Source organism: Plasmodium coatneyi, chromosome 5 (assembly GCF_001680005.1).
Source record: "Plasmodium coatneyi strain Hackeri chromosome 5, complete sequence".
Lineage (NCBI taxonomy): Eukaryota > Apicomplexa > Aconoidasida > Haemosporida > Plasmodiidae > Plasmodium > Plasmodium coatneyi.
Window position 1 is genome coordinate 730668 of NC_033560.1, and position 142776 is coordinate 873443.

The 142776-nt window shown below is 39.0% G+C and overlaps 23 protein-coding genes across 23 annotated transcripts; 14 read left to right on the forward strand and 9 right to left on the reverse strand.

The window, feature by feature from the left end:
* Window positions 1-375: 375 nt before the first annotated feature.
* On the forward strand, window positions 376-822 carry PCOAH_00011340 (SICA antigen; the record flags this gene model as incomplete). Its single annotated transcript, XM_020057943.1, has 1 exon — window positions 376-822. One exon carries the CDS (start codon window positions 376-378, stop codon window positions 820-822), a length of 447 nt encoding a protein of 148 aa, XP_019913623.1.
* Window positions 823-15754: 14932 nt separating this feature from the next.
* On the forward strand, window positions 15755-19316 carry PCOAH_00011350 (SICA antigen; the record flags this gene model as incomplete). Its single annotated transcript, XM_020057944.1, has 5 exons — window positions 15755-15799; window positions 16094-16898; window positions 17013-18149; window positions 18231-18634; window positions 18855-19316. 5 exons carry the CDS (start codon window positions 15755-15757, stop codon window positions 19314-19316), a joined length of 2853 nt encoding a protein of 950 aa, XP_019913587.1.
* Window positions 19317-19931: 615 nt separating this feature from the next.
* PCOAH_00011360 (KIR protein) lies at window positions 19932-21440 on the reverse strand (the record flags this gene model as incomplete). The annotated part of the gene is made up of 3 exons (XM_020057945.1): window positions 19932-20228; window positions 20406-21188; window positions 21426-21440. The coding sequence occupies 3 exons, from the start codon at window positions 21438-21440 to the stop codon at window positions 19932-19934; spliced, it is 1095 nt and encodes a 364-aa protein (XP_019913557.1).
* A 4724-nt stretch (window positions 21441-26164) lies between these two features.
* PCOAH_00011370 (Uncharacterized protein) lies at window positions 26165-28114 on the forward strand (the record flags this gene model as incomplete). Its single annotated transcript, XM_020057946.1, has 1 exon — window positions 26165-28114. The coding sequence occupies one exon, from the start codon at window positions 26165-26167 to the stop codon at window positions 28112-28114; it is 1950 nt and encodes a 649-aa protein (XP_019913521.1).
* A 94-nt stretch (window positions 28115-28208) lies between these two features.
* On the reverse strand, window positions 28209-30380 carry PCOAH_00011380 (GTPase; the record flags this gene model as incomplete). Its single annotated transcript, XM_020057947.1, has 1 exon — window positions 28209-30380. One exon carries the CDS (start codon window positions 30378-30380, stop codon window positions 28209-28211), a length of 2172 nt encoding a protein of 723 aa, XP_019913473.1.
* Window positions 30381-30877: 497 nt separating this feature from the next.
* PCOAH_00011390 (Ubiquitin-activating enzyme) lies at window positions 30878-32095 on the reverse strand (the record flags this gene model as incomplete). The annotated part of the gene is made up of 1 exon (XM_020057948.1): window positions 30878-32095. The coding sequence occupies one exon, from the start codon at window positions 32093-32095 to the stop codon at window positions 30878-30880; it is 1218 nt and encodes a 405-aa protein (XP_019913433.1).
* Window positions 32096-32992: 897 nt separating this feature from the next.
* PCOAH_00011400 (Uncharacterized protein) lies at window positions 32993-33808 on the reverse strand (the record flags this gene model as incomplete). The annotated part of the gene is made up of 1 exon (XM_020057949.1): window positions 32993-33808. The coding sequence occupies one exon, from the start codon at window positions 33806-33808 to the stop codon at window positions 32993-32995; it is 816 nt and encodes a 271-aa protein (XP_019913369.1).
* A 1745-nt stretch (window positions 33809-35553) lies between these two features.
* Window positions 35554-37430, forward strand: PCOAH_00011410 (Meiotic recombination protein DMC1-like protein; the record flags this gene model as incomplete). The annotated part of the gene is made up of 7 exons (XM_020057950.1): window positions 35554-35649; window positions 35743-36138; window positions 36244-36405; window positions 36605-36680; window positions 36789-36941; window positions 37080-37206; window positions 37397-37430. The coding sequence occupies 7 exons, from the start codon at window positions 35554-35556 to the stop codon at window positions 37428-37430; spliced, it is 1044 nt and encodes a 347-aa protein (XP_019913406.1).
* Window positions 37431-37615: 185 nt separating this feature from the next.
* Window positions 37616-38416, reverse strand: PCOAH_00011420 (Uncharacterized protein; the record flags this gene model as incomplete). The annotated part of the gene is made up of 4 exons (XM_020057951.1): window positions 37616-37638; window positions 37783-37876; window positions 37982-38151; window positions 38267-38416. 4 exons carry the CDS (start codon window positions 38394-38396, stop codon window positions 37616-37618), a joined length of 417 nt encoding a protein of 138 aa, XP_019913589.1.
* An 870-nt stretch (window positions 38417-39286) lies between these two features.
* Window positions 39287-42442, forward strand: PCOAH_00011430 (ATP-dependent Clp protease subunit; the record flags this gene model as incomplete). Its single annotated transcript, XM_020057952.1, has 1 exon — window positions 39287-42442. The coding sequence occupies one exon, from the start codon at window positions 39287-39289 to the stop codon at window positions 42440-42442; it is 3156 nt and encodes a 1051-aa protein (XP_019913625.1).
* Window positions 42443-43143: 701 nt separating this feature from the next.
* Window positions 43144-43885, reverse strand: PCOAH_00011440 (Uncharacterized protein; the record flags this gene model as incomplete). Its single annotated transcript, XM_020057953.1, has 3 exons — window positions 43144-43214; window positions 43321-43693; window positions 43814-43885. 3 exons carry the CDS (start codon window positions 43883-43885, stop codon window positions 43144-43146), a joined length of 516 nt encoding a protein of 171 aa, XP_019913507.1.
* A 1833-nt stretch (window positions 43886-45718) lies between these two features.
* PCOAH_00011450 (Uncharacterized protein) lies at window positions 45719-46689 on the reverse strand (the record flags this gene model as incomplete). The annotated part of the gene is made up of 3 exons (XM_020057954.1): window positions 45719-45736; window positions 45878-46041; window positions 46146-46689. 3 exons carry the CDS (start codon window positions 46687-46689, stop codon window positions 45719-45721), a joined length of 726 nt encoding a protein of 241 aa, XP_019913544.1.
* A 1628-nt stretch (window positions 46690-48317) lies between these two features.
* PCOAH_00011460 (Uncharacterized protein) lies at window positions 48318-52056 on the forward strand (the record flags this gene model as incomplete). Its single annotated transcript, XM_020057955.1, is given in 10 exon segments — window positions 48318-48440; window positions 48641-48751; window positions 48767-49082; window positions 49172-49300; window positions 49399-49430; window positions 49505-49568; window positions 49684-49730; window positions 49831-49887; window positions 50006-50030; window positions 50174-52056. The coding sequence occupies 10 exon segments, from the start codon at window positions 48318-48320 to the stop codon at window positions 52054-52056; spliced, it is 2787 nt and encodes a 928-aa protein (XP_019913435.1).
* A 924-nt stretch (window positions 52057-52980) lies between these two features.
* PCOAH_00011470 (SNF7 family protein) lies at window positions 52981-53628 on the forward strand (the record flags this gene model as incomplete). Its single annotated transcript, XM_020057956.1, has 1 exon — window positions 52981-53628. One exon carries the CDS (start codon window positions 52981-52983, stop codon window positions 53626-53628), a length of 648 nt encoding a protein of 215 aa, XP_019913475.1.
* Window positions 53629-53823: 195 nt separating this feature from the next.
* PCOAH_00011480 (Phosphopantothenoylcysteine decarboxylase) lies at window positions 53824-54670 on the reverse strand (the record flags this gene model as incomplete). Its single annotated transcript, XM_020057957.1, has 3 exons — window positions 53824-53927; window positions 54036-54204; window positions 54347-54670. The coding sequence occupies 3 exons, from the start codon at window positions 54668-54670 to the stop codon at window positions 53824-53826; spliced, it is 597 nt and encodes a 198-aa protein (XP_019913352.1).
* Window positions 54671-55508: 838 nt separating this feature from the next.
* On the forward strand, window positions 55509-56951 carry PCOAH_00011490 (Uncharacterized protein; the record flags this gene model as incomplete). The annotated part of the gene is made up of 1 exon (XM_020057958.1): window positions 55509-56951. The coding sequence occupies one exon, from the start codon at window positions 55509-55511 to the stop codon at window positions 56949-56951; it is 1443 nt and encodes a 480-aa protein (XP_019913463.1).
* A 370-nt stretch (window positions 56952-57321) lies between these two features.
* Window positions 57322-59109, reverse strand: PCOAH_00011500 (Dihydrolipoamide dehydrogenase; the record flags this gene model as incomplete). The annotated part of the gene is made up of 1 exon (XM_020057959.1): window positions 57322-59109. The coding sequence occupies one exon, from the start codon at window positions 59107-59109 to the stop codon at window positions 57322-57324; it is 1788 nt and encodes a 595-aa protein (XP_019913581.1).
* Window positions 59110-61043: 1934 nt separating this feature from the next.
* Window positions 61044-64889, forward strand: PCOAH_00011510 (Uncharacterized protein; the record flags this gene model as incomplete). The annotated part of the gene is made up of 1 exon (XM_020057960.1): window positions 61044-64889. One exon carries the CDS (start codon window positions 61044-61046, stop codon window positions 64887-64889), a length of 3846 nt encoding a protein of 1281 aa, XP_019913548.1.
* Window positions 64890-71014: 6125 nt separating this feature from the next.
* PCOAH_00011520 (hypothetical protein) lies at window positions 71015-71422 on the forward strand (the record flags this gene model as incomplete). Its single annotated transcript, XM_020057961.1, has 1 exon — window positions 71015-71422. One exon carries the CDS (start codon window positions 71015-71017, stop codon window positions 71420-71422), a length of 408 nt encoding a protein of 135 aa, XP_019913360.1.
* A 20042-nt stretch (window positions 71423-91464) lies between these two features.
* Window positions 91465-96683, forward strand: PCOAH_00011530 (SICA antigen; the record flags this gene model as incomplete). The annotated part of the gene is made up of 7 exons (XM_020057962.1): window positions 91465-92165; window positions 92352-92428; window positions 92456-92547; window positions 92685-93311; window positions 93559-94324; window positions 94476-95695; window positions 96249-96683. 7 exons carry the CDS (start codon window positions 91465-91467, stop codon window positions 96681-96683), a joined length of 3918 nt encoding a protein of 1305 aa, XP_019913613.1.
* Window positions 96684-118026: 21343 nt separating this feature from the next.
* Window positions 118027-122628, forward strand: PCOAH_00011540 (SICA antigen; the record flags this gene model as incomplete). The annotated part of the gene is made up of 9 exons (XM_020057963.1): window positions 118027-118040; window positions 118072-118112; window positions 118167-118261; window positions 118415-119044; window positions 119503-120256; window positions 120411-121207; window positions 121349-122102; window positions 122187-122477; window positions 122513-122628. 9 exons carry the CDS (start codon window positions 118027-118029, stop codon window positions 122626-122628), a joined length of 3492 nt encoding a protein of 1163 aa, XP_019913444.1.
* Window positions 122629-123029: 401 nt separating this feature from the next.
* PCOAH_00011550 (SICA antigen) lies at window positions 123030-123757 on the forward strand (the record flags this gene model as incomplete). Its single annotated transcript, XM_020057964.1, has 2 exons — window positions 123030-123050; window positions 123278-123757. 2 exons carry the CDS (start codon window positions 123030-123032, stop codon window positions 123755-123757), a joined length of 501 nt encoding a protein of 166 aa, XP_019913410.1.
* Window positions 123758-140778: 17021 nt separating this feature from the next.
* PCOAH_00011560 (SICA antigen) lies at window positions 140779-141341 on the forward strand (the record flags this gene model as incomplete). The annotated part of the gene is made up of 2 exons (XM_020057965.1): window positions 140779-140790; window positions 140871-141341. 2 exons carry the CDS (start codon window positions 140779-140781, stop codon window positions 141339-141341), a joined length of 483 nt encoding a protein of 160 aa, XP_019913515.1.
* Between the last annotated feature and the right edge of the window lie 1435 nt (window positions 141342-142776).

The following is a 142776-nucleotide window of genomic DNA, read 5'->3' on the forward strand; positions in this document are numbered from 1 at the left end:
GCATTTTAGGGTGTATGTAGGATTTCGCATTTTAGAGTGTGGGTTTGTAGGATTTCGCATTTTAGAGTGTGGGTTTGTAGGATTTCGCATTTAGGGATGTGTGTGTAGGATTTCGCATTTTAGGGTGTGTGTGTGTAGGATTTCGCATTTTAGGGTGTGTGTGTGTAGGATTTCGCATTTTAGGGTGTGTGTGTAGGATTTCGCATTTTGGGTGTGTGTGTGTGTAGGATTTCGTATTTTAGGGTTGTGTATGTAGGATTTCGCACTTCGGTTAAAAGTAGCAATTATGGTTCAAAAAAAATATATTCACCCCCTATAAATCACTTTTTCCTTTTTTTTTTTTGTTTTGTTTAGTATTTTGGAATGCTTCGTAAAATGAGAAAACGTTACAGAAGAGATCATCAAGTACGTGGTCTACCATCCCTAGAAGAACTCCTTGTTCATGTGGACGACCAGGGAGATGGTCCACATGAATATGCGTTAGTAAAAGAAAGCAGACAACCAGGATCTGCTCCAGAAAAAACAAAGAGGTCAAGAAAACAGGGCGTTGGTCGCCGTGTTGGTCAACGTATCATTATTGATATCCATTTAGAAGTCTTAGATGAATGTCAAAAGGGCAATCTGCATTCGACGAAGGAAGACTTTTTTGAAATTTTGGTTCACGAATTTATGGGATGCCAATTTACGAAAGAAGACTTTGTTCCTATGGAACATGTTCGAAGTTCAGATTCCGGGTTTAGGGAGGACGACTCTGTTCCTAAGGAATGTATTCCTAATGGAAATGTACGTATGGAGGGTGTTCCTGAGGAAGGATGTTCCTAAGGAACATGTTCCAAGTTCATATTCCGAGTTTAGGGCAGAAGACTTTGTTCCTAAGGAAGACGTTCCTAGGGAAAGTGTTCCTACGGAAGATGCTCCTAAGGAAAGTGTTCCTAATGAACAGGTCCTTATGGAACAGGTTCTATGTTCAGATTCCGGGTTTTAGGGTGTACTAAATATTTTTTCTTTTTTTTTTTTTTTTTGTGTATTGCATGAATGTGTGTACGTTCATGTGTAATTAATATAAGTTCGGAAGGAAAAAAAAAAATTTTCTTCCCCACTTTATTCTGACTTGTTTGGTGAAATTTTTTTTTTTTGCAGATTAAAAAAAATGCCTATTCATTCTGTTATAAAATTTTTTAACTTAATAATTTTTTTTTCGTTTTTTTGTAATACAAGAATATTTCTTCAAGAATGTCAGGCCTTTTTCCGCATCCCCGTTAGGAGTACGTTTTTTCCTTAGGTGCTTATTCAAACAAACACATGGAAGGAAGGAAAAAAGGGAAAGTAATATGAAGAAGAGGAATAAAAAAAAAAAAAAAAAAGGAAAGAAAGAAAAGGAATGTAGGAAAAAAGAAGGAATGAGGGAAAGGAAGGAAGAATTGTCATTTTTGCTTCTTACATTGTATGCATTCTGTGTGCGGTGTTATTTATGCTCCTTTGAAGGCAAAAATTCCTTTACAGGTCCTACATGTTCTGGTAACCAATATTTTGGCGACCTACATTGCGATGACTATTTGTACTATTATTCGTTCTTGTTCCTGTTCTTCCCCTTCGAGACTGTACACCGTATACTGTTGATTCGTCCTCTGCAGTTGGACCTATAGTAGAAGTTTCTGTTAAGTCGTCAATATCACGCCCAGCTGATCTTCTCTTTCTTTTTCCACTTGAGTGGTTACCAAACCAATAAGACCATGGTTTATACTAAAGGGAGGGAAGGTGGTGTTAGGGTTGGAAAGAAGGAAGTCTGTTAGGTGTTTGGTGGGTTGTTAGGGGTGGTAGATGGAAGGTTGTTAGGGTGGTGGAAGGAATGTTGTTAGTGGCGGTTGGTGGAAGAAAGGCTATTAGGTGGGCTGTTAGGGTGATGGTAGGTGGGTTGTTAGGTGGTTGGTGATAGGTGGAAGAAAAGGTTGTGTTAGGTGGTAGGTGGGTTGTTAGGGTGGTTGGTGGGTTGTTAGGGTGGTTGGTGGGTTGTTAGGTGGTAGGTGGTGGAAGGAAAATTGTTAGAGTGGTAGGTGGAAGGGAAGGTTGTTAGGGGTGTTAGAATGAAAGGTTGTTAGGTGGTTTGTTAGGGGGTTGTTAGGGTGGTATGTGGGTTGTTAGGGTGGTTGGTGGGTTGTTAGGGGTTATGTGCAAATAAATTATGTAGTTTATTCTACATATTTGTCTGTTCATATAGCATTGATGTGTCTATTGGTTATATTTTTAACATTCATATGTTATAACTGTAATTATAACTGTAATTATAACTGTAATTATAATTACATAGTTATATTTGTGATTGTACCTTATATAATAAGAAAGGAGCGACTGTGAATGCTAGTATGCCGAATATGGAGGAAAGGGCCGTGGTGGTGGTGGCTTGACGAATAGCTTCGTTTGCTGTAGAAGATAATTGATCCGCTTCAGCCGTTGCAGTTGCCCGTTCAGATTCTAATTTAGATTGTGCATCACAGTACAAGGTAAAGAATTTCGACGCATCACAATATGCTCCGTACTCTGACTTGAACTTTGTACAATATGGTTCCCTTTTCCTGTTAGCATCTGTTTCGCAATCTGTGCTCACAGCTTTACATGCTAAGGAAACTTTGTTTAGGTAACTCAACCACTGTGCGTCACAATGGGGCCCACCATTTTGTAAATTATCCCTTATCCTACAGTAGTCGTAGGAATAATCGAATATTGTTTTCCTATGTTGGAAAGTTGTTTCGTCAGGATTATCACGGGGAATTTCACATAGCCCTGTCCCAGAGGGACTATTTATAGAGTCGCAAAGAAGACCTATGTGAAGTTGGAAATTCTTACTTTTCCATGCACCTTTAGATAATTTATCTCCTAGCCAATAATAAAAGAAATGGCGTGCTGTACATTCTAGTGATTTCTTGTGTTCATTTCTGTAATTTTTGTATATATAGTCCAGTGCTATCTTAGTTCGATGAAGATGCATCGTAAGCTCCCTATTTTCCAATTGATAACTCTTTACTTCTCTGCCGCAATCACTTTCATCTGAACAGTCTACATTGCTCCCTTTTCCTTTTTCGAATTTATCATAGTACTCCTTCCATGAAGGGAAACTTTCCGGATCGGTCGGCTGCAAATATATTGTTCGGTAGAAAAGTGGAATATGCAAATGTAAGTGTAAGTGTGTAAGTGAACATTTTTCTATATATACGTTTCTCTTTTTTTTTTTATTATATTATATATGGGGAATATTATATGAATAATATGAAGTTATTCATTCTTGAATAGAAGAAGTAACATTCACCGCTATTGCCATGGTTAGTGTACGTTTCTATACACTGTGAAATTATTCTGGAAGTTGTTAATACATTCAAAAAGGAGGGGGAAATACAAAGGCTGTACTTGTTCAACAGTGGTTATTGATGAATATATGTCAAATTTTTGCACTTTTTTCACTTTTTGCACCTTTTATTATGTATGTGAAAAATCATACGTACACATATTACACTTCTACTTTCTTCGAATAGTAGTAGTGATAGGACATTACACATACATATGTGTACGTATGTACGTCAAATCATTACATATATAGGTATATATTAATTATATATATATATGCATAATGCACATAAATATAAACAAATATATATGTTGGAATGACAAAGAAAAAGAAGTCAAAAAAAGGGAGGATACACTTTTTACACACGTTCATTATTTATTCATTTTACTTTGTGTTGTTGTACATAATTCTTCTAAGAAAATTGTGCCATTATCATTATTTAGGCATGCACTTCTCACCAGTTATTAACTATATAAGAAAGTAATTCTCTCTTTTTAAATGAACATTTTAAGCATGTGATATATTGTAAGTTCATGTTTCCCTCTATTATTGAGAAAAATCATTAAAAATTGTTAATAAATATATTGTATACAGTTCATGTGTATGGAGCAGAGAAAGTACATTATACACCTCTTCCACTTCTGGAATAGGTGCACATTGCACATTATTCGACTCTTCTTCCCTTGTACTCATCCTCCCCCCTTTTATTTCTTCATTATATTTTTGCATATATATAAGAATGTTCACCCTCCTTTTTTTTTTTTTTTTTTTCTTTTTTTAATTTCCCTTTTATTCTTTTCGATAAGTATACTGCAAATAGGTCATTTATATGAATGTGCGACACATTACACATCTGATTTATCTGTTTCCCTCCTCTTTTAAAAAATATGTGCACACTATATATTGCATATATTAATGTATCCCCCTTTTTTATTTTTTTTTGCTTTGTTTAAGTTAAAGAAGTTTGAAAAGGATTGAAAAGGAGGTTGTTAGAATGTTGGGGGAGTTTGGAAGAGTTCAAGGAGGGTTAAAGTGGTTTGAAGTGGTTTGCAAATAGATTAAAATTGGGAGTAAGGGAAAGGGGAAGTGGAGGAAAGGAAAGTCAAAAGTGTTTCACTTTCTTCGATCTATTTCATTGTGCGACTACTTTTGGGCTTAATTCTTTATATATTTTTGCCTTAAATTATATATATGTGCACATATTATGAAAAGATTTTGGATACATATGGGTGTATTATGTTGTCGTTGTTTAAATAATTAATGTATATTATTCGAAAAAAAAAAAAAAGATAAAACACCTACCATATTTCTCTTTATACTTATGATTGAACAAGCAAAATATACCTGCACACACATGAACACATTCTGTATGAAAATATATATAAGGAAGCAACAGCACACAACACACAACTTCCAATAATAAGTTTATTATGCATATGTACATAGAAGAGAATATACACCTGTGTGAACAATGTCAGGAGTAAGGAGAAGAATTTTAAGCTCCTCTCACTTACTTTCGCCTGTTTATCATGTTTCATGTATACATATATGTAATGTACGCCAAAATTCCATAGGTAGCGCATAATGTAATGAAAATCATAGCGAAAGTAAAATGGAAGTACACATGTACACACTTACACATATATTCCACTTCTTTACGGACAATATATTTACAGACACCACCTTCACAACTGTTAAATTCATATGGGCTATGCTATAAGAACTTCAATGATGGTAACACGGAGAGCTGTGATAACACTAATAACAGTGCTCAGCAGTTAATGAGTAAATTACAGAGTGACTTCAGTGGGTATACGGAAATTGTGAAGGACGCTAAGAAAATCACGAATGCTTACTGTCTCGCATGTACATTGTATCAACAGGCACAATATGGAGATGCACCTTGTCATTTATTTTACTATTGGTTGGGGGATAAATATCGGCAACATTTAGGTGATAAAAATTTGTCAGATCTCTTGAAAGTAATTAATGGAGCGCTAAAGAGATCTACTCATATGAAGGAATGTAAAATTGAATACACTAATATTAACAAAAACCTCCTCTCCTATATGAAAAAAATATACGACTATTACTATGAGCATGATACCATAAACGGGAGGTTACTGAAGAATTGGCCCAACTGCGAGACACAGTGGTTGAGTTACCTAAATGAAATTTCCTCAGCATGTAAGGCTGTGGAACCACGTTGCACAGCAGAGGAGAGTCTCAATACTGGGTCATATTGTTATGTCTTTTATAACAAGTACAAGGCACATTGCAATACCGCGAAAGCGCTAGAATTTTACTGCACAGAAAAATCTAAATTGGAAAAGCTGGAAGCAGACAAAAAGCAGGCAGAAAAAGAAAAACAATCCATATCCAACCAATTAAACGAAGCATTGAGTAAAGCGAGTGATGCTTCTTCTCTTTGTTCTGCTTTTGGTACCTTAGCACTAATAGAATTACCAGCGACCCTATTCCTTCTATATAAGGTAAGAACTAAAACAATAGTTGTGAAATATAAATAATAGTAGACCTTTTCTTCCTTTCCTCCTTAGAATCCTCCTTCCCTTCCTTCCTTAGATACCCTTCCTTTCCTTCCTCCTTAGACCCTCTTATCCCCTCCTTCATCCTCCTTAGACCCCTTCCTTCTCTTCCTCCTTAGACCCCTTCCTTTTTTTCCTTAGACATTTCTTCCTTCCTGCCTAGACCCTTCCTTTCTTCCCTCCTTAAACCACCTCCTTTCTTCCTTCCTTAGAAAACCTCCTTCTTTCCTCCTTAGACATTCCTTTCCTTCCTTCCCTCTTAAACCTTCCTTTTTCCTTCCCTCTTAAACCTTCTTTCCTTCCTCCCATCCCCTAACAATCCACCTTCTATCCACCTACCACCCCTAACAACCCTTCCTTCCACCTACCACCTAACAATCCACATACCCCCCCCTAACACAACCTTCCTTCCATCTACCACCTAACAATCTTCCCTTCCACCATACAACCCCTAAACAACCCACCTACCACCCTAACAGCCCGCCTATCACCGTTGCACGTAACAACCATCCTTCCACCAACCACCCCTAACAACTTTCCTACCACCTAACAACCTTCCTTCAACCAACCACCCCTATCAACATACCTTCCACTCTTCCATCAGTATAAACCATGGTCTTCTTGGTTTGGTAACCACAATTCTGGAAATGGAGGAAGAAGAAGAAGCACAAGGAAGAAAAGATCAACTGAACAGAACTTTGATGTTTCTGCAGAAGATACTTTCGCCCAATATTCCACAGATAATTCAACAATAGGTGACTCCACAACAGAAAATTCCACCACACTAGGTTCTCCTACAGCGTACATAAGACGGTCTACCAGGAATGGAAGAGCAAGAGCAGGAACAAATAATAGTACACCAAGTGATCAGCGAAGAAAAAATATAGGTTATGGTTTCATGTAACACTGAAGAAGTGCCCTTCGGAAAAAACAATAAATGACCGCACTCAGTTCATACAGTGTAGGAACAGAAGAACTTCCCTTTCTTTCTTCTTTTAACATAATTTTTTTCTTATTTTTACTTTTTTCTTTCATTGTACGAAAGTGCTCATGCTTATGTGTAATCAACATAAGCCTAAGAAATTCTTCCAATTTATTGTGATTTGTCGGTAAATTCTTTTATTAAGGATGCAAAATGTTCATGAAATTCTTCGCACAAATTCTTATCTTTGTATTTTTTTTAATCCTAATAATTTTTTTTTTCATTCTCCTTTTTAAGTTCTAATTATGGACATATTTGAAAAGGTGCTCCTCCCAAATTGTGCGCGGGTCCGCGAAAGGTTCCCGGGGAGGATGTCCTCCCCCCTTTTTGCCTATTCTATGCCCTTTAATTTTACCTCCTTTGCTTTTATTATTTTTTTCCCTTTTCTTTTTTTTTTTTTTTTTTATTTCCCCTGTCGCAACACAGCGCGCGCTTCTTTAAAAAAAAAAAAAAAAAAAAAAGTCCATCTCATATGCTTTGGAATACGCACTCGTAAAATTTGTCCTTACCTCCCTCCTTCCCGCGGGGTCATATGTGCGCGCCCCTTGAGGAAATTGAGGATGCGTGAGAAAAATTGACAAAAGGTGGAAAAAAAAAAAAAGAAAAAATTAATATAAGAAAAGAAAAGAAAAAATTATTTTTAGGAAAAATAAAAAGAGAAAAAGAAAAAGAAAAGAGAAGAAAAAAGGAGAAAAAAAGGGCAGTCGGAAAAATGAAAGAAATGTCATTTTGTTTCTTACACACTGTATAAACTGCATGAATTGCACAGTCATTTATGTACCTTAAAAGGGGGACAATGTATATTTTTTATAATTAATAAAAGAGACACGTTCCTTCCCCCTTCCAGATGTTACGTACGCTGATACCCAATATTCTGACGACCTCGCATATTGCTTGTTCTTGTTCCTCCTCTTCTGGTAGACGGCCCTGTAGACAGCCTTGTAGGTTGTCTTATGTGTGCAGCAGAATGTACTGTAGAGTGTTCTGCTGTTGAATCACCTATTATTGATTCAGTTACTGAATCATATGTTGAGCTGCTTTCTGTGAGTGTATCAAAGGTGCCCTCAGTGAACCTTCTCTTTCTTGTGTTTTTTCTGCCTCCTCCAGAAGAGTGGTTACCAAACCAGGAGGTTAGGGGGGAATACTGAAGGAAGGAAGGTGGTGTTAGGGTGGTGGTAGGTGGGTTGTTAGGGGTGGTTGGTGGAAGGGAAGGTTGTTAGGTGGGTGGTTGGTGGAAGGAATGATTGTTAGGGGTGGTAGTTCGAAGGGAAGATGGTTATAGGTGGTTGTTGGAAGGAAGGTTGTTAGTGGTATTAGGTGGAAGGTACAGTCTAAGGAGGAAGGAAGTTTCTAAGGGAGGAAAGGAAAGGAAGGGGTCTGAGGGAGGAAAGGTTTAAGGAAGGAAGGGGTCTAAGGAGGAAGGAAGGACCGGAGGGTCTAACGAAGGAAAGGTTGTTAGGTGGAAGGAAGGTTGTTACGTGGTTGGTGGATAGATGGGTTGTTAGGGGTGTTTGGTGGAAGGAAGGTGGTATTAAATTCTTGGGATGGTAGGATGGAAGGAAGGTTGTTAGGGTGGTAGTTGGTGGAACGGAAGGTTATTATATTAATATGTTAAATATTTCAATTTTTTTTATTTTTAAAATTTTTGGATTTTTAAAATTTTGGATGCTTACTTTGTATAATAAGAATGGGGCACCTATTGTTGCTAAGGTGCCGAGGACAGAAGAGATGGAAGAGGTGGTGGTGGATTGGCGAACGGCTTCGTTTTTTTGAAGGGACGCTAATTTTTCTTCAGACTCTATTCTTTCTTGTGCAGTTGTTAATGCATCTTCCAATTCTGATAGTTCCTTTTGAAGATCTTCCTTATGTGAACCCCAAAATTTGGTACAGTACTCATCCGAACTTTTTGCGGCATCAACCTTACAGCGTGTTTCAATTTTATCCTTTGCTGATTCGATATTCTCTATGTAACTCTTACATATCTCAACACCCTGGGACTCACTATATTTTAAGAGAGTTTGTATGACACCATAGTCATACAGGAAATCAAATAATGTTTTCATTTGATCGAAGTCCTTTTTTTCAATATTAGTGTATAGGTTCGTGCAGTGGCTGGTAACCGTTAACTTTTTCAATTCATCGTAAATATCCCTCATATCATTCTTAAATCCACTGTCTTGCTGTAAATTCTTAGACAATATATCCCCTAACCAATAATAAAACCAATAACACCATTCATGATCAGGATTAGTGACATTCTTTTCCTCATGCATATGACACCACGCACCCATAATATTCTCCTTATATGACTCAATGCCAACGTACCTACTTATTCCTTGTGCACTTCCTCCATTTCTGGTCAATTTAGTACAACCCTTAGTATCATTCCACTTGCTGAATTTCCTGTAGAAAATTACATTTGAGTATAAACTTTCCAATTTGTCCTTCTATAAATATATAATGAACGAAGGAAAATATATATACATATCGATATATATAACATATATATACATATATATTCATATATATACACATATGTTGACATATATATATATATGTATATATATGTGTGTACATAGAGTACTAAGTGTGCATTATGTACTTCTGTTCGTATTGCAATAAAAAAAAAAGAAGGAAGAGGAACAGACCTTCAATATTGTTCTTAAATATTCGTTCTTACCGCTCCTGCTGACATTCTTTATATATACTTCTTTATGTTATGAATTTATGTTAGAAGGTGTGGTGTATATTTCTATATATAATTAAAAGTGTTCACAGGTTGTTTGTACTTTCTTAAGGGGAATGTGTGTATGCATTTCATACATTACAAAATAATGAACATTAAGGAATAGCCTTTCACTTGCTGCTTTTTTTAATAATACACATATTCCTCATTTTTTAATGAATAATACCTTATTATACATACATATGTATGTATGTCGAATTATTTCTCTCTTTTTCTCTCTCCCCTTATTATTAAAGTACAAAAGGGAAGAACACAAAAAAAAAAAAAAAAATATATATTTATGAACAATATATATATAAGAGCAAAATATATATATAAGAAGCAGAACTAAATGAAAAGAAGGGTTCTAAGGAGGACAGAGAGAAAGGAATGTCTAAGGAGGAGTGTAAGGAATACTAACTTTTTCCATATGTCCCTTCATTCATTTATTTTATATTATTGTAGTGTAGGTGATTGCTAATAACATTCCACTGTTATTTATACACTTTTCAGCTCCCATATATATATATGTAATAATAATAATGTGATTCCTTTCCTGATAAGAAATTCTGCTCGTACTATTAATTTATGTTTTGTTCCTTCTGAAGAGGGGATCTTAAAGTATTGTTCACTCGTGCATAATACAGTTCATATATAGAGAATTTTATTCCTTCCCCAATACACACATTTAGTCATATTTCATAATGTGCGCATATTTATGAAATGAATAGAAGAAAGGGAATCTAATACAAAGAGAACTGTGTTTATTATATGTAAGGGAAAAAAAAGGAAATGTGCATACCCTTTATAATTACATTTTCTGCAATACACTCTTATCTCTTTCATAATTGTTCAGTAGAAGTATATATTTTGACTCCTTCATTTCCTTTTCCCTTCTTCCTATTTCTAATTTAAATTTCAGGAACTTTCGAAAAATAATATATGTTACCATGTACTATGCACAAATTGTGTACAGAAGGGGGTTCAAAGAATTTGGGAGGGTTTAAAAGGTTTGAAAAGGTTCAAAGGCGTTCAGAGGAGGTTGTTAGAATGGTTTAGAAGTGTTTTATGGGGTGTTAAAATGTTATTAGGGAGGGTTAAAAGGTTTTAGAAGATTCAGGGTAAGAAGGATCAGAAAATTTTCCCTGAATAGAAGTTCATCATTCTAAAAAGGGCGCGGGTGGGCACAAGGGAACTTTGATTAAAAGTCAACACAGTTGAGACAAATAATGGGACGAATAGTGGGACGAATTATAGTTACTATGAGTTACCAGGAAGTAATAGAATGTAGAACAAAAATATATAGGGGGCCAGGGAAGAAAAGGGGGAGTATGCTGATATTGGTGTTGCTATATATATTAAGGAGAAACTAACTCCTGCAATATTAGATGAACATTTGGAAGGGGGGACTGTCACACAAACACTATTGCATGATGATGCGTTCGCATATTCGTAGCAACAGATTACAAAAGGCTACTATAGGTAGGGTTCCTGTGCTTCTTCTAAAATTTATACATAGGGAAGAAATTCTTCCGTACATTGAATACTGCACAAATTACTGCGCAGTATGAGTGTAATATGGAATAGACATAAATTGGGGGACGCTGGGAAGAACTAACATGCATGACTTATCCAGAAAGGTAAGGAAAGTGCGCGTATTTCCGCCATTTCTTTCAAACTAAAAGGAATATAGCAGAAGAGAGTGGACCATTCTAATAAAGAAATAATATACCTAGTAGAAGGAAGCTGATATAATATCATAAACTCATTATCGGAAGTGTGGTATTACAATGTGAAAATGTTCATAACACTAGAAACCACATATATGTGGGAACTGACAAACTCCTCTTTTGGCTGGAAAGGTATGTGTATGTTTAGCACGCAGACATACACAATTTGTTACTCTATACTGTGGAAACAACATTTTATTTGGCTCCTTAGGAAGGAATAAAAATGATTGAAGGAAAAAGGGGGAAGGAATGGGGGAGAGTATTACTAATGTTAAAATTGTGGGAGGCATCTATGGCGTTACATTAAGGGCATATATCTGCAAGAACCACATACATAGAGAATCCGAAGGGACAGAGGAAAAAGTACAAATTTGGCTGTGGACATACTATCAGTGAGTAGAGGGTAGGTTATACAGCGGAGTATATAGGACTGTGTAATAATTTATAAACAGAGGAGTACATAAATGTGCGGGGAAAATGAAACATATGGTGCACTTTCCCTAAGAGTTCTAATAAATATTAAAGGACAGTACATACAAAATGACTGGTAGCATATATCAAAGAAGTAGTAGGAACATGAGAGTGGTTGTATGAGTTTTCGCACGTTACAAATGTTCCTACTACATGTGCTACCTCACTTCAAAATGTGCATAAATAATGTGAAGCATGTTCATATTAATATTCAGCCGGAAGGCCAGTATAGAGTATTTTATGATGTTCCTAATGATGGTTGCTCATATCTTTGAGAAGTGAGCGGAAGAATTTAAGGGATGTTCAGTTTTATGATTCTAGCTCTAAGTCCGGAAGGAATGATACACGTCCAGGTTGCATGGAATTTCCCCAATATTGAATTATACGCTAAGGGCAGTTCCACTTAGCAGTCTACCTCTTATCAATTCCTCCTTCGAATAAATTCCTATGGGATAATTCCTACAGAGAACAGTTTCTTATCGTAAAAAAAGGGCTTAAATTCCCCTAAGGACGAACATAATATATGAGAAAAGTCCGCTATATGGGAGGTATGTGCTTTATAAAAGGTATGTGTGTGATCTATAATGTGCACATACACTTATGCGCAAATATGGGATGATGAAGGTGGCGATGGCACATCTACAAATTTGGTACACTTCCTTCTCCATTTGGATGTGGAGAACAAAATGTGGAACACTCCGATTGGTATTCCAGTTATGCGCGTAATTACTGGTGATAACTTTCATTTAGCAACTGCTCCTTAAGCAGAATTTCATTGTTAGCGTATTCCATTGGCCCCTATTTTTTTTTAAGTATTTCTTGTAGAAATAATTTTTCCTTAGTTTTTTTTCTTTGGAAGTGTTTATATGTGGCAATTAATTTATTCTAACAGTTTTTCTTAATTATGCAAAAAGGGAAAAAGGTTGCATAGGAGGAAAAGGAAAAAAGAGGAGGAGATTCATCCTTTTAGGGGAATAACTTATACCGAACAAAATAAGGTATATGCAACATATGTGAATAAACAATGAAAGAAAAACAAGAGGGGAACATTCTACTGTTTTCCCTCTTATTCTAATATTTCACATTTGTTCGAAAAGGAAAAAAAAAAAAAAGAATGCAAATTTTGGGAGGTATACGGGAGAGTATTTCTAACGGTACGTTAATTTAGTTGAGCAAAAAAAAAAAATTGTTCCCATATTGCAGGTGGAATTCTACTATAGCAAGTGCGTTTCAACAGTTCCTTATGCACCCTTTGTTTTTTCATCGCAATTTATTTATTCGGACTGTGTTGATAAGAACTTTCTTTTCCTTAGAAAAACTGCATAGTTAATAAATTCCATGGTGAGTGAAATATTTTTTTTTCCCTGACAATAATGCGATCTAAGTTTTTTTTTTTCTTTTTCTTTAGGTAATTCTTTCGGTTAATTTTTTTGGTGCCAAATTGTTTGTAACATTAATTTGGAGGGAATTTATGCGGAGAATAACTTCTCACGGGGAAAAAAGCATTGTGTTAAGCGCCTAAGTGTAAAAGTTGTATAATAAAACAGAATAAAAAAAAAGAACAAATAATATGACAAAGGAATAATGTGCTGTATAACGACGAATGAAATAATGTGCTTCATGACGATCAAAGTAATGCATATATAACACATGCACAATAATGTTGCTTTGTAAAGGATGAATAAAACAGAAAAAAAAAGAAGGAAAAAAAAGAAATAAGTTAGAGAAGAAAGGAAAAAAGGAACGAAAGAGCGAAAGAAGAGTGAAAAAAAAATGAATGGAAAAAGAAAATTCCGCACATACTACTTCTGGAAGGAATCAATCATAGGGAGTTTTGATATGGATGAAGGAAGTACGTTATGTGTAATATTTGATAGAACATTATTCCTATATGATAAGTAGATAAATTATTGAATAATGTGGTAAAAAAAAATGGATTCGCAGAATAAGTTTGAGGCGTTGGTGAAGGAGTGGTACACTTCAAATGGGAAGAGTAAGGAGAACGGTGCGGTATGTATGGACATCGGAAATTTACTTAGCTTTGTATTAAAATTGTTACCTGTACATTTAAGCTCCAATAAATATAGTATATGAAAATATAAGGGACGAATGATATGTGCATGTATAATTTTTCTATTTGCAGCCTGAATTATTAAATAAACTCAAGGGATATGTTGACGAATTCATGAATACCATGAAGAATGATGATGAAGATAGTAGGTTAGTTGGGGAAGAAGGGTGCAAAGATGTTAAAATAGGTGAAAGGGGAATGACAAAAGAAGAGCGAGAATGGTGCATTTTCCTATTACAGAATTTATGGAAAATAAGAATGTTAGAAATGGTGGATACGGACCAGAGTGTGTGGAATAAAAAAATAAGATCTTACACACGCTGTGCTGTAATGAAAGTATGGTTTTATATGTATAGAGATATGTATTGTGAAGCTGACGATATTATGACACATGCCTTTGATAAAATGAGGGAGTTATGCACAAAGATGGGCACAGTGGGAGGGTGTAATGAATGTAAGTATGAAAGGTTTGAGTCCATGCACGTGGATGGTGTAAGTGTTCTAGGGTACATTTTCAACCAAATACCAAGAAATCTAATAAGTGTAACGAAGAAAAATAAATTGTCGTGGGGAAGAAAATGTAATAGGACAGCCAAAGATAGAAAGGAGGAGGAGCGGTCCGATGGAAGGGGACGTGCAGGAGGCGAAGCAACAGATGCAGGGAGAATGCAGGACGTATTGAATCAAGTAAAGCAAGAAATAAGTGTGAAGATTGGAGTCCCAATAGACGTCCAGGAACAACACAAGGCAACTCAGAAAGCGGCAAGCAACGCGGCAGGAAGGTATTTCCTTGAATTGTTGGGTGGATGGATAAGACGTAAAGAAACCGCTGGAAAAGATGTAAGTACAATATTTCATATATAATGCATAATATTTTGCATAGTGCAATGTATGTGTGCACAATGTGTATGTGTATACAATGTAATAGTGTACACACAATGTATATGTATAAAAAATTTGTATGTGTCTAATGCCTGTTCTGCATACATCAGTATGGCAGTACATGAGAGGTTTAAGCGGTCTAAGGAGGGGAAGGAAAGGAGGGTCTAAAGAAGGAGGAAGGAAAGCAGTGCATAAGGAGGAACGAGGGTGAAGGAAAGAGGAACTAAAAGATGCAAGGAAAGGTTGTTAGGTGTGGTTGGTGGAAGGAAGGGAATGGTTTAAGGAAGAGGAAGGAAAGGGACGTCTAAAGAGGAATGAAGGGTCTAAGGAAGGAAGGGAGGAGGGGATGAAGGAAAGAAGAAGGGGGAGAAGGAAAGAAGAAGGGGGTGAAGGAAAGAAGAAGGGAATGAAGGAATGAAAGGAAAGAAGTAATAAAGGAATAAGGAAGAAAGGAATAAGGAAAGAAAGGAAAGGAAGGATGGGTCTAAGGAGGGTAGGACGGGGAGGGAAGGGGAAAGAACATTTTAGGGGGGGGTTCCAGTTTTAGGGTTAGGGTTCAGGGTAAGGTGGGTTCCTGGTTTAGGTTAACGTGGGTTCCGGGTTAAGGGAAGGTGGGAAATGGGTGTTGTTTGTGGAGAATAAGTGGAAAATTGATGAATAAGACTTCGGGTTTAGGGTTTAGGGTTTAGGATTTAGGGTTCAATGTTTAGGATTTAGGGTTAAGGTTTTAGGATTTAGGGTTAGGGGTTTAGGACTTAGGGTTCAGAGTTTAGTGTTTAGGTTTCAGTGTTTAGGGATGAGGGTTGCCTATTTAGGGTTTAGGTTGAGGTTTTAGGATTCAGAGTTTAGGGTTCAGGGTTTAGGGTTCAGTATTGTGTGTTTAGCCTTCAGTTTTTTGGGTTTGGAGTTTAGTGTTCATGTTTAGGGTTTAGGGTATGGGAATTGTGGTGCAACATGTGTAAGAAGTGAGGTGTATAATTGGAGAATTAGATGTGGTTGTGGAGAATATGGTGTGTTCTATGGAGAATAAGGTGTGTGGTATGGTGAATGAGGTGTGTAGTATGGGGAGGGATGTGTCTCAGTAGAATGTGCGTGGGTTTGTAGAATGTGTGTACTTTTGTAGAATGTGTGTCGGTTTGTAGGATTCGTGTGTGTTTGTGCAGAATGTATTGTATGCAGAGTGTGTTTGTAGAAAGTATATGTGTAATGGATTTTTATGTCTGTACAATGTGTGGATAGATGCATCTATATAAATTTGAGAAATAATATGAATGATGTAGGGAAGGGGTGAGGGAACAATACTATGCACATATATATTAATGCATTATTTGAATTTATTTCTATAGGTTAAAATATGGAAAGACATTGAAGATGTGCTTAAAGACATGCTTAAGAATGTTCAGAAAGATGCCCCAGAAATAAACTCACTGTGTGGTGATTATAAAGAGGACAGCGGAGGCATAGTGGCTAGGAACAGAGGAAAGGACTTGTGTAAAATGTTAATAAAAATAATATATTGGATTGATGGACTGATAGAGAAAGAGGAGAAGATAGGGCATAAGAAGTGGAACTGGAAGTGGGAAAGAAGGAAAGACATCAAAGAAGAAGATTGGGAACTCCAAGCCTATCTTAGATGTATATTAGGAAAAATAACTATGACAAAAATGTTAGCGACTCACTGTGATATGGACAGGGTTACTCCAATTGTGACGGGAGCCATAGAAGGAACTTTGTTACAGAAAGGTGTCCAGGCGGAACATGAAAAATGCGATGAAATCGATTTCAGGAGTTTAAATATTGGGAAAAAATTTTTTTGGGAGGAAATAGATAAATGGATAAAGCAAGAAACAAGAGAAGGAGGAGGAATAAGAAAAATAAAGAGTGATGGGGAAAAATGTGTAGGAACTGCACCAACTAAAAAAACGAGTGCAGACGCAGTAGTGAAGAAAAAGAATGTTGTTAAGTTATTAGGATCTGGGGATCCGAATGAATTGCAGGAATTAATAGAGAAGGACACTAAATTACCGAAGGAGGTATTGAATAAAGTGGTAGAAAAAATACAAAAGAAGTTAGAAAAAAAGAAAGGAGCTCAATACAAATGTCCCAAACGTACAATCACTAAAGATGGATTTGTCGATGACGACGAAGAACGTAAGTCATCATTATACACATAATCCCTAAGGAAGGTTGTGTTAGATTGTTCACCCCCCTAACAACCTTTTCTACCCATCTAACAGCCCTAACAATCTTTCTCCCTTCTTGCAGTCACCATTGGGGAATGGTTCACGGCATTTTCCAACAATGTGTCTGAGGATGACAAAATGAATTTTGGGGAGTGGGATACACTGCGTGCCGTATGTGATGATTTGTATAGTGTTCAAAGTGATATGAGTAAGTATAACAGTTTCTGTGAAATTATGGTAAGGAATTTACTTTTAGTAACGGAAGTTGGAAATCAATATAAAAACGAAGACGGAAAAACACCATGTGAGAAGAAAGTGAAAAATATTCCTCTATGTAATCTCTTAAAAGTGTGGATGGAATATATGCGGTTTTTGTGTGCACCGGAAGAAGTCATGAAACACGTCTTCGAGGCAGTAGAACCAGTTAGGGCAATACTTCATCCAGGTGGGAACTATGCTAAGTGCGAATATGGGACGTATGCTATTAATTATAGAGGACAGACGGATATGTTAGAGAAAGTTTGGAAGCTTCTACACGACAGTGTTATTAGTGGAAGGGTAGGCATTGTTACTAAACATACATGGTGTACTGATTATAGGACAAGGAAGGATCGGATCCGTGCACCTACAGGTGATGGTCTTAGCCGTGCCGATAAGGGCGCACAGAGTCAAGGTATCAATGGTAATGCTGGTTTAAAAAACTTAGAAGAACTCTTAGAAAAAATTAGGGGGCCAATGGAGGAAGAGCGGCAAGCAGAGCTGAAGTTTCTGGAACAAACCATTCAGACAGTCATACAAGAAGAACAACAGAAACAACAACAGCAGCCTCAAGGACCACCCCCTCCTCCACCACCGCCCCCCAACCCTGGCGACCAAGGAACGGTTAGTGGAGGAGAGGAAGGGGAACGGGGGGTGTTTAAACCAAGCGAAGCACCGGCACCTGTCACTAAGAAAGAAGAACCAGGGGAACCACCTGACAAAGTTACTACGGCTCCGAAGGACTCTGTTCAGGAACAACCAGGTAAGGATACATCATCTCCTAAGCGTACTCCCAGTAAGGAAGATTGTAAGGACAACACTGTGGATGCCGGTGTAGATCCTGGTGCATGCTTCGATGATCTTGACAATGATTTGCCAATAGGACCTTCCCCCCCTGCTCCTTCCAATGAACATCATGAAGCTACTGGAGACACTGGTCCTAAAGGTGTTGCAGGCAGTAGTATGGCTGAAGTTGATTTAATTAAGGGCGAAGCACAACTTCCTTCTTCCCCTGTTATTTCTTCCACTGCCCCTGCTCCAGGTCCTGTTCCTGCCCTAGTAGTTCCTGGTCAGGATGATCTGCCCTTACCGAACCCACCCCAACGGAAATTAAACCTGAATTTTAAGGAAAAAAGCGATGAATCCTACAATGCATTTGGCGGAGGTGGCAAGGACAACAAGCAGACTGAAAATAGTGCCGGTTCTTCCTCTAGACAAGCTCCAGATGGTCCTCCAACAACAGTAACAGCAACAACAACATCATCAGCTGGAAGTATTTCAACAAATAGAACAAGTGATCCAGGGAGGGGGGGAACCGGAGGCTCCCCTCCTGCTCCAGTCCCACTTATTCAAAAGAATGACCACCCTTCCGACCTCCTTACCCCCTACCTTCCTACCATTCCTGTGTTCCTTGGTATTTCTGCAATGAGCTACTTACTTTGGAAGGTAAGAAAAGAAGAACCCCTTCTTTCTCTTCTTTCTTTCCTTCTTTTTCCTTCCTTCTTTTTTCCTTTTCTTTTCCTTCCCTTCCCTTCCCTTCCTTTCCTTGTTTTCTAACCTTAGATGTGTACGATTTCACACTTTAGGGTTTGAGGTAGTAATTACTGTTTGCGTGAACAACATTTCACACCCGAAAAAATTACTTGTTCGTTCTTTTTTTTTGCAGTATTTTTTCCTCGGTAAAAAAAGAAAACGTTACCGAAGAGCTCATCAAGTACGTGGTTCTCCAACATTGGAAGAACAACTCCTTCCTCATGTGGACGACCAGGCACATGGTCCACATGAATATACCTTAATAAAGAAAGGCAGACAACCAAGATCTGTTTCAATGGGAACGAAAAAACCAAAAAAACTTGTCGATCGCCGTGGTGTAGGTCGACGTACCATTATTGATATTCATTTAGAAGTCTTAGACGAATGTCAAAAAGGGGACACTAAACTGGTTCAGGAAGACTTTTTTGAAATTTTGGTTCAAGAATTCATGGGATGTGAATTCATAAAAGAAAAAAATGTTCCTGAGGAACAGGTTCCAAGTTCAGATTCCGGGTTTAGGGGCGAAGACTTTGTTTCTAAGGATGATGTTCCTAAGGAACAGGTTCCAAGTTCAGATTCCGTGTTTAGGGTGTAGTATAAATATTTTTCTTTTTTTTTGTATTGCATGAACGTGTTTGCACGTTCATGTGTAATTAATATAAGCCAAGAAAAAAAAAAAAATTTTATTCCCCACTTTAGTTTGATTTGTTTGGTAAAATTTTTTTTTTTATTGAAGAACTAAAAAAATGCTTATTCATTCTGTTATAAAATTTTTTGACTTTATAAATTTTTTTTTATGTTTTTTAAAATACATGAATATTTTTTCAAAAATGTCAGGACCTTTTTGCGCATCCGCGCCTCTTTTTGGAACTATTCCTTCCTCATGCAGGGTCATTATTCATACATACAAATGTAGGAGAGAAAAAAAAGGAAAGAAATATGAGGAAAAGGAATAAAAAAAAAAATAAAGAAAGAATGAAAAGAAGGAAAGAACGAAGGAAAGGAAAGAAGGGAAAAATAAAAGAAGGAAAGGGAAGGAAAGAAAAGGTCCCCCTTGCTTCTTTGCATTGTATAAAATATGCGCACTTATTTATGTGCGTCCCTTCCTTCCTCCGAAGGGAGGGGGAAAGGAAGGAAGAACATTCCCCTTTCAATCCTTTTCCCCTGTAGGTGTTACACAACAACGGTGTATTACATACGATGTGTTACATTACATGTTTTGGTAACCTATATTGTTCCGGTGACCCCGTTCATTATTTCCTCCTGCCCTTCCTTTGGCAGACGCTCCTGTGGTAGATGGTCTCGCGTGTGCAGCAGAGCTTACTGTTCCATCTATTGTTGAATAATCTGTGGAATATTCTGTTAAGGTGTCTTCTATGGACGAACCAAAGTTCCGCCCAATTGTTCTTTTTTTTCTTGTGTTTTTTCTTCCATTTCCAGAATGTTTACCAAACAAGGAAGACCATGGTTTATACTGAACGGAAGAAAGATTTATAGGGAAAGGGGTCTAAGGAGGAGGAAGGAAAGGAAGGGGCCTAAGGAAGGAGGGTCTAAGGAAAGGGGTCTAAGAAAGGAAGAAAAGAGTCTAAGGAGTAAGAAAGTTGTAAGGAAGGGTCTAAGGAGGAGGAAGGAAAGGGAAATAAGGGGTCTATGGAAGGAAATACTGTTACTTATATTATTTCACTTTTAATATTAAGTTTTGGATTCTTACTTTGTATAATAAAAAAGGGGTACCTATTGTTGCTAAAGTGCCAAAGATGGAAGTGATTGAAGAGGTGGTGGTGGCGGAACGTACAGCATCTTCTAGTTTGGATTGTGCTGTTTGTGCTTCGTGCGCTATACTGTCTTGTAATGATTTTAATTCAGATTTCAATTTTGATAGTTTCTCTTCAATGCCTGACTTATGATTATTCCAAAATTTTTTACAGTAATCATATGATCCCCCGTTCGTACAACTTACCTTTACGGCTTCATATGCTATACTTACGTCCTGCAGGTAACTTTGACATTTCGTAATACCCTTAGGCCCACTATGCTCTAACAGTGTTAGTACAGTAGGATGGTCGTACCAGAAATCGAATAGGATTTTTCTATTTTTGAAAGTGACTTCGTCAATATTAGCGCATATATCTTTACATTCTGGGTTCCCATATATATCTTTTATTAATGAACAGATAGTAAATAGGATACCCTTGAAATTGGCTTCCGCAGGGAGCTCAGATAATTTGTTTCCTATCCAGAAATATAGGAAATAGCAAGGGGCAGTAGTCTTCGCATTGTCCCTGTCTTTATACATGTAGTTAACATAGTACCATGCATTCTTAATTTTATCCCTGCGACCTTCATTAGTAATTGAATTTAGAGTCCCGCTTACATTATCTGTGCAACCATCTCCACATTTTTTTATGCCCACATCGAATTTATCATAGAAGCCTGTTTTTGAAGGTAAAATATCCCGAAATAGTTCCTGCAAATATATAATTGATAAAGACGGAAGAGTGGAATATATATACATATATATGTACGTGTGTATATATATATGTAAGTGCACATATATCTGTGATCACCTATATATATATGTATGCACCCCTTATATTCATTATATTATGTACAGGGAAGTTTGGCGTGTACACATGAAGTGTATTATGTGTGCATAGCTACTTTTACATAGGTAGGATATATAATTTAAAATTCTTCTCCTTACTGTTTCTGATGACATGGTTTCATATATATGTGCTTCTATATGTGTATATATATATAATTTTATATTAAACTCCTCTATATATTAAAAAAAGAAGAGAGTATAAGGAATTGTGCCCCGTTCGATAGTGATTATGCTTATGAATATGATTATGATTATTGATGAGTATGTGTCAAATTCTTGCACTCTTCCCTGATTGTTACACATTCGTTAATTTTTGAATAGTGATAATACACACATGCGTCCGATCAGCATATGTATATAATGCAGTCAGTAGTATGAACAAAATTTAATGGAATAACAGAACTAAAAAAGGAATAGAAGGAGGGGAAAAAATTAGGTTACTGATGTATTCCCTGCCCATGTACTACATTGCTCAACTATATGTGGTTACTATAATGTTATATTATTACTTAAACATGCTTCCCCTTGTATCCACATGTTTATAGAGGAGTGCAACTTCCATGTTAGCGTAATTTTCAACATGTATTATGAATTTTTCCTTTAGTATTATCTAAGAAGGGGAGTTAGTTAAAAATTGTTCATATGTGCCATATTGTGCAATTCACATATGTAGATCATTGTGCTTCCCTCCATACATGTGTACATGTGTTATAAATATTAACTGGAGTAGCTCATCTAATGGAGCGAATGAGTTAATGAAGCATATATACGAATGGGAAGGATATATATTGCACAATGTTCATATACGAAAATGTGCATATGGATGGAAGGATAGGGAACAGAATGTGCTCTCTATGCACATATATGAACTGTACTACATATATATGTGTTAACAACATTTAACAACCACTCCTCCTTTAATATTAACAATTAAAAGCATCAAATTCATAATGTACATACTAAAAGTTCCTATTAAAAAAAAGAAGAAAGAAGAATTTACACTCCCCTATATATATACGTAATAGCTACATCAGGTAAATAATAGACTAACATATTATAAACATTAACCTACGGATCTGTAGTACGGAGCATGGATGGAAGATGCATAAAGTATATGATTCTTATGTTTTTTCCTTTCTGCTCCTCCTTCTTCCTTCCTTCTGCTCCTGTTCTATTGTGCGACTTCCCCTTTGGGGGCTTCGCTCATTCGTACCCCCGTTCTTACCTGTTCTTACCTTAAATTATATATGTGCACATATGTAATGATTTGGATGCATATGCACATGTATGTGTTACCGTTGCTTGAAAATGTTAAACAACATATATATATTCTTAAGAAAATAACAATTCCATATTCATGTTCATAATCATATTCATATTCATTCATTCCATATTCATAATCATAATCGTACACACAACAACAGAAGAGAAATAATCATTCATCGTACACAGCAGAAGAAAAAAAAGCACTCAATAAATTCGATACTGTGCTATTACATATATGTGAACAGCACAACTTCCTAAAGTGCAGTATATACGAAGAACGTGCATACATAAAAAAGAATGGCTGAGGTAATACCACTTTATTCCTTCCTTATTCTAAAGGGGGGGAAGGAAGCGTGGGACATTTGAATAATATGTGTCCACATATAAAGGAGAACATATAATATGTGCACATATATATAATACCTTCTTATATATATACATGTTTGATGTAATAAAATTAGTAAAAAAAAGAATAAATGAATAGGGACACACATATATATATTCCACACTCTTCATCTTTGCCAATTACATATTTACAGGAGCAGCATTTAAAGGAATTACCCTCAAATGCAAATTTCTATGGTAAAATCGAAAGTAATGGAACGACCTGTACAAATGAAAAGAAGGGAACTATAAAGGCATATCTAAGTTCACTTAACAGAGGAAGGGATCCTGTTGAAAATATTGAAGGAGCAATATGCTATATAGCTGGAATGAAAGAGGGCCAGCATTCATTCTATAATGAGTATTGCGACTTTTTATATTTCTGGATAGGGCATAAACTATCCAGCATTCCTGCATACAGCACATCGTGGAGATCACAGAACTTTCTTCGTAAGTCAATAGAAGAAATAGATGAAAAACGAAATTGTAAAATTAGTTGTGGGGATATAAACTGGGACCTCTTCAATGAGAGGAAACGGGTGTTCGATTATTATTACGATTATAGTACTGTAAGACAGAAGATAATGGGGGATAAGAAAAACTGTGAGGGAAACTGGTTCGGCTATCTAACTAAAGTTTCCTTAGCATGTAGGACTGTGGAACAAAATTGTGCTGTGAAGGAACATAGTACGGATGATCAATATTGTTCCGACTATAATAGCAAGTACTACGTATTTTGTGATGCGCTGAAACACCTAATACAAGAATGTAAACCACAACCTACAGAAGAGGAGGAGATGACATGTTCCCATATAGAAGGACCATTACAGACAGAAATCGCGCAAAAATCAAAATTGCTGCGTGAAGCGGACGAAGCTGTTCGTTCCGCCACCACCACGGCAAGCCTTTCTTCTATATTTGGCACACTCGGACTAACAGCATTTCCATTATTATTATATAAAGTAAGTAGACAGTTATAATCGAAATATAGACAATATAACGAATAGACACTATTTCTATATAAAGGGACAAATGCAAAATAGAATAAACTACATTGCATTATATGCCTTATATACATACATATATATATGTAATACACACTTCCACCCCCTTACTTTCCCCTCCCCAACCTCTTCCTTTGCTTCCTTCTTTTTTTTTTTTTCTTAGTACACTCCACTAACCTCCTGGTTTGGTAACCACACTTCTGGAAATGGAGGAGCAAGGAGCAACAGAAGAAACAGAAGATCAACTGGACACCACAACTTCGATGCGTCCACAGAGAGTGGCTCAACATATGATTCAGCAATTGAATCAACAATAGGTGATTCAGTAGCAGAAAGTGCAACAGTACAATCTGCTGCATATACAAGACAGCCTAACAGGGGGGAAAGAGGAGCAAATAATACTGCAGGTCACAGGAACAATATAGGTTACGGTCGAATATAACGTAACATCTTATGTGGAACACCTGGATGGGGGAGGGCAATGTTCCTTCCTGCACCCCTTCGGAGGAAGCATAAAGGACCCTAAGGCTTGTACAGTGTGTGTATGGGAAAGAAACAAAATGACCTTTCCTCTTTACTTTTTTAATATTTTTCCCCTCTCTTTTTCTTCATTTTTTGTTATTTCTTTTCTTCCTTTTTTCTTTTTCTTTTATTTCTTTCTTCTTTTTTTTTTTTTATTTTTCCATTATGTTTTGTGTTTTATTTTTCACCAACTTGTGATGGTATTTAACGAATTGGAAAAATTATCCCCACGGGGGATCAAGTTAGTGATGGAGTTCAGGTGGGTGATCGACGAACGTACGAGGAGCAACAAACTGTATGTGGTCGCAGCTGGGGAATAAATTTATCAATAAGAATAAAAAAAACGGGGAGGTTCACAGAAGGAAGCCTTGGTGGAGGACCTGTGTGCACAGATTAGTGGTTGCTTTAGCAGGCTTTTTTTTCACTTCTCTTTTCACAACGGAGTGTCCCATTTATGAGGCATGTAAGAAACAGGCTGGGCAACAATTCTTTGCAGTTTCCGTCGCGTTTCATCTGCGTGAATGCGCATTTAAAGGGACACATATGGCAAAGGCATAGTCACTTACATACACGTGTACACAAATGCTGTTGTATGATATTATGTTCGCCGTGCAGCTTAAAGCGCGTCCCCCAAGTTGCGAGAGCAGCCACGTCAGTTAGGCCTTTATTTTTAAGTCCCGCGGGTTGGGATTAAAAAAAATGAAAAAAATTCGAGAAGAAAACGGAAAGAAATTTAAGCCAAAGCGAAAGAAAAAAACAATTTTACCATGTTGTCATTTTATTATTTTTTTCCTTCTCATTTTCTTATATACATTTTTTTTTTTTTTTTTTTTTTTTGCTGCATGCAGGGGGAGGGGCTGCTCCGCGCATTATATTTTTTAATGTGCATTTTGGCTACATCCTCTTTTTGCCGCATTAGTCCCTTCTTCATTTCACTGCGTAAGGTTTGCTCACTTTTATGCTCATTTTGGCACTTTAATTTACTTCGTGCTGCTTCTTAATTTTTTAATTTGCGCTTCCCTTCGGATTTAACCTTTTGTAGGATTTTTTGTTTTTTTAATGTTTGTGTTTTTGCCATCCGAACGTGCGACTTCACCAAGTGACGTGAGGTGAGGTCGTGTTGCCTTCTGCCTCATTTGTGGCGCTTTCCCCTTTTGTGGGAGCCTCAAGTGAGGCAAAAGGGAACACGCATTTCACGCTCCACGTACCTTCAGAGGTGCGTGATAATGCCAATGTGATGAATCTGAAAAAAAGGAGGCTTAAAATTTTCGCTTTTTTTTTTTTTTTTTTTTTTGTAAAAGGCTACACAGGGAGGAGTGTAGCAGAACGAGTGAGAGGACGTTACACCTGGAGGAGATACCCCCGGACCTTCCCTTCACGTTGCACCTAAGCAAAGGTGGTTCCCAGCACGTCTCACCCTGAGAGGAGGACCAACGGAGGAATGAGTCCAAATTGAGTGGAAGCCCGTCATGGGGTGCAAGGGTGTATGGGGGAGAGGAGAAGTTTCCTTAATGCGTAATTGGTTTCTCCACGTAGCTAGGCAGCGCAACGCCACAGCCGATTTCACGTGTGCAGGTTAGAGGAAACCCGTTCCGTCACACGCACACACAGTTATCTGACCGAAGTGAGGAAGAAAATAAGGCCCACCCCTGACGTGACCCTATGAGTATAATGAAGAGGAACATTTTTCGGGTGAGGTGTGCGGCAAGGATGTACGCTTGCCCCCGTGGGGGAGAGGCGAATGGAAGTAAGGCGGGTGAAGGTGCCTCTCCCGTGGGAGGCACTGCTAGTCATGGGCTTGCCCGACCCCCTAGTGAAACCAACTCGTGCAGTGCCCCCCCGATGTTGGGGAGAAGGATAATGTTCCCCTCCATGGAGAGCGCGATCAAAAGTTCAATTTTGGCACCGCACATGAGGAAATACAGAAGCGCGAAGATGAAGCGCAATGAACTTCCTTCCCTAAGTGGAATGACACAAAAAGGAAAGGGAGTTCACAGGAGAAGGTCCGTTCTGTACCACCCCATTGGACGTCACCCATATCAGATGAGTCAAGTGTTAATTCTACTGAACAAATACCAAAGAGATATGGCCTTTATAAAATATATTTTCCTAGCCAACTGTGTAATTCTGGTAAGTCTCATTTTTGCATCTGTGCATCTATTTTGGGGCGATTCTATGAATAGATACGTTGTGTCCAAAATAGAGAAGCTACTTACAGAGGTGAAGAACTCTTCCAACACGCAGACAATTCTAAAAGGAATGGTGGACGATCTGTTGTATAGTGTAGTAAATGACGAGAAGAACAAAAGTGCCACCACGAAATTCTTCTTGGATATTCTGCAAAACTCAAAAACTGAAGTGGGAAATGTATTCACAGATGTACTACAAACAGAGCATGTCAGGAATAACCTTAGAAGTGTCTTCCTTGACGTATCAAGCTACCTGTGCAATAATGAACAAGTCCAAACGAAAGTATACCACCTACTGGCGGAGGCCATACACCTACCCATCGCAATCGATACGTCAAAAAAATGGCTGAACGATCTGTTCAAGTCGGAAAGTGTAACAAGTAATGTTAGAAAAGTCATACGGGATGAAATTTTCAACAACGAACAAGTGGTTAACAACTCTGTTCTGTTCGTTCAGAATGCTCTCCTGAACGCCATGCAGGATAAGAAAACAAAGGAGGTGAGTAAGTTGTTCTTTGCTTCTATCCTTTCGAACCCCGAATTTCAGCAACAGATTTCTGGAAGTCTTTGGAAGATTGTTAAGCTAGCTTTGTCCCCTAAGTGGATGACTTACGAGGGGGACCACTTGGACTTCAAGGTGAGCAGCCAATTACAGACCAAACGGGAGGAAGTTCACATGCAAAGTGCCCTCCTAGACGCAGGGAATAACCACTTGGGGACGATCAGCTGCGATGTTCATAAGGTTAATGACGATGTCGTGCAGGCCCCCACGCAAGAGGCTGTGCCGAATAAGGAGGAGTTGCTTCCCCTCGGGAAGAACATGGGAAATGCGCTCACTGGAGAACCCCCCTTAGAGGGGAACCAAATGGAAGAAGCCGCACCAGAAACGAAGCAAGTCATGAGCGAAATGAGAAATGTGATTAACCTTTTTGAGAATACACACATGTGTGACGGCCATGCAGACGTAACCGAGTGTGAACAACCGTTCCAAGTTGATATGGCAGTGAGCTTAAGAAGTGTAGACATGGAACACCTGGATGGTCTACGAAGCTTTCTCTTTCCGCCCCACACAAGTGAGAATAACTCCACCCCCCTAAGTGCCATTCCGATCTGTAATGTTAAAAGCGTGAAGGAAGAAGCAGGTCATTTGGGTAGTTTGAAAAAAGTTCATGAATTGAGTGGTTTTCATTTCGCTGACAGGGTAGATCGAAGTGCTGCTGACGGGTGTGGGGAGACCCCCCCTGGCACGACGTCACCGAGTAGTAACCATGATGTGACCCCCACACGCGGAATCGCAGTGAGAGTCAAATTCTTCCTGATCGACGCGTACAGGTTCTACGCGCAAAAGTATTACTTCTACTACTATTACGTGGAGCGGGTCAAGGCGGTCCTGCAGAAGGCGTTGGGGGTGAAGTTCTTCTAATCGTCTTCGGTGAAGCTGCATCTTTGCGCCATTGCCCCATGTGCCGTTCTTTTTTTTCTGTATAAATATGCCATGTTTGCACATTGGTGAGAACTTACTTCCCCACGCAGAAGGAGTCTAGAATTTCGTTTAGTATTTTGGTTTGGCTGAACCCACCAATGATTCCATTGAGGGCTTTAACAGCTAGCTTTATTTCTTCCGCGATTATGTCAAAAGTTAGGAGGTGTCTGTGCCGCTTTATAAAGAGGAGGTGCTTCAGTGCCCTCCGCAGGTGGGTCTTGTGCCTCTCGAAGGGGAGGAACGTGGGGGAGCTTAAGTCAACTCCTGCATTTTTTCCTTCCTTTTTTCTGTCATGCCCACTTCTACACCGTGCCTGCATCACCTCGTTGAGGCCCCCCAACAGCGCGTCCACGTTGTGCCCCTCCTTGGACGAAACGAAAAAAATGGTCTGCCAAATATTTTGGTAAATTCTTCTCAGGTGGGGATTCTCTAAGTCCCTCTTTAGGATTTCCCATATGTTCCTCCTCACCTGATCGTGCGTTTCATCAATGGATAAGTCACACTTGTTTACACAGATGATGAAATGCGGCAGGGGGGTTGTTGCCTCCTCCGTGGTGGATTTCCTCTTTTTAAATTTGCTGCCCAAAATGGAAAGGGCAAATTTCAACTCCTCTTCGTATTTCCTCACGTTCAGAATGATTAAGACGCAGGCACTTTTACGCAGATACTTGAGTGTCTTCTTTACGCCCATGCGTTCAAGTGCCCTATGTGGGGTGTCCACACGGGGGTGGCCACTACGTAGGAATTCCTCCCTTAGGACATGCTCGCTAACTCCCGCAGAGTCACAAAAGTTGTAAGACCTCCCCCCAACGGTTATCCCCTTCTGTACCACGTCAATGGTGCTCCCCTTAATCCTCGTAACGATGGAAACATCACTACGGCAAATGCGATTCATCAGAGTACTCTTTCCAGAATTGACCTGCCCGAAGAGGAGTACATCCAGGGGGTTACTTAGGTCTTCCACATTTGGCTTAATCAGAATATCCCTAATGTTTCCAATTGCGTTGTTCAGATGGAGCTTCACAAATTCGTTCAGATAGCTTCTCTCCTCGTTGGAGGATAAGTGTTCGTCCTCCAGGTCGATCTTAACCTGTGTGTACAGCAGAAGCTTTTTCATGTTATTCCGCAGCGTCAAGTAGACGTTCCTTGCATGTCCTTTTAAATAATTCAACGCAATTTTTTTTTGTTCCTTCTTCTTGCACCAAAGTAACTCCTTCAATCCCTCCACTTGGAGTAAATTCATTTTTCCATTTAGGAAAGATCTTCTGGTGAATTCGCCCTTCATACTTAACCTTATTTTGTTAAAAGAAGCATCATTTCTTGGGGTTAATAATTTGTTCCAAATTTCTTCTGAATATGTGCAGGTGAAATTTTCCTTCTTACCATTTTGGCTATAATACTTTTCCTTCTCATATTTCAATAGGTTGCTAAAAAGGGCATTTAATTTTTCGATCTCGTCCATAAGTTCGTTCACAATTAGGGGAGATCCATGACAGTAGATCTCAACCACATCTTCTCCTGTATACGACTTTGGACTCTTAAAAAAGGTATACATTATCTGGTCGATCGGTTCGTGGCAATTGCTGTATATTTCCCCGTTGTACATTTTTCTTTCTTCGAGGTGCTTCCTTAGCTTTATTACTTCGTCGAGGTTGTACTCTGTTTTTTTCCTCCTGGAGGGACTGTCTATGGGGGGTTCACCATTTGCTTCACCACACCCCTCACTGTTCCCCTGACCGAGTATTTGATTGCTTTCCCCCCCCTGCAACAGCACCTCCAGCACGATCCTGCTCAGGGGGCCCGACATACGCACCACCGCTATGGCGCTCACGTCCCTGCCCGAGCTCAGCGCGTATATCGTGTCCCCCTCGCTCAGCATCCTCTCAAGGTACTCCTCCCGCAGGGCGGCACTGCAGGTATTACCACTATTCGTGGTATTCATGACAGACGTGGCAACCGTGTCATTAGTGTCACCCCCCCTGGAGTCATTCATAGTGAGGCTTCCTCCATTCCTGATCCCACAACTCCTCCTCCACCTCGCTTTCCTCCCCCCATGGAAGCCATTCCTTCGGTAAAAGAAATCACTCCGGGGGATGAAGCAAACGAGAGCTTCACCTCTGCGGTTACTTCTCTTCACACTGTTACAGGGGCTAACAAGGTGAGTCACAAAAATGAACCCTACCAGTTTGGACAAAGTTACATGCATGGGGATTGGGCACCCACATATAGACTGTATGAGTGGGTCATTCGAATTCTGCGTGGCGATGTCGACATGGGATGTGCCACTCCTCTGGCAGGAAGATGAACTGACCCAACGAGCATACCTTCTCACGTGTGTAAGTCACTCATGCGCTGCTTCGTTAGAAGGATCAAACTCCCTTTTACCTGCGAAGAGGTGGTTAAAAAATGCGCCTTCCCCCATCAAAAAAAAAAAAAAAAAAAAAAAATATGAACAAAAATATAGCTAGCTGCCTGAACCGTTCAGGTGAAAAGCTATTACAAATGGCGCACAAAAAAAAAAATAAAATAAAATAAATAATATGAACAAAAAAAAAAAAAAAAAAAAAAGGCCCATGGTATTGCCACACGCAGAGGCTGCTCCCGGACGGCGAAATTTTGAACGCGCAGTTTTGGCGAACTTGCTGAACGACTTGACTACCCTACCAAATTAGCTACGTTGTGGAGTGCAGTTGTGCTAACTGCTCACTCCAAGTCGAGGAGGAAAACGAAGCTGGTGTCGCCCTCCGTTTGGACGTTGAGGTAGTCGCGCTCCTTCAGCTCGCCCCTGTCCACGAGTTGTGCGAAAGTGGCGTTGAGTCTCTCTTCGTAGTCCTTCCCCACAAACCACTTGGACGCCATGAACAGAATGGTGGATTGGGTAGAAATGCTCATCCGTTCGAGTTCGTACTCCCTCCTAATGTATTCAACAAACTGGCTGAATTTGTCGCTCCGCTTAAAAACAACATGAATCCGTTTTCTGCTGCATATGATGCAGTGTCGGTTCCTATATATCTTGTAATGGAGCAGGTAGAACCCGTTTTCGCCAACATAGAGGATGTCGCTGTAGTCGTGTGTCCGACTCGACACCACGTGTAGATTTCCTCTACACATATCCGAAGCAATGCTGTGCATCTGACATACCATTAGTGAAGAAATCACCATGAGTGTGCTGATGGTTGTTGGGATTGTGTTCTGGACGATCTGTCTGGTTACGTGGTAGTCCTCGTGGTCGACGTCAAATTGGGTAGCTCTCCTTTTGGCTTCTTCGTGAATCCACAGTAGGTGGGTTTTATCCTTCACGTTGGGCTTTTCTTTCCTGATTTGTTCAAATGCTACGTGCATGGCGTGCAGGACACAGTGGGTGAAGTTCGTTGGCCTTCCCGCAATGGAGCACACGGGCACGGTTTCCCCTTCGGCTAGATCGTCGTCCCAACGGTTGTTTAGCTGGTCTCCCCCCGTGGCGTAATTCCCCACGGTGCACTGCACGCAAGCGAAGTGCCTCCCCCGGTCGACAATCTTAACACTTCCTCGAAGACCCTCCACTCCCCCATCGATGTAAATGACGTCCTTCCGCAAAGTAAAGACTACATTATTCAGGTACATCCTACTGCTTATATTATCCAGGCAACCCATTACAAAGTCGAATTTCTCGAAGAATTCTGTGTCGAAAGATTCTACGTTTTGCACAAAGGAAGTGATATGGATGTAGGGGTACCTTTCCTTTACCTTCTCTTCAATCACAACTGCTTTGCTTCTTCCAATGTCATCACATGTGAAAAAGAATTGTCTGCTCAAATTGCTCACTTCAACTGTGTCATGATCCACGATGGTTATGTGTTTTACATTCAGATGTATCAGATTCTTCACGACTTCATTTCCCAGTCCTCCGCAGCCGACCACTAGCACTTTGGCTAAGTCCATATGGGGGTGTGTTACCTGTTCGTCTCGGTTGATTAAACCGCCTTTTTTTTTTGTAGGGGGAACTATCTGGACTCCACACAGTACTGTGGAGGAGCGCTTCTCCTTTGATTCCCCCTTCTTGGGGCGAATAAAAAGGTGTGCATCTTACCCCCCTCGCGTATTCTTCCTGTTGTAACGTTTTAGGCACTTTGGAATGGCAGTGCGGCGTGGCAATTGGTGTGGATAGCCGTGTGCACCTCTATATGCTTATGAACGACCCTGATGTGTGTCATACCTAAGGTGGGCAGGTAATCGAGGGGATGCGAAGCGGGAAATTCTTTCTGTTGACTTTCCTACGACGGGGCGACTTACACCTTATCCACCGCTGAGATGCGCCCCACATTCCTCACTCCAATTATTGCAGCGTGTACGATTCTAAACAAAATGAAGGAAGCTCGGGGATGGGATTTTCCTTCCACCGGAGTGGTTAGCAAAAGGTGTTCCCCGATGGGGAGTTAAACATGCGTCAATCATAGGGAGGCAATTTTTTTTTTTTTTTTTTTTGCATTTATATTTATGTGTTTACCCCATGTGTAGGTTGAACGAGAACGTGCTTCAAGGTGTAGGTCGTTGTCACTTCCCCTTTCTTTTTTTTGCTTTCCCGCGTGCACAAACGCATAGGACACAAAATTTCACCCCTGCAGTGGGTGCCTCATGGGATTGCTTTGTCCATCGGTTTGAGTTGCTACAGGTGTCGAATTGGGGTAAACCCCCCGAATGGAAAAAAAAAAAATAATAAACGGGTCATTCCACGTGACCATGCAGGCGGTTACTCAAACATCCGCAATGCCCACGTCGACTACGTAGAATGGGCCCACTGTGAAGGCTTCCTCCACGAAGGAGACCCTAGTCCACTGTTCAGGTGAGCCGTGTGTATTTGTGCCCCCCGTCTAAAATGGCGCATATCTGCACGAAGGTCTCTTCGATGGAGCCATTCCCGTCTACACTCCGATAGACTGTTGGGAAGAGGGAAATTATTTTCTCCTCATTCTGTTCATACAAATGAAACCTCTTTAAAAAGGTAGCCTCGTTGTCATCTGCTCTTTTGGTTATCCTAGTAATGACTTCATCACTTATATTTTTAAATGCATCCCCCTGAGAGGATAATACCAGTTCCTCTTCTGGAGTTAAGTGTGTCCCTTGCTTTTTTTTTAACATAACTTCCACCCCCTTGGCGTTATAATTTATGTTGGTAACTGGGTCGACCATTCTGTTACTTATTCGGCTAAGTAACTTGTCCTTCTTCACCTGTATGTTGATAAAGCTTGTAACTTCGATGCCATTTTTTGCAAACAGCAGTGCCTGTTCGTATGTCCTTGGGAAACCATTAAGTACGATGCCTGCACATGGTTCCTCTCCATTTATGTATTTTTCTAAACGGTGCACAAATACTTTTATGACAGTGTCGTCCGGCACTAATGACCCATCCTTCATGCATTTTTTTATTCTCTCTATGTCTTCGTTTTTTTTTTCCACTCCTTCGGTGCATTCATCTTCTTGACTTGGACTTGTGCCCCCTCCTGTCTCTTCATTCTCCGAAACATACTCCTTTAGCAACTCGCTGATTGTTATTATTGCAAAGTTGTACTTCTGTGCGATGAGCCTGCATTGGGTATCTTTGCCCGACCCCGCCGCGCCGTTCAGGATGAACACTTTCGGTCCCTTCTGCTCCATTTGGAGGTAACTGAACTCCGAGGGGGTGAACCACGACAAGGTGAGTGTGTATATCAGTGTGTATGTGTATGTTTGTGTGTGCGTGCGTGTCGTCTGGGCTTCTACACTGTATTAATCCTGACGCGAGTAGCACTTCTCATTTTTATTTTACTTCCGTAGGTGTGACCCGCGTGATGGTATTCTTTACTTGGGGTTATCTTTTTTTTTTTTTTTTCCTTTTTTTTTACCACTCTTTTGCCGCGCGGTGCATGTATATAACGGAGTGATCATCATCCATTTCTCCTTCTTTTACGGTTCACTATTCCCCTTTGTAATGTGCATTTGTCGGAATGTATCGACCGGCCATTCCCTCCACGGAAGACCAAAAAGGAGAGTGTAACTTGGGGGAACCATAAGACGCGCATGCGGAAGGCAAGGAGTGATGCACACGACTACACTTGTGTTTGTAGATCCAACATCGTTTGAAGTGACCCCTTCGGATAATTGCATCTCATCGCATCGCAGGAGGTACAACCGCTTTATGATTACTTTTTTTTTATATAATTGGTTATTCTCCTGTTTGGAGATTTTTTGCCGATTTAGCTAGCCATTTTTTTTTTTTTTTTTTTCCGCTTTATTTGCCTCTGTTAGGAAACTTTTTACCTGACCAGGCAAGGTCAATTTTGACGTCTTTTTTTTTCTAGTAAAATATGTGACATTTACACAAAAGGTGGTCTTATGGTGTGTCGAAAAGGAACAGACCATAGAAGGGGTGTCATCATTTGGCAAGGATTTCCATCGTTGCATACTCGTTTTGACAAATGTGTCACCGAGTGCTGTTTCCCTTTTACGACAGCTTACGCTGTTTAAGTCTACTCGTGAGGTGTCTGCAAAAGAAAAAAATGGCTCAACCTGTCATCTCCCCCTTGAAGTGCTAAGCGTGTGTTAAAAAAAAGAATGAAAAAACAGATCAAACCATTTAGGGAAGATCCCCCCACGTACGTATCCCTCACCAGCGGGCGCAAAACGGCTTATCTACACATTGTGAGGTCGCAGAAAAGATGAAAAAAAAAATAAAAATGTACAATTCTACACCTTTCGTTATTTGCCTGTTTTTTTTTTTTTTTTTTTTTTTTTTTGTGGCGAGGGATCAGTGAACGTACACCACTACTCCTCGAGGGAAAGAAGATCAAGCAAACAAAACAAAGCAGACATAAATTGCGCAAATTACCAAAACTGTAAAGAGCGCGACGAGGCAAAGGGTTTGTAAATATAATTGTCTTTTCCTTCTAAACAACGGGCATGCATTTTTTGTTGTTGCGTCTTAGTAGTACATGGACGTATCCCCCACAGGAGCGAAACATTAAAGCATCTCAGCGGCGATTGACTCGCAGAATTTTTTGCAAAGTAGACGAAACGGTGATTAACGCCTTAGCTTGTTTTTACTTCCTGTCTAACTCTGCGGTATTGTTTTGTCTTGTGTGTGGGAGGGCCTATGTGTTTGTATTCCCAATCGGGTTTGTCTTCCACTAGACCGATTTGTGTTCCCCTTCACCTGTTGATATAGATGTATTTCCCCTCTCGGCTATCCGCCTACACTTAGCCGACGGAGAGTGATTCCATTTCTGTTCTTTCAAAAGAAAAAACAGCACCTCTCCCAAAGATTCCTTTTCAAGAAGTGTCCCCACATAAGCGTATTTTTCACCTTGCCTGTTCATAACTTTTTCCCATTTTGGCTGTTTTTTTTTTTTTTTCTTTGTTAAAAAATGGCTACCTTACCGTCGAGCAAGTCAACCAGCAAGGTTGCCGCGACGATCGCAGTGGAAGAGGAAGTCACAAAAGGCCATAATTTTCAGGAAATCGTAAGGAGGAAAATGTGGCTTATGTGCTGTACCAACGTGGTGTTAAGCATTTTTTCCAGCTTCGTTTTCCCCATTTTACTTCCCCTTTCGTAGGAAAAGCTGCAAGACCTGGGCATAAACGCGGCAGACATAAACAAATTGAAAGGCAGCGGCTACTGCACGATACTTTCCCTGATCCAGGCAACGAAAAAAGAGCTGTGCAATGTCAAGGGGCTTTCGGAAGCAAAGGTGGAGAAAATTTTGGAGGTGGCATCCAAGATAGAGAACTGTTCCAGTTTCATAACAGCTCATCAGTTGGTCCATAAAAGAAGTAAAGTTTTGAAAATTACAACGGGGAGTTCCAACCTGGACAAAACTTTGGGAGGAGGAATAGAAAGCATGGCTATCACAGAACTGTTTGGAGAAAACCGCTGTGGGAAAACGCAGATATGTCACACGCTGGCGGTCTCGGCTCAGTTGCCCAGGAGCGCTGGTGGCGGCAACGGCAAGGTAGGCCAATGGGCGCACGCTAATCCTGCGTTTGTACTATCATCCTCCTGTTGTACGTTCACCCTCCCGTTGCATGTTCGTCTTGCCTTTGCTCCATCTCCACAGGTATGCTACATCGACACCGAAGGTACCTTCAGGCCAGAAAAAATATGCAAAATAGCCGAACGGTATGGAATTGATGGAGAAGACGTTCTGGACAACATTTTATATGCAAGGGCATTTACACACGAGCACTTGTATCAGCTGCTCGCGGTGTCAGCGGCAAAGGTAATGTCTCATGAATGGTTGATCACTGAAGGGGGGAGAACAAATAGGGAAGCGCAACTCTGGGAGAGGTTCATTTGGGGCAACTTTGGTGGATGTCCCCATTGCAATGGTGTACTCTGACTAGCTTTTTTGTTTTATATTTTTTTTTTTTTTTTTTTTTTTTTTTTTGCATCCTCCTACTGGCGCGCTAACACTGAAGATGTGTGAAGAGCCCTTCGCACTACTCGTGGTGGACTCCATCATTTCCCTCTTCCGAGTGGACTTCAGTGGAAGAGGTAACTTCGCTGGGGAGCAGAGCTGGGCAGCTGGATAGTACGCATTTGATTATCCCCCTCACACGATCATCTGCACGATGTATCCCCCTCCTACCCACCCACCCCCAGGTGAACTCTCCGAACGACAACAGAAGCTGAACAAAACCCTCTCCGTACTGAGCAAACTGGGAGAGCAATTTAACATTGCCGTTTTAATAACGAATCAAGTGATGTCCGACCCAGGGGCTACCATGACTTTCGTGGCCAACCCGATGAAACCAGGTTTGCACGACGGACTACGCCAGGACGGCGGACCCCGCTATGGTCGCTCATCTTGCTGCATGCATATCATGGCAGCTCTCATATCCTTCCCCTTTTATTGTCCCTTTCGCTTCACCACTTCTTCCCCCCCTGGGCCAGTCGGTGGGCACGTCATCGGCCACGCGTCCACAACCAGGCTGTCGCTCAGAAAGGGCAAAGGAGATCAGCGCGTGTGCAAAGTTTACGACGCCCCCAACCTTCCCGAAGTGGACTGCATCTTCCAGCTGTAAGGGGGAAACCAAACGGAAAAAAAAAAAAAAAAAAAAAAAAAAAAAAAGCAGCGAAGTAAAACCCGCGCGCGACTAGTGAGCATCTGCTTGTCTACCTCCTTCCGTGGAGTACTTAGATGAGCACTTTCTTACCCCCCCTATCTGCTTTATTTTATTGCTTCTTTTTTTTTTTTTTGCGATTTTCAGGTCGGAAGGCGGCGTGATTGACGCAACTGACTGAGCGAAGTGTGTGCTCTCGGGCGGTTGGAAAAAAAATGGAAAAAAAAAACACCACGAATTTAAAAAAAAAGGCTTCGCACAGCAGAGCAAATCGGTGAAACGCTACACGAAGGCAGCAAGACATATAGACGACGCAGGCTGAGATCTACCCGCCCGACAAGTGAGCCTCCATCAAAGGGTCCCAACTTAGGACGTCTCTATCAATTTCTCTGGAAAAAAAAAAAAAAAAAAAAAAAAAATGCAATGTGTATACCACGTGGGGAAAGGCCCCTCGTACCATCGTCGCAGGGTGAACTATCCACAAATGGGGACTTCACTTTTTTCTTTTTTTTTGTTTAAAACGAATGAATTACTAATTTTTTTTTCAAAGGAGTTGCTCTCCAAGAGGTCTGTGTAGAAAGGGTTGCAAACTGCGTCCACGTAGATTCTGTGTAGCTTTATAAAAATCTGCGAAGGGGTGTGTGTGTGCATCGCATGTGTATGTGGCTGCAGGTGTGTGTGCGTCACATGTGTACGATGGAAGCACACGTGAATGTCCGTGGTGGCACTCACCGACTTCAGAATATCATCTGTGTATTTATTTTTTCCGTCGTCTATGGTGAGGATTATTTTCAGGTTAATTGCCTTAACGACATACGCGTAGTTTTTGTATGCGCTGAAGAGGGAGAGGTTGACTCCTATGTATCCGACGTAGGGGTCGGTCTTCTTTTCGCTCGACTCGGCTGCGTAGGGGGTGGGAAGGAAAAAGGGTGCACGTGGTTTGAGTAGAGTACACACACCTATTCACTCGAGCAGAAGTAGCTCCACTTGGACGGGCTGCAACTTATTTCGTCCTACTGAGTTTCTTTAAATTATCCAAGGCAGCAAAAACGGAGAAACGAGAACTCAGCTCGTCGCTCTTCTCCGTTGAGTGGAAAAATAAAATCTCGTCTTCCTCCCCCAGGTAGCAAATACTCTTTATTGCCATTTTGTCTCTTCCCTGGGGCTGAAAGGAAAGAAAAAAGGGGGGGACATCAGACGGGGGTGGAATGACGTGCCGTTGTAGAGTTGGCACAGAGGTATGGCGGCCAGCTTACTTTTTCTTTATGCATGCTCTCGGGTTGGCACTGCAGGTGAAACAAACATGTGAATTTGCACGCATATGAGAGGAAGCATCCGCTAGGGGCGAAAGCAGATAAGCTCCTACTCTGCGTAGGAGAACCTGGGGAAGTTCCACACTATAGCAACGAGGAATACACACGGGAAAAAAAAAAAAAAATGTTGCTACGGAGTGGATGAATTTGTTTAGCTGCTCTCCTTCTGGCTTGTAACTCTGCACGAGTTGCCAAATTGCCTTTTTTTTTTTTTTTTTTTTTTTTTTTTTTTTTTCTCGCGGCGCGCTTCTGCCTTTTTCCCCCACGGTCGCCTCCACATGTTGGGCACCCGTCGACTGTACATCGAACGAGGAGAAAAAAAAAAAAAGGAGCATCCCATTCTTTTCTTTTCAAAAAGGAGGAAGTTGACTTTTTCTGTAGCAGCGCATCTTTCCTTCTCACCACTTACGTGCCATATAGGAAAAAAAGAAAAAAAAAAAGGCAGTTTGGGAAGAACCCTAATAGAGGTCCCTGCGTGTGTTGTGATGAACTGTAAAGGAGAGCAAAATCGACTCAGCGATAGCAAGTAGAACGGAAGGTCGTTTATCGCTGTGTCACATGCGGAGAAAACAAAAAAAAACGTGACTGAAGAGGTGGCCATTGTTGCTCCTTTCACTGTGTAGAATGCAACCCGCGTGTGCCAAAAAGAACAGGTCGCTAGTGGGGCCACATACGCATGTAGGTCCGTTTTCCTAAGCGAAGTAGAAAAAGCGACAGGATAAAAATGTACCGAACGGGGAGAAGGGCCACCTACCTGCTCTTTTTCCTCATTAGCAGCCTTTTCATTTGGGAGGAACAGAATAGCAAACGGGTGAGTTCATTTTCGGGGGGGTTGTCCCCCTTGGGGGTGAGGCGCACCTTCTTCATCGGTGGGCCCCTGCAGAGGGAGGACCGGACATGGGGAAGTGGCTCCCAACGGACCAGACAACCGCTTGACGGGGTGCAGAAAAAGCACCTCCAGGTGGACAGGGCGGTAGGCACTTCCAAGCGGGGTGCAGCGAATGGCAGGCTGTTCTACAGTTTGGGGAGGCACCCCGTGGAACAAAGGTCCGAAAATGGGGAAACATATGAACGGTTATCTGATCGATCAGGTGTAAATGTATATTGGCGCACATCTACGCGGAACCCCCCCCTCCGCATGAGCGATGAAGAATACACGATAAATTCGGACGACTACACGGAGAAGGCCTGGGAAGCCATAACCACATTGAACAAAATAGGAGAGAAGTATGAGTCAGCTTATGTAGAAGCGGAGATGCTTCTCCTGGCGTTGCTGAATGACGGACCAGAAGGTCTAGCACAGAGAATCCTAAAGGAGAGTGGTATCGACACAGAGCTACTCATCCAAGAAATAGACGAATACTTAAAGAAGCAGCCCAAAATGCCCAGCGGATTCGGAGAACAGAAAATACTAGGAAGAACCTTACAAGCAGTGTTAGGAACAAGCAAAAGGTTGAAAAAGGAATTCCACGATGAGTATATATCGATAGAGCATCTCCTCCTCGGGATCATCGCAGAGGATTCCAAATTCACTCGTCCATGGTTGCTGAAATACAATGTGAATTACGAAAAAGTGAAAAAAGCAACAGAGAGAGTTCGTGGGAAGAAAAAGGTAACTTCTAAAACGCCGGAAATGACTTACCAAGCGTTGGAAAAGTACAGTCGTGATTTGACTGCTTTGGCTAGAGCAGGGAAATTAGATCCCGTTATTGGAAGAGATACAGAAATAAGGAGAGCCATTCAAATTCTTTCCAGACGGACAAAGAACAACCCCATCCTTTTAGGAGACCCAGGGGTTGGCAAAACTGCAATCGTCGAAGGGTTAGCCATAAAAATTGTTCAAGGAGATGTTCCGGATTCTTTGAAGGGGCGCAAATTAGTATCCCTAGATTTGTCTTCTCTAATCGCTGGAGCGAAGTACAGAGGTGACTTTGAAGAGAGACTGAAAGCTATATTGAAAGAAGTACAAGACGCTGAAGGACAGGTCGTTATGTTTATTGACGAAATACACACGGTCGTCGGGGCAGGGGCAGTGGCGGAAGGAGCTCTTGACGCAGGGAACATACTGAAGCCCATGCTTGCCAGAGGAGAGTTAAGATGCATTGGTGCAACGACAGTGAGTGAATACAGACAGTTTATAGAAAAGGATAAAGCTTTGGAGAGGAGGTTCCAGCAAATCTTAGTAGAACAACCGAGTGTGGATGAAGCCATTAGCATTTTAAGGGGACTAAAGGAAAGGTATGAGGTGCACCATGGGGTCCGTATTTTAGACTCAGCGCTGATCCAAGCAGCTGTTCTGTCTGATCGATATATCAGCTATAGGTTCCTTCCCGATAAGGCCATCGACCTGATCGACGAGGCGGCGTCGAATTTAAAAATCCAACTGTCCAGCAAGCCAATCCAACTGGATAACATTGAAAAGCAGCTCGTTCAGCTGGAAATGGAAAAAATTTCCATCCTGGGGGATAGCCCAAGGGGGGGCAGCACCAGCGTCAGTAGCAGTGGTAGACATGGTGGCCCCGCCCAAGGGGAAGAAGCCCCCGTTGATTATTCACAGAGCCCCAATTTTTTGAAAAAAAAAATTAACGAGAAGGAGATCAACCGACTGAAGATGATAGACCACATAATGAGTCAACTAAGGAAGGAACAGAAAAGCATCCTAGAATCATGGTCGACTGAAAAAAGTTACGTCGATAACATCCGTGCCATTAAGGAAAGAATAGACGTTGTAAAAATAGAAATAGAAAAAGCCGAGAGGTACTTTGACCTGAACAGAGCAGCTGAGTTGAGATTTGAAACGTTGCCAGATTTAGAGAAGCAGCTGAAAAAGGCAGAAGATAACTACTTAAATGACATTCCAGAAAGGAGTAGAATGTTGAAAGATGAAGTGACCAGCGAAGATATCATGCACATTATTAGCCTATCCACTGGAATACGATTGAATAAGTTGCAAAAGTCGGAAAAGGAGAAAATTCTAAACCTGGAAAATGAACTACATAAACAGATCATCGGGCAGGATGACGCCGTAAGGATTGTTTCTAAAGCGGTACAAAGGTCTAGAGTAGGGATGAATGATCCGAAAAGACCTATTGCCTCGTTGATGTTTCTTGGCCCTACCGGAGTTGGAAAGACAGAACTATCCAAGGTACTGGCAGATGTACTGTTCGACACACCAGATGCAGTGATCCACTTTGATATGTCCGAATACATGGAAAAGCACTCCATTAGTAAACTGATTGGAGCTGCGCCTGGATATGTTGGCTACGAACAAGGAGGTCTCCTAACAGACGCAGTGAGGAAGAAACCCTACTCCATTATCCTATTCGATGAAATAGAAAAGGCACACCCGGATGTATACAATTTGCTATTACGTGTGATTGAGGAAGGGAAGTTAACAGACACTAAAGGGAACCTTGCAAATTTTAGAAACACAATCATCATTTTTACGTCCAACCTAGGTAGCCAAAGCATCCTTGATCTAGCCAACGATCCAAACAAAAAGGAGAAAATAAAAGAACAGGTCATGAAATCCGTACGGGAAACTTTCCGACCTGAATTCTACAACCGTATCGATGACCACGTTATCTTCGATAGTTTGTCCAAAAAGGAACTCAAGCAAATTGCAAACATTGAAATAGAAAAAGTCGCTAATAGACTTATCGACAAAAATTTTAAAATATCCATTGATGACGCCGTTTTTTCCTACATTGTTGATAAGGCATATGACCCTGCCTTTGGCGCCAGACCGTTGAAAAGAGTGATCCAGTCGGAAATCGAGACAGAAATTGCCGTCCGAATTTTGAACGAGACCTTCGTCGAGAATGATACGATCCGCGTGTCCCTCAAGGATGGTGCGCTGCACTTTTCAAAGAGTAACTAACGGGTGAACCAAGAGGTGTCCGCATTGGTTGGACCGCTTAACCCACGTAACTGGATGCTACTTCCCACTTATTAACTGTGCGTATCTACCCGCGTCCACTTTTTTGTAACTGACACCCTGTTTACCATGTTTACCATGTTCGTACCACTAACCTTCAACCCCCCAATTGTTAGTACTTCCTCTTTTTTTTTTTCCTTTTTTAAATGCCTGTTCGAGCAAACATTGAATAATTGTCAAACAAAATTGTCAAACGGGATGAAAGGGATGTGTGTGCATATTTCCCTTCCCTTTTAGTCTATATTTACGAAAAAAAAAAAAAAAAAAAAAAAAAGTGGGGAAGATGTAGAGGCGGTCTCGGTTTGACCCCTCGTTCGTGCGTCGATGCACCAGCGCTGTTTGACCTTTTGTATAAGTCCATGCTTAAGCGGGGCGGAAAAAAAAAGCTAAGCAGAAAGGACAAATAAGGTGTGTATATGGGCATACGATGAGATAACAACCCCAACGTGTTGTGCTTACACGTTAGCAAAACCGTGGGAACTCTTCACCAGGAGAAAAAATGGTGCATGTAATGAAAAAAAAAAAAAAAGAAAAACTCGACTTTTCCATGTCTTCATCTGTGTGCTTCGTCTGGAAAGTGGTTTATGCGCTTATCCGTTTTGACGTGTTAGCCGAGTTGACTTTTTTTTTTTTTCATCTCCCTCCTAACCATCGTGTATTTCCACCTTGTGCATGTAGGAGAACTGTTTGCACTCCATTTTTATTTCCAGGATTCCTGCGGGGTTAACAAGTGGGGTTAAGTGGTACGGTTAAGAAGTAGAATATTGGGTTATGCAGTGCGAATCAGATGCTTTTTATTTGCTCAGTCCAGCTGTCCTTACCATTCTTGTAAACGGCTTGGGCCGTGTCGTCGAGGATGTTGTGCGGGAGCTTGAAAATCCTTTTGAAGTAACCCACCTCCCTCTCCTTCGCATGCAGGATCAAGTTATCTCCGTACGTTTCGAATAGCTCCGTCTGTGACCTGGGTCCAGACACAGTGAGCATCCCCTCTCCTATTTCCACGTCGATATCTTCAATTTTAAACCCTGGAATGTCCAACACCAGGATGGCTTGGCACTTCTCAGAGTCATACATGATATCCACCTTGGGTCTGAAGGTAATTTGCTTTTTTAAATTTTTGTCCGGCTCTATTTCCAGGATGGTGTTCGGGCTGACGAGCGTGTTCTTCTTCTTGGGGATCGACGGCTTCTCCTTCTGCGCGGTGTGAACGGTGTGACGTTAGCGATGTGCTAGGTGTTGGCAATGTGTGCGGTATTTGCGATGTGCACGGCGTTGGCAATGCTCGGGCGGTGCCTGCAACCAGGCAACACTTACTATATCCATTCTGTGGTCGGGGACCAACTTCACTTCTCCCTTGTCAGCACAGCCGGCACATAAGCAATTCATTGTGATGAAGTGGGCGCAAGTAAGATAGAGGAAAAAATAAAAATGAACAAACAAACAAACAAACAAATGAGCAAATACACAGCACGCAGATAGCAAAACAAGGGGGGGAAGTGTGACTACAACAGCAGGGGCGCGTCCTCCGAAGGATCCCTTTTCGTTCTTCTTCCAACAATTAACAGTTGTGAGAAGGCTACGTTCACCTGATGGAGGCACAATCAACTGGTGGAAATTAAAAATAGACAAACAGGATGGTCAGAAAAAAAATAGCGTAACAGGAAGATGTGGGTGGGTGAGGCAGGTTAACTGGTCAGCTAAATGTTTTAAAAAAAGAGCCAAAAAAGATAAAAAAGGTAAAAAAGACAAAGAAAAAAAAAAATAAAAAAAATAAAACGAAAACACAGTTGGGTAATCCGCTAAGGGAACAACTAAGTGTGCAGTTTAGCCGTTCGGGCAAAGCTGAGTGACTGTTCCCGTTTTTCCAATTCTGCGTGCCACTCAGACGGGAAGGCACTGCACAGAAATTAACAGAAGCTGCAACAGGGTGAAAGACGCAGTTAAGTGGCAACAATCGAGGGCTTAAAAAAAGACAAAAAAGCACAACAAGTGGGAACGTAAAAAAAACGCAACAAGTGGAAGAGTTAAAAAACAACAGAAAGGGGGACAGAAAAGGATAGCGAGGAAACACGTGCAGAAAACAAAGTTGCTACAGAAACAAATTTATGAAAGCGTTTTTCAGGCTTTTTCCTTTTTCCAGCTTAACAAAAAAAAAAAAAAAAAAAAAAAAATCCTGCACCAAATTGAAGCGCAAACAAGCCGCTGCAACTTTTGTAAGTGCTGTTGTTTTTTTTTTTTTTTTATGAGCTGTTCATATTTTTTTTTTCCGCCATTTGTTCATATATTTTTTTCCCATTTAGCAACATTTTAAAATTCTATAAAGTAACTAAGGGTGGCACAGCAAACGATGTGTGAGTTGCCAGACGGGAGGAAGCCTGTAGTTTCCAGATGGAAGTAATTCACGTCTGCGCAAAGTTGGGAAATGCCATGGGTGTGCATAAATGCTATGCCAGCAAGTGGAAGGGGGTGAGATACTCACGGAGCAGCCATTTTGGGGGGCACACCTGTTTAAGTTATCGAACAGTGGTGTTAAGAAGAAAAATACCTGCAGAAGGGTCAAATGGGCTTACCTGCCCGCGTGCAACCATATCAACGGATGCGGGGACATTCCTACAACTTTGTGTGCACGTAACCCTGTCAGAACGTGGAACATGCAATTTTTTTTTCCTGCACGCAATGGCTAGCAGTGCAGAACTGCCTGAACGGCAATACTTTTTTTCCAGGTAGCTATTAATTTTGATGTAGGAAAAAACGTTTTACCACCTTTTCTGGTCATAATTTTTTTTTTTTTTTTTTTTTTTTTTTTTTAAGAGGAATGCAAATCAAATAAGTTAGCTAGCAGGGCTACCTTCCTGCTGTACTTAAAAAAAAGAATGGCCCAGGGGAATTTCATGTCTACACAGTTGCAGAGGATGAACTAGCAGAAATGCGCTTAGAATTAACGCTTTCTTGAATTACGTACTTCCACTTGGGACAGAAAAAAAAGTAAAATGGTGACTTAGAGGTGCATAGGCATATGCATATGCCGAATGGGGAAATGGTCATTCTATACATGGGACACATTTGTGTAAAAAAAAAAAAATTCTTCCAATTTTACTACTTTTATGCCATTCGTACTGACTTCATTCTGTGAAAATTAGTTCCTTCACATGTGCTGGTATGAAGATAACTACACATGTGTGTGTTTATTCCTGTTTTATCTTCCCAAGTATGGAGGTACTAGTTCTTCCCGAGCCACTAAAGGGGAAGAAATAAAAAAGCATTTTCTATGGACGTGATCCAGACGGTGAAACCAAATGGTCGTTACGGATGCATGCCAACTGTTACATGGACCAGGTATGCAACATGCATTTTTTTTTTTTTTCTCTCTTTGCATACCGCTAGAAAATCTTCCAAGTCGATCGCGCCGTCTTTGTTAAAATCCATTGCTTCGAATAGCTTCTGTGAGTCCGTGTGTGTGACGCATGTGAACTCCTTGTCTTTGAGCATCTGCATGAGCTTGGTCAGGGGGATGACCTGTTTGTTCTCTTCCTTTTCGGTAACTGCGTGGAGGGGGTAAAAAAAAAACCGTGATCATTATTAGAGGTGGGTGACAGGGCAAGCAAAGATATATGGCGACGCTAGCAAAAGTGGATGTCTCCCTTACTGGCATATTTCTGGAACTCCAACTCGATGTCTATTTTGCTAAACCCCTGGAAGAAATTTTTAAAGTACTGAGTATCAATATCGATGACCGCTTGGATGAACTCCCCAAAGTCAATGAGGTTGTTCTGATCCATGTCGTAGTTTTGGAACAAATTATATTTTTCCAGACTCCAATCACTTTTTTGCAAATCCGCATGGGAGATGTAATTGTCGTTGTCTCTGTCCATTTTGTTGAAGGCTTCTCTCCAGATAGCCAAGTCCTTGTCATCGTATTCGTTTAGAATTGGGAACTGTTCTCTCCATTCATTGATCTTGGAGTCGTGTATTTTCTTCTTCGTGCTTTCTGCCCAATACCTTGTTAGGTGTTTCTTTTCCATGGGGAAGCATCCACTGGAGGGGTGAGTTATGAAGTGGGCACCCTCCTTTGCATATCCCTTCTCCCAGGAGGAGAAGTTCCCCCCTATGGAAATGTCCCCTAAAACGTTACGCCATGCTGTGTCCCTACGCGTCCGTGCACGTAGCACCTTCTGTAGACCACTCTGCATGGTCCACCGTGGGGGTTATCTCTTTCAAGGGGAGGGGGTGACCGCACAGGTAAAGGACACAGGGATGGGAGGCAGATTTCCCTTGCGTTTCAAAGCTGGAAGGACGCGTGGAAAGCAGGGTGTGCTGGGCTACTTCCAATTCTTTTTTGTGGATGCTTGCGTTTGGGGATATTCCTCCTGTTTTTTTTTCTTTTTCAGCTACGTTAACTGTTTGGTGGTTCCACTTTTCCACGCGGTGATACTAGCCGATACACTTACCAGCAGTCGATCGGTGAAAAAGTACGCTGGGAAAAAGAACGAAAAAAGGGGGGAAAGATATAACTCCGCTAGAGAAACCCATTTACATCTAGCGCGCTGCTAATCCTACAGGTTGGTCATTTTTTTTTTTTTTTTCCTTTTTTTTTTAGCTCCTGTGGGGCGTTACCGGCTTGGTGTTAACTCCGTTTCACCTTTCCATTTGCGCTGCACTGAGCTACTACCCCCGTGCATAGCTTATCAAAAAAAAAAAAAAAAAAAAAAAGGCAACCCCCAATGGCGACACTCCCTTCAACTGATTAGTACTTTCGGGAACGGAAAAAAGGAGAGATATAAACTCGAGAAGGAAGCATTACCGTGGCGCTTCTCAAATTCTTGGGTGTGTAGTCTGGTTTGCATTGCATAGCACTTGTGGCTAAGTTCATTCGTGCGTTTTGCAGCGACCATACGGCGGTACAACTGGTGAGGAGTGACCAGTCACTCCCACACACACACACCCTTCCTGTGAGTAGATACATACGTGTGTGTAGAGAAACAGAGGAGAAGTCTTACACGTAGAAGGGTGCTGCTGTTGGGGCAGACGCGGGGATGGACCCGTAACCCACCGTTCCTACCCCCTCTGCATGACTCAACGTAAAAAGGGAGCAATAACCGAAGGAGGAGAAATGACAACGTAATAAATGCAGCTATGACCCTTCCCCATTTTTCTTTTTTCCCCCCTAAACATAAATCAACTTTCTATAAACACGCAAATGCAAACGGTGGAGACTTGACCGATAAGAATACACGCATGTCTCCTCACAACGTTCCCATAATTAAACACCGCTTTGAATTCATCCTCTTCTTCCCCCACATTACCATCCTCCCAATTGGTTTAACCCACCGAACAGTCATACACATGAGTTGTGTGTCTGGGAGGACTCCTCCAGGTGCATTCACCATGAGAAGAAGATAAACTGTGCATGCAGACGGAGGGAAAATTAAACATATGTGTTAAGTTACGTGTCCTCGTTTCTAGTCATACGTCCCTATATGTACGAGGAGGGTCTTCTGTTTTATTTTCTTCCTTTTTAAAGGGATACACATTGGAAGGGAGAAAAGCAATTTACGAGACAGACGAAGCGGAAAAAAAAAAAAAAAAAAGGACCACGCGCCGTTGACAGAAGTGCCTTTTTTTCTCCCTGTCAGACATGTACACATGTATGGGTAGACATCTCCGTTGTTTTTTTTTTTTTTTTTTTGGAGAAAAGGTCTCCATCCCGTGAGGGAGAAAAATATTAAATGTTCTTCTGTGCAATTTGTCCTGTCCGCCTTTCCTCTGCCCCCTTCAACACCAACCGTAAATTACCCTCCTTCGCGGAAGACACGCTCACATGGGGAGAGCGGGCCTACGCGCTGTTGTCCTTTTCCTTCTTCTTCACCTGGGCGTGTCCCGCACGACGGACGATGGGGATCCACCGGAAAGACCGAACACCTACTCCCTCCATTTTAACAATGTCGCAAGGAAAAAAAAAAAAAAAAAAAAAAAAGGCAACAAAAATGAACAAATAAAACGAAAAAATAAAACGAAAAAATGAATAGACAAAACGCAGTGCAAAACAGATCGGTGTTGTGGAGTGTCGTATGCCTGTCCTCTGTGTTACCCTTCACCCACCACTTCACGGCACCGCTCGTTTTCCCCCCCTCCACGTCACAGAAGCAAAGATACGTAGTTCGAAGGGATGTGGGGTCTCCCTACAGAAGTTTCTTCCTTTACGTCGAGGAGGTTCACAAGACATCCGTCGTTTACCCCCTCAGATATGTTAACGTGAGTTCGCTGTAGCAATTAGGCAGAGGGGTCCACCAAAGGGATGCCACTTCCATCAACACCGTCATGCCATACGATAACCTAACTGATCGTTCTAACCACCCCCCCCTAAAGGACTTCCCCATTAAATACTTCGAGAAAATTGTTCCATACACACGGAGGGAAATAAAGGGAAAAAAATTAAAGCATTTTTGTGAAGAAAAAAAAAAGCTCTACGAAAATGTGGACAGTCGGGAGATCTGCTTCTGCTGCTACTGCAGTCCGCACCCCGTCTTCCCTCTCTACTCCCGCCTAAAGTACCAGAGGCAGAAGATCCTTTGTCGCAGGAGGGGTAGGATCGCCAACTAAGCAATGGTAACAATTAGTAGTTTCCTCTTCCTTTTCACTCACTCTCTTTCCGCTTTATTTACACCCCCTCAGTGACGGACGGGGAGGAGACAGTCATTCTAACCCTAAAATGCTTAAAAAAAAGCAAAAGAAAGTACCACGCCTTTTTCGTGCAAAGGAGCTCAAACTCCTTCATGGTTAAAGTTACCTTCCAGGAGTTCAGTAAGTAAACCAAGTGTAGCGCATGCTTGTCTGGGCAGGCAACTTACCTTTCGCTTTATTACCCCCCCATCATATGTCCTTTCTTGTTCTCTGTGCAGATCTAACCGACGAGTTTTTCCTGAGTAGAAATGTAAGTCACACTGAGGGGAGCTCCCCTAATGAGGGAGAGAGAAAAAAACTACATGTCCCCTCTTCCCTGCACAGGACAAGTCGGCACTGGAGAGAAGAACCTACCTGCTGGATCCCTCGAACAGTGAAATAGATGACGGTGCGGAGGAGGCAGGAAAAAGAGTCCACAGCGTGGTGGTAAAGTGGGACGAAGGAGGAATGTTCCCTCGTTGCGTAACCACAAAATAGAACACCAATTTCTTCCCTCCCTTTAGAGGTATTCAATGTGAGACTGAAGTTCCTCGCGGAGAGGACACACCGGGTAAGTGGTGGACCCTCAGGGGTACCAACCAAAGCAGAGGTAGACACGTGTCACACACGTTTCCCCAACCTGACGAACCAACCGAACCTCCTCACCACAGGGAGATTCCATTGAGGGGAACTACCTTTTCCTCGATTCGGACGTGTTTAAAAGAAGGGTAAAAGAAAAGAAAAACTGAAGGTGCATCCTTCACGAATGGGTGGACATGATGAATTGAGACACCACGTGGCTTTCTCTCCGACCTCTTATTCTTAACGCTATTGTATCGTTTGTAGGTAGTGTTGGATGACTCCTTCGCAGGTTTTTTTTTTTTTTTTTGTATTTGTGCCCCTTGAGCACTATCCCAGATGGGGTAGACGTGCTTGGCGGGATGACCCTGCATTCGTAATTTCATCGACACGCCGTTCACACCACTTGGTCGTTGCTTCTCCCCACCGGCGTAGATGAGGAGGTCTTGGAGAATGGCCTCATCGTGAACGCGGACCACGTAGACGAGAAGGGCACCGAATGCAAAAAAGTCACGGCCTATCCAAACGTGTGGGAAGAGAAAAAAGGTTTCTGTAAGTATGGAAGGAACCACTGCCTGAAGGGGCAGCTTGCCCAGTTTATCTACTTGGAGGGGAAGCTAGACGTGAAGAAGCGGCTGCGGCATAACTATTCGTTTTTCATGGGGAGGAAGACCCCCTTGGGGGGGCGTACTATTAACGGTTCAAGGAGCGATCATGGGGACAATCCTGCAGGTAATTCAAACCATGCAAATGATGCCAACTTCGCTACCGCCCCGCCGGACCTCGAGGAGGACTACCACATGAGCCTGCAAAAACGAGCACACAACTTTGCGGAAATAACATCACACAACGGGGAGGGTCTACAGATAACCCACGAAGAAGACGTCCTCGGAGAGTCAGTCTCCCTTGTTCACATGCTAAGCAACTGCTACGACTTTAACAACCAAGTTGATCCGTCCTGCTCGGTGTATATAAGCATATGGAATGCAGAGGAGGTAGAGAAGGAAGTGAAGGTTTCTATTACCTGTGAGAGGAGGATCATGGCTGATGAGACTACACTTAGGAGGAATGTTATATTGGCGAAAAAGGGGGAGAGCAGTGTGGTCATTAAATTTAAACCTGCCGTAGATTTGCTTGTCACCCCGTGTAGAGTGGTGGTGCAGCGTCAGAAACGCTCAGACGAACTGCAGCAGCAGCAGAAGGGGAACATCCGGGGGGAGTCTCCACCGAGCAGCACGGCAGGGGGGGACAACCATAAGGATGGAAATACAAACGGTAATACAGTTGGTAATGAAGACAGCCGAGAAGCGAACGGGCAGTACTTCACGTTTTCCGTTGGGAGCAATGGCGAAAAGGAAGAAACAGCAGAGAGGATCATTTGGGACAGCCCCCTCCAGTTTAATGACGTCCCTTGGGATATCATCCAAATGCATAAAAAAAGACTTGAACTCCTCGAAGGAGAAGACTATGGTCCACCTGGAGAAGGAGTCCTAGGAAAGTACACAGGGAAAGTAGCAAATTACTTCAGTGGTTGTCGAACAAGTGTGAAAGTTTTTTTTCTCCTCGTGTGTGTCATCCTTGTGGGTATCTTCGTCCTCCCAAGCGTGCACCCACTCAACGGGCTCCTACTTAAAAGGAAGTGGTTCTACACCTTGCGGAAGATTCGCATGCTTTTCGTTTGGGCGATACAGGACGCGTGTCTCTTTGTTCATCGGATCGTGAAACGGGCCATTAAAGGGTTCAAGTTTGTCTTAGTGAAGGTGTGCAGGGTTGTCTTCAGGAGGAGACGTAAGCGACGGAAAGAGAAGCAGCTCATAGGCGACGCCTACCTGCACAAACAGACCCGAAGGAGAAAGAAGGATGAGAAAAAAAGAAATAAAAAAATAAAAGGGGAAAAGTTGAAAAGGGAACAGGAAGAGCTGAGGAGAAGGAGGCACAAAAGGCTGATGCTTCATGAGGCGCAATGTAAGGGGGAGCTGCATCCCGAGAAGAATGAACCCAGGGAGAAACATCACAAGAAGGGGGAGCATCCAAAGAAGGACCGAATTGGGGGTGACCACCACGGGAGGACAGGTCAATCGAAGAGGGGAGATTCTTCCTCCGAATCGTCTGCATGCTCCTCCGTGTTGTCTGCCTCGTCCTCCACCACCCCCTACCGTGACAGCAGCGGCCACGCCAGTTGTCATAAGGGGAGTGCTTCACGGGGGAAGAAAAACCACAGAACGAGGCATGTAAGCAAACGGGGTGAAGGGGAAAAGACACACAGGGTAGTTGCTTCGCCCAGTAGTGAACAGAAGAACCAATCCGATAAGGTATAACATTGAGAAAACGCGGATGGTAAAGCAGTTATTATTTCCTCCCCAAAGGATGTCACAGCGTGGAACGTGGGAAATTCATGCCTATACAGGATGAGGCAGATTCTTCCTTCTTGGATTCTGCTATTGGGGAGAGAATAGCTCAACCCGCACCCCATTTATGGTTCCCTTTTTTTTTTTTTTGCACGCTCCCTGCGTTGCTTCGCCGATCTGCCATGTCTACACGGAGCGACACCCGTGTGAAGTGCCCACGTAGGAACGTTCCCCAGTGTATATGAATACGCATGTGTATGCACGCACATTTGCATACCTTTTCGTGGGAAGGATTTGCCCCTCTCCCCTTGTTGGAAAAAACGACACACAATGTAACTCCCCCAGCGACCGATCGATCGATCGACTCGCTTTATCCAACTTTGGCGTTAATGCAGTTTGATATATCCACCCTCCGTCACCCCGGCGCGACGCTCTACTGTCTGGGGGTGGAAAGAAAAATGCGGTTGTTGGAAATAACTGGTGACGCAATACACACGCAAACGGTGGGAGCTAACCAATTGTGCAAAAAAAAAAAAAAAAAAAAAAAAAAAATGTGCAACATACGTTGCTTTTTCTATGAACGTTCATGTAAAAAGGGAATAAAAATAGCTATTTTTGCTGCTAATTTGCCTGACCGTTCATAAAAAAAAAAAAAAAAAAAAAAAACATATATATATATATATATATGAGGACGATAATGGTACACGCCTCCAACGCGGAAAGGTCCCCATTTTTACTCCACGGCAAAACTGGGGCCCCCGTGCGGTTAGCGAAGTTTTGCAAATACACTTTTACCGTAACGTTGCCCCAACGCATATACACACCACCGTTTTGTTCGTCTGATCCGTTTTTCAACTGACGCACCGTCCGTACTGCCCATCGAGGGAGCAAAACATGGGCGGGTATTTCTCCAAAGACCTGGAGGAATGTCTTCGCAACGAGAAGAGGAACCTCAACAGATCCATTAGGGAGTTGGAGCGGGAGATATTTAAGCTAACGAAAGAACAAAACAGGATAGAAAAAGAGATTAAGGTAAATTCCAAAAAAAATGAAAACATCCCAATCGTTAGGACACTTGCAAGGGACTACATCAGCATTAAGAAGACGATCACAAAGTACAACAAGCTGAAGTCTCATCTGTTTTCCATGAAAATAAAGTTGCAAAGTGTGAAGTCGTCGGAGCAACTTGGAAGAAGTCTCACAGAGATAAATAGAATAGTTAAAAGAGTAAATGGATACTTAAAGTTAAGTTCCCTGAATAAGTCTATTAATGAGTACCAGAAGGAGAACAACGAGGTGTCGTTGAAAGAAGACATGCTTGACGATTTGTTCGAAACGTTCGACTATGACTCAGAGATGGTTGCCGAGGAAGATGAACTCGTTACAAAAGTTTTGGAAGGCATGGGCATCCAACTAAATGCGAAGCTGGAGGATATACCCTCCCCCGGGGAACTTCCCAAGGTACACGTCAACCAGGTGAACCACATTGACGTCTCCGACTTGGAGGCGCGACTCAATAACCTGCGCCTGGGCAAGCCATAAGGGGGGGACCAACCCCCCGCCCCGGATTAGCAATGCCGTGTAAATTATGCATGGGTGAGGAGAGGAAGTTCGTGTGTCTTTTCTTCACCTCGTTAAAGTGTGCCACGTTCTATCGTCCCTCATTCCGTGACTACATTCCCGAAACGCACATTAGATAGCTTCGTGTCCCCACTTCTGGGCGCGCATGTATCACACCTACGCAGTGTGAATTCTTTTTTTCTCCACCTCGAGGTGGTGCCTTTCTATGTACTTTATAATCTCTCCAACGACGTCCTCCACGGGGGGCAGGGCTCCTATTCCTTTGAAGGGGGAAAAGGGAACGCGTTGCAAATGAATTCGTAGCAAAGGAATGTGTAACAAAGTAATGCTTTGCAACGGAACGAACGCCGTAACGGCGGCATGCTCACCGTAGTCCCCACACGCAAGGAGCTTCTCTACGGGCTCCACGACCTGCACGCCCCAGGAGGTTATTCGCTTCAGCTGCTCCCGCGTTATGGGGTGGTCGTACATGTGCGTATTCATGCAGGGGAAGACCAGCAGGGGCTTCCTGAAGTCCCAGCACCGGCAGATGCAGGTCTGTGAGGGTGCGGGGTGATAAATAAAAAGCGTGATGTATCAAACGGTGGTAAAACAAACGGAGAAGTCAGCGGGGCGAGCGGCTACGTGGCTGACGCCGCTGCACATATCGCTACACGTTCCTCACACTGTTCACTCTCACCAGCAGATTGGGGCAGGCTCCACAAGACACAGACGCCAGTGTGTTCGCATCCATCGGGCAAATAACGAACAGGTCGGCCCATTTCCTGAGCTCCACATGCAAAATATCATCCCCCCTCTTCTCCCATGCCCACTCGTCCCTATCCAAAAGAACCTTCTCACCAAAGTCCAGCGGTTTCAAAAATTTGTCATATGCCAGATTGGTTGCCACGTATTTTATTTCCACGTGCAGGTTGCTCTCGGCGCACCTTTCCTTCAGACGTTCTTTCACTTCACCAAGTTTGATTGCGGCGATGCTGGCACTGACACCGATGAGGAGATTCATTGGGTAGCGGAGGTAGTTAAAGTTGTGTCCCGCGTCTCTCTGGCCACTCTCCTTCTTTTGTTCTGTGTACTGTTCTCTACGTGCCTTTACTGGTCGTTACGACAAAATGGTGAATCCACTTGGAGCGTTATTCTGGCAACAGGAAGGAGGAATATGGTTTGGCATCTTCCCGGTTAGGTTTACTCAACCCTCCCTGCCTATCGAAACTGTTAACCAATCTTTGTGGTGGTGGAGTTTGGTGTTCTCCTTATTTTATGTGGACTACCCCGAGATGGAAACTTGCCCGCCCCCTGTTGGTAGAAGCGCAGTTGGAGAACCCCGACTCGACAACTCAGTTGAAGGGAAAAAAAAAAAAAAAAAAAAAAAAAAAAACATGTGCCAAACAAAACGTAAGAATGGGGAGAAATTTTTTTCCTTTTTTATCGTGTATGGTATGGTTATGTCCCTATGAGCATGTTGGAGCGTCCCTTCGTGCGAGTGCGGGGGAATATCGACGTGGTGGTTCTTCGCTAATCTCCATCGGAGGAAAAAAAATTTAAGGAACAACCCTCCAAGCAACATATATATATATAGGTAAACTTTTTTTTTTTTTTTTTTTTTGTTTTTTTTTTGTTTAATTTAAAGGCCTCCCTCAGTTAACCATTTTGTGATTTTATTTTCCCGACAGGAGGTTATGAGCAGATTAAGGGGGCAACAACGAAGGAACAGCGTTTTGCTTCGCGTCTCTTCTTCGGTTAGATAAATGCAACCGGGGAGCTGACTCGCCAGGCGAAGCGGAAAACCCTTCCCCTCACTCTTGCCCCCGCATCGACCCACCTCCATAAACCGCACTGGCAAAATGGATGAAAAACTGGACGTGGATGAAGAGGCATACGACATGCTCTTCAGCCCGGTGACACCCTGGCCCTGCCTGTCCCTCGACTTCATTCTGAACAAACCTGGTGGAGGCCACCCCTCCGTAGGGGATGCTAAGAAGAAGGGGGGCTGCACCCCCGTGACGTACCCGCTGCAGATAACCTGCGTGGCGGGGAGTCAAGCTGCCAAAGGGAACCAAAATGAAATTTACCTCCTTAGGTGGGACAACCTGAACAAGCTAAACGGTGCCGCCGACGACAGCGACGAAGACAGTAGTGACGATAGTGACGACAATGACAAGGATAACCTTAGTAACGGCGTCGACGCTTCCGGTGGGGAAGTATCCAACCAGAATGGCGCCGCTGCGGGAGGCAACCTGTTGGGGGGTAATATGCAAAAAGGGAAAAAAAATCCAAACGGAGTGAACACCCCCCCTGCAGCGAGCAAGAAGGAACAGGTTGTGTGCAAAGCGATTAAACATCCATACGGAGGATTAAACAGAATAAAGACATGCAAAAAAATAAACTCTCTCATTGCAACCTGGTGTGAAGACAGTAAGGTATACATCTATGAATTATCGGAGGAGATAAAACATCTCGATGAGCGACCATACAATGAGGAGGTTGTGAAGAAACCACTGCATGTGTTTGACGGGCACACCAGTGAAGGGTTCAGTTTAGATTGGAACCCCGTCCATGCAGCCAAACTGTTAAGTGGAGATAATGAGGGAAACCTATTTCTGTGGTTGCCGGATAATAGTGAAAAATGGACGTATGAGCGGTGCAGCGTGGAGGTTGGCACTGACCAGAGCAACGAAAAAAGTGGGGGAAAGGGAAAAGGAAAAGGAAAAAAGAAACACAGCATCGAAGATATACAGTGGAGCAAAGGAGGAAACGGGTTCGGACATGTATTTGCCATGTGTTCCTCAGACAAAAGTGTAAAAATAGTAGATACACGCGACTTAAAAGGGGATCAACACAAAACGGATGGAAAGAATTCTACACACATACAAATAGCAGATGCACACACAGCAGACGTTAATGTCATATCGTGGAATGAACACGTCCCTTTTTTGCTTGCGTCAGGAGGGGATGATTCTGTTGTAAAAATATGGGACATAAGAAATGTCTCCAATTCGGTAGGTGCATTAAAGTTTCATAAGAGACCCATTTCTGCTGTTTCGTGGGATCATAGTGATACTTACGTGGTTCTGGCTGCAAGTTTGGACAACTCCATTTCCATTTGGGACCTCTCTGTGGAGACGGAGTCGTTGGAGTTTGGTCTGTCGAAGCATCCAGATCAGCTTCTCTTTGAACATCTAAACCAGAAGTTCATCACGGACGCCAAGTTCCACCCCCTCCACCCAGGGGTTGTCGTCTCTACGTCCAGTGACAATTTTAACATTTTTAAGCCATGCAATGTGTAGCCATACCGTTTGGCCTTACGTTTGAACCTACCTTTTGAACCTACATTTTGAAACAACATTTTGAAACAACATTTTGAAACAACATTTTGAAACAACATTTTGAACCTACATTTTACCTTAACGTTGAGTCTACTTTTCGACACGCCGCCAATGACAGGTTATGACCAAAGAGGGGCCTCCTCGCAGATGCTGCATGCATGTTTAGTGCCACGCCAAATGGGTTCACACGATGCACGGTCAAGTGGAGAAACACACATAGGTAGACGCCTCACCCGTTGGAAGGGTAAGCAAAAGGGTCACACGCATGAACGAGCAGCGCGTGTACAACAAGGCACCTCCTGGAGTACAGCTGATCCATCCGGTTAACGCCTCAGTGAGTGCGGACCCGTGCGATGGCCTTGAAGGCCGTGTCGAGGACCTCACTAATGGTGGGGTGTGAGTGCACCATGTGTGCCAAGTCAATCACCGACAGCTTCAGGTTCAAAGCCAACACCCCCTCGTGAATCAAAATGGAAGCGTAACTACCCACAATGAACAAGCCTAGAATTTCCTTACTATCCTTTAGGTAAATTATTTTTACCATACCATTCGTATTGTCCACACTGTTGTACTTTCCTTTGTTGTATGAGTTATTTTTCAAGTTCTCTGGAAAGCCGATATCGTTATTCTCACAGAGGACTTTAGAGTTCGCCTTGTAGAATGAGATCTCTGTGCCGACATTCTCTGGGGGGTATAACTTCTTGGCTTCCTTTTCGGACAGTCCTACAAAGGCCAATTCAGGGGTGGTGTAACACACCGAGGGGATATTCCTATAGAGGATGGGTTTACTAGCCCAGTCGGTGTGGGAACTATTCGAGTGGTCAGTCCTGTTGTGTAGTTTTTCCCCCTTGGATGTTATCCAATCGACCACCTTCAGTGCTTGGTGTGATGCCGTGTGTGCCAGCATCTGCTTTCCATTGGCATCACCTATGCAAAATATATTGTCGTACACGTCTTGGTCTTGTCTCTGTACGCGCAGATGTTCATCCACCGTTATGTATCCTCTGTTCGTCTGTATTTGCAACTGTTCGAGGCCTATGTTATTCGTGTTCGGTTTCCTCCCTGTGGCGACTAGGCAGCTGTCCACGCGCGTTTCCCTGATGTGATTGTTCATGTCACTTGGGGTAGATAACTCCGCGTCGCTTCTCTCACTGTGCCCGATGACGACTGGCTGGCCTCCCCTTCCCGCCCTCACATACTCAATGCACGTATTGAAATGCACACGCATCGGCTTGGACTTAATAAAAACGCGCTCGAAGTAGTTGGCCACGTCTGCATCGAGCAGTGGTAACAACTGAGGGGAGTAATCGAAGGAGACAACTTCTGACCCCAAAGCTGTGTAGATATCTGTGAATTCAATTCCTATTATTCCCATGCCGATAATTCCCATGTATTTCTGTAACCCTTCCAATTTCACTGCTTGATCACTAGTAAAAACAGTTTTTTCATCCACTTCGATGTTGTCTGGTATGTGTGGAGTAGACCCTGTCGCGATGATTATATTGTTTACCTGATATTCCTTTCCACTTTTCTCCCCTTTAATAATATTTTTTTCCACTATATGACCACGTTCATAAATTACCTGCACATGTTCAGAATTTTTTGAAAATTTTTTTTTTTTTAATCCGCTTTCAATTCCTCCCTTCAATTTGTCAATAACGTTCTGTGTGTACTCCTTTAACTTTCCGACGTCTATTTGAACCGTATTTGCTAGCAACTGGTTTCTTTCAACCGGATCTTCCTTCCCACTTTTGCTAAACGCATTAGTGTAAATACCATATGTATACAGCTTGGCCATATTTTTTAATTCTCTGTACTTACCCGTGGCGTATAGCAGTGACTTGCTCGGGATGCATCCAACGTTAACGCAGGTCCCTCCGATGTTGTCTTCACCTCCTGTGAAAATTATAACCTTTAATCCTCTCTCCATTGCGTTAATTGCTGCAGCGTGTCCCCCAACTCCACACCCGAGAATTCCGACGTCGTATTGTTCTGTGCACGGTCTCATCGACTGCTCTTTCTTACTTCCCTTCAGTCTGAGAGATCTGCTTTGATTGACTCCGTTCTCACGTCGACGTTGGGATGGCGAGCTGCTCATGTCGCTGCACCGGATAAACATATTACTCGTTTTTTTTCCTGGTCGCACATGGCTCCCCTTTGCGTGTAACAAATGAAGTGTGTGTCCACCCCTTGTACGTTTCGCTGTGCCATTTTGTGTGACCAGCAGGAGGAGCCAACCGATCCATATGCACGTGCCTGTGCGGGCGCCCATTTGGTGGGGGTGGCAAACAGGTGAACAGATTAAACAACGGAGAGATGGTGCAGAAGGAAGGTATGCGAAGAGAAGAAACCTTGTGGCTACCAGTCAAATGAACCAGGGGGATATAACGCAGATGCCCCACCGTGGAAAAGTGGACTCCACACACGGGGGTTCCACAGTTCAGCATGCACTTTGTGTTGCAACGGGGACATGGTCCAAAGGATAAAAAAAAAATTCCCCTATAAATTCAATGTTGGCAGAATAGCCGCACAAGAGATTTAAACTGATGGTCTCTTTAACGATATTATTGCCTAATTAGAAGTGGAAATGAAGGGAATGTCGTTTGGGGGGTGCACTCCACGATGCTTCCCGTTATGCCTTTTTTTTTTTTTTTTTTTTTTTTAAAAACCCCAAAACAGTGCATTGTAGAAGAATGCGCAGAAATAGCATGCGACTCGGCGAACAGGAGAACCATCGAACGAACAGAAACCATAGCCACTTGGTAGTGCAACCCACACTTCATCACACCAGAACAATTCCTTTTACTGCTGCCCTTATCTTTTTTTTTTTTTTTTTGGGGGTGAATTTCCCCAAGGGGATATATCCTCACACTTCCCTTACGTACCAACGTTGTACTTAACTCCAGGGAGATCCCCCCCGGAATATGGACCATTTCGAAAGGAACCACAGGCATAGGCTGCGTTGCCAAGTGTTGACATGCATCAACAAGGAGGAAAGGGGGTCCACTACCTGCTTCATTACAACATACTCACTTCCCCCTTTCCATGTAAAAAAAAAAGAAAAAATATATATATACACCCCAGGAATACATGCGCTTCTTTGACGCGGGTGCGCAACTAACCCGGAGTGGACACGGCGATGTTCGTGTGGTGGGATACACAGGGTGACATATGCCCCTTGTCTGTTTGGGTGCATGTCCAATAGAGGGTGGGATTTTGTTTTTATTTCCCGTTTTCGCTTCCGTCCTGGAAGTATTCCCCCCCAGTTCATGTCCTTCTGTGTGCGCAAAGGGGGGTGGAGCGTCTGGCAGGGAAACTTTGATAAGCACTTCGCCCCCCATAAAGTTGGTTAACGAAAAAAAAAAAAAAAAAAGAAAGAATCGAAAGAAGCGTAATTTGACATTATGCCCAACTGGATCACCATCTTTGGAATGTATTACTAGAGTTATTCCTTTTTTTTTTTTTTTTTTTCCCTTTTCAGTTTGGCCAACTGGGCAGGCGGTGCAATTCACCAAAGGCACTTCAGGGGGGGACTCGTTCCTTCCTAGTAACAGCGTTACCCTCACGTGGCACTTGGGTCAATCGTGATTTGTGTTGTCCCCAGGTGACCGTTACTACTGCGTCCCCGGGTGTGGCGCTAGTTTTTTTTTTTTTTGTTTGTTTTAGTCGCCTGATGAGCGTAAGTACGCGGTCAAACTTCTGGCCAAATACACGCGTGCCGTCTCTCCTCCCTAATTAGCGTCACTTCCGTTGGGAAGCCCATTCTTTAATAACGCTGTTTCTTCCAACTTGTGCATGTAGCATTGCTAGCTGGTCACGAGTGTGTTACTGTGCGTGTCGACCCGTTTGCTGCATGCCCACATGGCGTAGAGGCGCAGCAGAATCGTGTAGAAGGTACCACACCGAAGCGACTAAAGGGAAAAAAACTACTGTAACGTTACCAACCAGGCCAACTTCACAAACCGGAGAACCGCTGAGAGGGAGGTACCCTTGGAGGAGCGGCAGCCGGACGTACTATAAACATGCCACGCGTGAAAGAGCAAATGCTTAACCATGTACTCAAGGAACTATTTGTGCGAGGACGATGAGTGGGGGGTGGAGGAGGGCCAAGGACTACCTTCTCATATAACAGAAGGGGAAAGAAAAGGAAGTAAAGTTACACGTGAAAAGGCTGAAAAGGCTGAACTTGTTGCTGATGAAGTGAATGGGGGAGATTTTTTTTGTGACCATTTAGAAGGTACCCATGGGAAGGCGCCACAGTTGGGTAGCATTGAGTATGTATCTTCCGGAAGTGAAGCCAAATTGGTAAGAGGCAGCAGCAAGCAGAGCCTTCCACGGGGGGAAAATCACTCCTCTAGACGTCACGTTTCTGTGCGGCATGCCTCTATGCAGAGTGGTACCTCCATGAGGTGCGCTACTGAACGGAACTCCTCGGGCAGCATCCTCTGGTTCGACTCGAACGATAGTGTTCGATCCCAGGGGGGAAGAAAAATAAAAGAGAAACAGAAAGGGGAACGAATTAACCAAGCAGTCGATCACGCAACGGATGTGTTAACTAAAGACCATGGACGACTGCATCAAGTGAAAGAAAAAATGAATTCATCCTTCGACCTGTGGGAAAGTAGCAACTCTGTTGGTCACCCCGAGGGGGAGGTGCAGCAACTGGAAGAGGACCTCCTACTTAAAGGGAAGACCAACCTTTACAACTACAAGTTTAGCACGGAAGGGGAGGCTTCCAGCGAGGGTGACCAGCGTGAAAATTGGGGGGAGCTCAACCAGTGTAGCGAACTCAATTCAGGTGGAAGTCATCACCAAGGGGGGAAGCACACGAACGTGCGTATGCGTAGCCAGGACGTGTGTCACGCGGATTATGTGAATGGAAAACGCAGGGAATCGTGTGAAGAGAACAGTTCCAACTGGAGCGAACCTCCTACTGGCGCAGTCAGAACAAAGAAGGAGAATTCACACGTATTTATTAAACAGAAGCAGATGAACGAGGTTGACCCGAGTGGAAGGAGGGGCCTCTCAAGTACGCATAGAAACCAAGCAAAGAAGACTCCCTCCAGTGGAAGTCTGCATAATAGTAACATGAGCAGCCACCAAACGGACCATCCCAAAGAGGGGGAGAAAAAAATAACGCAGTCAAAAAAAGAAGGTGTAAGTGTTAAGGGTGGGAATAGATTAATGAGGTCTATTTCCACCACTTTGTCGGAACGGTCGGGCAGGCAGAACAGGCAAAGTAGCGTTATCATGAGCAGTAGCAGCAGCAGGGGCGATGATCTGGGTGGTTCGCAAAGACCTTTCCCCGGTGCGGATTCGAAGGGGGCCACAGCAAAAGTAAACACAAAAATGAAGAAAAAGAAAAACAACAATAGCAACAGCAGTAACAGAAGCAACAACAACCTCGTGTTCTTGTCGGATGATGAAGGGAGTGTTCTGGACACCACGGCGGTCAGCGAAGAGAGTAAATTTTTCCACGAGATTAAGGCGTACCTCAATTATAAGAGCAGGGTGGGAACGCTAGACGAGGAGGATGCAACTCACGAGGATGACGCGCTTCACCTGGATGACGCATCTTCGGAAGTGCCAACCCAGAGGGGAAACAATAACCCCCTCGAGTGGGACATCCAGGTGAAGCGATCCGAAAATGCGGCCAAACGGAGAAGCGCCTCTAGGAAGAAGCAGCCCGCCAGGCAGTCATTACCAGCCGAGGGGGAGACGGTATCCAAAATGGGTAGCTGTAGCAGCAGCGGTGATATAGTACCAAAGTTAAACGCGGGGGAGAGGCATACCAACCCCACCTCTCACCAACGAAGTGACGGTGGAAAGCGTATCTCCCAAAACGTGGGGGAGGAAGAAGAAGGTGGGCATGTTGCAAAACACTACAGCGAAGTGAACGCTGGAGGGGTGAATCCCCCTAAGGAACACACAAAGTTAACCCCAAGACGGGAAAAAGTCGAACGCATCGATGGGATGATTGACCTTTCGGAGGAGACGAAGAAGACGCTGCACTCAGTCGAATATTTAGAGCACATCGGAAGGGAACGAACTGGGAGTCACCTCCCCCATGGTAGGATTGAGAGCCCCCCTTTGATCGACCTTACATTGGCGGAAGAAACCAACCGAGGTGAATGCAGGGGGGTAGCTCCAAGTGCCCATGTCAGAGATGGGGACAAGCTATCCAGTGAAGAACTGGGTAAGAAGAGCAATGGTAGCCGCTATTCACCCGAAAGGAACGTAATCGGAAGGAAGGACGACAACACCCCAGACAGTTTCGACACAGAACAGGTGGAGCAACACCCTCCTCCTACCGATGGAAGCGCCAACAGTGTGGGGAACAACGCAGGGGAGGTCTCTTCTCTTCCTGGGGGGGAAAACGGACCCAGGATCAGATTCCCCTTTCCACAGCGGGGAAAAAAATTTAAGGACATTTTCATTTCGTTCATTAGGAGGGGCGATGCGGGGAGAAGCAACGAGGTGGGAACAAACCATCAGGAGGGAAGAAGCCCCGACGATGGGTCCAATGGGCAAGTGCCGCTTGAGCGCGAAATGACGAAAGAGGCAACCCAAACGGGAGAAGCGGACGAAGCCGAAGAGGGGGAAGAAAAGAACACAAAAATGGTAAAAGAGGCGGGCGATATCTCCTTCGAAGCGAACTCCCCCGGCAGAAAAAAGCCAAACACGTTGTACAACAATTTCCTGGAAAGTCTGAAGCATCCCTCTTGTAGAAATGTGATCGACAAGGTAAGGATATTCATTCAGAGGTTTCCCAAAAATGTAAGTAGAGAAGTGGCAGCCAACAAAATCCATGAGTTCATAAATGAGACGCAACCGATTCTGCTAAACTGCCACATATACAAGAGTGTGAACAAGTACCAGGCGAATGTGATAATTGAGGGGTATGAGAAGTTCCTGCTGCAGAAGTTGCACCCCTATGTGTACCGAATGGATCCTAAGGACAAGGACGAGGACGAGAAGATATACACGAAAATTAATTGCCTCCAGTGGGTAGAACTGAAGCACTTGGAAATAGCAGAAGATATTCAATTGGACCGACTAAAACAGGCACAGGCGGAACTCTTGCGCATACAAAAAATGAGGGCCCCAAACGATAAGCTTATTATGGTACTTAACTGCTGCCGTGTTGTTACGTCTGCGGTTTACGCGGCGAAGAAGAATTCTAAGCGGCGCATGCAGGGGGGGAAGCAACACGGGTTAGATAAGCAAAACGATCCAGTCGTTACGCAGGAGAACGCCGAAACGACCGTTGAAAGTGACGCACAGGATATGCAGTGTGACGGAGCTGAACTGGGCATCTCCAAAGCTGAATCGGATGTTGTGAAAGCCGAACTGGATGACGACGAGCTGCTGCCGTGCGCAGATGAAGTACTCCCCGTGCTCATCTACGTTATTATAAAAACCAACCCACCAGAACTTATTTCAAACATTGCTTACATCCAAAGCTTTAGACACCCAAATCATTTCGTGTCGGAAGAAGCCTACTCCTTCACGCAGTTCTGCAGTGGTGTAGAGTTCATTAAGGAACTTGGAAAGTCTACCTTCCTAAACATCCCAGAAGAGGAATACAAAAAAAAAGTGTCCCAGGCTGAGCAGTTTTACCTAGACGAAGTTAAAGAGAGCAACAAAAAACTGCAGGAAGCAGCGGGAAAACTCACCAGCTTCATTAAACTCTCAAATGAGAAGAAACTGTGTGTGAACGTTATTAACAAAATAGAGGATCTACAGTTGCGTTTCGAGGGGGAGGACAACTTCAACGCACTGACCGTTTCGAAATTGGCCGACATGTTCGAGGAGTACAAGATGCTCGTGCGGCTGAAGAATGAGATTTTGCGGGACATGCAGGAGCACGAGCAGGCCGTCAGCGCAGGTGACGCGTGACTACAGATGTGACGCGGGGAAATGCTCGTTGGAGAGTTATATACTCACCCAGTCGGCCACATGCACACAACTGGTCATTCCACCAATTTTGTAAATGTGATTACTTTTTACTTTTGCACCCCGTGCTGACCTTTTTTCTGTGTTTTTTTTTTTTTTTTTTCTTCTTTTCTCTTTTTTTTGTATGCAGACCTTTTATGTATAATCCTCCCTGAAACAGCTAAATAGCAGCCCACATTATTGTTCTTACACCCTGAAACACCTAAATATCAGGCCACACTATTGTTCCTAAACCCTAAAACAGCTGAATACCAGGCCATATTATGATCCTTACACCCTAAAACCTTAACGTTAAGTGTGAAATCCTACACAAACACACCCTAAAATGCGAAACCTTAACCCTAAGTGTGGAATCTTACACGCAACCTAAACCCTTAACCCTTCCTTCCTCCACGTACCACCCCTAACACCCCACCTACCACTTAACAACTTTCCTTCCACCAACATCCTTCCTTCCAACTACCACCACCCTAACAACAACCCGCCTACCACATAACAGCCTTCCTCCTTAGACCCTCCTTCCCTTCCTTCCTTCCTTAGACCTCCTTCCCTTCCTTCCTTCCTTAGACCTCCTTCCCTTCCTTCCTTCCTTAGACCTCCTTCCCTTCCTTCCTTAGACCATCCTTTTCTTCCTTTTGTACTTAGACCATCCTTCCCTTCCTTCCTCCTTAGACCGATCTTTCCTTCCCTCCATTAGACCCTTCCTTTCCTTTCCTCCTCCCTTAGACCTCCTTCCTTAGGCCTCCCTTCTTTCCTTCCCTTCTTTAGACTCCTTTCCTTCCTTAGACCACTTTTCTTCCTTCCCTTCCTATTATAATGCACACAGAGGGAGGACACAGAAATGGTGCACAGGAAGGAAGGTTGTTAGGTGGGTGGTTGGTGGTTGGTGGTTGGTGGTTGGTGGTAGGTGGTTTGTTGTTAGGGTGGTGGTAGGTGGGAAGGTCACTTTTTTAAGGAGAAAGAAGAACGGAAAAAAAATAAAAAAAGAAAAAGGAAAGGTTAAGGAAGAAGAAAAAGAAGATTTAGGTAAAAGAAAAAAGGTTTAGGTAAGAAAAAGAAGGATTAAGAAAGAAGAAGAAAAGAGGAAAGGAAGGTGTAAGGAAGGAAGGTTTAAGAGTAAAGGGAAAAAGGAAGGTTTAACGGGGAGAAAGAAGAAAGGAAGTTTTAAAGAGAAGGAAATTAAAAAAAAAAAAAGTTTAACGAAGAAAAATTTTAAGGGAAAAAGAAGTTTTAAGGGAAAAAAAAGAAAAGCGGGAATGTGAATAATTCCTTCCTTTTTTCCTTTTTTAAAGGAATGTAAAGAATGTATTTAGATAGAATGTATATGAGAAAGGGGGAAGATAGCTTCCCTCACTTCTTCTCCCTCTTCTTCTTCTTTTTTAGAGGAAGAAATACAATGCACAGGAAGGGGGGAAGGTTCCTTATTTTTTCTTGAAGGAATTAAAAAAGAGAAGAAAATAAGGAAAAAAGGTTAAAAGAAAAGAGAATGTTTAAAAGGAAAAGAAGAAGAAGTTTAAAAAAAAAAAAAAAAGCAGAAAAGAGGAAAATAAAGAAAAAAGTAATTGAAAGTAAAAAGAGGAAGGGTGAATAATTCCTTCCTTTTCTTCTTTATATAGGAGGAAAAGAATGAAAGAGGGAATTTGGGAAAAATAAGAGTAGTTATATTTTAAATATATACAGATGAGAAAATATTAGGAACGTGAGACATAAATGGAAGGAAAGATGCACAGAAGTGACAGGAAAGATATATAAAAATATTTCTGCCATGAATAATGAGAGAAGGATATTAGTAAGAGTATACGGGAATTACATATAAATAGAAAGGGATAAACTATAATAATGGAGGAATATACTGCATTCCTGCGAACTTGGCTGCGGAGGAGACATATACACGATGAAGCTGGATATGTAATTTATGTGCATTTAAAGTGTAGGAGGGAACCCCATATAAATCATGAAGGAAATTTAGTTAGAAAATCAAGCTGGAAATGTATGAGTATAGTACATATAGGAGCGTACTCTTCCTTATTATTTTCCCTTATAGGCCAGAATATGGGACGATCTGAAAGGAGAATGGAAGAAACTCATTACAATTTTGAGCAAAGATACTGATGAAAATATAAAGTTGCTGTGTACTCAAGTGGCCGATGGGGATACTGAAATTGATGCGGGAAAAAGACCACTATGTAAGGCACTAGTAAAAACATTCCTTTACATGAATGGAATGACATTAGAAGGAGTGACGGTGGAGGAATCCGACGAAGAGGCGAAAAAGGAGAATTCCTATATGAGGTGTATAGTAGGTGCAGCGAGTATAATAAATTTATACGGGGACCACTGCTATTTCCAGGAAATGAGGAAACATGCATACGGAGCAGCGGAAGGATGGAGGCAAGTAATAGGAGTCACGAACACTATAGACAAGTGCGCATGGATGGATTTTAAGAAGTTAAGAATAGGGAGCAAATTAATTGGAAGTACAGTAAAAGAATGGAATGAAGAAGACAGGAATAATGTTGCTGACAACAAGAATATAGAGAACCACAGGAACTGGTGCAGGCAGGGGAAGAAGAAAGTTTTTCCGCAGAGAAAAGGGAAAAAAGAAAAGAAAAGGGAAGATGATGCGCAGTGGTTAGAGGATGAGGATATAGGTGAAGTGAAAGCAGAAATAGAGGAGGGCGAATACCTGAAGAAGGAAGATATAGAGGATATAATAGGAAGAGTAATAAAAGGAGAATTAGGGAGAGATGAGGACATAAATAAAGCCTTAGATGAAAAAATTGAAGAAAGGAAAAGAGAGAAAGAGAAGCAGAAGCAGGGGGATGGGGCAGCAACACTGAGTAGGGCAGACAAATCTGCAAATCAACCCCAACCCCAACCCCAGGCACCAGGACCTGTAACCAACCCTAAAAGTCAAGAATCTACTATTCAAGCCAAAACAGCAACTGATCCATGCTCCCCCTCCAACCAATCACCTGAGGAAAAAGAAGCAAGTGAACAGAAAGGGGAACAATTAAGAAAAGCATGGAAAGGCCATTCTTCCCCAATAACGAATGACGGAACATTAAATCAGGTAAGGGAGAGTGTAGTAAGGAGTCTTGTGGTATTTCCTTAGAAGAAAGAAGAAAAATGAAAAGAATAAATTAAAGCAATATATATAGAGAAGTAGACAATTAGGGGAATATATATAAAGAAAAAATGAAAAGAATCAATGAAAGGAATAAATAAAGAAAGGAATAGTCCATTAAAAGCGCATATATAAAGAAATAGACAATTAGAAGGAATATATATAAAGAGAAAAGGACAAAAGGAAAGAATGAAATAAATAAAAGAGCAGTTGATGAGAAAGTATAAATAAATAAACGAAAAGGAAAATGAAGGAAAATAAAAAAATGGAGAGGGAAATAAGAAAAAAAAAGTAGCATTATCAATTAGGGGGGCACATATATATACGGAGGAAGAAAGAAATATGTGTGATGGAAGTATGTTCATATGTCTATTTCTTCCTTTACTTCTTATTTTCAGGGAAAAATGGGGGAAGAAGTAAATAGAATGTTGACGGAATTGAAGGATTTTATGAGCATGAATGAACATAAGGCGAAAATAACAACAATTTGTGGAGATATAACGCAAGCACCTGCGGGACGACATGTGACGCAGCCAAAACAAATATGCAAAACAATATTAAAAATAATATACTGGATGGAAGGCTGGGACAAAGTAGGGCATAAGTGGAAGGAAAAAGGAAAGAACAGTGGACAGGAATGGGAGTCATACTTAAAATGTATAATAGGGAATACAGTTATATTGGAAATTTTAAAAAATAAGTGCAATATGGATCAGGTTATGAACATTATCTCTGAAACTATGGGTGGAAAGGGGAAACATTTTCCGAAGAAGGGAAAAACTAAGATGGACTGTGACTGGGTTCAAGTTAAGGATATAGAAACTGCAGAACAATTATTTGGGGAAAAAACACAAAGGTGGATACAACAAGGAAAAGAGAGTAGGGGTGGTATTTATATGTTCAATATGGTAATGCAATGGATGGAGTGTAAACCAGGGGAACAGAAGGAGGAAGGAAAAAGTGAAAAAAAAGATTGTAAGAGTGAAAGAATTATAGACTTAATGCATTGGGGGAAGTCAAAGGACTTGCAAGACCTAGTCAATACGAAGCCTCCTGTCAAGCCACCTGATGGTAAGAATAATCATCAGCATGATCCTAATACTACTCTTGGACCTGATGGTCTCCCCACACTGGACAATGATATTCCCATATCTGGAAAGGGGCCTACTGCTGTTGCAGAATCCATTGAAATTAATGCATATGGTAGCGGTAAGACAGATTTATTGTCCACGGCAATAACGCCTGAAAATACTCCATCACTTCCTACAGGTACAGAAAAGGGTCCTGATCCCAGCAATCCAGGTTCCGCCGGTCCAAGCTCCACTGCTGAAGATCCCACTAAGCAAGGTTAGAGTCATAAGTGTGAAGAGCGAAAGAAAAGAAGATGGACACAATAGAAAATGTGCACCCCACCACACCTCTGCGTCTAATGACTCCTGGACTACAATGGAACTTGCACCTTACTTCATTCATTTTTCAGGTTCACCAGGTATAGCAGGTCCATCCGGTCCAGTAGGTCCAGCTGGTCCAGCTGCTCCTGTCTCAGCGGAAAAAATTCCAGCTAAAAGTTCAGAGAAAAGTGATGATGACAATCAGCAGCATGGTAGTACTAAGCAGAGTGTCGTTGTTGAACCTCAAACTAAGCAGAAACCTCTCGCTCATCCAGCTCGTGCTGGACAGGCTATAGTTGTTCAGCCTTCCACTGATGACCATGTTACATTTCCAGGAGTAGGGGTTGCCCAGGGGGGTAGCCTGGGTCCAGAAGGAAGTATTCCTGTTCATAGTCCAAGTGTATCAGGAGGTGGACCCGGTAGTCAAACTGTTCCAAAAACACCCAAGGCTGCTCAAATTAGTAACAAGATTGAGAACCTTCCTGATGTCCTTACCCCATACCTTCCTACCATTCCTGTCTTCATTGGTATTTCTGCTATGAGTTATCTCCTTTGGAGGGTAAGAAAAAAAAGGAGAAAATATATTTTCCGAAAAAAGGAAAAAAAAAAAAAAAAGGAATGAATGAGGAAATGAGTAAAGGAGTGTAGGATTTCGCATTTTAGAGGTGTGTATGTGTAGGACGATTTCGCATTTTAGGGTGTGTTTGTGTAGGATTTCACACTTAACGTTAAGGTTTTAGGGTGTAAGGACCATAATATGGCCTGGTATTCAGCTGTTTTAGGGTTTAGGAACAATAATGTGGCCTGATATTTAGGTGTTTCAGGGTGTAAGAACAACAATATGGCCTGCTATTTAGCTGTTTCAGGGAGGATTATACATATAAGGTGTGCATACAAAAAAAAGAGAAAAGAAGAAAAAAAAAAAAAAAGGGAGCACACATCTTCTAACCCTTACTCTCTTTAACCTTAAGTGTACACTTCGTACTTGTTTTATGCTGATTGTTCTGGTCTTGGGAGCAACATTTCACACCTACAAAACTAATTTTTTTTTCTTTTATTTTAGTATTTTTTCTTTCGTGGTAAAAGAAGAAAACGTCACAGAAGAGCTCATCATCTACGTGGTCCTCCAACTTTGGAAGAACAACCTCTTGATCATGTGGAACAGCAGGATGGTCCACATGAATATACCTTAGTAAAGGAGCGCACACAACCAAGATCTACTTCAACAAAAACGAAGAGGTCAAAAAAATTGGGTGTTGGTCGTCGTGGTGCTCGTCGTCCTGTTGGTCGACGTACCATTATTGATATACATTTAGAAGTCTTAGACGAATGTAAAAAAGGGGACCTCCATTCGACGAAGGAAGACTTTTTTGAAATTTTGGTTCAAGAATTTATGGGGAGTGAATTTATGAACGAAGAAAAGGTTCCTACAGAAAATGCTCCTGAGGAATGTGTTCGTAAAGAACAGGTTCATAGTTCAAATTTAGGTTTTAGTGAGGAAGACTTTGTTCTTAAGGAAGATGTTGCAAAGGAAAGTGTTATTAGGGAAGATGTTCCTAAGGAACAGGCTCCAAGTCCAGATTTCAGGATTTAGGGAGGAAGACTTTGTTCCTAAGGAAGAGGTCCAGGGTTTTGGGTTTAGGGAGAAAAATTTTGTTCCTAAGGAAGAGGTTCTAAGTTCAGATTCCGGATTTAGGGAGGAAGACTTTCTTCCCAAGGATCAGGTTCCATGTTCATGTTTAGTGTTGAAGTTTCAGGATCTGAAGGAAGATTATGTTCCTAAGGAACAGGTTCCATGTGCAGATTCTGCGTTTAGGGTTGATGTTCCTGAGGGAAGTGTTCCTAAGGAGCAGGTTCCATGTTCAGGTTTCGGGTTTAGCGAAGAAGACTTTGTTCCTATGGAAGGCTTCGTTTCTAAGGAAAATGTTCCATGTTCAGATTCCGGGTTTAGGGTGTAGTAAATACTTTTTTTTTCTTTTTTTTCGTTTTGTTTTGTGTATTAAATTGTTTACAAGTTCATGTGTAATTAATATGAGCCGCGAGAAAAAAAATTTTCCGCACTTTATTTTGACTTGTTGGGATAATTTTTGCATTGCACATGCAAAATATGTTCATTAATTTTTTTTGTTACAGATTTTTATGTTTGTAATTTTTTTTTGTTTTAATAATTTGTTTTTTCCTTTAAGTTCAAATTATGGACATTTGAAAAGTGTGTTTCAAATTGTGCGCGAGCGTTCGCGGAGGTTCGCAAAAAAAAAAATTGTCAAAGAAAAAAATTGCCCTAATATAAATTTGTCACAGAGAAAAATTTTTGCCAAAAAAAAAAAGGTTGTCCAAAAAAAAAAAATGCCCTAATATAAAATTTGTCACACAGAAAAAATTGCAAAAAAAAAAAATGTCAACAAGAAATTGTCCAAAAAAAAAAAAAAAAGAATGCCCTAATAAATTTGTTACAGAAAATTGTCAAAAAGAAAGGAGGAGCTACTTTTTTTTTCGTCTATTTGATAAAATGAATACGTGTAGCACTGCGCAAACTATGTGTTATCCCCCTTAAAATTTTATATTTGGACTTTGCAACTACAATTTCAACCATATTATGTGCGCAACTTGCGGACGATCTTATTTTTTATGGGGAACTTTTAGTAAGCGTAATTTCGTGTTAGTTGCAGTGAGTACACAAATGAGCGCACCTTCCTTGGGTGACAGGAAAAGACATCTTCCAACTGTTGCCCAGTTGCCTGGAACGCGCTCTGAACGTAACTGCTTAGCAATCTCCTTATGCACCTGAACATATGGGTGTCCACGAATTTTAGCATAACTGTTTAAGTGTAATGCGTACTATGGGTTTAACTTCGCCTTAATATGCTAAAGAAGTGGGCAAATGCGCATACAGAACTGTTTGTACAGTTTGTACCCACTCCTGTTCCTAATGTGCATCGGTGAACATAGTACCTGAGGAAGTGGAAATATGCACATAAGAACACACACATATATGCACATATATATAAACTGATATATAAATATATGTGTAGGCATACGCGTAAAAGGGGGGAGGAGAAGTACTCTGTAACCTTATATTAAATGAATATCTAAAGGGGGAAGCAGTACCTTAAAGGAAAACCTTAAAGCAGAACGTCAAACCCATTTTGTCAATTATAGTATTCATGATATATAAGGGACGAACATGCCTATTCTCCTTCATGGGTTAATATAATTTTAGGTCTGTCTTAAGATTCGTGAAAATACTTTTCCAATCCTACCTATGAAGGTGTTCTTCTGCCTTTTCTCTCAAAAAAAAAAATTGCTGCCAATTTGCATTATGATGATGATGATGGTGGTTGGAAGCCATGCCCCCCATTTTATTCTCTAACAAATAATTGAACAGGGTTATACATTTTTTAACCATTCTTCGTTATGTTGACTATTATGATATAGGAAAGAGGAAAGGAAAGGAAAGGAAAGGAAAGGAAGGGAAGGGAAGGGAAGGGAAAGGAATGGTCTATGTCTCTCCTCAAGCATTTAACTAAAAATCACAAATGTTAAGAGTAGTATGATGAAGTATATGTTTAAAAAAAAAAAAGGAAAAAGTTCTATCCTATAGCCTATCCTATAGTTGTCATCTAGTATATCCATGAGAACAAATAAATTAGGCAAATTTTAGGAGTGCACAATATATTATACATATTTTTAAGTTATGTACTTTTCAATATTGTGGTCAACATACAACCGTTGCGTTAGGGTTGCAATTATAAAGGAAGGGGTAGCGGTGCGCACAATATAAATGGAATGGGCGTGACATATATATAATTGAAAGAAGGGATGGGGATAGGGACGGTGTTGGCTCATTATTCTTGTTCTCTTGCTCATTACTTCTTTTTTTTTTTTTTTCTGTAGTGAGGAAAAAAAAAGAAGTACTAACAGCACTTTAACTTAATTTTTTAAACAACATAATATAATTCTGTTATTAAAATAAAATTTTTTCTTTTCTATTATTTTGAATTACTGTATTTTTTATATTTATTATTGTGCATTCTAGTAAGTTATAAATGAAAAAATATATGTACACTTTTACACATCACCTAAAATAAGAACAACAGCGTTGAATCACATATGTGCGCCTCCCTCCTCCATCCCCTCAAAGAAGCCACTTAATGAACATTTAGAAATAAAAAAAAAAAAGGAAAAGAAATAATCATACAACCTATTTATGCATATAGAAGGAAAATACTATCGCCCTCCCCCCCCACTTTTAAAACATTTTTTCACTCTTAAAAGAAGAAAAACAAAATGGCACCATTCCCTGCGAAGCTCCCAATATTAATACTAGTCCTATTTTATTCATGTCAATTTGCCAGCTGGGTATGACCATAATAGGAACTACTACATTGTTGCAGTTTACGCACACATTCATTATGATTAAGGAAAATATCTTTTTTCCTTTTTTTTGCTGAGGGAGGGGGAAGTACAGGCTGCATGGGGGGTTGTAAGGGGAAAGGGTTGAAGGAAGGGGGAACGTTCCTTCCTTTTTTTCCTTCCTTCCCTTTCTTCCCCCTCCTTCAACCCTTTCCCCTTACAACCCCCCATACAGCCCGTCTCCTACACCCTCCTTCCCTAATGATAACACTTATATATATGTGTGCTATGTGTAAATGGTGAATGTACCCCCCTCCTTCTTACCCTTTCCCTTACTTTTTTTTTAATGGTCATACTTATATGTTACGTACATTGTGCACATACTCCGTTTTTCCCTTTCCCTTTTTCCTTTTTTTTAGGTGAGTGCGCTAGGTAAAACAAAGAAAAGAGGAAGTAATAATAATGGTAGGGGAGCCGGTCAACATGATCACTCTTCCGATGGTAGTATGAGCACATTATTAACACGTCCAACGCACATACCTACGTCAGAGCAAGATGACTTCCTTTCTAGTGTAAGTGGGAATTCCCTTGGGGATGCCCCATTAGAGGAGGAAGAACCCGGAACCTTACAATGTAGAATTTCATCAGGAGGGGCACGATGTGTAAGGAATGGGACAAAGGATAGGGGAGCAGGGAACAAGGACAAAGCACTCCTTCAAAAATTAAAATGTTGTAGGATTAAAAATAAAGTACTCTTAGGTATTTTAGTGTCCGTATTACTCTCCTACCATTTAGTTGTGTCCATTGCTCCTGGCGCTGCCAAAAAAATAACTCAGATTTCTAGTTGGGCTCAAGCGAATGAGTTAGCATTCAACCTTATAGTTAACTTAATCGTGGGAGTCGTTTATGTGTTAGTGTTATTAATATTTTACTATTCAAAAGGTGCAAGAGAATGTATTAAGGAGGAGCTAAACTTATGGAACCCCTTCCGGAATAAACTGCAAGAACAAACATAGCACAAAATTTTCGAAGAGTAGGGAAAATGTACATTCGTCCCACTGCTATGGACAGTTCTGTTATTACACCACAATTTTAATGCATTTGTTACATGAATTCTTTCTCTTTGTGTTTATGACTTCCTATATAACTTATGAATATGGTAATGTTTGTTAAAACTATTGCATCGCATTTTTTTTTTTTTTTTTTTGTAGCAACACTTTTTTTAAATTTGTAATGACCACCACTTTTTTCGCCTTTTGATATGTGAGAATTGTCTATTGTACATATATTTCTGCCCACTTCCTCCTGCTCCTAAATTCTATTAGCCAGAGGCAGCGCATTCCGCCCCCGTCACCCCTATATATAGAAATATAACGATTATATAGGAGCTGAGCGTGGTCCTATGGAAGGTAGCGCAACCATGATCATGTGCGCAAAATTCCGTCCAGGGGGCATTTTCTCGCTGGTTGGTAGCAAAATGTGAATAAATAAAATATGCATATACCATCGGGTATGTATGGGCAAAATTTATTAGGGTAAATATATTAGGGGAAATTGGACGAATGAATAATTAGGGGCACGCACAGATTAACATAAAAAAGTGGAATAAGTTCGTTCTATGCATATGGAGGAAAATTATCCATTATCCTTAATTCTGCTTCTTCTCCCTATTAAAAACTTCTTCCATTGGGCGAATCCTCCCCAATTGAGTCCTCCCCCCAATGAACCATGCCCAATGGAAATCTCCCAGAATAGGGATCTTCACCCACTTAGACATACTTCCTTCCCTAGACCCTCCTTCCTTAGACCCTTCCTACAACTCCTAACAATTTTCCTTCCACCTACCACCACCCTAAGAACCATCCTTCCATCGCCCCCTAACAATCTTCTTTCCCCTCTTCCATTCAGATCCTTAACCTTAAAACACGAACCCTCCCCTTAACCTATGCTATTACCTTAACCCCCCCTCCTTCAACCACCTCCTTCTTTCCCACCTTAAATCCCTCCTTCCTTAAATCTTTCCTTCGATACACGCTTCCTTTCCTCCTCTTTAGACATTTTCCTTCGTCTTCCTTACATAGACCCTCATTCCTTTACTCCTTAGATCCTCCTATCCTTCCTTCGTTCCTTCATTCGTTCCTACCTACCCTTCTTCCTTCTTTCATTCTTCACTTCATTCCTTCCTCCTACTTAGACACTCCTTCCTTATATCATCCCTTCCTTTCCCTCCCTCCTTAGACCACTACCCTTCCTTTTCGCCTTAGACTTTCCTTCCTTTCCTCCTTAATTCTCCTTCCTAAAAAAGGCTCCATTCCCTCTTGTCCATCCACGTCCGTCTTACCCCTAATACCCAAAACCCTAAACCTTGAACCCTAAGAAACCTAAAGAAAACACCTTAAAATACCCTAAACCCTAAATCCTAAACTCTGAACCGAAAACCTGAAAGTTAAACCCTAAATCCTAAACCCTAAACACTAAAACCAAAACCCTGAACCCTAAAACATTAATCCCTAAAACCTAAACCCTATACCCTAAACCCTGATACCCTGAACCCTAAACCCTGAACTTTAAACCGTGAACCCTAAACCTTAAATCGTGAACCCTAAACTTTAAATCCTGAACCCCAAAACCCTAAACACTGAACCCTAAAATTTTAACCCTAAACATAGACACTGAACACTCAAACCTAAAACTTAAACCCTAAACCATAAACCGCTAACCCTGCACCCTAAATCTTAAACCCTAAATCATAAACCCTAAATACTGAAACAAAAAATCTGAAAATTAAAAAATGAAACCTAAAACCTGCACGTTAAACATAAACGCTGAACCCGCGAACCATAAACCCTGAACCCTGAAGTCCCGAACCCTATGCCCTAAATCATAACACACTAAACCTTGAACCCTAAACCCGGAACCCATCTTAGCCTGAAGCCGGAACCCATCTTACCCTTAACCCGGGATCCACCTTAACCTTAACCTAGATCCCACCTTAGCCTTAACCAGGAAGGTACCTCTAAGATGATTCTAGCACTTCTATATACTATAAATCTAATTTATTCTTCGATTGCCCTTTATTCACCGTTGTACCCAAATTAGAACAGCAAATCCTGAGTGTAAGCATATGTAAGATCAACTTTCAAATTATATGAACTATATTTATTATACCCTTAGGATGTGCGACATATTTAATGTGTGCTGAATATTCTTGCTAAATAAATTGACTAGTGTAATTAATTCTGGAATAAATAAAATGCACTAAAATTAGCTTCTTCCTTTTTTGTGTATTATTGCATTCTTGCATACATACTATTGGGTATTCTAATATTTTCTAATTTAAAATATTCGAATACACCTGTAATAGTATAGTAAGCCATATAGTTAAATGATTTAACGATCGTTCTTCACTAATTAAGAATATAATCATACAATTGATGTGTATGCAAAGCAGAAAAGGGAATACATTTTTTAGTTTGAGCTTCGAAATTTTACGAAAAAAAAAAACAAAATGAAAATATTCTTAGAATTCCTCATTTTTATTCTTGCTCCGTGTTTGCGACCATGTCTTCATTATGTACGACAATAGTTATTACACTTTAGGAGTGTTCACAAATTTGCTATGACTAATTATTATTTTTGATTAATAACTAAGGAATCTGTTATATTCTTTCCTCTCTTTTTTTTTTTAAGTTTCCTTCTAATACTTGTATATTGCACAAGTTTTGATTATACGCTTTTTTTCTTTTCACCTTCCCTTCCTCCATTTTAGGTAATTCCATTGGACATAATATACGATAATGGAACTAACCAATATGACACCTTAGGTGTTGTACGGATTAGTAGATCGTTAATGGGTGAAACTGATAAAGGAGAACAGGCACAGAATAAATTACTTGCTAGTCCTAAAGGAGGCCCCTCTGGAAATACTGCGTCGGATGGGAAGTCTGGAGCGCCAGATTCCAATGTTGAAGTGAAGGAAGCACGACATAAAAAGAAGGAGAAAGATGGGACAGTAGGAAATGAACTGAAAATATTCTTTAATGATATGAAATGTATTGTAAGGGAAAATAAGATCCTGTTATACCTCACACTGCTTTTCTCAATTCCCTATCCATTAATTCTGTTCTATACGAGTGGGATTACACTTTTAGTAGCGACGGCTTCCTCTGCAGGACCATGGTTGGCTGCTATAATGACCCTTATAGTTTCTGTATTCACAGGATTTGTTTATTTCTGCGCGTTATTGAGACTTTACTGTTCAAAAGGGAAGGAAAAAAAAAAAAAAGAAGTGACTCCATGAAAAAGTACTAAAGAGCACAGAGAACTACCAAGGAGGGGAAACCATAAATAAGGAATAACTGAGGAAAATCAGAGAAGAAGCACGGAAGAAGCAGGGAAAATAAAATAAAAAAATTATTCCCCTTGGAAATGTATATATATATTACATTATGACCCCATATATATATATTCATAGGATCGACCATTTATTTATGATGGTTCTGCCCTATAGGATAAAGGGTGTATGTATTGTATATGTGTATGTATATATTTGTGTACGTGTGTGTGTTTGTTCATTTGTTTGTTTTGTATGTTTTTATGTGTGTATGTTTTCGTACACAATGCTTGTGTATATATGGTTGTTGTTGTTTGTGTGTATGTGTTATTCCATTTTGAAGTATTATTTTAAAGTTGTACTTTTAAAGTATTATTTTAAATTACAACACTATTCATTCGCTCCCTTTGTATGTTGTCATTTGTGTATATGTTTGTGCATTTTGTATATATGTATACTCGAAACCTAAACCTTCATAATTGAGCATACACACACACATATGGAATAGTGGGGCGCGCACATCATACTAGTAGAAGGAAGGAAAGGAAGGGGTCTAAGGAAGGAAGGAAGGTCAAAGAAGGAGGATCTAAGGACGGAAGGGTCTAAGGAAGGAAGTTCTAACGAGGAGGGAAGGAAGGATGAGTCTAAGTAGGAGGTAGCAAGGGTGGACTAAGGAAGGAGGGAGGGAAAAAGGAAGAAAGGGAAGGGGAAGGACATTACATATATTACTTATAATTAAAGGAAGGTTGGCACATTACATGACATGGTAACCAACATTCCTGCGATCTGGTCTTCTATTATTATTTGTATTTGTTCTTGTTCTTTTTCTGGGTGATCGTTCATTATATATGGTAGAATGGTCTGTTTCTTCTATTGACGAGTCTGTTATTGTGGAAGGTGCTGCTGTTAAGGTGTCGTTCTCTGTTAGCATGTCGTCGTCAAAGTCACGTTTAACAAAACTTCTTTTTTCTCTTCTTCCTCTAAGTTGCTTGCGGAACAAATTAGGTAGGAAATTATACTAAAATAAAAAACGGAAAGGGTTAAATACATATATACACATATAGAAATACAATACATATGTATGTACGTATATATCTCTACATATATATGTCCATATATATATATATATATATGTGTATATATGTATGTATACATACTTTTTTTAATAGAGAAAACGAACATACAGAAAGAAGAAAAAATATATATATATAGTAATGAATATGTTATTATTATTTATATACTTTTAAGTGTGTAATGTGGTAATTACAATTGTAATTGTAATGGTTGTACTTACTTTATATAAAAAGAAAAGAGCTGCTGGTAATCCTACTGCAGCTAATGCACCACCAGACACGGCACCAGGGACGATGCTGCTAGCAGCTGCCGCAGAAGGTTCCACCTGAACTTTTGCCTCCTTTTCCATAGCAACTATACTAGGATCTAGAGTACAAGTCAACTGTGTTACTTCCTCTCCTTGGTTCTTCGTCCATTTCTGGTTAAATTCGGAACAATAATCTTGATTAGCAGTAGTAATGTTGTTCTCACTGCACTCTGCACGTACAGCCTGCCATGCTTCGGAAGTTTCTGTGAGATAGTTGTTATAATTCGTATCGCACCTTTTACTATATTGCTCTAACCTCTCTTTTATATTTTTGTAATTATAATAATATTCATATGCCAGTTTTCTTCGGTTGAACTCTTCCTTCGTAATATTCTGATATATAATTTCACAATTGTTCTTCTTTTCAACGTAACTTCCTAATTTTTCATAAATGAAGTTTATAAGATCCGGAAATGGTTCAACATTTAACCTGTTCCACAGTATATCCATTATACCATAGTACAGGAAATGACAAAGTTCACTGTTGTCCTGATCTGTTTTCCAATTTTTAGTTATATAGCACCAAGCATTCCCAATTTCCTTAACATAACTTTTAACACTTGGATATTTATTTGACACTTGCAATCCTGTATCCTCATTATCATGTGTAAAAGTATTACATTGATCTCCGTCCTTCCCGAATTTACTGTAGTACATTAGGTTCGATCGTAAACCCTTTAATTGCGGATCCTATAAATGTAGTATTGGTAAAAAAAGTGTTAAAATGTTAAAACGTGTACACACATCCTATGGTACATATAATGTACATCTGTACGTACATATATACATATGTATATGTTCATATATATATAACATATATGTATATATGTACTTATATACTTATATGTGTATATATATGTTAAAGGAGCACATCTAACCCCTAATACTCCTTCTGCCATGGTTGTTGTTGTTTATGTGTGTTAGTTCATATAATCTATTTCTTAAAGGAAGTATTTTCACAAATGGAATGTGTTCACAAAATGGAGTGTGTTGTTCATATATAAATACAGAGTATGAATGCACGTCTATATGTGACACAATTTTTTTTTGTGCTTGCTTGTTTGCTCCCTTCCTCTATGAATGTGAATACGAAACATTTTAACTACTTCTTTCCGCTTAATAAGTATATATTATTCAATCCTTTTTTTTACATAATAGTAACATATCCTATGTACACATTTTTAACAGAATCGTACCGTGCCGTATATAATTTAAAGCATAAAAAATGTAGGAAAAAAAGTGTGCTCTGTAAATAAGAAAATAAGGAAAGGAGGAATAAGAAAGAATAAGGAATAACGGAATAAGGAAAAATTAAATTATTCCCATATATATTCGTCATGAATGATATTATTTGGATTGTGTAGAGGGTATTCCTTGCAACATTATTACTGCGTGTTCACCTATGCACTCCGCATTCATAAGCTCCATCTTCCCTCTCCTGAAGGAACGGAATTTTAGCATGTATTATTCCTTTGCGTTTTATTCTTAAAGGTGAAAATTTATTACAAAAATATTTGTTAACGTGCACACATATATATTGTATACAGTTCATGTATACACAGAATACTTTCCTTCATTCAGTTGTATATATTTGCTTAATATGTAATAAATGAAGAGCATATACATATTTATAAAATTAATGATAGGAGGAAATAATATGGTGCGAGAAATTAAATTAGTTATATGGGGGAAAAAAAAGGAATATGTGCGTACCCTTTATATTAGTACTTTTTTCTGACGCACCCTTCCTTCTCCTGTTTATAATTGCTCACTAATAATAGTAATTTTTTATTCCCTCCCCTTCTTTCCAGTGTACAGATTACATTTTTTACATATATGAATGTTACCATTATTATTTTTTTTTCTCTTTTTTCCTTGAAATATAAAAACACTTTTTCAAAGGAGTTCAACACTTTCCTTTTTTTTTTCTTTTTTCGCACCCCCTTCGTTGAAAGTACTCTTCCCTTTCATGCAGAGAGTTATTCAAAAACATACACAAATGGAAGAAGGTAGTAAGAAGTAAAAAAGTAATGAAATATGAGGAAAAGCGAAAAAAGAAAAAAAAAAAAAAAAAAAAAAGGCGAAATAGTGCAAAATAGAAAAGGAAAAATATATCCTTCCATTCCCATACACACTCTATGAATTCTGTGTGAACTGTGAGGACTTTGTGTGCATGATGGTCACTTATAATTATTGTTCCCCTGGTGTAGAGCAGCACGTTCATTTAATGTGTTGTTCTATACAGTTAATGATGTGATGTTTTACATGGCATGATAACGTATGTTGTTCTTTTTTCGTTGTTGTTGTTGTGTTTGTTTTGTTTGTTGTGTTTGTTTGTTTGTTTGTTTGTTTGTTTGTTTGTTTGTTTGTTTGTTTGTTTGTTTGTTTGTTTGTTTGTTTGTTTGTTTGTTTGTTTGTTTGTTTGTTTGTTTGTTTGTTTGTTTGTTTGTTTGTTTGTTTGTTTGTTTGTTGTTGTTTTGTTGTTGTTGTTGTTGTTGTTGTTGTTGTTGTTGTTGTTGTTGTTGTTGTTGTTGTTGTTGTTGTTGTTGTTGTTGTTGTTGTTGTTGTTGTTGTTGTTGTTGTTGTTGTTGTTGTTGTTGTTGTTGTTGTTGTTGTTGTTGTTGTTGTTGTTGTTGTTGTTGTTGTTGTTATTGTTGTTGTTGTTGTTGTTGTTGTACAAGGATTGTTGTAGTAATTGTTGTTGCTGTAGAAGAATTGTTGTAGTAATTGTTGTTGTTTGTTTGTTTGTGATTGTTATTGTTTGTTTTTTGTTGTTGTGCTTGTTTTGTTTGTTTTTTATTGTTTGCCACACTTAGTGGAGGGAGTGTTTCTATCACACTTAGTGAAGGGAGTGTGCTTGTGTCACACTTAGTGTGGAGAAAGTGGAAGGGAACATATTATATACGTTGATAACTTATATTTCGTGACTGCTGTTTCCTTTGTGTACTATTATTTGTTCTTCCCGTTCTTCTGGGTGATGGTTGTGGTGACCTACCATTATATATGGTAGAATTGTCTGTTTCTGTTGTTGACAAGTCTGTTGAATAAAGTGTGGAAGAGTCGTCTTCTGTGAGTGTGTCGTCGTCAAAGTGATGACGTCCCATTGTTGTTGATCTTCTTTCCCTTCTTCTGCTGCTTCCACCGTTGTTGCCTGTTAGGGTGTTCTTTATCCAGGAGGGTAGAAGATTATACTAAAAAAGAGATGGGAGAAGGAAAGGAAAGGTGTCAGGGGAGGAAATATATAATTATGTACTTGCATATATATACCCCATATGTACATATGCATATATATATGTGAGTGTGTATAGATATATGTATGTGTATATATAAATATATATGTATATGTGCTATATACATAGTGGTAATAATTATGTAAGTACTTACTTTATATAAAGCATAACCAATAACGGGTAATCCTATTGTGGTGGCCAATGTACCCGATATGGCAGCGGCGACGGCGTTGCTTGGACAATCTGGTGTATGTTTTAAAGAACATTTTAATTGTAGTAGATCCTCATAACTGTGTGTTCCAGCTATTTTATTGAATTCTTTACACCAGCTTTTACTATTCTCTTTTTCACATACCTCATTCATATTCTTATAGGCTGCAGGAACTTCCTGCAAGTAATTGTGGTATTTATCTGTACAGCTGGGCCCGGAAGTCTGGGGATTTTCTACGCATGATTTTATAGTGGTATAATCATGATAATAATCGAATATTGGTTTCATATGGTTAAAAATGTCCAAAGGGATGTTGTCATTCTCATATAAATTCGTGCATGGGTCATTAATACTCAATTTTTTTAATTCCTTGTAAACTTTTTCCATGGCGGTAGCAAACTCTTCCGGTTTCGTGGAAGTACCAAATAGTGTATCACCAATCCAATAATAAAGGAAATTACAACGATTCTCCCTATTTGGAAAAATTTCCATACTTCCCGTCGGCGCGTAACAGAAGGCTTTTACAACTTGTTCCTCATAGCTCGGAATGCCTCCGTTCTGCTCCACTATACCCTTCAGACCAGTTTCGATGTCTTCCGGCTTCGTCCCACCTCCGCTAGCACACTGTTGTTGGGTATTTCCGAATTCACAATATATTCTCTGTGAGGGTAGTCCTTCCTTACATTGTTCCTATGAATATAATCAGGAAAAATTCGAATACACATATGTTTTTATGTGTTCGCTACTCTAAATTTTATTACATTATGTACAAAACGCTGCATACTTAATATGTAATTGTTTAAACTCCAATAAAAGAACGAACCTCCACTGTTCTTTTCTTCACCTTCAATACAGGCTTCGGTAACGGTTTTCGAGTGTACATTGAACCGTATAGTTCCTCTGGATTTTTCTTCCTATATCCCTTCTTAACTTTTTTACATTCTTCAATATTTGCCTCCCAGCTACAATAGGTATCTACAATTTCATATGCATGGACAATTTCCTCCAGGTAATCAATATACCTTTTACAACCAATCGTACTATGTTCCTCCAGTTCATCCTCTATTTCGCCAGGTTCCAAATTATAACTTCCCAATTCATTCATTTTAGCAAAGAACTCTGCACCACCATTCTCTTCTTTTATTTCACATCCATTAATACTGAACAATTCCCCCAATATTCCGGGTAACCTTTCCATAACTGTTCCAAATGTACTTTTTTCTACAATTCTTCCATATAGTATTCTTCCCATGAAGTAATATAAAAGATCACAGCGCTCATTTTCTGGGAATTTCTTGTCAAGAATGTCCGATACACAACACCAGGCACGTAAAATATCATCCAGAATATTTCCATCACTATGGTCCGGTGGTAGCACTGCTTTTACCGATACCCCCTTAGCACTTAGATCCGTACGGGTCATGTTGCAATGAAGCCCTTTTTCCGCCATGATTCTATCTGTATATTTCTGTGCGTAAAAATGAACACTATATCCCAAAATTTTTGCACTTTGTGCATGAAACTTTGTAAATATATAATTCCAATGGGGGGAAAAAAATTTTGCACATATATGTATGCGCATTCCTATTCTTCTCACTGTGGTGTAGGGTGGAATGTTATATGTACACAGTACGTATATATGTATATATAGCATATATATATGTTTGTATGCATGCTACTTGTTAATGTAGGAGTTATCTCCTTAGGGAGTGGTTTCTTCTATTATTATTACCCTTTATGCTTGCTGCATATGTAATGAAGTTCACGCATGAATTTATTATTTGTTCATACAGATTAAGCATGGCTGTATTTTGTCCCTTACATCGTTATAAACGGACAAATACAAATATCTATTCTTACAATAATATACACATTTGCCAATCTTTTAAAGTGATGACAGAAGATTGTGTTTATGTACCAGAATCATTATATGCACATATATAATTAAGGTAAAAGATAGGAGAGAACGAAACAGAAAAAATAGAGAAATAATAATAATGAAGGAAGGAGGGAGGAAGGAAGTAAACAAACTCCCTTTGTTCACTTTATATTTATGTATTATATATCTTTGTGTACGTTGTGCATTGTATATGTTCGTTTGGGAATATGATATTATTATTGTTATCATTATTTACATATTTCTTCTTTTATTATGTTCATATGAGAATAATTTCTTTACTGACAGATATTTGAGCATGCACTATTTATTTTATATTCCCCTTCCCCCCTCATATCAAAATAAAAAATTTTTTTAATCATAATAAATGTGTATATGTGTGCGTCACAAATTTTAACAAATTTAATAGTTGTTGTCCTACATGGTGGTCATATTGCCAAATGGAAAGAACGAAGATAAATATGAAATATTTTAGAGGTGCCATTTTGCTTTTTTTGCTCTTCTTTTTACTTTTTTTGTTTGCTGTTTTTTGAATGTAAAAAAAAAGGTGTTTAAAATGAAAAAATATTTTAAATGAAATATTTCCTTTTCTTTCTTTTATGTACATTAAATAGATTGTATGGATTGTGTATGATGATTATTATGTTATTATTTTATTCTTCTTTTTGTGCTGAACATAGAGAATGTGTTAAATTCAATCAATTGTGTTGTACGGATGCGCGATGTATACTGCTTTTTCATTGTTTTCATTGTAGGTGTGTGTAAATTGTAACTTTTATTTTAAGTTCAAAATTTGGAATGTACATAATAATAATACAGCTATGGATGTAATAATTTAAAGTAATTAGAAAAATAGTTCATTTTATTATTACATATTTTATACTGCTCTAAAATTTAAGTTAAAAGTGGTTAGTACTCCTAATGAACTAATACAGGTTCTTTAATTAGGTCACTACACCCTCCTCCATTTAACGGTGTAGTAGGTGCAAAATGTTCATATTTAAACATCAGAACTATGTATTTATGCTCAAAAATTTTTTTCTTGTGTTGTTGTTCCTTAGGTTTAGGGTTCAGATACAACAGTTGTGAATATAAAACTGTTAGCAAAAAAAAAAAAAAAAAAAAAAAAAAATTGGGTCAGATTTTTTGCACGTTGTTGGAATGTTGTTAGGGTGTGGAATTTCCTTTTTTCTTTTTTTCTCTTTTTTTCCTTTCCTCCTTTTCTCCTAAAGAAATACAGAGGAAGGAACTGAGGAACTTATCTATTGTATGGGATAGAATAAACTGTGGTGGAATCTGCTCCATCTATTGTTGAGCTTGCTCTTGAGCCAAATGTTGAACCTCCTATTGTAGAATCGTCCTCTAACTCATTAAATTCTCTTCTAAGGGACATCCCTCCTCTTTTGTTGCTGCTTCCTCCAAAGGAGTTACGTATGTTAGAAAATAGTGAGGTATACTAACAGTAAAGGGGGGGAGCGTGGAAATGTGTATAATATATATACATATATATACTTTATATATGTATGTATATATATATATACATATGTATATTTTTTATTCGTAGGGGGAATAATTGTTGTAATTGTTGTAATTATTTACTTTGCATAGGAAGAAAGCGACAGCTGCTGGTAATCCAATACCAATCGTGGCAATTGTGGAGGAAATGATGGCTGGAGGGGTGACACCACCACCACCCTGTTGTGGTGATGATGCAGTAATTGCTGAATGTAATGCAGCACGTTCTGAAGACAACTGTAGGAGACAACTAGTCAGGTCCGTTTCGTCGTCCCCGCTTGGTGAGAGTTCTTCTCCGAGCACAGTGCCACACTTCAAGTCTTCCGGTTTTGGAATTTTTCCCTTACCATTGCCCTGGAACTGATTCCAAAATGTGGTCCAGGAAGGATCATCTTTATTACGTTGACCACTTGCTTTTAATTGTCCATAAGCACTTATAGCTGCATTTAGGCAATTGCTATATTTCCCCGTATAAGGGGACCCCGAGGAACAGGAAGTTTTCATATCCTCCTTTATAGTTTTATAGTCATGCAGGAAATCGAATACGATTTTCCTTTGCTTGAAATCACTACACAAAACATCAGTGTGCATAGCGTTGTAACTACAATGACCGTTGGAGATGTCCAATTTATTATAGATATCCTCCATAGTTTTCTTAAAAGTAAGGGGTTTATTCAAAATATTGCATAATTTATCCCCTACGAAAAAATAAAAGAAGTCACAAATTTCCTTACATGATGACGAACTAGTTGTATCCACCTTAGTTACAATGCACCAAGCTTGTGCAATTGCTTGTGCACATGGTGCAAATCTCGTGGGATCGCTCATTCCATGTGCCAGTATATCCAATACATTGTCCTCCCAGGAGGTGATGCTCGCACATTGATGTTTGCCATTCATCCCTTCGAATGCTGCGTACACTTTTCTGGAAGGTAAATCATCCTCACTGCACACCTCCTATGAATGTAAGAAGGGGGTGGAATATATATAAATTTATGTGTATTCTTTACATTTTTTTAAATTTATTGTGTATTATGCACATAGAGAATATTACATGTGTATACATCTATATTATGTGAATAAATGAAAAGGGGGGGGGTTATTACTTTTGTCATAGTTCCGGTCATTGTTCCTATGTGGATATTGCTTCCTTGTATATATGTGGAATGTGAATTTATGTGTTAAAAATCGTCCTCCCTCTATTTATATATTTATGCAGAATGGATATGTGTACAAATTTTGCAAATTTAAGGATGGTTATAGAAGAATAAATATCGAATTTTTTACTTATTTATTTATTCCTTTCCTTTCCATTCCTTCCTCTATGTAATTGTTACATTGTTATATTATTATACTCCTCATTATTGTATTATGTACTCTATATGGGACTGTTCGTAATTGTTCAAAGTAGTACATTATTATTATTTGCTCTATGTAGTTATTATTTATGTGAAGCTGTACTTTCATTTTTCAACATGGGTTTTATCGTGTATTATTAATTTAAAGCTTTATTGTTATGTTTTAAAAGGAGTTCATTAGAATTTATTAATGTGTATAGTGTAGTCCGTATGCACAGAACATACCTTACACTCTTCCCTTCTATACATGTGTATATTTTTCTTAATATTAATTGATATAGATCAGTTTATTGGATAAATGAAGCTACACATGACACACGCGCAGAAGGAAAGGAATGGGGGAACTGTAATAAATATATAGCGGAATATGGAATATATATTTGTACACATCCTTCCCATAATAGTTATGCCTTGCAAAACGAACCCCCATTCTTTTCTCTTTATAATAATGTAACAATGATAAATTTTTATTCCTTCCCTCTCAATTTAAATAAATGTTTTGAGTTGGCTATTTATTTTTGTTAGGTTATATATATTTTTGTAGTTTTCTCCGTTATTTCCACTTCCATATATTCCTATATTCATTTTACACCTATATATGAATCCCATATTTTTCCCCGCTCTTTTTGAACATTATTTTCTTCAGGTAAAAAATGAGTACGCGCGCGTTATATATACATCATCCCAGAGGAATTTTATCCTTATTTATTATTATATGCCTACTTCCCATGGCGTTCCTAATTATTTAAGAAATATATACACCGTCGTAAGGGAGTATTTATCCACAGTCTACACGGATATGACACTAAATTCAGGAGGCACACTAAAAATAAGGCCAAGGGAGATGAATACTTCTGTCTGTTCGTGCAATTAATATACGTGTAATATGCACATTAAGATAGTAATGCGATAGTATTCTATTGGCGTTCTTTAATATAGTATATAATGTTATGGAACAAATGAAAAAGTGCAAAATATGACCATATACATGTAAGAATACTCTTTCCGCATATGCGTTCATAACTATAACATTTGATCAAATAAACTATCCTTTATATGTATATTCTTCTGCAATTTAAACAATGAGCTTACTCTGTTGGTATAATAAAGGTGTACCATAAACTATATATTTCCAGCATAACAATGTTCCTTCCCGCAAATATTCCCCCTACCACCCATAACACGCATTACCCATTCCTACTTTATTCTTTGTTAACGATACTTTACTTTTTTTTTTTTGATCTGCTATAGATAATGTGCCAGAGTATTAGAACCTGAAGTTATATTGCACTTTCCTATTACAGCATTAGCGGACGAATATTGTGCTGTTACAGTAGGCAAAGAGTTCATCATTACTATATTCTTCAGAGCAGGAATCTTGTGATTGTACGCTACGCTTATGCTGTTCCAAAGGTCACCATACTTCAAGGGGAATCCCTTTATATACATATATATATATATATAACTTAGGTGTATACACATATATATATATAACAATGGCACCACGCACACTCCATTATTAAGTGTACGTTAATAGGATTCTCCCAGTGTTTGACGTGGTTTGACGTGGTATGATGTTGTTTGATGTGGTTTGATGTTGTATGACATTGTTTGACATTGTATGACGTTGTATGACGTGGTAACATTCCCCCTCAAAATGTTCTACTTACCATTAGAAGTAACTGCCTCCCCCCCCCCCTCCAAAATGTTCCACTTACCATTAGGAAAACATACTTTTTGAGTGGGGGTAGCTATTTTTCACTGTTGGTGGTAATAATTCCTTCCCAAGGGAGGGGGAAAAAATTCCCCAAGGGACAAATATGTACTCGTTAAACAGTGGTTCTACTCCTGAGGGGACAATGTGCACCCCAAGTAGTGTGCCCCATACTCCTAAGTAACGTGCACAACCTCTGAAAAGGCATTCTACATGGCGGACACATTGCTCCCAATGCAAAGGAGAGTGTATTTATTTTTGGGGGGAGTGGGTAGGGGGTATGTGTGTGATCTGCAATGCGTACATAGACTTATGCGCAGATATGGGATGATAAAGGTGGCGATGGCGCATGTACAAATTTTGTACACTTCCTTCTTCTCCTTCCCCCTTTTCCTTCTTCCTGACATTTGGAAGTAGTACAAAACAAAATATGGAACAAAATGTGGAGCACTCCGATTGGTATGATGATGATTATGCGTGAAATTTGCTGTTCATAATTCTTCCTCTGGCAATTTTATAGTATGGGAATTTAGGTATTCACAAATATTCCTATTTAAGAATGTTTTTTTTTGCAGAAACAATGTTTTTCCCTTTTTTTAACTTTATTTGCTGACAGTTCGTATATGTTCGTGCCATAATTATTTATTTTGAGAGCATTCCTTCTTAAATTATGCATAAAGGAAGAAGTTGCATAGGAGAAAAAAGAAGGAAGGAAAAAAGGGGAATTAGTGCTAAACATAATTCAATGTCGAAGGAATAAGTTGTATACAACATATATAGGTAAACATTAGAAAAAGGTAAAAGGAAGGGTTCTATGTTTCGTTCCCTTTCTTTTTTTTGATTCGCATTATATTTCATATTCATTCGGAAAAAAAAAAAAAAATAAAATACAAATTTTAGGGTATACAGGAAGGTACATTCATTAGTATCCGAATTCACTTGAGCAAAAATTTTCATATTACGAGTGCATTTTCCTTATGGCGGATGAAATTTTCCTTATTGCAGGTGAAATTGTTCCCATATTGCAGGTGAGAATTCCATTACGGCGACACTTTTGTTCCCTCCCGGTCAGTGCGGGAGCATTTCTTTCTTTTTTGCGTAATTTATTCATTGACAATATGTTGTTAACAATTTCTAAGTGGAAATTATGTATTTGAGAATTCTACCTTGAGAAGCATTTTTTTCTTTGACAATAATTTGTTTTAAGTAAATTTTCTTCTCTTTTTGGTGAATTTTTTTTTGTGAACAATTTCTTTTTTATGGTGAACAACTTACACTAATTTTGTGAGAGCAAAATTCATATAGGAAGGGGCATCCTTCTTCCTACCAGGGAATAAGTTGTGTTAAGCTTAAGTGTAAAAGTTGTACATAAAACAGAAATAAAAAGGGAATGAAAAAAAAAATGAACGAACAATTTGCTGCATGACAACAGAAAGAAAAGCAAATAATGTGCTGCATGATGACAAAAAAGGAATAATGCGCCACGTGACGGAAGGAATACGTAAAATACGTACAATAATGTTCCTTCTAAAAAATTAATAAAGAAAAAAGCAGCGAAAGACTAAAAAAAAAAATGAATGAAAAAGTGAAAAATTCCCCACATATACTACTTCCTGGAAGGAATGAATCACTCATAGAATGGTAATAGAAGTATAAAGCGTACGTCGTACACATAATACTTGGGAAAGCACTATTCTTATTTGATAAGTAGCTCAAAGAAAATGAGTAGTGCTAAAATGAAACCGGATGAAAAGTTTAAGGAACTCAAGGAAAGATGGTTGGATGAGAAGAAGTCCCAATGGAAAAACACAGGCGCAGCGGAGGTATTGTAATATAATATTAGCTATGTGTAGAATAGGAGTATTCTCTTGCATCATATTATATTATGTTCTTCCATAATAGTAATGAATGCATTATATACAAATAATATTTATAAATGTATTGTTCTAATTTATAGACAAATCTATACAGTACAATAGTTGGTTGGATGAATGCCTTTGTTAAAGGAATGAATAATGATGGTAGTGATGGACTTGCCGGAAAACTATGCCAAACAATGAAGGAGTACAGCCAAAAGATAAATACGGAGGACGAGAAAGAAGTATGTGAGTTCATTGTGAAGAACTTGCTAAAAATAAGAGGAAGTGGGGGCAAAGAATGTGGAAAAGGAACTGCTAATGATCTAATCGAGGATTATGTGTATTGCGCAATAATGAACTTATGGTCCACCATGTACCTCCGTGAACATTGCAATAAGAAGAATGTTATACACACTATATTTGATGAAATGAAGAGTATGGGCGCAGAACTTAAGGGGCACAGTACATGTAATGTGTGCGAATATAAGGAGTTAAAGGCTATGAAAATAATGGATGGTAAGCGCGATGTGCTAACAGATATTTTTGGAGCTATAAAAGGGAACACGCCTATTATGCAATTAATAAATAAAAAACCAACACAGGAGAAAGATTGTAAGGGACAAAAGAATGATGCATCAGAATTAGTAGCAACTCTTATGAAAAATAGTGTTACAATGACAACAGGTCCATCAGCAACAACAACAAAACGGAATGACCAACAACAGTCACAACAAAGCAGTGCAGATAGTGGAACAAACAGTGCAGCTAGCAGAGGCTCTGGAAGTGGGACAGACCTTGTATATACTCTCAAAAGCAACACAATAACAGTAGAGTCTGTTCCAAGTAAAGGGTAAGGTTACGATTACTTATATATATACACCTATACATATATAAGAATATATATGTATATACATATACATATATATATGCTTTAAAAAAGTAGTGGTTGTACGGAAAAAAAAAAGCAAAAAAAAAAAAGAAAAAAAAGAAAAAAAGTACTCTGCTCAAAAAAGTATTTTCTCTTCTCTTCCTCTAGGTCAATCGGACATGGTGATGTGGTAGTTCTGACATTCAAGGGAAGAAAACCTCCTGCGGACAGTGGGATCGTATCCGGTTCATCTTCCTCCTCAGCTGTTGAAGGTAGTACTGATCCATGCAAATCCTTTAATAAAATAAAACAGAAATGGTTTAAAAACAGAGGTCGCAATGAAAAGAATGTGGCGAAGGACGTCGTAAGTGAACAATATTGTCCTCTGAAGCTCAGAACAGTCCAATGTAAAATTTGTCCTGCACTTATTAGAAGAGAAAGAATGGCCATTAATGGTATATACTAAGGGAATATACACATATATGTTCCTTCTCCTTTTAGAATGGACCGGGTGGATATTGGGATGATGTTAAAAAGAGATTGGACGAACTGTCTGGGGCTATGACCATGAACGGAAGAACTGATAGTAACCTGTGTAGTACCATGAACGGGGAAAATAAACAAGCATGTAATCTTATTCTTAGTGGATTAAAACATATATATGGAATTACAAAGGGGACTGACGGGACGCCACGAATGAAGGAGGACAACCTCATATTCCATCGAACTATGGGATGCGTCCTCCTAAACGCCTATGCAAATGAATTAATCGAGATGGCGAAACTAAACACGCCCACTTGTGATGTAAAAGGTGGTATAAAACACGCCTTCAGTAAGAGTGCAGATGTTAAGAAGGATGTATCTTCATGTAAGGATGATGATAACTGTGCTGTTTGTAACAGGGAAAGTTATGATAAATGTGTAGTGGGCGACCAGAATGTTAAGACTAAAGTGGATGAATTGCTCAAGCACAAGAAGGACGAAATACAAAAAACTCTGGATTCCATATGTCCATCACCACCTGTTCCACCCATCAACCCCAAAACCCAATTAACAAGTACGAATGATTGTAAGGATGAAACTGATTGCTTAAATAAAAAGGTCGAAAAAGTATTCCAAAACCGATGGGTAAGTAACAACAATACTTCTTTATGTTTTCCTCCTTCTAACTTCCTTCCTCCTTCATCTTCCAAGGAAATATCTTTCATGTAAAATGGAACATGCATTCCACTCCATATAAGGAGTAGTAGTGCTTGTTTGGGGTGGTAGGGTGGAAGGAAGGTTGTTAGGGTGGTTAGTGGAAGGAAGGTGGTGAATCATAAGTATATATATATGAAAATTAATATGTACACATGTACTTCCTTCTTATTTTTAGAATGCAAATAACGACCAAGTGTATGGTCTATTTCAAGAATTCAACAGGGAACTACGTGAAGACGACGAGAAAGATGGTTTCACATCTGTGTGTGATCAGATCGTAGAAAATCAGGGCGTCGACGGGAATAACTTACCCAAATGTTTTTGTAAGTTTCTTATAAGGAATTTGGTTAAAGTAACAAACAACAGGAGCACATACAACTATAAAGACAAAACGTGGAACGTGCACGACTTGAAAAATAATACACCATGTCATCTATTAAACTTATGGTTATTATTGTACGGAATGAAATATAGCCTGCAAGAAAAGGATGTTTTATATGCATTCAAAGCAATATCTAATTTAAGCGTACTAAATGTAAAGGGGCAATATGAGAATTGTGTATATACTGGAAAATTTGAAGTTCAGCAAGAGTACGGAGGTGCTACTTTAGGGGACATTTATAAATGGTTCATGAATCAGGACATTACAACCAAAATGGGGGCAATAAAGGACGAGTCTGCATGCAATAGAAGGAGCAGGTCGGATGACCAGAGTAGTGAAGATCCAAAGAAGAAAGTAGAAGAAATAAGTGCAAGTTTGAAAACCAAAGCAAAGGACGTTGCTGAAGAAATAAAGAAAGGGATTCCCATAGTTGCAGCAGTTGACAAGGAAGTAAAACCTCCTAGTCCCGGTAAGCCTCCACCCTCCACCCCATCCGTTGGATCGGGTGAATCAGGGTGCTCGGGGAAGGAGAGTATAGGATTCCAGGATGGGGAAGCAGGTAAATCACGAATTGCATATGGGTCCGTGCACATGTAAGAATAGTATGCATGCTTACAGCTGTATGTCATGGAAGTGAAGTATATTGGGTTGCGAGCACAATATAAGTGTACACGTATGTTTTCTTTTTGTATTATATAATTAATATACAGAACTTTGGAGAGAGCTGTTCACAAAGTTCAATAATGTCCCGACTGAAGAAGATATGGGGAAGGAAGAATGGGAGAAGTATGAAAGTTTAAAGAGTGTATGTGAAGTGCACGCACAAACAGAAAAGGAAATGGGAAAGGAAGAGAAGGAATTTTGCGAAGTCATAATAAAGAACCTAATGATAGTTAATAAAAACTTAAGAGAAAAGGGGAAGAATAGTAATACTATCAGGGGGAATATAAAGCCAATTGGGGAATGTGACCTTCTCCATATATGGCTCTTATACGTTGGTCGGGAATGTAGAACAATGGAAGAAGTAAAGTATGCATTTGATGCAGTGAAAGGTGTAGGAGAAAACTTCTGGAAGGACAATGTAGATACGGAGTGCACATATGGACGTATGAATAATCTTCACAGGGAGGGGGAGGACATGTTGAATAGAATTCATACATGGTTCATACGGGGTTGCGGTAACGAAACCTTGAAGCATACGCATAAAATGAATTGGTGCAGAGTGGACGAAAGGAAATATAGGACACCGGGTTTAATTCCAAAAGGGTCTAATAAAATGGATGAAAAAGATAAGGAAAAGGCGAAAGAATTTATTGAGAAGTTGGAAGAATTAAGGAAGAAGGAGGAAAATAAAATAAACGAAGTGAAAAAAATAATGCAGGAGATAGATAAAAATTTAATGAAGAAATTTGAAGAATCAAAGGCAAAGGCAGCAGGACAACTAACTCCATCCCCTCCTCCACCTCCCCCCGCACCAGCTGCTCCAGGTCCCCAGGCACCTGCTCCAAAGACTGGAACTGGCGAAGCTAGTGGTACTCCAAACCCTAGTGGTCCGGACACGCATACCCCACCCACCTCCACTTCCCCTGGAGCTGAACCCTCAGAACCTGGTGCCCCAGGTCCTGGTCCTGCTGCTGCGGGTGGTGAGAAGGTTACTGGCAAGGCTACTACTGAACTCAATAATGGTAATATTTCTGGACAGGTGCCACAACCTCCACAGAATCCATCGTCCACATCAGAAGCTGCAGTTGTACCAGCTGTGGGTCCTGTTTTAGGTGGAGGTGGAACTAACGTTAAAACTCCTCAAGCTGCACCGAAGGCTGTCCCACTTGTTAACAAGAAAAGGACCGACCCTTCCGACCTTCTTGCTTACCTTCCTACCATTCCTGTGTTCCTTGGTATGTCTGCTATGACCTACTTCCTTTGGAAGGTAAGTAAAAAAAACACTAATATAAGAAAAAAGGAAGAAAGGAAAAAAAAAAAAAAACAAAAAAAAAGTGAATGAATTGGTGAATGAGCAAAGGAGTGTAGGATTTCGCACTTAGGGTGTGTGTAGGATTTCATATTTAGGGTAAGTGTAGGATTTCATATTTTAGGGTGTGTGTAGGATTTTATACTTAAGGTTAAAGTTTCATACTGTAAGAACAGCAATGTGGGCTGCTACTTAGCTGTTTCAGGGTGTAAGAACAACAATGTAGCCTGTTATTTAGCTATTTCAAAGTGTAAGGACAAGAATGTGGCCTGGTGTTCAGCTGATGAGGGAGGCGTATTCATCTAAGTTGTGCATACAAAGAAAAGAAAAGGTGGAAAAAGAAGAAAAAAAAGAAAAAGAAAAAAAAAGAAAAAAAGGAACACACCTTCCCCCTTTTTTACCTCAGATGTACACTTCGCACTTGTTTTATACTGATTGTTTTACTCTTAAGAACAACATCTGACCCGTTTTAAAAAGAAATTTATTACCTTTTTTTTTTTTTTTCCCATAGTATTTTGCATTGCCTGGTAAAAGAAGACGTTACAAAAGAGCTCATCAAGTATCTGGTCCTCCTCCTTTAGGAGAACAACCTCTCGCTCATGTGGACGACCAGGCAGATGATCCACATGGATATACCTTAGTAAAGGAACGAAAACCTCGTTCTACGCCTATAAAAAGGAGGAAAAAACGTTCTGGTCGTCGTCGTGCTGTAGGTCGCCGCACGATTATTGATATTCATTTAGAAGTCTTAGACGAGTGTCAAAAGGGGGACACAAACATAACAAAACAGGACTTTTTTGAAATTTTGGTTCGAGAGTTTATGGGATGTGAGTTCATAAAAGAAGAAAATGTTCCTAAGGAATACTTTCTTTCTAAGGAAGATGTTCCTAAGGAACAGGATCCAAGTTCCGATTCCGGGTTTAGGGAGGAAAGACTTTGTTCCTAAGGGAAGATGTTCCTAAGGAACAGGTTCCAAGTTCAGATTTCAGGTTTAGGGAGAGAGACATTGTTCCCAAGGAAGAATTTCCTAGGGATCAGGTTCCAAGTTCAGATTCCGGATTTAGGGAGGAAGACTTTGTTCCTGAGGAAAATGTTCCTGGGGTTGATGTTCCTCAGGAACAGGTTCCATGTTCACATTCCGGGTTTTAGGATGTAGTAAATATATTTTTCTTTTTTTTTTTTTTCGTTTTGTATTGTACGAAAGTGTTTACACGTTCATGTGTAATTAATATAAGCCGGAAGAAAAAAATTTTCTTTCGAGTTCACGGACATGTTGGTATAATTTTTTTTTATTGACGATCCAAAATATGTTCATTAAAATTTTTTTTTTTGTTATAAATTTTTATCTTTGTAATGTTTTCCGTGCTTTTTTTTAAGTCCAACTTTGGATGCTTAGAAAGCATTCCCAGTTGCGCGGGTTCGCGAAGGTTCCCGTGAAGGTGATCGCGCTCCTTTTATGGTTATACACATCATTTAGATGCAATTCATAAGAAGTGGTAATAATAGTGGCCTCACAAAAGAGAAGAAAGCTTCGTTTTTTTTCCTTCCCTTTTTTTATTCGATTTTAAGTATAATATTGGTCAAAGAAAAAATGCCCTAATATAAATTTTGTCACAGGAACAATTGTCCAAAAGAAGAAAAAAATTGCCCTAATATAAATTTTGTCACACAGAAAAAATTGCAAAAAAGAAAAAATTGTAAAAAAAAAGAGAAATTGTCCAATAGGAAAAAGAATGCCCTAATATAAATTTGTAGCAGAAAAAATTATCCAAAAAAAAAAGAAATGCCCTAATATAAATTTGTTACACAGAAAAAAATTGCACAAATAAAAAAAGTCGCCAAAAAAAAAAAGAAAAAAATGCCCTAATATAAATTTGCCACACAGAAAAAATTGCCCTAATATAATTTTGTCACAAAAAAATGTGAAAAAAAAAATTCCAAGAAAAAGGAAATGCCCTAATAAATTTGTCACAGAGAAAATTAGTCAAAAAAAAAAAAAAGGAATATATACAAGCATGCAGGCGTACACATATTTGCGAATTCCACAAGGAGCATTTACATGTTCACATGAGTGTACCGCCGAAAAATATAATATATCTAAAGCATCGCGTTACGACTTCTGGGCAACCGCGCGAATTATATGTGCTACCCCCGCCTTTTTTTTATGTGTTACCTTTTTAAAAATTCCATTTGGACTTGCAACTGGATTTTAATTCAATTTGTGCGCAATTTCCTTAAAAATTTTATATTTGGACATTTGGAACTATAGAATTTCGATTCCACTTCTTTTGTGTGCAACAAAGTGGAGACTGAGCTTTCCTCAAAGGGGAAGGGACACACTTTGGTGGATGAAAAGAGGGGAGGGGAGAGCGAAAATTTTATTCTTTAAAAAGGTTAGGCAACATTGTTTATTCTTTCTTTATTCTATTTGCATATGTGTGTGTTTTCCATATAGCCAGTAAGAAGGAACATTTTAGGAAATGTTCCATTGAAGAAAAAAAAAAAAAAAAAAAGAAATATTCATATATAAATAATCTTAATACAAACCCTTCGTACATAATTATAATTTACTCAGGAACAGTAAAATAAATACTAATTAGTAAGTGAACAGTTTATGAGATTTAAGAACACAAATAAGGACACCGTCTGCTCTGTGAAAGGAAAAGACCCCTCCCTACTTTTGCGGAGGTGCCTGGAACGCGTTATGGACGTAAGTGCTTAGGAATATCTTTATGCACTTGAACATATGGGAATCCACGAATTTTAGCATAACTCTTTAAGTGTAATGGGTACTATGGGTTTAACTTCGCCTTAGTACGCTAAAGAAGTGGGCAAAGCCGCATACAGAACTGTCTGTATACTTTGTACCCACTCCTGTTCCTAATGTGCATCGGCGACCATGGAAATCGAAACAGTGCACATATGCCCAAACGTATATATTCACATGCATGAACATATACTTAATTACATAAACGCAGAAAGGTGGACATTCTTTATGGCCTAGAATAAATTAGCGCCGGAAGGAATAGCACGCTTACAGGGCACCAAGCCCACTTTTTGGTAGTCAAACTACTTATGATATATAGCAGACGTACAATCTTACTTTTCCCCCATGGGCCCATATAATTTTAGGTCTGTCTTAAGATTCTCGAAAATACTTTTCCAATCCTACCTATGAAGGTATTCTACTGCCTTTTCTCTCAAAAAAAAAAATTGCTGCCAATTTGCATGATGGTGATGATGATGGTGGTTGGGGGCCATGCCCCCCATTTTATTCTCTAACAAATAATTCAACAGGGTTATATACATTTTTAACCATTCTCCGTTATGATGACTATTATGATATAGGAAAGAGGAAGGAAAAGAAAGAAAGAAAGAAAGGGAAAGAAGTCTATCCTCAAAGATTTAACTAAAAATTACAAATGTTGGAAAAATGAAAACGAAGTATATTTATAACAGAAAAAAAAGGAGTTTCATCTTGTAAGTTGTCACTTAGTACTTACATTAAAATAAATAAATTAAGTGGATTTCATAAGTGTACAATATAGTATACACATGTTTACTTATGTACTTTTCAATGTTACGGTGAACATACAACATTTACGTAAGGTGCAATTATAAAGGAAGGGGTAGCGGTGCGCACAATATAAATGGAATGGGCGTGACATATATATAATTGAAAAAAGAAGGGATGGGGATAGGGATGGTGTTGGCTCATTATTCTTGTTATCTTGCTCATTACCTTTATTTTTTTTTTTTTAGTGAGGAAAAAAAAAGAAGTACTAACAACACTTTAACTTAATTTTTTAAACAACATAATATAATTATGTTATTAAAATAAAATTTTTTCCTTTCTATTATTTTGAATTACTGTATTTTTTATATGTATTATTGTGCATTCTAGTAAGTTATAAATGAAAAAATATATGTACACTTTTACACATCACCTAAAATTAGAACAACAGCGTTGAATCACATATGTGCCCCCCCTCTGCTTCTCCATCCGCTCAAAGAAGCCACTTAATGAACATTTAGAAATAAAAAAAAAAAAAAAAGGAAAAGAAATAATCATACAACCTATTTATGCATATAGAAGGAGAATACTGTCGCCCTCCCCCCCACTTTTAAAACATTTTTTCACTCTTAAAAGAAGAAAAACAAAATGACACCATTCCCTGCGAAGCTTCCAATATTAATATTAGCCCTTCTATTTTATTCATGTCAATTTGCCAGCTGGGTATGACCATAATAGGAACTACTACATTGTTGCAGTTTACGCAAATATTCGCTTATGATTAAGAAAAATTTTTTCCCTTTTGCTAGAGAAGGAGGGGGAAGTTTCTTCTTTTTTTCTTTCCATCTCTTTCTTCCCCCTCCCCCTTACAAACCCCCATACACCCGGCCTGCTACACCCTCCTTCTCTAATGATAATACTTACATATATGTGTTATGTGTAAATGGTGAATGTACCCCCCTCCTTCTTACGCCTTCCCCTTGGCCCCTCGCTTTCTTTTTTTTTAGTGGCCATACTTATATGTTACGTACATTGTGCACATATCCCTTTTTTCTCTTTCCCTTTTTCTTTTTTTTAGGTGAGTGCTGCAAGTACATCATCAAAAAATGGTATGGCGCCTCAGGGGAAGGAAAGAAATACCACCTTGGGCACCACCACCTTTGGTGGAGGTGTAAGAACACCACTAACAGAAAAAACTGATCTAAAAGAACAACACAAACCAAATATACCACCTCCTGATCAGAACAACGCATGTCCATCAAGAGGAGGACAATGTGTGAAGAAGGGAACAAAGAATGAAGAGACAGGGAGCAAGGACAAAACACTCCTTCAAAAATTAAAATGTTGTAGGATTAAAAATAAAGTACTCTTAGGTATTTTAGTAACCGTATTACTCTCCTACCATATAGTTGTGTCCGTTGCCCCTCAGGCTGCAAAAGAGATATCTTATATTTCTCACTTAGCTCAAAAGAATGAGTTTGTATTCAACATTATAGTTAACATAGTCGTGGGAGTCGTTTACGTGCTCGTGTTATTAATATTTTACTATTCAAAAGGTGCAAGAGAATGTATCAAGGAGGAGCTAAACTTATGGAACCCCTTAAGGAATAAACTGCAAGAACAAACATAGTCAAATCTGAATAGTACGGAAAATGTACATTTGTCCCTGTGTTATGGACAGTTCTCCTATTACATCACAATTGTAATGCATTTATGTTTACATGAACTTTCTCTTTGTGTGTGTATGACGTCCTGTATAACTTATGAATATGGTAATGTTTGTTAAAACTATTGCATCGCATTTTTTTTTTTTTTTTTTGTAGCAACACTTTTTTTAAATTTGTAATGACCACCACTTTTCCCCCCATTTTAATACGTGCGAATGGTCTCTATTTGTGTATATATATATATTTTTTGCTCTCTTTTACCTGCTCCTAAATTTTATTAGACAGGTGCAGCGCATGCCGCCTCCCCCGTCACCCCTATATACAGAAATATGACGATTATATAGAAGCTGAGTGTTGTCATATCGAAGGGAGCGCAACCATGGTCATGCGCACATAATTCCGTCCAGAGGGCATTGTCCTGCTGGTAGGGGCAAAATATGAAAAAAATGGAATGTGCGTATACATGAACGGGTACGTATGGGCAAAATACTTAGGATAAATATATATATGGAGAAATTGAACGAATGAATAATTAGGGACACGCATAAATTAACGTAAAAAAGTGGAATAAGTTCGTTCCATGCATATGGACGAAAGTGATCCATTACTCTTAATTCTTCTTTTCCTCCTTATTACACATCTCCTCCATTTTGGGACCTGTCCCCAATCAACACCTCCCACCCAATGTGGAACACCTCCACAACGGAACCCTCCCACAATCGTGATCTCCGCCCACTTAGACATACTTCCTTCCTCCTCAGATCCATCCTCATTCCCTTCTAATTCCCTTCCACCCTAAACAATATTCTTTCCTCATTTACATTCTTTTCCTTAACCCTAAAACACGAGCTCTTCCCTTAGGTTATGCCATTCCCTTAATGTCCTCCTCCTTAAACCACCTGCTCCCTTCCATACCTAAAACCCTCCTGCATTCCTTTCCTCCCTTAGACACTCCTCCCTTTTCTTCCATAGTTCCTTTCTTACCCTACCTCACCCTTAACACAGAAGCCACTTCTACACTAAACCCTAAACCCGGAATCTACCTCACCCTAAACCCTAAACCATGAACCGTAAATCATGAACAATAAACCATGAACCCTAAACCCTGAACCCTAAATTCAGAACCCTAAATTCTGAAACATAAATTCTGAAACCTAAACCCTCACCCATAAACCCTGAACCCTAAACCCTGAACCCTAAACCCTGAATCCTGAACCTTAAACCCTGAACCATCAACCTAAACCGTGAACCCTAAACGCTGAACCCTAAATCCTAAAACTAGAACCCTAAACCATGAACCCTAAACCCTAAACACTAAACACTGAACCCGAAATTCTAAACCCTAAACCATGAACACTATACCCTGAACCTTGAACCCTAAACGCTCAACCCTAAATCCTAAAACTGGAACCCTAAACCATGAACACTATACCCTAAACCATGAACCCTAAACCCTAAACACTAAACACTGAACCCGAAATTCTAAACCCTAAACCATGAACACTATACCCTGAACCTTGAACCCTAAACGCTCAACCCTAAATCCTAAAACTGGAACCCTAAACCATGAACCCTAAACCCTAAACACTAAACCCTGAACCCGAAATTCTCAACCCTAAACCATGAACACTATATCCTGAACCCTAAACCCTAAATCTTAAAGCCCTAAACCCTAAACCCTGAACGCTAAAACCTGAACCGGGGTTCCCGCCTTACCCTTAGCTCGGATCCCAACTTAGCCTTAACCCCGATTGCACCTTACCCTAAACCAGGAAGGTACACCAAAAATGATTCTAGCGCGTCGATATACTAAAAATCTAATTTATCCTTCCATTGCCTTTTATTCACCGTTGTGCCTAAATTAGAACAACAAATCCTGAGTGTAAGAATATATAAAATGAACGTTCAAATTATATGAACCGTATTTATTACACACTTAGGATGTGCGACAAAATTAAAATGCGATGATTGTTTTTTTGGAAAGAACTGACCATTTTAATTAATTTGTAATTATATATTATGCACTAAGATGGGTTTCTTCATTACTGTGTATTATTACATTCCTGTATACATACTATTGGGTATTCTACTTATTTCTAATTTAAAATATTCGCATACACCTGTAATAGAATAGGAAGCCATATAGTTAAATGATTTAACGATCATTCTACTAGAATAAAAAAAATAATCCGAGAATTCATGTGTATACATAACAGAAAAGGGGACATATTTTTATGTTGAACTTCCAGATTTTAATAAAAAAAAAAAAACAAAATGAAAATATTCTTAGAATTCCTCATTTTTATTCTTGCTCCGTATTTGCGGCCATGTCTTCATTATGTACGACATTAGTTATTACACATTAAGAGTTTTCACAAATTTGCTACGAATAATTATTATTTTTTATTAATAACTAAGAACTTTGTTCTATTTTTTATTTATTTATTTTTTTTTAGTTTTATTCTAATACTTGTATTCTGCACAAGTTTTGATTATACGATTTTTTTCTTTTCACCTTCCCTTCCTCCATGTTAGGTAATTCCATTGGACATACTATACGATAATAGAACCAACCAATTCGACACCTTAGATGTTGTGCGGTTTAGTAGATCATTAATGAGTGAAGCTGATAAAGGAGAACAGGCACAGAAAAATAAATTCCTTGGTGTTCTGAAAGGAGACCCCTCCGGAAATACTGCGTCGGATGGGAAGTCTGGAGCGCCAGATTCCAATGTTGAAGTGAAGGAAGCACGACATATAAAAAAGAAGGCGAAAGATGGGACAGTAGGAAATGAACTGAAAATATTCTTTAATGATATGAAATGTATTGTAAGGGAAAATAAGATCCTGTTATACCTCACACTGCTTTTCTCAATTCCCTATCCATTAATTCTGTTCTATACGAGCGGGATTACACTTTTAGTAGCGACGGCTTCGTCTGCGGGACCATGGTTGGCTGCTATAATGACCCTCATAGTTTCTGTATTCACAGGATTTGTTTATTTCTGCGCGTTATTGAGACTTTACTGTTCAAAAAGGAAGGAAAAAAAAAAAAAAGAAGTGACTCCATGAAAAAGTACTAAAGAGCACAGAGAACTACCAAGGAGGGGAAACCATAAATAAGGAATAACTGAGGAAAATCAGAGAAGAAGCACGGAAGAAGCAGGGGGAAAAACACCAAAATTTTATTCCGCTCAGAAATGTGTATATATATTACATTATGACCCCATATGTATATATTCATAGGATCGACCATTGATTTATGATGGTTGTTCCGTATAAGATAAAGGGTATATGGCGGTGCATGTGTATTGTATATGTGTATTGTATACGTGTGTGTGTTTGTTTGTTTTGTTTGTTTTGTGTACATTGTATATGTGTATATGGTGTATATGTGTATATGTGTGGATGTATATATGTGTGTGTATATGTGTGGGTGTATATGTGTGTGTGTATATGTGTATGTGTTATTCCATTTTTCAAGTATTATTTTAAAGTTGTACTTTTAAAATATTATTTTAAATTACAACACTATTCATTCGCTCCCTTTGTATGTTGTCATTTGTGTATATGTTTGTGCATTTTGTATGTGTGTATACTAGAACCCTAAACCTTCATAATTGAGCATACACACACATATGGAATAGTGGGGCACCCACATCATACTAGTAGAAGGAGGGAGGAAAAAAGGAAGAAAGGGAAGGGGAACTTATTACATACGTTACTTATAATTAATGGAAGGTTGGCACATTACATTGCATGGTAACCAACATTCCTGCGATCTGGTCTTCTATTATTATTTGTATTTGTTCTTGTTCTTTTTCTGGGTGGTCGTTCATTATATATGGTAGAATGGTCTGTTTCTTCTATTGACGAGTCTGTTATTGTGGAAGGTGCTGCTGTTAAGGTGTCGTTCTCTGTTAGCATGTCGTCGTCAAAGTCACGTTTAACAAAACTTCTTTTTTCTCTTCTTCCTCTAAGTTGCTTGCGGAACAAATTAGGTAGGAAATTATACTAAAATAAAAAACGGAAAGGGTTAAATACATATATACACATATACAAATACAATACATATGTACATACATATATACATATATATATATATATATATATATACTTATATATATAGTTATATATATATACATATATATATCTATGTATATATGTATGTACATATGTATGTACGTATATATCTCTACATATATATGTCCATATATATATATATGTGTGTATATATGTATGTATACATACTTTTTTTAATAGAGAAAACGAACATACAGAAAAAAAAATATATATATATAGTAATGAATGTGTTATTATTATTTATATACTTTTAAGTGTGTAATGTGGTAATTACAATTGTAATTGTAATGGTTGTACTTACTTTATATAAAAAGAAAAGAGCTGCTGGTATTCCTATTGCAGCTAATGCACCACCAGACACAGCACCAGGGACGATGCTGCTAGCAGCTGCAGCAGAAGGTTCGACCTGAACTTGTGCCTCCTTTTCCATAGCAACTATACTAGGATCTAGAGTACAAGTCAACTGTGTTATTGGTTTCTCTTCGAGCCCATCCTCCCCCTGCATCTTCTCTTTGTACTTTTTCCATTTGTTGTTAAATTCGGAACAATAATCTTGATTATCAGTAGTAATGTTGCTCCCACTACACTCTGCACGTACATTCTCCCATGCTTCGGAAGTTGCTGTAAGGTACGTGTGATAGGTCTTATCGCACTTGGGCCCCTGTTGTTCTATTTGTTCCTTCATACCCCCATAGTTAAAGTAATATTCATATGTAAGTTTTCTCTGCTTGAAAATATCCAAGCTAATATTACGATATTTCATGTCACATTTTTTTCCAAACTCCCCTTCATCCCATTTCTTATAGATTTTGTCCATAAGTTGCCAAAATGCGGTTTGATCTATACCTTTCCATAGTTTCTCCACTAACCAGTAATAAAAGAAGTAACATGGCTTATCCACATCTGTAGCAGTTGACGCTAATACATATGCAGTACATTGTGCATTAGCAATCTCTTGCTCATACTGCAACATTTCCCTATGCCCCTCCAATGCAGCCTTCAAACTGTCGGTGGCAGTATCATTACAAGTAGGATAACCGCCTTTTTTGAATTTACTATAGTAAAATAGGTTCGACGGTAAGTTGTTCAATTGTTCCTGCTATAAACATAATGGATAGAAAGTTAAATACACACCACTATGTATTCTTACATTCGCACCATGTTGTATATACCATATATACACTACATATATATATTTATATATGTATGTATATATATGTATTTATATAATATATATATGTATGTGTATGTATAAATAATATTATGGAGCACATCTAACCCCTAATACTCCTTCTGCCATGGCTGTCATTGTTTGTTATTGTTTAGTTGCGTGTGTTGTTCCATCAACCCTTTTCTTCTTCTTCTCTTATATAATCTACTTTTTTAAAGAAGGAATATGTGTTGTTGTTCACGAAATGGAATGTGTTGTTCATATATAAATACAGAGTATGAATGCACATCTATATGTGACACAATTTTTTTGTGCTTTTTTCTTCTGTAAGTATGAATGTGTGAATACGAAACATTTTAACTCCTTCTTTTAGCCTAATAAGTATATATTATTCAATCTTTTTTTTTACATAATAATAACATACCCTATATGCACATTTTTAACAAAATCTTGCCGTGCCGTATATAATTTAAAGCATAAAAAATGTAGGAAAAAAAGTGTGCTCTGTAAATAAGAAAATAAGGAAACGAGGAATAAGAAAGAATAAGGAATAACGGAATAAGGAAAAATTAAATTATTCCCACATATATTCGTCATGAATGATATTATTTGGATTGTGTAGGAATTACTCCTTGCAACATTATTACTGTGTGTTTACCTATGCACTCCGCATTCATAAGCTCCATCTTCCCTCTCCTGGAGGAACGGAATTTTAGCATGTATTATTCCTTTGCGTTTTATTCTTAAAGGTGAAAAATTATTAAAAAAATATTTGTTAACGTGCACACATATATATATAGTGCACAGTTCATGTATACACAGAGTACTTTCCTTCTTAGTGTAAAAAAAAATATTGCTTACTATGTAATAAATGAAAAGCATATACATATTTATAAAATTAATGATAGGAGGAAATAATATGGTGCGAGAAATTACATTAATTGTAAAGGTAAAAAGGAAGTGTACGCATCTGCTTAATAGTAACATTTTTGTGATGCATCCTTCCTTCTCCTGTTTATAATTGCTCACGAATAATAATAATTTTTTATTCCCTCCCCTTCTTTCCAGTGTACAAATTACATTTTCTACATATATGAATGTTACCTTTATTATTTTTTTTTCTCTTTTTTCCTTGAAATATAAAAACACTTTTTCAAAGGAGGTAAACACTTTCCTTTTTTTTTTCTTCTTTCGCACCCCCTTCGTTGAAAGTACTCTTCCCTTTCATGCAGAGAGTTATTCAAAAACATACACAAATGGAAGAAGGTAGTAAGAAGTAAAAAAGTAATGAAATATGTGGAAAAGCGAAAAAAGAGAAAAAAAAAAAAAAAGGAACAAACGAAAAAAAAAAATAAGGCGAAATAGTGCAAAATAGAAAAGGAAAAATATATCCTTCCATTCCCATACACACTCTATGAATTCTGTGTGAACTGTGCAGACTTTGTGTGCATGATGGTCACTTATAATTATTGTTCCCCTGGTGTAGAGCATCACGTTCATTTAATGTGTTGTTCTATACAGTCAATGATGTGATGTTTTACATGGCATGATAACGTATGTTGTTCTTTTTTCGTTGATGTTGTTGTTGTTGTTGTTGTTGTTCTTGTTCTTGTTTTGTTTGTTATTGTTTGTCACACTTAGTGGAGGGAGTTTTTGGCACTCACTTAGTGAAGGGAGTGTGCTTGTGTCACACTTAGTGTGGAGGAAGGGGAAGGGAACATATTACATACGTTGATAACGTATATTTCGTGACTGCTGTTTCCTTTGTGTACTATTATTTGTTCTTCCCGTTCTTCTGGTAGATGGTGATGTTGGTAGCCTACCACCATCATATATGGTAGATTCATCTTCTGTTGTTGATAACGAATCTGCTATTGTGGTGGAAGCTACTGTCGAAAAGTCGGTCGAGTCGTCTGAGAATGCGTTTAAGTCTTGCCTAACAGATCTCCTTCCCCTTCTGCTGCTCCTTCCACCGGAGGAAAGGGTGTTACTTATCCCATCGAATAGTGAAGTGTACTACGAAGAAGAAAAAGGGAAGGTGAAAGGAAGGTTGGAAATATGCATTATATATACATGTATGTACACACATCTATATATATATATATACATATATATGTACATATGTATATGTATATATGTGTATATATATGTATAGTTATATATATGTGTATATGTACACACTACACTATGGTAATATACTATGCCCTAAAATTATAATTGTATACCTTATATAATAACAAAGCAGCTGCTGGTAATCCAATCGCAGCAAATGTACCAGATATGGCACCTGCGACGGCGTTGCTTGGACAATCTTGTGTATGTTTTAAAGAACACTTTAATTTAAATAATTCTTCATAAGTACGTTCCGTAGCCATGTTCTTAAATTCTGTACACCATTGTTTATTATTACTGTTATCCCTACATTCCATATTCATATAATCATAGGCTGAAAGGACTTCATTCAGGTAAGTAGCATATTTTTCAGCACAGTTAGATCCAATAGTTTTGGGATCATCTGCGCATGCCTTTATAGTGGTATAATCATGATAATAGTCGAATATTGTTTTCATTTTGGTGAAAATGTCCAAGTTGATGTTGTCATTCCCATCATATAAAATATTGCATGGGTGATTAATTCCTTCTCCTTTCAATTTCCCCAATTCGTCGTAGACGCTTTTCATAGCAGTAGAAAATTGGTCCTTCTTGTTAGAAGTAAAAAAGAGCGTATGCCCTATCCAGTAGTATAGGAATTTACAGCGATCCTCCTCCTTAGGCACAATGTCCGCTTTCATTGTAGGTGCATAGCAATAAGCTTGCACAACTCGATCCTCATACTCCATGGACATCACGTACTTCTTTACTATGGTCTTAAGCTCTTTACTCACTTCTCCTGCATCAGTTCCACCTGCACCATTACACTTATCATTGGCCTGATTGAGTTCACAATATACTTTTTCCGAGGGTAGCTTTTCCTCCTCTTGGCAATTCTCCTATAAAGTGTAAAGAAAAGGGGGGAGGGCACTTATATATATGTCCTTACCTGCTCGACGTGCTAAAGATGAAGGAATTCATAGAGAATACGTAATTATTTACTCCGAATGAAGGAAATAACCTGCACTGCTGCTGCCCTTTCCCGTACTGCGGACAATATTTCAGGTTTCCGTGGCTCCACTATTCCATAAATTAGGGAGTACAGTTCCTTTGGACTTTTTCCCCTATACCCCTTCCTAATTTCAACACATTCTCCTTCATTCTGCGCTGTGCCGCTACATAGGAGTTCTACACTTTCATATTTATCGGCAATTTCATACAAATACTTCTTATACTTCTTACAATTAACCTTAGTTGAATCTTCGTCCTCATCTTCCTCTTCCTCTTCTTCTTCAACAACTTCTTCTTCTACGGCCTGCAAGGTCCTCATTCCCAGGTTCTTCATTTTGGCGAATAACTTTGCTCCCTTAGTGAACTCCTCTATTTTGCATTCATGCATACTAAAGTATTTTCCTAATACTTCGCGTAATTCGGTTATAATACGCCCCAAATCATCTTCTTCTTGGATTTTTTCATATATTATGGTTCCTGCTAAGTAATATAGGAGATCGCAGCGTCCCTGCTGATCCAGTTCCGAACCCTGCATTTCGGATACACAGCACCAGGCCTGTGAAATATCATCCACAAAACTATCATCCTGATGTGTCTGAGGTAACTTTTCCTCCAGAAGATGCCTATAACTTTCAAATGCATTCTGCGGCCTACCGCAACAGAGTCCCTTACCCTTACATTCTTTCGCCATATTTCCTGAAATTAATAATTTATCCCCAATTGAATCTTACAGGTTTACTCCGGTGAATGCACATATATGCATTCCTACTTTTACAGTGGTGTAAGGTGGAATGCTATATGTGCGCACAGTATATATATGTATTTATTCACTCGGAGTTATAATCTTTACTAATCCTTTTATTATTATTACCCTTTATTCTTGCTGCATATGTAATGAAGTTCATGGATGAATTTATTATTTGTTCATACAGATTAAGCACTGCTGTATTTTGTCCCTTACATCGTTATAAACGGATAAATACAAATATCTATTCTTACAATAATATACACATTTGCCAACCTTTTAAAGTGATGACAGAAGATTGTGTATATGTACCAGAATCATTATATGCACATATATAATTAAGGTAAAAGATAGGAGCGAACGAAACAGAAAAAATAGAGAAATAATAATAATGAAGGAAGGAGGGAGGAAGTAAACAAACTCCTTTTGTTCACTTTATATCTATGTATTATATATCTTTGTGTACGTTGTGCATTGTATATGTTCGTTTGGAAATATGACATTATTATTATTATTATTATCATTATTTACATATTTCTTCTTTTATTATGTGCATATGAGAATAATTTCTTTACTGACAGATATTTGAGCATGCACTATTTATTTTATATTCCCCTTCCACCCTCCTATCAAAATAAAAATTTTTTTTAATCATAATAAATGTGTATGTGTATGCGTCACAAATTTTAACAAATTTAATAGTTGTTGTCCTACATGGTGGTCATATTGCCAAATGCAAAGAACGAAGATAATTATGAAATATTTTAGAGGTGCCATTTTGCTTTTTTTGTTCTTCTTTTTACTTTTTTTGTTTGCTGTTTTTTGAATGTAAAAAAAAAGGTGTTTAAAATGAAAAATTTTTTTAAATGAAATATTTCCTTTTCTTTTATGTACATTAAATAGATTCTATGGATTGTGTATGATGATTATTATTATCCTCTTTGTGTTGAACATAGAGAATGTGTTAAATTCAATCAATCATTGTGTTGTACGGCTTCGCGATGTATACTGCTTTTTCATTGTTTTCATTGTAGGTGTGTGTAAATTGTAACTTTTATTTTAAGTTCAAAATTTGGAATGTACATAATAATAATACAACTATGGATGTAATAATTTAAAGTAATTAGAAAAATAGTTCATTTTATGATTACATATTTTATACTGCTCTAAAATTTATGTTAAAAGTGGTTAGTATTCCTAATGAACTAATACAGGTTCTTTAATTAGGTCACTACACCCTCCTCCATTTAACGGTGTAGTAGGTGCAAAATGTTCATATTTAAACATCAGAACTATGTATTTATGCTCAAAAATTTTTTTCTTGTGTTGTTGTTCCTTAGGTTTAGGGTTCAGATACAACAGTTGTGAATATAAAACAGTTAGCAAAAAAAAAAAAAAAAAATAGGGTCGGATTTTTTGCACGTTGTTGGAATGTTGTTAGGGTGTGGAATTTTTTTTTTCTTTTATTTTTTCTTTTTTTTTTTCCTTCCTTCTTCCTTAATATAAAGAGAGAGGCAGAGAGCAGGAACTGAGGAAGGACAAGGAACTTATCTATTGTATGGGATAGAATAAACTGTGGTGGAATCTGTTCCATGTATTGTTGAGCTTGCTGCTGTGGAGCCAAATGTTGAACTTCCTATTGTTGAATCGTCCTCTAACTCATTAAATTCTCTTCTAAGGGACATCCCTCCTCTTTTGTTGCTGCTTCCTCCAAAGGAGTTACGTATGTTAGAAAATAGTGAGGTATACTAACAGTAAAGGGGGGGAGCGTGGAAATGTGTATGATATATATACATATATATACTTTATATATGTATGTATATATATATATACATATGTATATTTTTTATTCGTAGGGGGAATAATTGTTGTAATTGTTGTAATTACTTACTTTGTAGAGGAAGAAAATGACAGCTGCTGGTAATCCAATACCAATCGTGGCAATTGTGGAGGAAATGATGGCTGGAAGGGCGACACCACCACCACCCTGTTGTGGTGATGATGCAGCAATTGCTGAATGTTGTGAAAGTTCTGAAGAAAGTGCTGAAGACAACTGTTCCAAACAACTACTTGTGTCCATTTCGTCCTCTGTGTCTGGTGGAGGGTCCCCTCCAGACTCTGCTTTAGACTTCAAGTCTTCCGGTTTTGGGATGTTTTTATCACCACTTTGTTGGATCTTTTTCCTAAATTTTTTACAGAAGTCATCATTATTATTTGATTCTCCCGTTCCACAATTTGCACTCACCATGCTATAAGCGCTTGCAGCGGCTGTTAGATAGCTGTCATATTTCCCTTTACACGTGGAGTCACCATTTTGCTCTAGTTTTTTCCATATGGTTCGATAGTCATAATAATAGTAAAAAATGATTTTTCTTTGCTTGAGGAAAGTTGTGTCATTAGTATTGTCTATAGTTTGGTCACCACATTGGTCCTGGAAGCCTTCCAACTTATTGAGGATTTCTTTCACAGTGTTCCCTAATGAGGACCATGTGCTCAAATTTTCAGATAGTAAATCCCCTAACCAATAATAAAAGAAATCACATATCTTTTCTGTACAAGGTTCCTCCTTCTCTGTATTAACTTTAGATAAGAGGCACCATACTTCTGTAATTTTTTTTGCACACTCCTCCTTATCACAAGATGCAGCACTCTTTAATTTACCATTTAAAATATCCTTTATTCCTGATATCCGTGTGCTGCTATTCTCACATTTATGTTGGTCATTGTTCTCGAAATGATGGTACACTTTTCTGGAGGGTAAGTTTTCTACACTACACTCATCCTACAAATGTGGAATTGGACAGAAGGGGAATATAAATGTATGTATGTGTATTTCTTTTATTTATTACATTGTGCATAGAGAATATTTTATATACATGATACATTTGTTCACTTTAAACAAAGAATTAAGGGGTTATTACTTTTGTCATTGTTCGGCTCGTTGCTCATATATGTACATTGCTTCTTTGTATATATGTGGAATGTTAATTTATGTGTTAAAAATCGTCCTCGCTCTATTTATATATTTATGCAGAGTGGATATGTGTGCGAATTTTGCAAATTTAAGGATGGTTATAGAAGAATAAATATCGAATTTTTTACTTATTTATTTATACCTTTCCTTTCCATTCCTTCCTCTATGTAATTGTTACATTGTTATATTATTATACTCCTCATTATTGTATTATGTACTCTATATGGGACTGTTCGTAATTGTTCAAAGTAGTTCATTATTATTATTTGCTTTATGTAGTTATTATTTATGTGAAGCTGTATTTTCATTTTTCAACATGGGTTTTATCGTGTATTATTAATTTAAAGCTTTATTGTTATGTTTTAAAAGGAGTTCATGAAAATTTATTAATGTGTATAGTGTAGTCCGTATGCACAGAGCATCCCTTACACTCTTCCCTTCTATATATGTGTATATTTTTCTTAGTATTCATTGACATAGCTCAGTTTATTGGATAAATGAAGCTACACATAAAACACATGAATGAAGGGAGGGAACTGTACAGAATTATATATATGGAATATATATTTGTACACATCCTTCCCATAATAGTAATGCCTTGCAAAACGAACCCCCATTCTTTTCTCTTTATAATAATGTAACAATGATAAATTTTCTTATTCCTTTCCCCTTCTTCTTTTCTAAAAAAAGTTTTGAGTTGGCTATTTATTTTTGTTAGGTTAGATATATTTTTCTAGTCTTCTCCGCTATTTCCACTTCCATATGCATATTCCTATATTCATTTTACACCTATATATATTAGCCCCATACGTTTCCTCGCTCTCTTTTTGAGCATTATTTTATTCAGGTAAAAAATGAATACGTGCACGTTCCATATACATCAGCCCAGAGCAATTTTATCCTTATTTATTCTTATATGACTACTTCCCACGGCGTTCCTAATTCTTGAAGAAATATATACACCGTCGTAAGGGAGGATTTATCCACAGTCTAACACGGATAATATGAAACTAAATTCATGGGGAGGGGCACTAAAAATAAGGTTAAGTGAGCTGAATAATTCTGTCTGTTCGTGAAATTAATATACGTGTAATATGCACATTAAGGTAGTAATGCGACAGTATTCTATTTTCGTTCTTTAATATAGTATATAATGTTATGGAACAAATGAGAAAGTGCAAAATATGACCGTATACATGTAACAATACTCTTTTTCCCCTATATGCGTTCAGAACTATAACATTTGAACAAATAAACTATCCTTTATATGTATATTCGTCTGCAATGTAAACAATGAGTTTACTCTGTTCGTATAATACAGGTATACCATGAAGTATATATTTCCAGCATAACAACCTTCCTTCCCGCAAAATAGTCCAACCACCATAACACGCATTACCATTCCTACATTATTCTTTGTTAACGATACTTTACTTTTTTTTTTTTTTTGATCTGCTATAGGCAATGTGTTCAAGCTTTAAAATGGTCAGGTATATTTCTTTTTCCTCCGTTACTGTAGTAATAGACGAATATTTCTGCCATAGCATTCATCACCCCCCCCCCCCCCCCCCCCCCCCCATATGGAACGGACACATGGTGGAACGGACACATGGTGGAACGGACACATGGTGGAACGGACACATGGTGGAACGGACACATGGTGCATCTGCCAAACTGACCTTAAAAGCATGGAAACAGTCTAATAAAGTGTATACACACAGTGTGAAGTGTGTATATACACAGCTACTACAACTGCTCTGTATACAGCTGCAGCTACTGCTGCTGTTCTATATACACACTTTACTGTATACACTTCGCAATGTGTGCATAAGGAACAACTGTATTTTTTTTATTATTACAACATCGTCTTCCATAAGTAAATGTATAGTATGCGCCGTTCTGGCCCCATGAGGGGGGAGCGCCTACTTTGTCCAAAAAAAATGTTTTTCCAATGGTAAGTAGAATATTGTAGACTGTTAGTTCTAACGGTTTTTTGTTATAGTAAATTTCCTTCCTCCCCCAAGGGAGGAACAACCTTCCTTAGAAGGACGAAGGAAAGGGAACAACACCTTCCTGAGGGAAATGAAGTTGCTTCCTAAGAGAAGGAAGATTGTTGGGTAGTAGTTGGGTTGTTAGGGGTGGTGGATGGAAAGGCTGTTACGGTGGTAAACGGAAGGAAGGTTGTTAGGATGGTGGTAGGTGGCTCGAAGGAAGGCTTTTAGGGGTGGTAGATGGTTAGAATTAGTGGTAGGTTGAAGTAAGGTTCTTAGGTGGAAGGAAGGTTTGTTAGATGGTTTGTTAGGGGTGGTAGGTTGAAGTAAGGTTGTTAGGTGGTAGGGTGGTAGGTGGGTTGTTAGGTGGTAGGTGGGTTGTTAGGTGGTAGATGGGTCGAAGGAAGGTTGTGTTAGGGGTGGAAAGGAGGTAGTCTAAGGAAGGAAGGGAGGATCTATGGAGGAAGGTCTAAGGAGGATTTATGGAAGGAAAGGGTCTAAGGAGGAAAGGGGGGTCTAAGCAGGGAAGGAATGGAAGGGGAGAAACACTTCCCTTCCCTCTTTGAGGGGACAATTTCTACAGGAAGCAATTGTTCTCTCCTTTAATAGGAATAAATTCCTCAGGGGCGGTTTCTATTGGAAATAATTATTTCCATAAAGAAGGGATTAAATTCCTCCACGGGTAAGAATAATTTATGGGCGGAGAGTGTACTATGTAAGATACAGGACCTATAATGTGCACTTGTGCACATATACAAAATACCAATACCGTACAAGTTCCCTACATTCCCCTTCCTATTTAAAAATATAGAACAAAATATGGAACAAAATGTGGAACACTCCGATTGGTATGATGACAATTATGCGCGTGCAAATTTTCGCCGTACGATGTTATTTTAGCAACTTTATTGTAAGTGAATTCAGTTATTCACAAATCTTCCCTTTAAGAAATTTTTCCTGTGAGAACAATTTCTCCTTCCTATGCCCCAATTTATTAATAATTCATACGTGCTATAATTATTTCTTTTGAGACCATTCCTTCTTAAATTATGCATAAAGGAAGAAGTTGCATAGAATGAGGAGAGAATAGGAAATGACGCTAAAAATAACTTATGTCGAAGGAATGAGTTGCATACAACATATATAGGTAAACATTAGGAAAAGGTAAAATGAAATGTTCCATGTTTTTCCTTTCTTTTTTTTGATTGGCATTTTATTTCATATTCATTCGGAAAAAAAAAAAAAAAAGAATGCAAAATTTAGGGATATATATACACGGGAGGAAAGAGTATTTCTAACGGTACGTTAATTCAGTTGAGCAAAAAAAATTCTTCCTCATTGCACTTGCATTTTCATTATTGCAGGTGAAATTCTCCTACAGAGAGTATGTTCCGCACTTCTGTATGCACCCTTTGTTTTTTCATCGCAATTTATTTATTCGGACTGTGTTGATAAGAACTTTCTTTTCCTTAGAAAAACTGCATAATTAATAAATTCCATGGTAAGTGAAATATTTCTTTTTTCCTCGTGACAAAAATTTGTTCTTAAGAATTTTTTTTTTTTTCTTCAGTGAACAACTTTACACTAATTTTGTGAGAGGGCAAAATGCATTATAAAGGAACACTGCCTCCCACGGCGGAAAAAAAAAGCATTGTGTTAAGCGCCTAAGTGTAAAATTGTAAAAAATGAAAAAAAGAACAATGTGACGAAAGGAATATATATGTAAAATTTGTACAATGAAGTTTTGTAGAAATGGATAAGAAAAGGAAAAGAAAAAAAAATAAAAAGAATTTAACACTTCTGGGAAAGAATAAATCATAAAATGATAATATGCATGTAGAAGTAAGAAGGGAAGGAAGAAAATGTACGTTGTACACACATGTAGATACTTAGTGAAATACTATTTTCCATTTAGCAACTAACGATTCCATTCATCGAATAAATAGTGGTGGTGAGATAAAAAATGGTAAAAATGGCTCCGCCGAAAGACGATGATAAAGTATTTGGCGAATTAAAGGAACAATGGTTGAAGGAAAAGTATAACGGGAATAGGGGTGTAGGGGAGGTAATATAATACAATCTATGTGTAGCATATGAATGTGTTACTGCCTTGAATTATGTTATTTTATTTCAATAAAAAATGCATAATGTATAGGGGAAACATATATGAATATATTATTCTAATTCTTAGACACAATTAATGAGTGAAATAACGAAGTGGACTACTGAAATGTTAAGGGATATGAATAATGATGAGTACAAATATATTGCTGAAGGCGGATGTACAGTTATTACAATAGGAGAGAAACCGTTAACAAAGGACGAACAGGAAGTATGCACATTCATTGTGAAGAATCTGTTGAACATAAAGATGAGGAGTAAGGCTCAATGCGAAAAGAAGACTCCTCACGAGGTAATGAAGGAATATGTGCAATGTTCAGTAATGAATGCGTGGTCTTATTTGTACCTAGAAGATCATTGTGATAGAAGAGATGTTGTATGGAATGCATTTGGTGCAATGAAGGAATTGAGCAAGGTATGGAACCCATATGGGAAATGTAAAGAGTGTGATTATGCAAATTTAGAGCGTATGATGATAAAAGGACAAGTAAGTATGTTAAGTTATATTCTTCAAGCTATAAAGAAAGAGAAAGGGGAAGTTATGGCATTAATGAATAAAAACACAAAACCAAAGACTGATTGTCCATCACAACAGAACAGTGCTGCATCAGAATTAGTAGCAACTCTTATGAAAAATAGTGTTACAATGACAACAGGTCCATCAGCAACAACAACAGGGCATGAACAACAAACAAAACAAAGCAGTGCAGAACCTGCAACACATAGTGCAACTAGCACAAATTCTGGACGTGGTGGGGAGGGAGACCTTGTACTAACTATTGGACAACAACCCGGAATGAGCATATCATATGCTCCAAGTAAAGGGTATGATTACAATTACGATTACCATTACTTATATATATATATAAGAGTACACACAAACAATGTATACATACTTTAAAAAGTAGTTGTACGAAAAAAATGGAAAAAAAAAAGTATTATCTCTCTTTTTCCATCGTCCTATAGACAAGGTACAGGTAGTGATCCTGCTTTAATTCTGCATTTCGGTACAGAGGGACAACAACCCCCTCCACAACCCCAATCACCACTACCTGGTACAGGTAGTGGTTGCAGCAAGGAATTGCAGGAACGCTTAAATACAGTCACAAATAATTGGCATAAAGATAGAAGACGCACAAAGTCGGATGCGGACTGGGTAAGGAACGATATTACCTACTGTAGCTGAGAACGGAACCATGGGTAGTGCACGTTGTGAGCACTGCTCGCATCAGTAACACGTACAATTGTATGTTATGAATATAATTCAATTGCACATATATATGTTCCCCCTCTTTTCTTTTGTACGTAGAATGTATTTTGGGATACCGACATCAAGAATCAAATGGTAAATCTTTCTGCAGGCATACTCCGGGAGAAAGATAAGGTTGACAGTGAATGTAATAACATTAAAGGGATGGATAATGCAAATAAAGAGGCATGTAAGCTTATTACAGCAGGATTAAAACATATTTATAAAATTCCAAAGGGGAAAGACGGGACACAACAGAAGAAGGAGGACGACCAAATATTCCATCGCACAATGTCTTGTGTCCTATTAAATGCATATACCGAAAAATTGAAAGAACACGCTGGACAAAAACAGAATTGTAATATAGATGTTGGCATAAATCATGCTTTTAGTAAAAGTGGACAAATTAGAAGTAACACAGATGGATGCAAGGATGATAATAATTGTCACGTATGCCAGAAGGAGAGCTACGAACAGTGCGAAATAAACCATGAAAGGATAAAAGACAGGGTGAATAAATTGCTCAAGTGGAAGGAAAGCGAAATACAAAAAACACTAACTAGCATATGTCCAACACCTCCACCTGTTCCACCCGCCAATCCCAAATCCCAATTAACAAGTACGATTGATTGTAAGGATGAAACTGATTGCTTAAATAAAAAGGTCGAAAAAGTATTCCAAAAACGATGGGTAAGTAACAGTACTTCTTTATGCCCTTCTTCTTTATGTATTCATTCTTCCTCTTTTGGTTTTCTTATATAAAATATTTCATGGGAAACGAAACATGCATTCCACTGCATGTAGAAAGTGGTGACTGTTAGGGGTGTTAGAAGGAAGGAGGATTCTTAGGGGTGGTAGAATGAACGTTGTTACCGGAGGAACGAACATTGTTAGGGGTGGTAGGTGGAAGGAAGGTTGTTAGGTGGGTTGTTAGGTGGGTTGTTAGGTGGTGGGTGCAAAGATGGTTGTTAGGGTCATGGAAGGAAGTGTTGTTAGGTGGGTTCTTAGAGGTGTTATAATGAAGGGTTAGGGGTGGAAGGAAGGTAAGTACCTCCTAAGGGAAGGAAGGTTGTGTTAGGGGTGGTGGTGAGACATATGTATATATATAAAAATGTTTATGTAAACATGTCCTTCCTTCTTATTTTTAGAATGCAAATAACGACCAAGTGTATGGCCTATTTCAAGAATTCAACAGGGAACTAAATGACGACGATGAGAAGGATGGTTTAACATCCGTTTGCGACGAAGTCGTGGGAGATGAAAGCATGGTCAAACATAAACTTCACAGGTGCTTCTGTAAAATTCTTATAAGGAATTTAGGTAAAGTAACAAATAACGACAGCACGTATAGGTACGACAACAGAACGTGGAAAATTCGCGACATGGAAGGGAATGTGCCATGTCATCTTTTAAACTTATGGTTATTATTATACGGAATAAAATATGGCATGCAAGAAAAGGATGTTTTGTATGCATTCAAAGCAATAACTAATTTGAAAGAACTATATGAGGAGCAATATGAGAATTGTGTATATACAGGGAATTTTGAAGTTAAGCAAGAGGACGGAGGTGCTGATTTTAGGGACATTTATAAATGGTTTATGAATCATGACATTATAAACAAAATGGGGGCAATAAGGTACGGGACTGCATGCGTAAGAAAAGATGGGCAGGGCAGTGGACACAGTAAAAGTGTAGGGAAGGATATAAAAGAAGTGAGTGACGACTTGAGAAACAAAGCAGAGACCGTTGCTAAAGAAATACAGAAAGGACTTCCCATAGTTAAAGAAGTTGAAAAGGAAGAAAAACCTCCTAGTTCTGGTGGGAATCCAGGGAGACCCCCCATCCCCAAATCAGGTTGTTCTGTACACTTGGGGAACAATGTCCTGGACGAAGAGGAAGGTATAGTGTTGCGCACTTTCCCATGCTGTATGCACAAATGGGAATATGCATGTTCAACAGAACATTCATTATAGACAGAGCACAGGAATTTAGACATATAGCATGAATATGTATGTGCACACATTTTTTTTTGTATTATATGATTAATTTGTAGAAAATTGGGGTGAAGTGTTTTCAAGTTTCTCCAATAACCCAACTAATAGTAATGAGGAAGGGTATAAGTATAATGAATATGCAGCCCTTTCCTCCTGGTGCGAAGATGTGGATGAAGATAGTACGGTGGATCTGACGAAACATAAAGAGTTCTGCAAAGTGTTGTTGAAAAATTTATTAATAGTAAATAAGAATAAGTTCGCGTGTGAGGAAAAAATGGAAGAGAATAGAATAAAAGGGAAATGGTGCGTCAGCAAATGTGATTTATTAAATATATGGTTAATGTATATAAGTGATTATTGTGTACCCGAAGATATTATAAAAGAAGTATTCTCGAGAATGCATAGTATAAGTGGATACATGGATGGTACGGAGAACTATGCAGATTGTGTATACAAATCTTTCAGTAACCTAAGAAGGGGGGATGAAGACATATTACATAATATTATGAAATGGATGCAATGTAAAGGCAAGAAAGGGGGAATGGCAGAAGTACACACAAAAAATTGGTGCAAGCATGATAAAAGCAAATGGACCAATGCACCACAATATTGGGGCAAGAAGGATGGACTAAGTGTAAAAGTATCTCAAGAATTAAACACATGGTTGGCAAAGGTGAATGAAGCTAAGAAAACGTACAGGACAGATTTGGATAAAATAAAGGACTTAGCAACTAAAGACAGTCCACCCCCATCACATCAACCAGATGGTGCAGGCAGTACTAGTAGTAAAAATTTATGCCAACGTCTAGAGGAAGCAGCAGAGACGTGGAAAACAATCGGAGGGCACAAAGACCTGGTAAGGAAAATCTTAATCTATCATATTTCATAAAACTGTACGCTATGTAAACTTCCACTAACATTCTAAGGAGCAACGCATGAAGTGTATACACGGACGTCCAATGCTTATATATGTTTCCTCCCTTTTTTATTTGAGCAGAATAAAATTTGGGACGACATCAAGCCCAGAGTCACAGAACTTTCCAATGCAATATCAACACCGAACAAGGATGCGGACGATTTATGCAGTAACATTCAAGGGACAAATGGTGCACCTACAGAAAAAGAGAAAGAAGCATGTCAATTCATTACCAGAGGATTAAAGCACTTATATGGCATTGAGAAAGAAGAAGAAAATAAGGACATGAACGCTCAGAAGAACTGGGAAATTAAGACTACTGTAACTTGCGCACTGTTGAATTTATATGCAAAAGAAATAAAAGGCAAATGCAATGTCACGGATAGTATTATAGAACAATCCTTCACTCTGGGTGAAAGTAACCTTAAAATTTGGTGTAAGGTTGGGGATGGTAATAGTTGTAAGGAATGCAAAAGAGATAACTGCACAAATTACAAAGTAAACGGAAAGGATCTATGGCAAGAAGTGAATAATAGGCTCCAGGAGAATAGTGACATAATGCAAGCTATAAGTACTATATGTACAGATAATAAAAAACCGGCTGGTACACGAAGGTCAGAAGATACCTCCGGTCCAGTGAAGCAGACGGAGAAGAAACCTAATCAGGAGAGTATAGGTAAAGATACAGCATCCTCCAAGGGCACTCCTGGAAGTAAGGACTGTAATTCTCTACAGGGAACTGAAGATGGAGCAGCTGCTCTTGAATGCCTCGATGCTCAGGGAGAACAGGGAACTCATGTAGATAATGTGAGGAACGACGATACCCCTTCTCAAGGTATTTGGGTATCACCAGGTGGTAAAGCAGGTAAAGTTGATGTAGCGGAAGGTGTTTCACCTACCACTTTCACAATTCCTACAGATTCCGGTCCCATAGCTCAGGATAATTCACAGAAGCCTGGTTCTTCCGGTCCAGGATCGGCTTCTATAGGAAGCCAAGACACTGGTAGCCCTAGACCACCAGGTTCCAATGAGGTTAGTTCTGCTTCCAGTTCAGATAGTTCCTCTTCCAGCAGTAGTTCAAGTTCTTCAGGTTTAGGTGACCAAAGTGGAGGTGGTACGAGTGCAGGTAAAAATACAGGGACCAGAAGTGTCACCCAGCAGGATGATGTTGACCAATCTAATGGAGGACTACAGCAGCCACAAGTCAGTGGTGGCACTCAGGGCCCCCAATCACCTCCTGTACAGGGAGGACAGAGTCCAGGACAGTCCGTTGTAACAACAGAATCAACAACATCAACTCAACTAACACCAACATCACCACCATCATTATCTGGAAGTTATACAACAAAAAGAAGTGGTAATCCAAGGGGGAGTGGCGGACTCCCCCCTCCTGCTCCAGTCCCACTTATTAACAGGATTGACCACCCCTTCCTTCCTTACCTTCCTACCATTCCTGTCCTAATAGGTACATCCGTCATAAGTTATCTCCTTTGGAAGGTAAGAAAAAGGAAAAAATTAATATTAAAAGAAATAAAAAAAAAAGAAAAAAAGAAAAAAAGAAATAAAAAAAAAAGAAAACAAAAAGTTTTAGGGTTCCGGGTTCCGCGTTCCGCGTTTTAAGGCGTAAGGAGAAGAAGTGTGACCTAGTGTTTAGCTGTTTTAGGGTGTAAGAACAACCAAGTAGCCTGTTGTTTATGTGTTTCAGGGTATAAGAACAACAATTTGGCATGGTACTTAGCTGTTTTGGGGTGTAAGAACAACAATGTGGCCTGGTGTTTTAGCTGTTTAGGAAGGGGTATACATCTTGAGATGTGCATACAGAGAAAAGGAGAAAAAAGGAAAAAAAAAAAAAAAAGAGGGAGGAAAATGAACATACATTTTAGCCCCCATTTTTTCACCTTAAATGAACATTGCACTCTTCCTTTATACTGGTTGTTCTGGTCATAAGAACAACACTCACCGCTCTTAAAAATATAATTTCCCCCCCTTTTTTTTTTTATTTCTTTTTAGTACTTTTTCGTCGGTAAAAAAAGAAAACGTTATAGAAGGGCTCATCAAGTATCTGCTCTTCCCCCCTCAGAAGAACAACCCCTTGCTCATGTGGACGACGGTGGTCCACATGAATATATTTTAGTAAAGGAATGTAAGCAACCCACATCAGCACAAAAGAAAGGAAGGAAGAAGCGTGCTGGTCGTCGCCGTGTTGGTCGCCGCATGATTATTGATATTCATTTAGAAGTCTTAAACGAATGTCAAAAAGGGGACCTGCATTTGACAAAAGATGACTTTTTTGAAATTTTGGTTGAGCAATTTATGGGATCAAAATTTATGAAAGAGGAAGATGTTCCTAAGGAACAGGTTCCATGTTTAGATTCCGGGTTTAGGAAGGAAGATATTCCTAGAGGAGAAGTTCTTAAGGAAAATGTTCCTAAGGAAGATGTTCTATGTTTAGTTTCCGGGTTTAGGGAGGAAGATTTTGTTCCTAAGTAAAAGGTTTCTACTGAAGATGTTCTTGTGGAAAAGGTTTAAAGTTCAGATTCCGGGTTTAGGGTGTAGTAAATATTTTATTTCTATATAAAACGATAGAACTTTATTTAGGTATGATTAATTTTTTCATCATGGAGCAGAACCCTGTGAGACATGCAAATATTAGGAAGTGATAATGTAGAAAATATTCATATAAAAAATACTTATGTAGTGCGTATAGACGCAGAACATATTAAGTTCATTTGTTCAATGAACACATATATCTCTCTGGAATTTTTTTTTCCATTAGGGTTGCTCTAACATATTGGGAATGGGACGAATTTAAGGAATAAAAGGAGTTCATTTTTTTTTTTTTGTTTCACCTTTTCACATGGTTCATGCTTATGCGATTCTCCTCTGCATGTATATATGTAAGGAACCGTAAGAAAATTTTTTTTTTTTGCTATATGGGGGTGTTTCTTCCTTTTTTTTTTTTTCGTTTTGTACTGAAGGGTTCAAGTTAATGCTTAATAGATATAAGGCAAAAGAACTCGTTAATACATTCCTATTTGTTGGTAAAATTTCCTTTCTCTAGCAAGATCCAAAATATGTTCATTAAATTTTTTTTTTGTTATAGTTTTTTAACCTTAATAATTTTTTTATCTTAATAATTTTTTTATCTTAATAATTTTTTTTTTCCCTAATTCCAATTATGGACATTACAAAAGGTGCTCCTCCGAGTTGCGAGAATTTGCGCGGGTTCGCGGAGGTTCGCCTGCCCCTTGCCTATTCTATGCCCTTTAATTTTACCTCTTTGGCTTTTATTATTCTTTCCCTTTTTTTTTTCCTTCTTTTTTTTACTTTCCTGTCGCTATACACCGCACGCTTCTTTAAAAAAAAAAAAATGCGCTAATAATTTTGTCACAAAAAAAATTGTCAAAAAAAAAAAAGAAATTGTCCTAAAAGTTGTCAAAAAAAAATGCCCTAATATAAATTTGTTACAGAAAATTGCGAAAGGACATTGTCAAATTGTCCTAATATAAATTTGTCACAGAAAAATTATCCAAAAAAAGAAAAAGAAAATTTCCTAATATAAATTTTGTCACACAGAAAAAACTGCCAAAAAAAAAAAAAAAAAATGGCCAGGAAAAAAATTAACAAATGTGCGTGCATAATCTTAAACTGAGAGAAAAAAAATATATTACACATGAACGTGCAAGAGCATGCATATATATATGCTAAATGTACATGCAAGCCGCGCTTGCATTCTTATATAACTGTATCATATAAAGTAGAACGGATTTAAAGTATTGCACTGTGAGGAATCGCGTAAATTGTATGTGCCCTTATATTATGCTGCCCCCTTTGAATATTATTCGGACCCTGCAACTCCATTTTAACTAAATTTGTGCGCAACTTCCCTTAATAATTTTATATTTGGACTTTTGCAACTATAGAATTTCATTATCCACTTTTTTGGTGCGCAACAAAGTGGACACTGAGCTTTCCTCAAAGGGGGGAGGTCACACTTTGGTTGATTAAGGCAGGGAACGCTATTCATCGTGTGTGCCCCTCTTTGTTGAAGGGATACATTTTTCGTTTGTTCCCCCTCCGGAAAAAGAGGGGGGGTTGGCTTTGACACGGACCGGGTTTGTTTTGCGTGTCTGGTTTGAGGGGGCGCTTCCCCCCCCACAGAATAACTAAGGAGGAAAGGAATGGTCTAAGGAAGCAAGGAAACGAGGGTCTAAGGAGGGAAAGAGTAGGAGGGTCTAAGGACGAAAGGAAAGGAACGGATCTATGGAGGAGGAAGGAAGGAAGGTTGTGTTTGGGGTGGTAGGTGGTTGGTGGTAGTTGGGTTGTTAGTTGGGTGGTAGGTGGAAGGAAGGTTGTTAAAGGGGTGGTAGGTGGGTTGTTAGGAGTGGTAGGTGGGTTGTTAGGAGTGGTAGGTGGGTTGTTAGGAGTGGTAGGTGGGTTGTTAGGAGTGGTAGGTGGGTTGTTAGGAGTGGTAGGTGGGTTGTTAGGAGTGGTAGGTGGGTTGTTAGGAGTGGTAGGTGGGTTGTTAGGAGTGGTAGGTGGGTTGTTAGGAGTGGTAGGTGGGTTGTTAGGAGTGGTAGGTGGGTTGTTAGGAGTGGTAGGTGGGTTGTTAGGAGTGGTAGGTGGGTTGTTAGGAGTGGTAGGTGGGTTGTTAGGAGTGGTAGGTGGGTTGTTAGGAGTGGTAGGTGGGTTGTTAGGAGTGGTAGGTGGGTTGTTAGGAGTGGTAGGTGGGTTGTTAGGAGTGGTAGGTGGGTTGTTAGGAGTGATAGGTGGAAGGAAGGTTGTGTTATGGGTGGTAGGTGGAAGGTTGTGTTATGAGTGGTAGATGGAAGGTTGTTAGTGTGGTGTTAGGTGGTGGTAGGGTGGAAGGAAGGTTGTTAGGTTGGTGGAAGGAAGGTGGTGTTAGGTGGAAGGAAAAGTAGAATTGGGGAAAGGGGAAGGGAAGGCTTGCCTTCCCCTTTCCCCTACGCCTTCCTTATCCTATCAGGGAGCATATGGGAAATGAAAGCATATGTTCATATATATGTATATATACATATATATATGCACATTTACGTCCCACACATAACCCCTTCCCAGACGTGCACACTAAAATAAATTACCGATAAGTTAACCTTACTTAACTCCTTCTATACGAATTTCGAGCAGTATACAGAGAGTCAGGGTGACAGGGGTACCGAAGGTGGGGATGGTGAAAAATTGAAGAATCAATTACAGACTGCCTGTTCGAACTGTACGAAAATTACTGGTGACGCTAAGGGAATCGCCAACTCCTACATATACGCATGTATGCAGAATGATCCGAATAACTACAAAAATAATGAACCCTGCCGCCGCTTTTACAACTGGTTCGGATATGCATACTGGTCTCACTTAAATGGTACAAAGTTGTCAGACCTTTTGGATAAAATTTACGACACGCTGGGAAGTTCTTTCGGTGGAAAGAAGTGTGATTTTAAATATGAAGATAACATTGACCAAACTATTTTTGATCATATAAAAATCATATTCGATTATTACTACGGTTATAAGGAATTACCGAGTTTACTAAGTACGAGTGGTATCACCTGTCTGAAGGAATGGTCGGATTATTGGACAGCCCTTTCCAAAGCATGTGAGTCTATGGAGGAGAAATGCAAAAAGGGCGCGGCTGATCATGACCAACAATATTGTAAAGACTATAGGGAAAAATATAAAATCCACTGTGATATGGCTGAGCTCCAGCAAAAGATGGATGTACTAATAACAAATATACAGCGCGAAGCGGAGGCAGCTCAAGCAGCAACTTTAGCAAAAGACGAAGCCGTAAGTCAAGCGGTCCATGCAGCTAAAACAACGTCCTCCATCTCTTCCATCCTTGATACCTTAGCAACCATTGGTACCCCTTTCTTATTATACAAAGTAAGCATCCAAATTTTTCAAAATTTAAAAAATAAAAAAATTGAATCATTAAACAACCTTCCTTCCACCCGTAACAACCCACCTACCACCCTACCACCTAACAACCTTCCTAAATGGGATGGAAAGGAGATAACCTTCCTTAGTAGGAAGGGGTTGTAAGCGGGAGGAGGTTGGTTCCCTCCTTTCTTCCTTTCTATAATGCATTCTTCCTTTTAACAAGATCAATGAAACAAAATGTTTATTATATTATATATAATTGAAGAATGAACAAAAATGTTAATTAATTATATAGGAAAACGGACAAATGTAGAATACAATTCATACAAACCTCTTATATATTAGAAATAAATAAATAGTACTTCCCCATTATCTTTTTTAAAAAACAAAAGAAAGAGACAACTTCGCTATATAATACAAAACAACATAAAAGAGGGAGCAAGAACTGCCATATACATGCATCATATATAGAAATATGTTCAACGTTCCTCATTTATGAATTATTGCTCTGAATTATAACATAAAAGCAGCAATGTTATACACACACACTAATATAAAGGTTCGTTACGTTACTCCTCTTTCTGTTTTGCTTTTTCTGTGCTGAGTGCCTGCGCTTCGGTAGCCTTACACCCTAATATTTTGTTAGCTAAATTCCTCCCTTCCTTCGAAAACCAAAATTTCAATAGTACCGAGAAGAGTATTATCCCGATGGTCATGTTAACGAGAACTTCGATTATATAAGTTGAGCCCACTGTGTCTATGGACGTAAACGTAGTAAGAACCTGAGCTATAGGACTTGGAATCCACATATAAAGAATAAGCGCAATCAGCAGGAGCGCCATCCACTCATGCGTCTTCATTTCACCAGAAAATAATCTACATATAAACCTATCGTACCAGTTTTTTTTATTTCCTTTTTTTGAACATGGTGCTTTATTTGGTGGTGTATTTGAATTTGGCTGTTTGTTGTTGTTCTTCTGACCACCACCTGAAGGTGATGGTGCAACTCCTTTATGCTGTCCTTTTGGATCAGGTTTCTCCTTTAATTGTGTTTTTACACCTCCACCAAAGGGATTATTTTTTTTCTCCTTTTCAGTTCCTATACTGGCACCATTTTTTGATGTGCCTAAAGCACAAACCTAAAAAAAAAGGTACAAAGGTGATAGGGTAAAAAAAAATTTTTTTTTTTTTTCCTTCCTTTTTTTCTATTTTTAAAGAAAAAACATAGAAGGTTATTCATAATAAATGTGTGTGCACATTTTAAAAAAATTAATAGTTGTTTTTCTTATCATACATAGTTAGTATGTTGCGTCCAAAGGAATAGGGTAGAAGTAAGTATGAGTAGCTTCACAGAGGTTAAAGGTGCCATCATTTTTGCTGTTTTTTTGCTTCCTTCTTTTTTGTTTGTTTTTTCTGTTCTTTCTTTCATGTGTTTGTATAGATTATATGCTTATTCCTGCTTCTTCAGTATGAATAAGGAATGTGTTAATTCAGTTGTGTGTTGTTCGTGCGCGGGATTTATTGTTTCATTGTAGGGGTGTGAAGGTGAACTTTTTTATTTTTTTAAATTTTAAAATTTAGAATTTAAAATTAAGTGGAATGTGAACAATAATAATATATACATATATAAAAATATATATTAATTTAAAATAATGAAAAAAAATTGATCATCACTACATATTACATGGTTCAAAATTTAATTAGAGTGATCATTCCTCCTAAAGAACTGATGCGCCCTTTTTATTTATATTGCACTTTCCTAACGGTGTACAGTAGGAGCAAAATGTTCATATTTTGTGAATTCACAATTATAAATGCAGTTGTATATGTGCATGTTTGCATATTTGTGGTCAAAAAAAAAATTTTTTTTTTTAAGTTCAGATATAAAGGGTGAAAAAAGAACAGTATTTTAGGAAGGAAATATGTTAGATTTTTTTTTTTTTGGGCGCATACTCAAAAGGGTGGGGGGGCGGAAGGGAAGGATGATACTTTTTTTTTTTTTCCAACACACCCTTCTTTGTTGTTGTTGTTGTTGTATTTCGTTGTTCCCTTTATATAAGTTCAGATACAACAATGAATATAAATCATTGAAAAAATAGAATGAAGGAGCAATGTGTTGCATTTTATTCATGTGCTAGGAAGGAAATGGAATGTTGTCAGGGTGTGGAATTCTCTTTTGTTCTTTCTTTTTTTCTCTTTTTTTTTCCTTTCCTACTTCTTTTCTTCTAAAGAAATACAGAGGAAGGGAGCTTATCTAATATATGGAACGGAATATTCTGAAGGATCCGTTGCTGTTAATTCAGATTCTGAATCTATTGTTGAGTCAAATGGAGAACTATCTTCAATTTCCATATTTAACTTGCGTATTAATGATCTTTTTTTTCTTCTATTACTGCTTCCCAAAAAATTATGTAATCCGGAAAATATAGAAGTATACTGAGAAAAAAGATGAAAGAGAAAGGAGTTAAAATATGTGCTGAATGAATATATGTACATTACTGCTCGTTTTATACATTCCATTTTTTTTTTACATTTATTTTTAAACATTTATTCTATGCACTCTTTTTTAAATAAACAGCAAATATTAATAAGTGTTATTATGCATATTTTCTGTGTTAAGTGTACTTACCTTATATAGATAGAAAGCAAGTGCTGGTAATCCTATTGCTGCTGCACCACCAACAGCGGAAGGAATGATGGGGATGTCAGCTTCCACCCCTGATGCTGTTAACTGTTGAGCTTGATGTTGCTCAAGTTGTTGTTGTTGCTGCTGCTGTTGCTGTTGCTGTTGCTGTTGCTGAAGCTGGACATATGATGTTTCTCCTACTCCTTGATTAGGTGTTCCTTCTGCTTTCTTTCCTTGGTTAGGAGTTCCTTCTGCTTTCTTTCCTTGGTTAGGAGTTCCTTCTGCTTTTTTTTCTTGGTTAGGAGTTCCTTCTGCTTTTTTTCCTTGGTTAGGAGTTCCTTCTGCTTTTTTTCCTTGGTTAGGTGTTCCCTCTGCTTTCCTTCCTTGCATATCATCTAAAGAGTGAAGTAAAAATAGGTAAATTTGTTGTTTTTTTTAGTGTAATAAGCAAATGTTTATACCTAAAATTCTTTAGGTGTAACAACTTACCACTCTAGCCATCCTAACCATTGTCCTTTTTTTTTTTTTTTTTGTTTCTCTCCTCGTTTTCTGCTTTCTCTTGGGGGAGAGAAACAAAAAAAAAAAAAAAAAAAGGACAGTAGTTAGGATGGCTAGGGTGGTAGGTTGTTACACGTGTACCATATTTTAGAAATGTCTTAGTAGGCAGAATTTTGTGTGTGGAAGATTGTTCCCTTGGGAGGTTGTTATGTGGGGTGCTTTGTGTGGTGTTCTTAATGTGTGGATGGAACAACACAGCACATTTCCATCCCTGCCCTGTCATGCCCTGGTCCTTTATATATATATAGGGGAATTTCTTAAATGACTCCTCCCTCCCTATCTGGTAATTCTGGTAAGGTGCCTTTAATTTAGATGTACTTTCCTTAAATGAGCATATATAGTTCCTCACTCTATAACATACTTACCTCTTCCGTCCTCTTGGCCAGAATCTTCCATACGTGTGCGGAATTCAGGGCATGGCAATTCCTGTGGTGCCTTGTATTCTTCCTTCGTAGGTTTCTTTTCAAATGCGGTACAATATTTATCATTGCCAGTTTCTGGGCACTTTTTACTTAAGTCTGAATATGTTGTTTTGGCTGTTTGCATGGAACGCTGGTATTCTAAAGTGCTGCAATATTTAGTAAGATCAGCACTGTTCTTCATTTTATTATAGTCATAATAATAGTCGAACAACGCTTTAGCCTGTGGGAACCTGTCTTTGATAATATTAGGGTATAAATTATCGCTCTCACATGTAGGATAGAAGCTCTTCAGTTGTTTATAAATTTCTGGCATAACCATTGAAAAGGGGCCTCTTGTCTGAAATTTTACCCTTACTTTGTCACCTAACCAATAATAAAAGAAACTGTACCCCTCCTCATTGGACAAACTAGCATGCAACCTTCCGTTACATGCTAAACAGTAATTTTTTATAATTATAGGGATCAAATCCCAATCTCGCCCATTGTATGATTGTAATGAATTTCTCATTGTTCCTTCTGCAGCACCCAGGGTCCACTGTTTTTCCTGGAATGTACAACTTGTTCCTCTTCCCTTTTTGTCCAACGCATCGTATATTTCCTGTGAGGGTAATTTAACTGGACTGGCCTGCTAAAAGTGTAATTGACAAAGAGAATGGAACATGTGTAGAAATGGATTTTTCTATATATATTCCTAATGTATAATTTACTGCACTATGCACAAATTACTATATATACATCATATGTATAAGTGTTCATGTTGTAAGAAGGAAGGAAGGTTGTGTTAGGGGCGGTAGGTGGAAGGAAGGGAAGCAACAGGTCCCTTCAGTGTTTGTTCCTTACCCCTGGACTCATTGTGTGTATATATTCTTGAATATAGTAAATTTTTATGGAAGTTGCTTCCTACTTATTTATAAGTAATGTATGTGTAAGATTTTTACCCATCCCCCATGGGGTCCCTCAGTGGGAGGTATATATATATATCAAAATTTTGTACTCTTCTTTTTTCTTCAATAATGTGCATTCCTTTCACTTTCAAATTATGATGATACACACACTACATACGTACGTGTTAAATCATTAGGGACATTTAATTAAGGTAAGAATAAGAACAAAAATATATATGCTGGAATAAAAAAATAAGGAAGAATAAGAAGCAAATTTATTTTGACGCACTGCATACCATTCATGCATTATATTATTGGATTGTGTGTATGTGTTCATTTGGAGCATTCAATTATTATGTACACTTCTCTCTTATTATGTATATAAGCACACTTTTTTTCTATTTGACGAAAATTTAACCCATGTACTACATACTTTTATGTTTTATTGTTATGTTTAAAGGGGAGAGTTAATTGAAAAATTGTTAATATGCATATTGCATAATTCAAACAAGAAAAAAGGATCACACTCTTCCCTATACCCTTTCTTCCTTTTCGGAATATGTGCACATTAGTCTATATGCTCAGTGGAGAAATATATATACTCACAACACAAGTATCGAGAAAAGGAGTATAATACAATGATATATATGCTCATATTTTGTTCATAAGTGAAATTTTTGTGTGCGTGTGCACATTCCTTATTTATTTTTTCCTTCTCCTTTTTCCTTCTTTTTTCTTATATTATTATTAATTGTGTGAGATGCTTTCATTTTTATATTACTTTTTATTACTGGGATTTGTTCATTACTTTTTAAGATATTATTCTTCACCTTAAAAAAGGGAAGAATTTAGAATTATGTTCTTTGGATTAGAAAAAAAATTTAACACATAAAATTTCTATGGGAGCTTTCTTATATAGTGCACATAACTATTTTATATTAAGCACTCAACTTTTTTTTTTCACCGTACTTAAGTCCTTATAATTATTTCCTATTGCATATACACTTATAAGGGGGAAATGCATGAAGTGAATTTTTAACTTATTCAGTTCTGCTGCCATTTGGTATGAACAGAAATATGTACATGTGTCCCTATAAAATAGTACCATCCTTTTTTTACTTCATTCTTGCCTGTTCTATATTTATTCGGTATTAATAACTCCCCCTTTCCCCCTTCCTTCGTAAGGAAGGTAATGTTCTTTCCTCAAGAAGGAATTGTTGCTCCATTCCCTTGGGGGGAAGGAAATGTTCCTTTCCTTCATGGAAGGTGATGTCCTTCCCTACCTAGGAAGTTCCTTTCCTTATGAAAGTATTCTTCCTTCCCTTTCCTTAGACCCCCTTCCTTCCTTAGATCACCTCCTTTACTTCCTTTCCTCCTCCTTAGACCTTCCTCTTCCGTCAACCACCTTTCTTATTCCTTCTTTTCTTCCTTCCTTAGACACTTCCCTTCCTTCTTTAGACCACCTTCCTTTCCTCCTTAGGTCTTTCCTTCCCTTTTACTTCCTTCCTTAGATCTTCTTTCCTTCTTATTCCTTCCTTCTTTCCTTCCTTCTTTCCTTCCTTAGACCTTCTTTCCTTCTTATTCCTTCCTTCCTCCTTAGACCCTCCTTCCGTTCCTTCCTTAGACCCTACTTCCCTTAACCCCCTTTTCCTTCCAACACCCGTAACAACCTTCCTTCCATCTACCACCCACCTAATAACCCTAACACAACCTTGCATTCTACCATCCCTAACAAGCTTCCTTCCACCTACCACCCCTAACACCACCTTCCTTTTAGCCCTCTCCTCCTTAGACCTTCTTTCTTTCCTTCCTACTTTCCCTAGGACCTTTTTTCCCTCTTCCTTCTTTCCACCCCTAACACCTCATTCTACCACCTCTAACAGCCTTCCTTCTTTCCACCCCTAACACCTCATTCTACCACCTCTAACAGCCTTCCTTCTTTCCACCCCTAACACCTCATTCTACCACCTCTAACAGCCTTCCTTCTTTCCACCCCTAACACCTCATTCTACCACCTCTAACAGCCTTACTTTTACCACCTCTAACACCTTTCCATTTAACCATAGCAAGCCCTTTATTCTAACACCCCTAACAACCTTACTTCCACCAACCACACCTAACAACCTTCCACCTACCACCCGCCTAACAATCTTCCTTCCACCAACCACCTAACAATCTACCACCTAACACCCCTTCCTTCCACCAACCACCCTAACAACTCACCTACCATCACCTTAACAACCTTCTTTCCACCCTAACACCCCTAACAACATTCCTTCCTAGGGGAAGAAGGGAACATTACCTTCCTAGAGGGGGGAAATTTACCTTCCTATGGGAAGACGTGACAGTACTTCCTAGGGTAAAGGAAGGAAAGAAAGGAATATTACCTTCCTTAGGAAGGGAAGGCTCTAAGGAGGAGGAAAGGAAGGAAAGGTACTTTCTTAAGGGAAGGAACAACATTCCTCTTTCTACTTCAGGAGGAAGGAAGGGAACAACTTCCCCTAAGGAAAGGGAAGGCAATGTTCCCCAAGGGACAAAGTTCCCTTGGGGGGACAATTCCTACATAGAACAGTTTTTTCTTGTAGAAGAGGTTTAAATTCCCCTAAGGGGGAGAAGGAATAATATATATGAAGGGAGGGAGAGTGTTTATTATATTATGGGGGGTATGCATGAGATCTACAATGTAGATGCTTATGCACATATAAAATACCATTACCCTACAAGTTCCATACTTCCCTTTTCTCATTTGGAAGTAGTACAGAACAAAATATAGAACAAATATAGAACAAAATATAGAACAAAATGTGGAACACTCCGATTGGGATGATGACGATTATGCGCGTACAAATTTCTTCCTTAAAAATTCCTTCTAATCATTTTTTTATATATGACGATATGGAAGCAATACCCCGATAACACGCGTTTTATTCACGAATAGAATAGGAATTTTTAACGACGGGCAAAATATTTGCACTGTGGCGCAAAATATTCATTTCGGGTGAATATAATGTATTAGTACGAGTATTCCCTCTTAACAACTTGTATTAATAGAAACAAATTTAGCAAAATATTTTGGCAAAATATTTTAAGGAAAATTATTCCGGAACGATGTTTCTCCCATATATAGTATCATTCATTTCTACGCAATTATTAATTCAAATATATTTAAATAAAAAAAAAAGAAAGAACGACCCAGGGTATAATAGAATAGGGGAGAATAAGATCAAATGCGGGAATAAAGGAAGGCGTGGAATATGGAAGGTGCAATGTGCACTATTTCCTACTCCTACGTACATCTGTATAAATGGGTGAGTAGAAGAAGGGGAAGGAAAAAACATAGAGGAAGGGAAAAATGTGAAGGAAAATTCTAATTTTTTTTTCCTTTTTTCCTAAGGAGAGAAACTGTTCAATGAAAATTTCCATATGAATTGTTCCGTATGAAGTAATACTCCTTTTTTTTTCTACGTAATAATTATTTTTCTGACGGATGCTGGTGTTAATTTTTTCTGTGAACAATTCCTTAAGGGGGAAGAAACTTTTTTCTCCTTCGTGAACAACTCACACTAATTCAAAGCAAATTTATATGAGAAGGGCAACTTGCTACGAGGAAAAAGTTGTATTAATGGAAGTGCAAAAGTTATATAAGAAACAGAATAAAAAAAAGAGAGAATAGAATAATGTAACGAAAAGGAATAGAATAATGTGCTTGTATGACGCGAAAGAAAAGCAAATAATGTGCTGTATGACGACAGAAAGGAATACATATACATATATAAAATATATGCCCAACAATGTTGCTTTTAAAGAATGAATAAAAGAAAAAAGGAAAGGGAAAAAGAAGCGAACGTGAAAGAGAGCGAAAGAGAAGTGAAAAAAAAAATGAATGAAAAAAAAAATTCCGCACATACTTCTTCTGGAAAGATAGAACCAATCAATCATAGAAGAATAATGTAGGGGGAAAAAATGTACGTTGCACATAATATTTAATAAAATAATATATTGAATTATTAAATAACACAAATATTGAATAATGCATGTGTCGTAATGGAAGAAAAATGGAGTGACTTGAAGAAAAGGTGGTTCCGGGAAAAAGGATTGGAAGAGGGGAAAATGAGGGGTAAGGTATGTGCTCAGTGGTTCATTACTTTAGCAGTGTGAGTGTGTATAATGCTTCTGCAAGTATATTATAATATGTAATAGTACAATGGCCAAGTGGGAAAAGGTGGACATATATGTATGAACTAATTTAATTTACAGATGAAACTTCTGATAAAGATTAAAGAATGGATTCAAAGGTTGAATAAAATTAGTGAGGATGATGATGGAATTGCAGAAGACTGGTGTACACAGAAATATGAGGGTAGAGAACTCACGGAGGAAGCAGACAAAAACTGGTGTGTCTTTATTTTGAAGAACTTAAGGAAAATGCATATGATAGTTTCACAGGAGGAGAAAGAAGAAATAAATAAAAAATTAAGGGCACATGTGTATTGTACTATTATGAAGGTATGGTTCTTTTCATTCAAACAAAAATACTGTGAAGCGGACAGAGTTATGCAGCACGCTTTTGAAGGCATGAATACACTGTGTCAAGGATTTTCCGGCGGTGAAGGATGTTATAAATGTGAATATGGACAAATAGAAAATATAGATGTAGGTGGTATAGATGCCTTAAAATACATATGGGGAATTTTCATGAAGAATGAGCATGCCGTCGGGAGAATGTATAGCAAACTTCCCGCAAATTCGTGTGAGAAGGTGAAAAATGATGGAACAGCTGACGTACAAGGGTTACCAGATTTCATTCGCCCTCCACCCCCTCCAACAAGTAGGCAGATCTTACGGATAGTACAAGCACAAGAACAAGCACAAGTTCGGGAACACAGGCAAAAGATTGCAGATAGCAAAAACGAGGTGGATAAAATAATAGAGAGATGGGGAGTAAGTTCATTATTATTTCTATACATGTGAAATAATTGAATCCTAAGTACCTCCGATACTGCTTTTACTTCTATAAGAAGGCCAGAATGAATGTGTGCATAAATCGGGAGTCAATAAATATATATACGTGTAAATCATTTATCCGCAGATGGGTGCCCCAAGTGAACTTAAAGAAATGTTTAAGAAGTACTCGGAAAATTTGGATGAGGGGGATAAGGAGAGTGAATGGTTATATGAGACCTTTTGTGACACAGTTGACATTGAATATGGGAACTATGGACAGTGTATGGACAAGGATTTCTGCAAAGTACTAATTAGAAATTGGAATACGGCATCTACGAGAAGCGTAGATACAGTAAGTGGGAAAATGAATTGGAGAGAGGTGCAACCAGACACGAAGTGTGCTATACTGAATTTGTGGTTATATTATTATGACCAGTATGTGTGCCCAGTGGTATTTGAGAATTTCTATGTTAGCACAGTCATGGAAGGTATGTCAGAATTCATGAAGACGAATGCAGACTATAGGAAATGTGATTATAGGAGTGCGAGGAGTGCACTGGGTGCAAAGAACAAGGAGGAAGTAAAAACAATATTCAAATGGTTACAAAAAGAAGGAATGGACAATATAGTAGAAAAAGTTAGGAATGGGAAGAAGTGTGAAAGAGAACAGGGCGAATGTAAAATGGAGTATAAGGATGGGAAAATGAGGGTCGGTAAGGAAGAATATAATTTAGAAGGGGGGGACAAGGAAGTTATGAAAGAAATAGGAGAAAGTATAGAAAAAGTGGAGGAAGTGAAGAAAAAAATCCAGGAAGAGGAAACACAGAAAGTAATCGTATCACAACCCCAACCACAACCACCCCCGCAACCAGGTGGTGACGGCTGCAAGGATAAAAATACCTTATGTGATCGTGTTAAATGTGTAGCTGAAACATGGAGAGCAAACAGGGAGATAAATGATCAAATATTCGGAAGGAGCTGGGTAAGGATTCCTACTATTGATTATAGTACAAAGGAGCATAATGAATAATACACCATCTTTGTACTGGCGCCAATATTTGTATACACATATTGTGCATAAACTTAGTATATATATATATGTTCCTTGCTTTCTCTTTTTTTTAGCCGAATTCATTTTGGAATGGCGATGTCAAGAATAGATTGGACGCACTGTCCAATGCTATGAAGAATGGGAGTAATAATACTGGGGACGCTGATAATCTATGCAAAGAAGTTAATGGAAAAGGAAAGACAGCGACGGAGAAAGAGAAAGTGGCTTGCAAGTACATCACTAAAGGTTTACAGCATATATATGGTATTGGGGTGGATAAGAAACATAAAAAGCCGGATGAAGCGAAGGATAACAGAATATTTTATCAAACTATGGAATGCGCCTTCCTGAATGCATACGCAAATATGCTTATAAAGAAGACAGAGGGGCATGCGTGCCCCATCACGGAGCAGCAAATACAAGATATGTTTAGTAAAGGGAATACAAAGAAGGGTACTTGGTGTACGGGTGAGGATGCTAATAATAATAAGATGGAATGTGTTGAGTGCAAAAGGGATAAGGACTACGGAAATTGTGAAATAGATTATAAAGGGAATGGTTACCAAACCAAAGATAAGGTAGAAGAGAACGTGAATAAACTGCTTGATAAAGACAGCAAAATACAAGAATCTCTAAGAACTATAAGTTCTATACTTAACTCCTTATGTCATCGTGCTCAATGTGTAACAATTAATTGGTTTGTGGACAGGAAAACTGATGGCGGGACACCACAGAACTGGGTAAGAAGGGAACAATATTTTTTGTTCACTGTATTGAATGTTATTTCAATGGATTATGTACCTTGTACATATGACAAAAAAAAGGGGAGGGAGAACAACCATAAATTATGTATATACTTTAAGCATATATACCTACATATACATATGTATGTATACATATATAGGTATATATGCAATGTATGTATATGGACACATATATGTCCTGTTCTTCCCCTTCTTTTCTCTTTCTGCAGTGTAAATTTTGGGCAGAAAACGACGTTGGACGCGTATTTAGGGAACTGTCTAAGGCTATGACTGATAATAGTAAAAATATGGACAACTATTGTAATAACGTCGGAAATTCAAATAGTGCAGAAAAGAAGGTATGTCAATATATTACTAGGGGATTAGAACGTATATATAATTCTCAGGAACACGGGGATTGGAAGGAGACAGAACCTGACAAACAAAAAAAGATGAAGAACAACCAACATTTTGATCGAGTTATTGGATGCATTTTCCTGAACGCTTATGCAGATAAATTGGAAGAAAAGGCTAAAGAAAAGAGTTGTGAAGTGAAGGAAGGTATAAAAAATGCCTTTGACAAAAGTGAAGATATTAAGAAGAACACATCTCCATGCAATGGTATATATACTAATTGTGTTTCTTGCACAAGGGATAAAAGTTATGTAAATTGCACACTAAGCGTGGATAATGACCTGTGGGATAAGGGCGCAGATAAAAAATGCGTTAAGAACGGAAATTATATGAAGAAAGAAGTGGATGGTATGCTGGACCCAGAGACGAACAGGGATCAACAAGTACAGAGCGCTCTGTCTGCATTAAACAACCTATGTCAATCTACCGCTAAACCAGCTGCTGCCAAGCCAGCCGCCACTAAACCAGCAACTACGAAACCGGTAGTACACTCATCCTCTACACGGACAGAAGCAACAAATGGAGTAGACAAAGCAGGTAAGGATGCAACATCTTCCATTAACACTCCCAAAAAAGTAGATTGCAACAGCCAAGTAGCTGACGCTAATGTAGATATCAGTGTGTGTTTAGATGATTCTAATAATCTGCCAACATCATCCAGTACTAATCTGGATGAGGAAAATGAAGCCAAGAGAGGGGAAGGTCCTAAGGGTGCCCCAGGTAGTGTAGCAGGTAAAGTTACTATAGATAAAGGTACGGCTGAACTTCCAGGTCTTCCCAAAAATATTAATTCAGGTACTGTAAGCGATCCCACTCCCACCGCCCATCCCCCAGCACCAGCTGCTCCTGCTCCTGAGGGAAGTTCCAACGCAGGTGTCCCAGGTGCTGTCCCTGGTGTTGGTACTCCAGATACTGCTCCCACTGCACAAGGATCAGGTGGTGCTGCTGTTCCAGGTGTTGCTCCTGGTGGAGGCGGTGGAGGTACACCTTCTGCTCCTACTAAAGACAGTACAATTAACCAGGATAAAACTTCATTAAATACTGTTCCAGTGTCAGCACAAAAACCACGAGCACCTGCTCCAGGACCATCACGAACATCATTACCTAGAAGTGCTACAACAGGAGGAGCAGGTGGTTCAGGGAGCAGTACCAAAGGCCTCCTTCCCATTCAACCTGTTAGTAACCTTATAAACATTTCTGACCTTACCCCATACCTTCCTTTGGCTCCTGTCTTCATTGGTATGTCTTCTGTGACCTACCTCCTTTGGAAGGTAAGAACAAAAGAATAAAAAACAAAAAAACACAAAACGAAAGAAAGAGAGGAATTTAAAAAAGCATAAAAAAAAAAAAGAAAAAGAAAAAGAAAAAAAAAAAAAAAAAAAAAAAAAAAAAAAAAAAAAGAGCAAAGGAAAAGGGAAAAAAAAAAAATAATAAAGGTGAATGCATGAGTGAGTGAAGGTGTGTTGTATTACGCATTTTAGGGTGACTGTGTGTAGGATTTCGCATTTTAGGGTGTGTATGTGTAGGATTTCGCTTTTTTGGGATGTGTGTGTAGGATTTAGCATGTTAGGGGTGTGTGTGTAGGATTTCGCATGTTATGGTATGTGTGTAGAATTTCGGATTTTAGGGGTATATGTGTAGGATGAGACATATAAAGGTGTGTGTGTGTAGGATTTCGCATTTTAGGGTGTGTGTATGTAGGATTTCAAATTTAAGGGGTGTGCATGTAGGATTTTGCATTTTAGGGGTGTGTGTGTAGGATTTCACACTTAAAGTTATGGTTTCAAGGTATAAGTATAGGTATATGGCCTGGTATTTAATTTTTAACAGACGGATTGCTTGCAGAAGGGTGCATCTAAATAAAGGAAAAAATAAAAGAGAAAGGAAGAAAAAAAAAAAAAAAAATAAGGAAAAGAAAGAAAAATAAATAACGCATCCTGTATTAGATGTAAAATTTGCACTTATATTATAATGATAATTCTTGTTTTAAGAGCAATATTTCGCACCTTAAAAATTACTTACCCCCCCCTTTCTTTCTTCCTTTCTTCCCTTCTTTTTTTTAGTATTTTTTCCTCGGTAAAAAAAGACGTCGTTACAAAAGAGCTCATCAAGTACGTGGTCCCTCTCGCTTGGAAGAACAACTCCTTGATGATGTGGACGACCAGGCAGATGGTCCACGTGAATATACCTTAGTAAAGAAACGCAAACAACCAAGATCTGCTCCAATGAGAAGGAGGAAAAGGGAGCGTCCCGCCCACCGTGTTGGTCGCCGCACCATTATTGATATTCATTTAGAAGTCATAGACGAATGTCAAAAGGGGGATGCACATTCGATGAAAGAAGACTTTTTTGAAATTTTGGTTCAGGAATTTATGGGAAGCGAATTCATGAAAGAAGAAAATGTTCCTATGGATGAGGTTCCAAGTTCTGATTGCGGGTTTAGGGAGGAAGACTTTATTCTTACAGAAGATATTCTTGAGGAAGGTGTTCCTAAGGAACAGGTTCCAAGTTCAGATTCCGGGTTTAGGGTGTAGTAAATATATATATATATATATTTTTTTTTTGTTGTTTTGTATTAAATTGTTTAGATGTTCATGTGTAATTAATATAAGCTGGAAAAAAAAAAAAATTTTCGCCACTTTATTCTTATTTGTTTGGTAAATTCTTTTTTACGGAAGATTCAAAATGATCATTTACTTTTTTCACAAATTTTTGTCTTTGTAATTTTTTTTAATCTTAATAAATTGTTTTATTCTACTTCTCCTTTAAGTTCTAATTTAGGATATTTGAAGAGTGTGTTTCAAATTGTGCGAAGGTTCGCGGAGGAGGTCCGCCGTCCTTTTTTATGTTATACACATCTTTTAGATGCACAGTTCACATATGAAGCAGGAATAATAATGTTAACATAAAAGGGAGGAAAGTTGCGTCCTTTCCCTTCTTTTTTACCTTGATTATTTAAGTATAATATTAGTCAAAAAGAACTGCCAAATAAAAAAGAAGGGGCACTAATTTTGTTCCCCTCGGAAAATTAATGGGTACAACACTGCGCAAAATGTCATATCCACTCTTGTGTTCATACCCCCTTTTTTTTATTCCGTATTTTATGGTCGCTCTTCTGTTGTACAATGAGCTTAAACAAGAGTGCGCAGATATGATTTTTATTAATAATATAAGGTGAATTACATGTAAAAACACACGCGGAACGCACTGATGGTTTGTTCCATTTTCGTATCCGCGAGAAAAATATTGTACATTCCTTATGCACGAATGAATTAAAACAAAGAATGAAGGTTTCCCAGCGGAATATATAAAGGGGCAAATGGAAAAAAACGTACTTTGTACACTGCTCAAAAGAGAAGAACATAGATTGGGAACTGTGCAAAAATTGTATAAAATGTACACTGCCGTGAAAGGGCACTACTGTGATAAAGACCTGTAGAGCCAAGTTGGGTTGTACAACCCATGAATTTTTTTTCGGACCTTGCAACTAGAATTTCAGTCCACCTATTTTGTGCACAACTTCCTTAAAATTTTCATTTGGACAATATAATTCGAACGTGATTTCATTTTTGCGCTACTTCCTTTAAACATTTTTATTTGGGCATTTGCAATTATAGAATTTCATCCACTTTTTTTGTGAAGAACAAAGTGGAGATTAAGCTTTTCGCAAAGGGGAAAGGCCACACTTTGGTGGATGAAAAGAGGGGAAGGGAGTGCAATCCAATCATATGTGTGTCTCTCTCTGTTGAAGAGGGTTTGCTAGTCCACTGTGCGGGGCGTTGCTTTCCCACTAAGCAGTTTTCTTTTGTATGTCTGGTTTGACGGGCGTGCCCCGCCACAGAACAATTGCGGAGGGGGCGGGAGAGTCAATGTGAGAGGTATTTTATTATTGTGTTTACATGGATGGGATGCTGAAATTTAGTAACACTTGTTCTTTCAACAATGTGGAGAGTCTGACACATATGGTGG